Source organism: Anarhichas minor, unplaced genomic scaffold (genome assembly GCF_050575085.1).
Source record: "Anarhichas minor isolate MPS153535 unplaced genomic scaffold, ASM5057508v1 ptg000074l, whole genome shotgun sequence".
Classification (NCBI taxonomy): Eukaryota; Metazoa; Chordata; class Actinopteri; order Perciformes; family Anarhichadidae; genus Anarhichas; species Anarhichas minor.
In genome coordinates this window covers 11259609-11403787 of record NW_027466520.1, presented here as the reverse complement: position 1 = coordinate 11403787, position 144179 = coordinate 11259609, and the positions used below count along the sequence as shown (strand labels likewise).

The window sequence follows — 144179 nt, the reverse complement described above, 5'->3', positions numbered from 1 at the left end:
GAATATATTGGTTAAATGCTTCCTGAGACAGATGCTAGTTTCAGGCTAATCAGTAGTAATTGATGGTCGAATTGGGTTAGAGTGGCCTTGCTCTGGCCAGTGTCTTTGGCCTGAAGCTGTCAGGGGGACGGGCACAGGACAGGACAGACTGAGACACACACTCGTGCTAGCTATGCACTGGACCACAGCGTGGAAGAAACAAACACCGTGTGATGATGGAAATGGGTGGAGACACTGTCAGACACTGTGACTGGTAATGCTCTCGAAATGGTTTTGTTATTTGTAACGTTGTTTAATAGCAGTAGTCGCTAGACGTGTAGTAGTGGGAGGAAAGCGGTAACAACCTTTTCACCTGTAATCATTGATCATTTAATAACTTTTGCCAGATAGGCCTCTCTGCTCCTATATCTTCTCTAATATAAGCTTTCCAAAAACATCTGTAGTGTTTGGCTGCCAAAACTGGTGGCTTTTCACCGTCCATTATTTTGGGATTGTGGGAAATGGTATCCATTAAAGTCTGGTAAAAACAGAAATGTAAATGTGTACATATATAGCATCTTTAATTATACTGTCCTTCAGCCCAGTCTCATTCCCAGAGCTTTAAATACCAATGTTTTGTCACAGCCCTCTGATACCGTCTCACAAGGCACACTCTAGTTTCTCAATGTGACACAGTGGGCTTTCATGTAACTTGTATGTGTCAAACAAACACAGGACTTTCATCCAGGAGAAATGTTGACTTAGTACATTTCATAGCACTTAACTTACGTCACGTAAATAACTTATTTTAACCCAAAACACGTTATTTTACTAAACCTAACCGAGTAGTTTTGTTCCCTGAACCCAAGTGTCACCAAGTACTCAGCTCATTTAAAAGTGACATCAAGCGGACCTGACCAGGCGTCCGTACGTGAAGAGGGTTGGTGAGAACCAAAGTTTGTGTTAAAGGGTTGTAGTTTGTGAATTAGGTTTTGTTACTTCTGAATCTGAGCCTGCTTTTACCTCGACTATCTAAACCCAAAACATTATGAATAAAAAGTATATAAAGCAATAAGTGGTTACATGAATAGTGCTGATGATATCTGGGATGGATCCTCTTCTTCCCCCCCCTTTTCTTTATGGCCATAAACACTGTGTTCTGGACAATACACTGACATGTGAGGCATACTGAACCATGTTTAACAGCAGCACTGACACAAACTAACCAGTAAAATCCCTCAAGACTTTTATAAATTAATAATCTGTGAATTAGGACATGGAAAAACACTCAAATGATGCCCAGCAAAACATTTGACATCCAAGCCTGTCATGTTTTGGAATGGCCTTCAGACTTCACTTTGTTGCATTATACATCAACCCTTACCCGACATATTACATTTGCAATCCACGGGCAAATATTTTCAATTGTGGGTGGGGGTGTGTGTATGTGTGTGTGTGTGTTTGGAAGGGGGTGGTGTGGGGGGTGGGATTTCTATGCTCTAGCAATTTGATACCACAGCACTTGAGAGTTATCACCGGAGTGGCCGTAAGCTCCGGAGCAATTCATAATTGTGTTCTCTCATCTCATATTGCAGCAGCTGAAGTTTTTACTTTATTTATTTTCTCTGCAGCACACACATAACACCCACACAAACAAATACACACACATATAATCACATAGATGTCTCATCCCAGCACTTTTTTTGATGATACATTTAATGGTGTAAAGTTGCATCTCGCTCCGTGTGCACATGTATGCATGTTTCTGTGTGTGTGTGTGTGTGTGTGTTTGAAGCAGGGTCCCTCTACCTGTGCTGGTTGGGAGTTAATCCGGTTAGGTCCCAGTCTCGTCTTCGCGGCTGAGCGGTGTGGTTGAGGCTCCACTGTGCCCTGCGGGGGCCTGAGGCGCCTCTCCAGCCCAACGCCTTGGCTTAAGCGTGGCGCGGTAAGGAGATGAGGCCCGCTCGGCCCTCGTTACAGAAATTAGATGGATCAGGGAGTAAACATAACCAGCTTTTTTATATGATCCTCAGCTCAGAGCAGACAGAGAGCGGAGAAGATGGAGGGGAGGGAGGGGAGGGAGAAAGAGAAGGCAAGATTCCTCCTCTAATTACTTCATGGGTCACTGCTCCTGCAGGCAGATGTCAAAATCCAACACTTTCTGATGTGAGGAGAGCGCTGGAGAATGGGAGGGATAGAGTAGAGAAGGAGGAAGCATAGCAAGAGCATTAGGAAAAAGGGGTGAGTAATGAGAACAGGAAGAGAGATGAGTTACTGTAGAAAGAGAGAAAAAAAAAGGAAGAGGAGGTTTAGGAGGAGAATGAAATAGTGAATTGGAGCAAGTGGGTTACAAAAATAAAGGAGGGTGAGGAGGAGTATAAAACAGGGAGAGAGAATGGATGAAAGGAAAAAGTGAGTGGGGATTTAGAGAAGCAAGGAGGCGGAGGGGGGGGGGGGGGGGTTAGAACGGGAACTGAGGACAAATCGGGGCGTGGGGCTGTAACACGTTGTCAGGAAAGTGGGCGAATGTGGTGGTGATGACACAGATTAGTTGTGGAGTGGCGGTGACCTGGGATGGCCTGTGTCTGGCAGAGAGGTAGCCGGCGAACACAAGACCCTTCAGATTTGCCACATGCCCCCTGGCTCGCTGAAAAAACCACGATGCCCAACTGAAACGACAAACTGGCGCTATGCCACGCCAGGAGCTTCAGCATCAGTGGTAAATGCATCAGTGGTAAATACCTACATGTCAACATTTTAAGTGATCTGTGGTTATCAAAGTCCCACAGCAAGCATGTTGACTTATAGCAGCATCGTTTTAAATAGTTATTTAACAAACCAACGGTTTTCACAGACTTCTCAGCTGGTTATTCACTTTATTGTGTTATCTAATTCAAATTAATGTTTTTCTCATTAGCTACACCAATGTACGTCTTGAGAGTGATATCCAGTTTTCATCTGAGAAGATCCCACCAAAATATAGATCTTATTTTTTTAAATAGACAATGTGACTGTTTTTTAAAAACTTTTTTGTCATACGTGTTGTTCACACACACAACTACCCCACCCACGTTTACAACTTTTGCTAACCAGACACAACCTCCGAAAGATGAGCATGTTAATTTCATTTAATTTCAAAACTAAGACGGTGATGAGATCTTAGAAAGCAAACACTGCATTTTGCCATCAAAGAGAAGTGAAGGACTTCTAAGGATGTGGGCTATTATTGTTTTGATGGGATACATTGATACTTTGGTGCCAAGAAAACTCAAAAGCAGCTGGATGGAAACTGCAGAACCTGTTCAGTTGGCAGTCAAACAAGTACTAAGCTGTACAATGAGCCAGTATGTCTCAACATACCCATCCATCCCTCCGTTTGCTTCTGAAAGCAAAATGTATCCTTTACAACTCAATCCGTCGGCCTGTATGTATCATGTCTGCCTTCTTCCAAACTGTGCGTCGGTTTTAGGAGAGGAGGAACAAAGATATCAGTCCAAAGCAACCATGCTGCTCTTGCAAACACCTCCACACTTTTCAGGGAAAGCAGGTATTATTGAAGGTGTTTAGGAAATCCTGAATATACAGTTAATCTAAAGCCTCTTATATCGGCTGTTTCCTCATCATTTCATCATGTCTGGGTGACAGCATTTAAATTTTTTTTTTTTTACAGACAGTCCGTGAGCCAGTTGTAGTCAGGCGGCAACCTCTGGGTCTGAAAAGTGAAGCCAATGACTTTAGCCTTATGAAACTTGTATTCTTTCAAATCCTCCGGTTGCAAAAATAAGTTTGATTTTAAAGAAGTCTATGAAGTATGGTCATTGTCTCATAGACTTCTTTTTTAGTAAACATTGTATACATGAGTTTAAGATCTCAATCGCTCAGTCTTCTTAAATACAGCATGAGGTTTGTTGTATGGTGCCATTTCGAGTAAAATGGCACCATTGGTTGGTTGTTGGGTCAGTGATATAAAAGGTTCTCTGAGGCCAGATTGAGGCTGATTTGGTCTCAGTGAATATGTCTCACTTCCCCCTCAGTGAAGCCGGCATGCCCCCCGGTCCTGATTTACTCCTGATTCGCGGTCTGCTTCTGTCATAGCCAGGCACCACGCAGGCCTCTATGAGACATATACTACAGTAAATGTGCACACACACACACACACACACACACACACACACACAAACAGTATATGCATCTATTTACATACCTGCACAGCACTAGGTGTGTGACTGCCAACATGTAAACCGACCTCTGCCATCTCACACATATATAGAGGGTACCACATCGCAGAAAAATCATAGATACAGTAGATATATAGATAGATAGATAGAAGCTAAAGGTAAAACCAGATGGAGATCCCTCCGGGCTTCGGCAATGACTTCTAAGCTCTGGTCTCCAGGGACTGCTGGGATTTTCAATTCAATGAGCCCTACATATTCATCACTTTGCCTCTCCCCACCCTATCTTTTAAACCCTTCTGCTGGCCGTTTGAGGCGTGGAGTCTCCCAAACTGGCAACCCAGCCAGGAGAAGTGAAACAAACAGTGGGCCTGGGCAGAACAGCAAGTGGGTGGATAAAACTCACAGACTCACACGCTCACACATGCAGTCATACATGCAACCCCCGCTCCATCACATATACACACACACACACACACACACACACGCACGCACACCAATAATAGCACACAGAGCCAAGAGCCAACAATGTGCCTTTGTTTTAAGGAAGGCTCTCTTATTAAATCAAATATCAGGGCCGTCTTTCAAACCAGCCTTTGTCTGTGTGTTCAGCTCAATCCTCGCCGGCCTCTCGGCCCCCGACGGCCTGTGCATGAGTGTTAAGAGAACCCATTGACATCCCTGGATTAACATATATTAAGGGGTTAAATGAAAGTGCCATTATTGTGGTTTAAGAGTGAAAGCGACCCGTGGGATGTTATGCTTCCCACTTGAAGCTATGAATGGTTAATGCTAAACAGCACTTCATTATGGGAGTGCACTTTATTGACGGTGTCTATCAGAGCTGGAAAATCTCCTCGTGAAAAGCTGTTGAAGTTAAACAGCCCGAATCCAAGCAGGTTGAGTTGATACTGTGAGGACTCCACAACATATTTCTGGTTGATAAAACACAATAGCAATTCAGTGCTTATGGAGGCTCGGAGGGGTTAAGAAAAGTGTGTCAGTATTACAAATATGTAAGGTAGTGTTGTCTTGCTGATGACCTATTACAGTGTACGCACAAAGTACAGTGAATCCAATTACCATGTTATGTCTCGGGCGCAATTTAGCATACAATCTAAGTAATATTTTGTGATTAGAAATGCAGAGACCACTCCAAATCCTTAAGCATTGCTTTCACTAAGAAGTGTGTGTGTGTGTGTGTGTGACTGTAGAGATGTTGCCGCAGGTATACACGACAGGCTAGGGTGACGGGGATTTCCAGAGCTCGTCCCTATTGACTTGGATCTGAGGATCAGGTGAAAGACACTGTGTTGTGTCATCCCCACACACAGATCTGGTTACGGTCATCTTGTCTGACAAAAACAGTTCAGAGATTGAGGAATTAGGTACATTTTTAAAAGACAGTTTCAGCATTTACTTACAGGAGTATTATATTGGCGAGACAGATTAGAAATCAATCACCCAACAACAATTGAAAATGTATGTTAGCCGTCATTAGCTTTGTGTTAGCTGATGCAGACAGGCGTCGGTGTGATGTCAAAATGTGTGTGTATGTGTGTGTGGGCAGACAGGAGTGTATGAGTGTAAGGCGTCTGTCAGAGGAGCGCTGACGTTGATGAGAGCAAACTGGATGGAGACAACGTCCGTCCAGTCAGAGGCCTCATTATTATGACTGCAATCCTTTTGATCACCCCTCCTTCTCGCTCTCTCTCCTTCTGTTGGTTTGTCCGTCTCTGTCTCTGCTGTCTCTTTTCCAACGTCCAAAAGCAGATGAGTGATCGCAGTTATGACACATGACACACCCTTTTGTCTTTTGAGTTTTTCAATCTTGCTGACCCCTCCGCCACACCAACCCCCCCCCCCCCCCCTCCCCCCCACCCCTACGTTCCCACTCACATGCATGCGTGCCCACACCCACACACTCTCATCCCTCTCTCCCCGACAAGAGACTATGGAGGGAAAACATGCTGCGTCACTCAGTGGTAATGATTTCAGGTTCATACTGGTCACATTCTCAAGTGTGTCTTTAAAGCAATAGTTTGAGTTATACACTTTTCTTTGCCAAGAGGTCGAGGATCGATACCACTCTCATATCTCATATTTGTTTGTTAAATATAAGGCTACCGCCAGCACCCGTTAGCTTAGCTTAGCATAAAGAGGTGAAGCAGGGGAAGTACAGAATTAGACGTATACGTTTGCAAACGTTTGGTATTAAAATCCTCTTACATACCAAATGTCTCTCCAACTAAAAGACACACAGAACTATGCATGAAGTTGAACCTTACCCAGCGCTGATGTGTGTGACACCTGTCAAGAGAACACAGAGGTCAAAGGTGAAATCTAATTTTCTTCTCACTGAAGGAAGGCAGCAGGTAATCCGATCCAGGTGAAGTCACCGGTTAAGATATGGAATCCTTTGTGAAGGCGGCAGGGCGCGGCGTAAAGAAGAATTGACGAGTGTGCGGTTGAAGCTGTCATGTGTCAGAGAGAGCGGCGCTTTGTAATTGTGTTACTTTTGGAAACACTTTCAAAAGTCAAAGAGCAACAACAAATGCTGCGTCCAACACATGACAGGAGACAGACACTGAGAAGGCAGATGATTAAATTAGGTCATGGAATGAGAGTGAATGTTGAGACAGTCAGGTTACAGACTAAAGTCATCTTTTACTTTATGACAGCTTGTGTAATGCAGAGCAATCATTTCCCATATTTGGTTTCAACACAGTTGTTTCAAGACAACACTTTACTCATTTCGATTTTTACCTATCCTGTTACGTAACACTTTTTTGGCAAGATGTTTGTCACGATCAGTATCTCAAACCTTGGGGCCTGTCACTGGCACGGGTGCTCTCGGCAGAGCAGAAACATCCGCTGCAGTTTATCACAGTTTGTCTCCGACTCCCATCGTGGATTTCACTAACAAATGTCAGAGCATTGAGTCTGATCCTTTGTTATTGAGATGAAACCAGCCCCCCGAAGTCCTCGCAGACTGAGTAAACAAAGCTAATAGAAAATCATGCCGGCGCGATTAACCTGCCTTATTACAGTGTTTGCATAGAACATCATTAGCAACAACGGCCGTTTATCATGCCAGAGAGTAAGAGCAACCGCCTGTAGATTATTTGTTTTAAAACAACAGTGGAGAAAATTGTGAATTTAGTTCTAATTCAAGAATTATATATCCAAACCTTAAATCATGACTGTAAAGACTTACTATGATAATTAATACAATATTGAACTTGATTGTTTATTTTTTGAGACAAAACAAGTGGCTCCTATCTACCGGTTGGGATCAATACACAGTGTGGAGATGTAAGTGATCGCACCTGGAATAGCCCACCTTCTCCTTCCTTTCCGCTAACTGCGCTTTCTATTTCGCAAGGGCACTGTCGCTGCATCCTGTGCTTAGCGCCGCTGAAGAAAAAATTGGAAATTAAGATTGCACAAACATAATTGCAATCATCATAAACTGTATAATCACTATTGAAATATTCCAATCCCACTCTATGAAGTGAAAATGTATTTCTTGTAAACTTCATAGCGTATGTGATCGTAATGCAGATTAGTTGTCGCAGGCAATAATAGAGTAATCCAATTTATATTGCAGGTAACAATATGTAAATTGATCCTCCCCATCCTTGTCATTATTTTAGTGGTAAATGTTTTTTTTATTTGTGGAAGGTTAAGTTTATCTTTCCGGAGCTCTCTCACAGGAAAAAGCCTTCTTTGCTCTGTGACAGACCCAGATCATGTGACTGGGGAGATGAGGAAGTGTTGACAGAAGACTCCCTAAAACATACACATATAATAAGACACACACACACACACACACAGAACACAATCTTGTGAAATCTGATATCTTGTGAAACTCCTTGCAGATTCGTATGTAGAGGAAGGAAGGATTAGCTAAAAAAAAGGATATAGAGGAGTAAAAAAAAGAAGGGAAAAACGGTAGAGCAAACAGAATTCATGTTCTTTTTTTCTCTTTTCATCCATGCAGTATCTGTCTGTCTCCTTCCTCGCAGCTATGAAGCAGCAGTGATTGTCCCCCATCGGTCCCAGGGTCCCCACGGTGGAGGCCCACCCTACAGCCATGCCCCAAGACACAGAGTCTGATGAGGAGCACAAGGCCGCGAAGGCTTACCCTGAAAGCCCAGGGGAAACACACACTCATACAGAGAGAGAGAGAGAGAGGCAGGCAAGCACAAATACATGCACAAAGGCGAGCAGGCACATGCACAATCGGCCAGACATGCAGAGTGCACATATGAACACGCAAACAGACAGATAAACACAAAAGCAGGTGGATGCACTCATTTACTGGCACACGAACACACAGACTGGCACAGTATCAAAAACATAGTAAACCATGGACCGACACAAACGCAGACCCGCTGGTACTCCCTGGCACAGCAACTTGCTATCACATCAGACATGTTACTGCACTCTCAGAAATAAACCCTGGACCAAATCGATATTTTCATTTTTTTCGTTCATATCTAATCTTTATTTTCTCATATGTCACAATGGGCTTGACATCTCTTTTACTCTGGCCAAGGAGACAATACAGTGAAACTGGCATGAATGAAAACGATATTACAAGTTCATATACGGAGATGAAGAAACAAGCAAAGTGCCTTTTCAGTTAGTCTATTTCAGCACTATTATACAGTTTGAAAACGTCGGCCTAAAAGAGGTTTAGTGTTATTCGATAATAATGTGATTATTATAGTGATTGCAATAAGTGCGATTCTAACTGAGGCTAACTTTCTGAGAAAGTGGAGACGTCCTATAGTCTGAGAAAAGAAGAATTGTTGTAATTGTTGACAGTTTCCCATCTAAAGTACATTGCCTCAGATTGGTGCCCAAGGCCTCGATAGAACCACAACATGTATGTACCTCAGTGGGACCAATTTTTGAATTTTTCCAAACAAACCTGAACCAGCGCAAAAGAACGAGGAGTCATCTGCTATTGACATAAAGACCTTAATCCTGCCTACCACTAACTAGCTCTTCTAAGACTAAACCTCTCACCTCTGAGTTGGCTAACTAGCCATCACTGCTGCCTGTTGGCTACACACCTGCCCCAATAGCACCTAGAGGCAGGGGTGGGCCCCAAGAGGACATACACACACACACAAGCACAAATTTATGTATAAACCTGAGTTTTTTTTACTTCACACACACACACACACACAGACTCATGAGCTGCTCCTGCGCAAACACACTCAACCACTCTCGGACACATACGCAAACCTCCCCACACATGGATACACACACTCATAGGCACATACACACCCAGTTTATGTGTCAATCGCTGGCTGTCCTTTTGTCAGAAGCCTTTGCAATTATGGCTAACAAATACACACCCGGCGTGCTGAAGAAACACCCGGCGTGCTAAAGTAAATTAGCAATATTAGGAATGTGCACTCATCATTTGCAGTCAATTTCCTGTCGCTAATGAGATTAGAAACAGTGCTGTCAGTCAAGAAACAGTGGCAAACCATTTCCATTTTGTTATTTTCTTTTTTTTTTCCCGTAATCACGCCATTGGTTTAATAATCATGAAAATAGGAGGATATGGCAGCATTGTTTAATTACATTTTGAATATCATGGAGTTTTTAGTCACTTGGAAATGTCATTTCATATGATATTAGATTAATATTAACAGTAAATGAGGTCCATAATATGAAATCCTAATTTCCGTGGGGATATGATGAGGGAATAGGCTAATAACCACAGCACAAACAAACAACTTTAATTGTTATGATGATGGTTTCACAAGATAAGAAATTGTGATGGAAATTGCTTCATGAGTTTTGTGTTATTTTTAGACAAATATATAATCTGTTTTATAGGTCAGCTATGCGCCAGTACAGTAAGTTCTTCAGTGTGCCTTCTTTCCTCCTCATCTCTCCCCCATCGGCCTCTTGCTTTTCATCACCTCCCTCTCTACATTTCTATTCCTCTTGCATCTTCTCCTCCTCCCCTCTCAGACCTCCTCCACCCCGATCCCCTCCCCCCAGTGGCGACTGTCAATTTGAATGGTGGCAGCGGTGACCAGAAGAGGGCAGACATACTGTATTTAATCTCATATCCCATTATAGTCTCTCCCTGCCCCCCCCCCCCCCCCCGCCCCCGCCCCCGCCCCCACCTCACTTTCTGTCACTGTTTCTCTCTCTCTCTCTCTCTCTCTCTCTCTCTCTCTGGTGTCTGTAGTTAGGAGGAATTTCTGACCCCCACCCCACCAAGCCAAGTCTCTGGTGTATCCAGGGCGACTGGTTCAGACTGGACACTGGAAAAGAGCAAAACACTTCGCTTCTTGACAAACAAACATTTTGTACATGCACTGTTCATTGATTTTTTTAAATATTATTCATGCTGACTTTTTGACCAGATGGAGTTCAAAATTCTTTTTCTATCGTGTGTTATCTGTGGATGGTGTATACTCACAGATAACCTAACTAAAACCCCCAAATTACATCTGATGAAACAATCAGACATCGATTTTATAGAATGTCACTCAGTGCATGGTTTGAGACCTATAGATTTCTAAACTGAGTCACTCACACAGTTAGAAGGTCAAAGGTCGTGTACGATATCTGGGTTCTGTTAAATGTGTTTTATAAATGTTTCTGGCAGGTCTGAGGCCTAAAATTACATCTAATAATACATTTACACAAGCATGAAATCATATTTTAATATTTTCGGCATAGACGTGAGCTCGTCATTGTTGCTTGGACATACAGCAAAGGCATATTTGTTTATGTGGTCATTGTTAACTTTTCAATAGCTACAGTAAGATAAGCCCCTTTTGAGCTTTGTGACAATATATATTTTTTCTTTTTTTAATTGGTTAGCTTAACAAGTACCATAGAAGCATTCACTTAACCCAAAAGAGAAACGTAATCATTAAGTTTATTTGAAACATTCAAAACCACCAGATTTAGAGATACACAGTTTTCATTGTAGCGTGATATCGTATTTCTACAGATGGGCATGGGGAGAAGAGATGTGCAGCATAAAGATCATCTCTTTGTGTGTAAATGCAGCCAGACACTAACAGGGACTTTCATGCTCTTACTCATCCAGGAAAGGGCAGGACCATAGACAGCACTGGACATTATTACATATTGATTTAAAATCCTTCTCTTTTCCTTTCTGTTTTATCTGATCAGACAGGCACAATGGCTGACCTCTCTCTCCCTGTCTAGCTGACTCGCTCTCTGCTCTTTTTCTGGTGTATTTCAGATCCTGGTTGCCTGAGGCCTTTGCACACCTCACTCTTCCTCCCTCCCTCCTTGTACCCCTCCCCCTTGGTGCTAATGAGTCGGCGGTGCTAACAGCGCAGGGCTAGCTAGCCTGCTGATGAAATGTAAATGTGCAGTAATGAGCATAACCACAATCCCACTGTCGTAGCCAGCCATACTGTCCTCCCTGCCTCCATCTTTCCATCACTCCATTCCTGATGGACAGGCCCCAGTCCCAGGGTGGGCAAGTGACTGACAGGGCCTGGCGCCTGCGCTGAGGGGACCCAAGTGGGCCTCTGGAGTGGCCCTTTATGACTGACCGCAGGGACAAGGATAGTGACGGCGGCTTGGTCTCTTTGGCCGTTCTAAACTGGTCCATTAATTACACCAAACCCTTAGAGAAAATTAACAGGCAAATGTAATAACATAGAAGAGGAGGCGGTTTGTGTGTGTGGTGGTGTATGTGTGTGTGTGTGTGTGTGTGTGTGTGTGTGTGTGAGTGAGGGATTGTATCCATACACACCAGTTCTATCCACCTCCTGCTATTGTAAAGGAGGAATGCTCCAAGCTTGTTGTCACCACTGACACTCATCAAACAGGGGTTTCTGACACTTAAGGTCAATGATTTAAGGCCCAACAACAGGTTTAGTGAGGGCAGTTAATTTCATCACTGTGGGCAATAAACTGCCACATTTGATGGTAAGTCCTCCCTTAGCAATTATGAGACCTTAGTGTGGGAGTTTCTCTAATTGGTGATTCATGACAAACCATAAATGATGATTCTCCACATGGAGGTTTGATGACATCTGAAAAGATTCATTAAAAAACATTAGACTTTATGTTGTAGTGGAGGCAAAGTGATTCATCAGTCATCCCTGTAATGAGATGATGAAATGAGGCTGATCATTTCATGATTGAAATTCATCAGTCAATATTTCCAAAAAAAGGGATTATTATTTTATCATCCCATGGTATATACTGTATACTGTATTTATATGATAATATGTGTTAGTAGTAGTTACCATATTAATAATAGCACTTTTAAGCACTTTCTAATGGATCCTGTCATTCTGAAAGAAGCTATTCTCAACAGTTCTATTCATAAAACAGCTGGCAGCATCTTGGCACAGGTCAGCTTATTGCAGGGAGTAAATGGGAAAATAATTTACAAAATGAACATCATGCTGCATTGAAGAAGACTTGAAACTAGTGATTGAGACCATAAACTCGTGTTTACAGAGGTAGGGTCATTATCTGATGGACTTCCACTTAATCTGACCTATTTGTGCAACCAGAGGAACCACCCCTTGCCGGCCATTAGAAAGAATGCAAGTTTAAAGCACTTCCACATTGGCATCACTTTTCAGGCCCTGAGGTTGCCTGAGGGGGCCAATTCATAGGCTACAACAGTTGTCAGCAAGCATATCTGTTATTTTAGAAAATCCCTTTTTTTTAATGTGATACAATTGGCCACTAAGACTCCAAATCTTTGTCATTTTATTCATGAACATAATGCAATTTTCATGTTAACTATATAACTATAACTTCTGTAAAGATATTTTTGTTTGTATGGTATTTTTACCATAACTGTCAGTTAAGTTGCATGTTAAGACAGGTGCTTTTATTCGTGTCACACTTGTAGATATGCGGCCTCAATGGATGACATATGCGAAGAAGAGGACCGTTATACAGATCAACTGAGACAACATCCTCTCTGTGCTGAAGCTCTGAGGTAGGATATTTTTTTGTTGTGTTTAATGTTGTTGAATACTGAAAGTAACATTTTAAATTCAGTGGCGTCTTCAGCTTCGTTAAGCACTTTTTTTTATGTATGAAATTATAGGATACGGTCTGTAATAGACATTGGTATTCAGACATTTCTCAGTCACATTTCCTTATACCTATATTTCTGAAAATATCCTTGACTCTGATGTCCAGAACTTCAGAATACCTGAAGCCGAAATTGAGACACATTTAATAAGCTCATTTGTCTTCTTTGTTGGTTCTCAGAGAAAGCACATGAGGTGTTGAGGGACACCTTAGCAGGATACAGTGCAGTAAAACAGTCTTTAGTTATCAGAAACAGGTTTGGTACACAGGAGCGCCATCAGATAATGAGGCAAGCAATACAAGCAACGATGAGACAAAACGAGTTGAAGAGAATCAGACAGAGACCAGGAGAAAATCAGGAACACTAACACAAGGAAAATTGCTGGAATGCTTGACACAGGGGACAAAGACGAACTGGCACAGAGACTGGGTCGAAAAGTGCAAAAAAAACAAACCTTCTAATATCTATTCTTAACCACTTTTCCTTGACCACAATGGATAACGTCATGAGGTCAAGGACAGATTCGAAGGAGAATTCATAAGGATTCAGGAAAAGACAACCGTGGTGCACAGATAATTCAATTCCACTTTCACTAAGCTACATAATTTGAATGCGACAGTGGACATTACTGACATTACTGGCGGGCATGGCAAAATCCCATCGAAGATGGGCCACAAAAAGCACATTAGACACTTCACCCCATTCATTCTATTTCAAATTACAATGCAGGATACTATATGAAGAGCTTCTTCAGTGACAGGCTGCTTCACCCGCAGTGTGTAAAGGAAAGATATCGCATGGCTATTTCATGACTTTTTCACTACTTTTTTGACATATATTACCTTGGCTATTTTTTGACTTTTTCCGACATGCTATACGATGCCTTTTTTTGACAGGCCCTGCGACTTTTTATGGCATAATAAACTGTGACTTTTTTTGACACGTTACTATGACTTTTTTATGACTTTTTTCAATACGCAATATACTATGACTATCTTCCGCATACTAAACTATGAAACTTTTTTCAACATGCTACAGTACTACTTTTTATGACTTTTGTGGACTTACTATACTATGACCTTTTCATTACTTTTTTGACATACATTCTTTGACTTTTATTTTACTTTTATTCACATGCTTTTATTTTTTTTACTTGCTATTCTATGACTTTTTTCAACACACTATAGCATGATTTTTTCATTACTTTTTAGGACTATTCTATGACTTTTTTATGAATTCATTTTTTAACATGCTATACTACAACTCACTGTCTTTTTTATACTTTTTATTCGATTTGCAATACTATGACGTTTTTCAATATGCTATACTGACACACTATACTATGTTTCTTTTGACATGCTATACTATATCTTTTTTATTACTTTTTTGATGGATAATACTGTGACTATTTTCTGACTTTTTTCATGCTTTACTATGAATTTTTTGACATGCTTTACTTTCAACATACTATATAACTTTCCTAAATATAGGACTGCCTGTAAAGCATGGAGCTCTTCAGTCATATATGAATATTGATCAATATTTACTTAGTTTATTACTATTTCAATGTTTTTGTAAGATTTATTTTATTCGGAACATGGCTATATGGAAAAAAGAAGTGTGTGAGTTAAAATTCCCAGTAAACAGTCATCATGTAAACATTAAATATGGCCAAAACATGGAGACTGCATGACTATATCTTTATAAATTGTATCATAAATGAATGGTAATGGTATGGTAATAGCAATAGGTTTACTTAGAATGGAATCATATTCCTCAGTTTCTAACCCTTCAAAGGAGAAGTATGCATATAAGCCTTGAAAGAACATGGTTGTGTTTTGCTTTAGCTCAGGTAAGGCTATCTGAGAAACTAAAGCACTTTTGAGGATTTTTACTTGTACTAGTAACTGTGTCCCACTGTGAAATCTAAATTTCGGCCTTGAGAGGCGCCAACTGAGGTTAGCCATGGCTATACTGTAAGGGAGAGGGAATTGCAATATATTACATACCGGATTATGGACTCGTATTGAGTCAAAGACCTTTTCCCAATGGCTTCCTATACATAACAACTCCTGGGTCTTTTGATGTGATACAAATTAAAAAATCTGAATTACTCCTATACAATAAACTGCATAGTGAAGTGGAGTGCCTTGATTCATTGTCTAAGTGACCAAAAAAAAAATAGTTATTAAATATATAAATATATATAATATCTCCCTGATGTTCCTTTCAAGATAGCGGCAACGCTCTAAAGTATGTTCACGTTCATCTTTTTGCTTTTTAACTCAACTTTCAAAACATCAAGTGCAAAGTCTGAAGATTTGAAGGCACTTTTAGGCTCTATAACAAAATCAAGGAGCATATTATCGGAACAGTTCCATACAAGTTTAATCGGGAAAGACAGAGGTTTGGAAAGTACAATGGTTGTAAACTAACTGCCTACTCTGACTTTTGGGAAAGTGCTCAAACATCAAATGCGGAGAAGTATTATCACGCTATCAGTGATTTTTAACCAGGAATGTAAGATATTCCACTGCAACTTACATGCACACAAAATAACGCATATGCTTGCTTCACTACACAATACCAATGTGCTCTGGGAGATTTGTAAAAGGAAATTCAAGCTGTGACGAGTGCAAATCCCTCGGCACAATCACTACATTTAAACGTTGTGTTTTGCACAGTGTACAGTATCTTACAGCTCCTGTGTCTCACTCACTGTACTCTTCAAAGATAGTTATGCTAATGCAGAAAGTAGTTCTGGTTCTATTCCTATGCACTTGCTGAAAACAGTTGCAAAACCATCATCTCTGCATATACTGAATCAAACTATTGTGTGTGTGCTCGTGTAGATATGGAAAATAGAAGAAGAGAAGAGTTTGGGGTTGCCGTGGCCCACTTCTTCTTCCCCTTCTCCTCTGTATTCCCTCTTTCTCTGCGGTGCTGTCAGTCTCCCTGGGGTCGGATCAGCGCCGCCGCAATAGGTAGGCCGAGGCTATCAAAGTACACTTTTAACTTTTTAAGACTTTGCAGGTTGGCTTTGTTCTCTTTTTCTCTCTGTTGTGCGGGCTCTCCTGGGCCCTGGGTTGGGGAGTCTCTCTGGGTGCTGGCGAGTGGCTCTGGGCTATTAAAAAAAAAATGCAGGTTATCTACTGGGAGAAGGAGAGGAGCCTTTCAAATTGAAGTGAGAGCTCACGACCAAAGGAGTTTGGAGGGGAAACCGGAGAGGGGGATGTTGGTTTCGATGATGAGTATGCATGTACTTACAGTATATACAAGGGTATATGGTGTTGGTGTAAGTAATGCAGATGATGGTGATCATTAAAAGTCAATTGTTTGTATCCCTTCTTTTCTACACCTTGGTATGTTTTGCAAGCCACATACCACCCCCCGATCCTATGAATGCACATATACATTCACACAAACACACACAGACACCCGCTTCCTCCCCTCCCCCCTCCATGCACACCCACATCTGCTACATCCACCACCACCACCACTACAACCTCGTCTCCCATCAAAAAAAAAAAAAAAAACCCGGGCACAAAGCCTTTGGGATGATTTGATTAGCAATGATATCTGAAAACGGCCTCATCGTGCTAACAAGATTAAGCTGAGGCCCTGTCTCTTTTCAGTGCAGGAAATGTGCTAGGTGATTAAAACTGGCTCTCCCTGCTGGAACAGGAGCCTTAGCAGGCTAGTGGGACCGTTGCCAGGTAACAAGACATGACTGCTGTTTTGATGTGGCTACATACGCAAAGGGCTAAAGCTACGGTAGGCTATAGATAGAAAATAATAGGTAGAAAATAAAGTGGAGAAAACCTCTGTCCCGTGCCAGGCAATACAGACAGTGTAAACCCCGTCCACATCGTGTGCAGTGCAGCTACCCAAGAGATACAGCACTGAACAGATCCAATACAGCTCTACTCTCTGATCATCATGAGACATATAATCACAAATATAAATAAAACTAACTTTCAAAAAAGCATTTATGTGTTTCTTTAATAGCACTCTCCTGAAAGGCAAATCTTGATGGACAATACAATGTTTGATTTTGATTATGGGGCTCCTTAACGGTATATGAATTATTATCACAAATATGTCCACGTTCCATTTCCACAAATAGACACATTTAGCATCCATGGACTACTACAAATGTCCTTTCAAAAATGAACACGGTGGAGTTCATTTTAGGCCTGCCAATGTTTGCTGGGTCATATCAATTTTATATTTGCTGTGATTTAGATTCAATTCTGTACAGTAGATTAATGCCAGTCTGCAAAGTCGGGGACACTAAATAATAGTTAGTTCACCCCCCCCATCAGTGAAAGTATGCTTGTGCCCTGACCACTGCAACAAGGAAAATTATAGTAGCAGTACATATTGAAGTAAGCCACTGGAATAGCTTTGGTGCGCTAGAACATCAGTTATACTTTTACCTCAAGTCTTTGTCGCTGCACTGTTCCATTTGAACGGGAGTCAAGCTGCAAAATCACCAACTTTCAGTTTACCATGGGAAGAGTATCAATTCTTCACTCCAACACTGTATTTATTCAATTGGATTAGGCATGCATGGAAGGCCTAATGAGAGCTTAAAAATGCAATTATTGCTTAAGCAAAAAACGGGACTTTTTTGATAAATGTTCTATTACCTAATAAATGGAGAATCAACAGACTTAGGAAACTGCTTTATTCAGGTCTTGAAATTAGCCCATCAATCATTTGCAGTTAGTTAACTATTTCTCTCCTTCTCGCCTCCTTCCTCTGTTGCCCCATCCTCTCCTCGGAGGTCTGTCAATATGCAAAAAAAGGAAGAAGAGAAAGGAGGGAGAGAGAGAGAGAGAGAAAAAGAAAGAGGGCGAATTGCTTATGATAACCCTGTTAAAACACTGAGGGCGAAACATGGGACAACAGTGAAAGACTTACATACAGGGTATGATATCCCTTAACGACTGGACTATGATAATGAAGTGCATTTATAATTCATATGGTCTATAAGCACAGGTCAGTGGCGCAATGTGAACAAGGTTAATCAGAAGCAAGAGGGTCACGGAGCGGCAAAAGGTCGTCCTGATTTTTTATGAGCATATTGATTATGTTTTCAGAACAATGAATATCACATTGGAGCATATGTGAGTGTTATTGTATTGATTTGGTGAGTTCTCAGCCATATGTGGCCTGCACATTTCAAATTGATCCCATATTGTTACCATATTCAAGACAGCGTCAAAGCTAACGGAGTGTAAAATATCATTCCTGTGTCAACTTTTCGCGCTGCAGAAAAACTTACAACTAGTTCCACTTACTGTTTCACACTTCCATGATATATTTCTGTAAAATTACAAACAAATCCAAGGCCTCTTAATTGTTGTAAGAGAAGAGGGGGGGGGGGGGGGTCTGAATTCAGACATATTGTACCTCTATTCTGCCTGTTATGGCTTCTGTTAGTCAGTTCAGCTTAGCTTCTATCTATGTCGAGGTACAGTAATATGAGCTGTGCGAGAGAGACAGGGACCTATCACTAAGGAAAAACAATAAGGACATTTTGTTTCATTCCTCTACGCAATCTAAATGAATGAATAGTGGCCCTTCTTGTCAGATTTGATTGGGAAAATGTTTTGATCTGGCTGATGCGTGACACGGGACAGACGACATGAATGCATATACGCCCTGCTCTACATCAATTCAAATGCAGGGGAAGGGAATATTTCAAATATATTCATGGAATGTTCTGTGCTATTTCGGCGAGGGATCACACAATATTACCTCCACACGGTGATAAGATAAGGTGTTTTTCATATTTCCATGTATTTTCATTCATTTTCTCATTTTGGGGAGAGGAGGAAGAGTTTGGCCTCAGGCAAGATTAATAAGCATTTAAAACGGTTTCACTGCTAACCGGCAAATCACAGTGTGTGTTTCAGAGTATTGTTCACTACTGAGTGGCCATGAATGACATAAATAGATTGCCCGGGTATACCTCACCAGCAAGCTTTTGAAGACAGGAACAAATAAATAAACAAAGCACATGTGCTTTACCTATAACATTTCACAGATGCAAATGCAGTGTGGCAATCACATACACATCTTTTGAAAATACATGCCTAAACACTCTGTACCCAACACATTCAGGATATTCTATCTCCCATCTGAGCTATAATTAAATGAAAACTTGCCTTCCGGTGTGTTTTTTTTTCTCCCTCAAAAGACAGATTTCAAAACACTTAACCCCTATTAGATACCAATTGACAACAGAGCCTAAAATGGTTGCTGCAGCAGCCGTTGGCTGAGACCAAGTTGGTGTCAATAGCTGGCTGGAAGCCTGTGTGGCTACAACCCCATCAATGTCAACCTTCCTCCCACCAACACAGAAACCCTCAAACACGATATGCATATATCATAATGCAGAAAGGTATACAAAAGCACATATACATGCATAAGCGTACACACAACTTGTGCCCAAGCAGCACGACTGTAAAGTGGTTTAATAGCTGATGTTCAAACAAGCAAGTGCAGCCGCCATAATTGAAGCCCTCCCCAAATTGTGTTTTTATTTTGCTTCCCACTTCTGAAATATAATCAGTTTGCCTAATTTTATTGCATTTCCTAATGATGCTCGCCCAGAGCAATTGTTCTGTGTGTTCCTTAGCAAACAGCGTGTGTCAGCTCACTGAGATTAATCTTGATTACTTTAGCCCTTGATGAAGTAGGCTACAATAATGCTTTAATTGGGGAATATTACCACATACAGAAAAAAACGGTGATAGATAGACCAGGAGATGGATGTTTGACTCCAAAACTGCACTAATTGTAATGCTGTTTGGAGTGATTAACTTCGGATGGATCAGTGGCTGTGGCGGAAGGCAGAACACAAACAACAAATAGGGAACAATATCCATGACTGTAGTGTGCTGCAGTCATCGATGTTATGTTTCCACTGTGCCGCTGACAGAGATGATTGTGGTGGCCATTTGTCAGAAAAAACAGAGGCCACTGACACACCATGGGTACGTGTTATACGCGGGCAAAATAGTCCATCGCCCATGTAATGTTTTTGTGTTTCTTATGGATCATTTCTCCGAAAAACAAGCATGCAAACGAAATAACAAATAAATCATTGCTATCGCTGCCTTTCTTGGCATTGTAAAGAATAAAAATAGGCCCACCCAGGTGCATGCTGGTCCTGTGCCTTTTTAACAGCAGGTACTCAATTCACAAGCAAAACTTAAAACTAACTACGGGAAAACTAGACATACAAAACAAGAAAAACGATTGAATTGAACTAAACAGTATCACAGGTCTATAGATGTAGCAAACATCTAGAATAATCAATCAACCAATATTAATCATTATTAGTAAAACAACAAATACCAACAAAAAATACATAGCTCCAAAATCATGATTCAGATGTTGTTATCAAGACACTAACAATACTTTGTAATGGTCAGTGTCCAACAAACTAAATTATTTCCTTTCTTTTTTTGTTTTCAGTAATTTCATCTGGTCTTGGCATTTGTATTAGGTTAGCTGCTGCAGAGCATGTACTAACTCAATTACAAACTTGATAAAATAACACAATAACCTCAGTTACCTTTATATTTTTGTTAACATTGTAGAAGATTGTTGATTTAATTTTTTTTAGCTATGTTAGCCATATTTTGTTAGCCAAACATCTCTTAAGAAAGAGAGCCCCTCAATGTATTATTGCACTCCTATAATATTGTCGTGCGCACAATGAACGGTAAATAAATAAATAAATATATTCTTTACAAAATACATACAAAAACACAGTGTCAACGCAAAAAGGAACTCTGGTTGAGGAAGTTTATTTTTGCAAGCCTTTGAATAATATCCAGGATCACAGAATAGATTAGAAATACACACAATACAAGGCAAAAAGGACGAAACGTAGCTTATCCTTCAGGTCAGCTTTGGTCTTGTCAAAATGCTTCAAAATGCCCCCTGCTCTTAGTTTAACTTTCTTGCTCTACAAGATTTGATGCAAGATGCATCGCTAACACTAACTCAGTCTTTAAAACGTAGTCCGGAGCTTCTTCTCTGAATTAAACCAGCTTCTAGTTAAAGATGAAATCCAGCCTTCTAACCTCATTACCTAGAGCCGAAGTATAATGACGCCCCCAAAAATACGTGTCCAAGGCCTGTCATGTCACTACTTATGGAGACTACAGTACACACCCTGGGGGCAACACCCAAATCTGCTCATGCAGCTCTCCTGCTATTCTGCCCCATCTTCACTTGTGTGGTATTGTACGTGACATGGGTGAGCGTGCACACACACACACACACACACACACACACACACACACACACACACACACACACACACACATTGCACAGTAAAGTGCATCACATGCATACACACACGGCTGCACACCACGCCGAAGTAGGAGAGACCCAATCTGCTTGGTTGGGACAGTTGTCTTACGAGGTGTCGTACGCTGACTGGACATATGCTGACCCCTTTCGATTTTTTTTTGTGCTGACTTCCTCGTTGGTGCCACTTTGTGTCACGATGTTTTGCTGAGTTTTGTTTAGAGGTGGGGGGTGGGGGGGGGGGGGGGGGTGGGGGTGCAGAGGGTGGAGGAGGTTGCTTGTAATGTGCAGGGTATGAGAGATTGTTCCTTGTGTGTTTACAACAATGCAAGTGTCGCAGTATATTTGTTGGTGTGCGTGGAGTCTGGCGGTTTGGTACTCACTGGCAAAAGTAAAGACCAGAAGCTGTGACCGAGCCATGCCATCTGACCTGCACAAACGTTTGCACACAGACACACACACACATACACACACTCACTTGTTGAGCACAGAAATGAACACACAACCCTGAAATGTAGTGCTTTGTCTTGTATACACGTACACACTAATCACCTTTCACACCCCAACACACGCTGCAGTCCTTCCACTCCCACCTCATTCTCTAACCAGTCCATGTGAGTGACACCTGACAGAATGTGTGTGACTAGAGTTAAAGGTAAACACACACACACACACTAACACCTTCAGAGAGCTTGTCACCTGCTCACGCCACGGTGAGTTGAAGAGAAGAAGGCGTAGGGGGAATGGGGACAACGGCCTAAGCGTGTGGACATTGGCGCTGTCTCGGGAAGGTGTGAATCTGCCATTAACGAAACATCACAGCTTCCACACACATATAGGCCTACACACACACACACACATCAGGACACACTCTGGCACGACAAATGCATGCACAACACGGCCACGCGTAGAGTGCACGTACAGTGTCGCAGTGCCACAGTTCTTGGTTAGGACTGGGAGGTCACCCACAGTAAAAGTCTAATGTTCATCATGCCACGCCGAATCCTGCTGCAGCGTGGCTGTGCATGTCAAAAAGGCCTTTCTCTGAGAAGCCTGACAAGATGCAGAAGGATCAGTCACGCTGTACCGGAAAGATAACGTCACCAGAATCTGTTACGACATATTGAGGGGGGAGGAAAAGAAAAAAAGACTGTAACACGTTCCACAAAAGCCACGCTTAAACAGGAGCTGTACAGTTATTTGGTGATATTAATGTATGACGACAACAAGCAAAAAAAATCAATAACATTTTTTATGACATCTCCATCTCCCCTGGCCGGCGTGTCTGTAACAATATTCAAATGGGAGCAATGATGATAAGGTTTGGCCAAGGCTTCTATAAAAGAGGGGGAATGGAAGACGAGGATGATAGAGGGCCCCCTCGCTTCAGGCTGTCTGTGGTGCCATAAGCTGTTGTTTTATTTCCCATTTTTTTGGATGTAATCAGAAGAACAAATACAGTATGTAGCTGGCAGGGCGGTCTGAGGGTTATCCCCATCTCTGCAATCATATAGCACATAATCTACATACTGTACGCTACATGAGGAATTATAGAGAAATGTGTCATCTTGGATCCATCCATGAGAATATGACCAGAGGTTGAAACTGTGTGTTGTTCTAGCAGCGCTAGCTGTAAAATCCATACCTGTATATATCAATATATATGTAATATACTGTATTCCAACATATAGTAATATAAAATACAACAATAGTATATTTGACTTATTTTAAATCTAAAAATCACAACATACTAAATCGACTTCTCAATTGTCAAAGAGAGTTAGAATAAATAAACAATTTGGGTAGCCACATTTAGCTTAAGGTTGCCATTGAGTGGCCCATGCTGAATATGTAAAACTTAGTGAACTACATGCTGTCTTAATCCCTGAGTAAACAGTTCAGGTGCAGTCACTTAATGCCTTTTGCCATAGTATGTCTAGTTGCTGTTTATGAGTGTGGTTTTCTCAGAATTAGAAGGGATTTCATTCTAATCTTCTGGGTTTACTTCATGTACAGTCCAACAGCAGCTTTGGCTTACAGGATTTTTTGACAGTTGACAGTCACCCCTGGTTTGTCTTGTTGGAGCTCAGCAAGACAAACCAGGGGTGACTGTCAACTGTCACAAACACACACACACACGCACACACACACACACATACACACACTCGCACATAGAGGCAGAAGGAGCGCCAACTGTACACTAAATAAACCTGCTTGTCATAATAATGATGAGAGCCGACTCCATTATGTTCTTTTGAGTTTATTTCTCTGATTTACCGCAGTCAAAGCGACGCGTGCCTGGGACGGTCTCCAAGGTTGCTGTCAGGGGGAATTTAATGTCCTTGGCTTTAGCGTCTTTCTGGGAGCCTGTCACATCGGCTCAGCACTGACTGGCATACCAGCCGGGACCTCTGGCATTGTGAATATTAATAGAATATTGATACCGCCAAAACACTGCGGTGGGATTCTCATGTCTTCCTCCCCCCCCCCCCCCCCGTTCTCACTGCAGGACTTTAGCCCCCCCCCCCCCCTCTCCCTCTTTACGTGCTTGTGCTCTCCTTTTTGTCTTAATTCAATAAAACCCTACACGTCTAATATTGTGCAAAACGCGATTAATTACTGATTTTACTGCCTCTCATCGTCAAATTAATTATTAACCGAGCACAAAAATACAGGTGTGTTTAATGCTTCAATTATCAGCAGCAGTTTGTGGGAGCTTACTGGATGAAGGGTAGGTGGTTGAGCCCAGAATACACACACACACACACACACACACACACACACAGATAGGTATACAAACTTACATACACCACTGTCATTGATGCTGCATGAGCCACACTGTGCATGTACCTTCATGTGGACATTTCTTAATAACAATGACTCAGCCATGAAGAAACTGGGAGCTCCTCCAACTATCTTTATTTATGTTTCCGCCTCTCCAGTTACACCAACCAGTACTGGCATGACCCCACAAGTGCTTTTAATCCTCTCATAAAATTACTTAACTGGTGCTGGTTTCCTTTCCCAGGCTCGTTTTGCATCCCATAAAGTGCAAGTAGAGTAGAGTATGACTCATCTTCATGACTTAATTAACAACAATTTAAGATAAAGTTAATTAATACATTTTAACACTCAAAAACCTAATCTGCTTCGTCAGGACTGCGTGGTTGTGGTTTGATCAAATTTGATTGGAGGTGCTGGCAACATAAGCAAACAACCCCACAAAAGCCATTGCATTTTGATTTAAGTATTGTTTAACTTTGATAAGGGTATGAACATGTGTGACATCACCTTTTTCTACCTGAGCCACGCCTCAAAAAATATGGAATTTTCTGATGTAAAATGACCATGTAGGATGCCATTGTTCAGGGCCTTTAAAAGTAGCTTCTTTCACCAAACTCAAACTTTGAAAACACAGTTATTATGAGGCACACAACCTCCCCGTTTTCCCCTTATAATATTGAACCACATGATGAATTCTAACATATTTCATCACAAGGGGCATTGATTTTGATGTAAACATAATTATCAAAGAGCGTCAGACTAAATTGGCCTGACAAGATAGCGAGTTCATTATCAGCCAAAACGCTTGGGAGTGTGTTACTCTAATTAATTTTCCATAATGAACCCATGTTTTTGTTGAGCTCGGAAATACCTCAATGACACATTGTTTACTGGGAGACCTCATCCCAGCTCCACTGGGTTTTGCTTAGGTTATGATTGAAAGAGGACTAAGGCTATTGTATTCTTGGCTCTCTTTGACAAGGTGGAAGTCAAGGCTTTGGTCGTTCAATCAACACTAAAATTCTTCCATTTTGTTCAGATAAGTACTGCCCCCTCTTTGCATGCACTCTCACTCACCATACCGGGCGGCGTTGGCATCAGAAACTATTTTCAATAATTGATTCCACACTCTAATTGAACAGCACGACTGAACGACATAGCTCATTACTTTACTCATTAGTTAATTATCGGAGAAGTAGGACAAGTCAATAAAAGTGAAGGCAGTAAATTCCGATACTAATTAGCCGCGCTTCCTTCAAGACATATTTAAAGGCAGATTAGTTACCTGAATGTCCCACGATGGAATAGGAGGGGGCTGGCGGGGCGGGTGGGTATAGGGGGAGGGTGGAACACTGGCAGGAGAGCTGGCTAAGGTTAGATGCTTGGCATCATTAAAGTGGGAGAGATCATAGTTACAGCAATGTGATGGAACTCCCCCAAAAGGCAGCTTTTCAACCACAGAGGGATTCAAGGTGAGGACGGCTAAGAGTAGGACATTAGTACAGAGGGAAATCTGAAAAAGCCTAAATGATGGAATTTGCTCTTTTCCTTTCTGTCTAAATTATGTTGTGTTAATACATCAGTTTTTTTTCTTATTTCTTCATATAAATTAATTTACAATGCAAACTGAAAATAAAAAAAATATTAGTAGGTAAATTAATGAATAAATGAATGAGCAAAATGTTAAACAAATTACAATCAAAGACAAAATGAAACTGCAATGATTCCAAGTGATTACAATCTGCACGGAACAAGACTTTGTGTGACTTGTCAGTAATATCAACTGGGATTGTGTCTTTGACATGTTGCTCCAAATTGATTAATGAGGAGAACTGATTAAAACAATCTATTCCCTTTCATTATGAGCCTCTCTGCCTCTATTTGTTTTCTTGGCTAATGCTGCTTATAATAACCGTTTGACATATTGGGCCCACAGTGAATAGCCGTGACCGGGTTCATGCACTCCTAACAGGGGGGATTTGCAACAGTATAGCGCAGATGCCCTGTCAGCCAATCATAAGGCAGGAAAGAGGGCCGGGCGAAGCCAACGCTAGTGTCTTTTTCACATGCAAATGCTACAATGTGATAATAAACACCTGACATGGAGCATGACTGAATTACCCCGCCTGTTTAATCAAAGGCGCTGCTTATTGCAGCTCCCAACCCTCTGTTGCCCCTCTCTTTCTGGCTGCCTCCTCTTTCTGTAATATTTCATCACCCTCTTCTTCCTTCCTTATTCCTATTCTCTTCATTCATATAAGTCCCTTTTCGATACTTTTCCTTCTTCCTTTCTCCTCGCCTTCTCTCTCCTTCCTTCACATCCACTTCCTGGCCTGTTAATCTTCCTCCCTCGCTCCCTTTCTCTCCCTTCTATCACTCAGCTGTTTTCACAGTCATACATTATCACTTTTTCCGTCAATTGGCTTTAACCGTGCTAAGTTTTGTGAGGAGCCATCAACGGGGGCCCCTTGGGGACGAGGAAATGACAGAAGGCGGCCTTTATTTACCTCTGTGGCCCCTACCGTGTCGTCTGCTTAATCATGTGGCTAATCGACAACACTGTCTCCCCGCTCGCCCGCACCCGGACAATGGGGAACCTCATTCATATTTAATACAATGGAGTGTTTAAGTCATTGCACGCGTCTGAGGAGGAGGATATTGTGTTTCATTGTGAAGGGCTCCACAGGGACCTCCTCCCTGCCCACCCAGGCCTCCCTATCTGCCCTCCTCCTCTCAACTAGCATATGCTTGGCACTTCTGGTGTTAAGCAGGCGGGCCCCGGCCTGTGCAGCTGGCTGGACGCAAGGGCCCCGGACTCGTATCAAAGCGTTCACTCCCATGATTAATTCAAATGGTTAATTCTGCCTTATCGTGGCTTAAGAAAAATTACCAAGACAAATATGTACTCCACTGAAGAATGAATTACGTAGAAGTGTCTTTAATAATGCAACAGGGCGTATAATAGGGGCTCTTTTCCTTGCACTAATCTCCTCGCCACCTCCACTTTAGAGAGCATGGTGTCAGATGCTTGGCGCCATGTGCTGCCTCTGTTTTTTAATAGCTCTAAAAAGGGATTAATCCTACAGAAAGGATCATGTTGTGCTGTATCTGCTTGTGTGTCTGTTGCTACTTAACTCACTTAGCTTGGTAATGGTGGAAAACTTACATAACTGCAAACACTTCTATTGACGTGAGCAGCTGATATCTACATATAGTCCCCCTCCCTGTCAGTTTCTCTCTCCCTATCTCTCTTTGGCTGTCTCCTCTCCTCCCTGGTTCTTTAAAAGATTAACCAGGGTCATTAAGGACACCGAGAAGGTTCATTTTGTCGTTACGAGTGGCAAATTAATCATGGGGGGATGCCATTTAATGACACACTTCCCTGGACTGATTACTTGTGTTCCCGCTAATTACATTGGTTAACTACAGTGCACCTATGAAGGTCCTTTTGGTATTTGGTCTCTCAGGTCCACGGGCCTCCTTAAAGACACACTCACACGCTTTATTTTCTCCTCCGAGCAAATTAAAGAACATAAAAGAAGCAGCTGTGTACGGCGCGATACCCCAACGAGCCCATTACTGACATGACTGCCTGTGCCACGGAAGGAACTTAACTGTGTCCTATAACCTTAAAACGAGAGCACGCCGCTTGCTGCAGTTTTACTGACGCAGTGCTGCAGCGTTTTCTCCTCCTCATCTCTCACTCCTTGTCTAAATGAGAAGAGCACAAAAAGCTCAGTGTCATTAAAAACCACCACCATTAGGACCGGCTGGCTTCATTTGTTCTCCATTATTACTGAAGACGGCTCAGCCTTCAGAGCCTCAGAGGTGGAGGGGGGGGGGGGCGGTAAGCATACAGGTTAGACTGAGGGCCACAGCCCAGTTAATAAGGGAGGGAATCTTGGGGCAGGTAAAGGTCAAACTGGACACTTCCTAGCATGCAGCAAAGAGCCATTCATTTGAATGGAAATGTCAGCGGAGACCATCGGGTCAACAGCTCCAGGCTAACTTGGACCTGGGTGTGACTCCTGACACTCAACAGTGGACAGGGGCCAGATAATGGGTTAAGGACCCTGATGGTTATCTCCTCAACTCTGGCTTGTTTTCATTCCTCTTCTCCCCTGCCCCTCCTTCCATCCCTCCCTCCCTCCCTCTAACAACTGAGGACGGGTTAAATGGTTCAATTCCACAGAGATTTGTGGGGGGGGAGAAGATACGTGACAGATGTATCGCGATAAACGTGACGCTGGCGTTGTTTAGAAAGAGCAACTCAGAAGGGGACAATAATGGGAATGTTGTTTCCTTTGTGATGTGTGCCAGTACTATTTATAGGGTATGTGTTTGTAAACAACCAGAAGTCCCGCCTTGTGACTATCATAATTGGGAGGTTTATTTATTTATTTTTTTCAAGCTCACAACCCAGACCTCAGTTATGTTTTTTTTGTCTCTCAAATTATTCCTTTGCCAAGTACATGAATCTGAGGCAAAGTTTGTTTAAGGAGTAATTGATTGTTTTATGGATTCATCTATTTTTAGTCATCATCGTTTAATTTGCTTCTCATTTAGATTGATTGTCAGTTGGAGTGAAATTGCAGTAATTGAGATTTGACTGTCAGTACTTTTTTTAATACAATACACATTTCATTTGATGATTTAAATCAAAGATAATTTTAATCCTAAAAGGGGAAAAAAAATACTTTTCCAACATGTGAAATGAGGAAGACATTGTTTTTCAGGAATGCAACCCCTTTTGTGTGGAAAACAGCAGACCAATATCCACATCTTCCTCATGTCAAAATCTGTCAGAGCGCTTTGATTTTTTTTTTCCTCTTGCTCATATTGAGACGGCTTAGAGGAGAGCCTGAAAAGACCTTTTGAAATGGACCAGAGCTGGCAGTCTGGCTATTTGGTAACCCCCTCCTTTTCCTCGGCCTGTTTTACAATCTCATTAAATCGGCCCTTTGTTTTGCCACTTTCCAAGCTCTGATCTCTGGCTTAGGACGAGTCAAGAGGCCGAGACAGTTTGAAAAAGGCTCCCTCCGCCACAAAGAGGCCGCTTGTTCACAATCATTCCCCTCTTCAACGCCACCCAGACAAAAAAGAGAGGGAGAGAGCAAGAGGGTCATTCCACTGGCGCGTTATCGTGAGAACTTAATGAAAGTTTTATAACTCTTGAAATGTTTATGACCTTCCCACTGAGGAGCTTATCTCACCAATTGATGGCTGATTCTGACAAGAGCTCGCGAGCTCAGCTGGTCCTACAGGCAAAATAAGGAAAATATGATGGAGAAAAATATGTCTAATATTTGTCAAAATGCACTTGATCATTTTGACTCAACTGACTCAAGTGTGAAATTAGAACCAGAAAAATGAGAAGATTCCCCTACTATAATCTAGGTGAGACTATTACCGCCTGCCTGTTTTTCTTTTTTTGTTACTTCCAGATAGTGTATATGCCATCCTTGGCTGTTTAGTTGCTACAGGGAGGCACGGCACATAGAGATATTATCATCTCGTTGGCAGCCCAGGCCTCACAGGCACTGCTAACAAATTCCTCCTCCTCCACCCTGCCCAGCCGCTTTCCAGTTCTTGATAAATACTGCTCTGGTGTGGCCTTATTATGCAACATTCCACTCCATTATGTCACTGTGTTTATAGTGGTGTAAAAAAAATAATTGAGTATTGAAAAGGCCAAAATCAAAGAGAGATTCTGCTGCTGTTACTGCATCATGTTAAGATCCAAAATAACGCATTCAAAAGTGTCGCATCAAAGACCAGAATGAACACTGAATGCAGCCACTTTCACCCAGTAGACAGTAGTTACTGAATTACTCCTCTTGCAAGGACTTAGCAGAGATCCATCTTGGTACCGTGAACCTGTCATGGAGCAATGAAGGGGAATCCAGCGCCCATCTGAAACAAATGACAAAGTCTATCGCCCAAGGCCCCTCTCTCCCTCTTCTTAACAGCTATGCTGAGAAGCCATCACTGTCCACAAAATATGATAAAACCCATGCCATAATAGGATTCATAAACATGCCCAAATACAATTTGCTGAGATGTATTTCAGGAAAAGACAATCATTTACAACTTCTGAGGGGGATTTAGAATAAGTATGTTTGTATGCAAATCCGGCAAACACGTTTTATGTACTCCGCTCCCACTGATCATGAAAGCGCATTAGATTTATGGCAATGTGTGTGCATAATTGTGAAGATGGCGGGGTGGGGGGAAAAGAGGAAGGAGAAGGAGAAGAAGAAGAAGTCTCAGGATTTATACTGAGACCTTTTTGGGGGTTTCGATTAGTGTAGAATGAGCCCAGCTTTCATGCCCCCAACATGGAAAACAATCGCTGCCACTTGGCTGAGTCCTGGGCATCCAGGCCCCCATTGCTTCCACATGGGATGCCGCCAACATTCGCTTTTGGCAATAAAGATAGCTGAGGACAAAAGACAGACAGCAAGTACCTCTTGGCAAATTGTTCTTTGCAAGTAGACCTTCTTAATTTGTAGTTATTGTTTTTTTTCGTTAAAAACAAGAGCATTTATAAGTGAAAAGTTTAACAAGGGGACCTGTTGTTTTTTTTTGGGGGGGGGGGGGGGAATTAAGAAATGAAGTACTTGACATTATTATGATAAACATGTTATGAATTAGAATCTACTCTCCCAACAGGGCTCAACATACCTGGACAATTTAGTAAAGGGTTCAGACGAACAACGCAGTTCCTAAAGAAGAAATCCAACTATTCTACCTTTGTCAAGATTCTGCATTTCCTGTCATATCCCTGAAGTCTGTAACTTTACAGCCTTCATCTACCAACGATAGAACAATTAGGCTCTTATCAAATTCTCAAGGAAAGAAACTAAGGCATCCTGATTGGCCTTCTATAAAGATGCCACTTTAAATAAAAGAAAGTGCTACCATGTCTAATGACTTTATGCTTCCTTGGCCTTATGTAAACACCATTAGAAAGTTTAATCTAATAAAGTCCAATTTACAAACTCATTTATTACCAATAAAGGAGAGGAGAAACACCTGCTTCATGCCACCTTAACCTCATTTTGAGACGTGTTTTCTTTTCTCTCTCGTTCCTTCTGGAGAAACCGTTATGTGCAATGTGGCATGAATTTGTGCGTCTGAGACAGCAGCCTCCTCTTCCTCTATCTCAACCATTGGTGGGAGAAAAGAAGGAAAGGAGTGAGGGGGGGCGGGGGGGGGGGGATTGACCCAGGAATCTGGAGTTTTTGGAATGAGAGTTCAAAGGAACTCCCCGCAGCCTATATAAACCACCCTCAATTGGCACAAAGAGGAAACTCAATTTGCAGGGAGCTGTGCTGTATACTTTTTATAGAGGAACTTTTAGTCATTAGGCCATATACTCCATCTCACTCAAAGAGCCAGGCGACGCGGCAGGAGGCCGCAACGTGCCTCTTCTACAAAAAGCAGGACAGAACCCCCCCCCCCCCCCCCCACTCCAGAGAAGAAAAAATCTCTTAATGAGAGCCCAGTTAGTTCCTGTGTCTTCAGATGGTGTCCTGTTTGTTCAGCAAAGCAGGGGGATCTGTGTTAACCCTTCCACAACGAAATCTGCTTAGAAGGTGTAATCCCATCTAGTATGCATGTAGCAGTCTCCAGGCGGGGCTGTGCAGGAAAAACAGCCAAAGATGCTGTATCAAATTAAACATATGTGTGAAAAAAAATCACACTCTTTTGGGCAACAATTAGTCCGCATTGAAAGAGAATGAATTTCCTCTGAAAATCTAGTTTAAGGGTTGTCATATTCATTTGAGTCAAATGGGATTTGAGAACAAAACACAGTTTGAAACATGACAAAAACACACCCAATAGTTGATCTGCTTACAAAAACAGTATTCACTGTGCACACTGGAGGACTTTCATCAAAGCAAGTCCATAGCCGTCTAAATGGAATAAGGAAAGATCATTTTAAATACGGATAAAAGACACACTGATTTAAATATTATTGACTTAAATATTTAAATATGATAAAATATAAATAAGAGCTAAAGAAAAAAATATATGAATTTTGAAATGAGTCATATCTTGACTGGGCCAAATATTTTTATATTTTGGTTTCTGCGACTGATCAGACCAAGGTGAAATACATCTTTAGATAAAATCACAAAGTGATCCTTTTCCCTCATCATTCTCATTAAGACTATTTTAAATATTACACATTTGTACAACTGGTATTTAGGTTGTGAGTATAACAGAGGTGAGCAATAAATGTCTTTCTTTTTTAATCTTTCTTTTCGAATCCTGAAAACACAAGTAAAGAGGAAAGTATGTAATGTGTGTGAGCGTATTACATTTAGAGCCTTTTATCATCCTGTTCATGTAGGTTTCAGTGCAGATCTGCTGCTAAGCTCAAGTCTCTTCCATTTCCGTCTAGCTACACTCATGCGTTTGGGAATTTGGGAGTGTTGCAAACCAAAGCAAATCTCATTGTACTGTCTACTTATTCATCTGTTAAGACTAAAAACAATCTGTCTTTTGTTTGGGGTGTCTAGTCTTTGTAGTATCATCTTTCACAATCTCCACCTCCCTTTGTCCACCTGGGTTCTTGCTAACCTTTGTGAACTTTGACCTTACCACGCAGGCCTCGCCAGCCATCATATTTGTCTCATTGTGTCCTTTGTTGCCCTTCTCGCCCCCCCCCCATTCTCCCCCTTCACTATATATGGCAGATTAATGACAGCTAATAATATCTGATGTTCCTGGACATTGCGTCGGGTAATGAGATGCATTCCCAATGGGTAGGCAAGGTGTCACCACTAACAAATTCACCGTGGCTGTGTGCAATTAGCCTGTGAAAAGGGTGGAAAAATACACTAAATCAGTATCGGCCAAGATGGATGAAGCGCGCTGAAAGAAAAATACCCCATTGTTACCAAACACCCAACGAAGAGGAAGAGGGAGGGAGAGAGAGAGAGAGAGGGGGAAAATGTCTCTTTTCCTCCTCCACATCTTTCTCCTGGAGGAGCTGTGGACAGGTTACCTTTATGGAAACATTATTCCTTGACTGCTCCCTGGCAGGAGTTCATTACAGCTCAGCCTTACGTTGAAATATTCTCTGTAAAATGTCAGCATATGCAAATGAGGACTCAGCCCTCATTCGCGTGTCATGTTTTGTTAAAAGTTGTTGCAACCTTTCTTTCCGACTTATTTCTGGCTTTGCTTTGGCCCTTCCTCATCACTGAGGATACACTTCAGTACCAACATGATGTAGAAGCTTTGACAACAACAAATAAATAAATACAAATGCACATATTGTATTACAAACATTATAAACACTTTTTGTTTTTAATTTAAAAATGAACACTCAAATACAGCATTGGTTAATTTTACATCAATTCATAATGTAATTCATTATTTTGTAAGTTTTAACATTTTTAAGCCAATGACATTTTAATGTGAAATAAAACTCATACGACTTGATGTCTGTTTTACCAACATTCTTAAGACGTCAAACTAAACACCAAACAATCGATTTTCAGTGTAATGTGGTCGTATTAATATCTGTACTAGTAGGCCATATTAAATCATGTTCAACAGCATTGATTCCTGAGGGCAGTTTAAATATTAGTGAGCATTAAATCAATATCAATGCAGGCTGTTGTTACACTCTAAAAGGACGCTGGCATGATTCAACATTTATGCAAAACAACAGCTAAACTCTGGCATAATGTCTTGGCTGGTGCCATCCTCACTGTGCGGGCCCTGTGGCTACTCTAAATGATGAGAATGGATAGAGCTTCCATTCACAGCCATCCATGTGTGCCCAGTAGCTCAGAGCATCGACTAGTTGCCCAGTCATCCCCCGATGTGACAGCTAGCACAACTCAAGCACAAGACCGAGCGCCCAATGCTACGCTAACGCTGAAACACCAGCCACTTCCTGCTATGTAAACTCGCAGTGTCTGTGCCGATGATGTTCACATTCAAAAGCTCTTTTTTCCTTTCAGGGCAAGTCTGAGGCAGACTTAGAAGCAGGGCTTTATGGTAAATAATTTCAATCTTTGAGGGGGGCTTGTGAGGGGGGGGTCCTCTTAACTTATGTTGCTATGCATGTATGAATGCATCGACTTCTCAGTGTTGGATTGTCAAAAAAAAGAAGTATTTTATGCAGGGATACAGAAGATGCCAACTAGTTCACCTAGAGCTGTGAGGAAAGGGGATTTGGTGCATTGTGAAAAGAACGCCGCAGTACTCCAATATTCAGCAGTCGGCTCCTCGCTCCGCTTTGTGCCCCTACTGTACCCCTGCGCGGGCTGAATCTGTGGAGGCTCTGTCAGCCTAATGAAAATTACATTCACACCCGCGCCACTGCTGCCTATACAGTCTACATTATGCAACAGATGAGCACTGGGGCCACGGTGTCTAAGTTTGATAGCATTTCTTAAGCAGGATCAAACTGGAAACGCAGGAGGAGTGTTGGCAGTGATGTGAATTTGATGAGTTCAACAGTAAAAATATTCACTTTTCTGGTATAATAAGAATGACAAACAGGTCGGCGCTTGGGTAGGTTTTTTGGAGACTTTTTCGAGGGGGGAGGAATCGTCTTTGCAATATCATTACGTGGGGTAAAATTGATATAAAAATGAACTTTTCGGAATAATTGACTCTGCGCTCATAACGAGAGGGGATCCCGTCATTTGTTATGAGCCAAATGTATGCTACAATATAGGAAATCCAGTTAGGAGAAAAGTGATGAGTTTCAGGAAGGCACTGAAATCTACATGCAAATGCATAATAATCACACATCTACAATATTGCAATGTTAAGAAAAAAATACCTTTGAATTCAATTATCATGTGGGCTGGAATAATCATAATGTTATTGGAAACTCAATTACGGAGGCAAGCCATGTCTGGAAATTAGCTGAACTTAGCTAAGGCAAGTCAGCCCCTTGAATTCATCAAGTATGGATTATCACAATATTACATGTTCACTTTGATTCTGCTGTCCAAAGACAAACATTCACAGTCACTGCTGCACACTCCCCACGTTTGTTTTATTCATGAACTGCGCTCTGATCTATTATACATACAAAACTGATTCTATGCTGATCGCCTCAGGCTAAGAGGCTCAGACATAGAATTAATTATATTATATACACATGCATGATAATTGTGTACGATTCGGTCAAACACAGAGGTATTTCTCTATGTGTGATTACCATTGTTGCTTCAGCGGCAATTATTTTCATTATTGTTGCTAATATTGTTAATGTTATTGTTTTCTCATTACAGCATTTCTCTGGGGCTTATTTTTAAGATATATTAGGATGTATGTGACCGCTACTCTGGAATAAATCATGACGTTGGCTGACGAGGCCCATGACATTAATACATGAACGGCACGCTCATATAGCAAGAAAATTACTTTGAAATTAAACACCAGGCTAGCACAGGTCGGGCACAGGAAATAGAGATAAGGGTGCTAATTCATTAAAAAACATTAATGAAATATCCCCCTCTACACAGCGCGCGTGGAGACAACCATACTTTTGAATATTGCAACATTGAAAGCATTTCCTCTGGCTGATATGAAGGGTAGATCGGTCTTTATTATACATACTATATTGGTTGATACTAGTGCTCTGCTTTCTATGCCTGAGCATGATTGAAAATATCATTTCCACTTGGTACTGGGAGCGTCATGCATGGTTTGGTTATCAAATTCCAACACACACTGCAAGGTCCAATATGATCCCACCCCAAGATTGTCCAAAGACATTTACAATAAATATACTGGGTTTATGCAGAGTTTACAATCAAAAAAAAGTCCTACGGAGGTCAATTGCATGCCTGGGTGGTATTTCTAGTAAAATGTATTTTATTTAGCCATGGATCATGGGAAAAGGAACCGTATTGATATTTGCATAGATTCATTTACAATGTGAATGCATGGTATCGGCATGTCTGACTATATATATATGGAAGCCAAAGCCTATTGTGTTCAGTGTCAACCACAGAAAAAGCATTATTTGAAATTTGACTCACACCTTCCAACTACATTCTCATTGTGATTTAACTCGTCAGGCATGTTAACAGCACAAAACCTTTTTGAACTAGCGACATGAGGGGAAAAAAAGGAGAAATCAAGTGCTTTTTTTCTGCTGTCCAGCATCGATGATTCTAGTAATTGATGTGTTCTTGCCTTTATGTTTGCATCAGTGTCTGTTTCTGTCAACTTCCAGAGTTCCCTTCAGTTCACTCTGTCACCAGCCTAACCACTGTTCCCCCTGCACCGCTGCCTGCCGTGGCTGAGCTGGGGAACATGCAGCCTCGCTCCGAGACGACTTCAATCCCCTATTATCAGGAGAGCGCACATTGCCACTCACAAGGGTTTAATTTATTTGTGCCTGTTTCAGCCTAAGATTAAAGTTTAATTGGCGCTGACTGGCAGCTCCCAAGTTTTGACTAATTCTCCTTATCGGGAATCCTTACCGAGTAGCTGTGGGCAATGTGAGGCCTGCCTGCGTGCCTGCGTGCGTGGCAGCATTGCCCACACACACACACACACGCATACATTCAACATACTAATCCCTTATTTGAATTGGTCGATACATTGAGTACCTGTGACTCCATGTTGATTTGAGTTGTGGGTTTTAAAGGTGTGTGCGCCGGTGTGGAGGCATGTTTTGCGTTTGTGTATATGTTTGTGTGTTTGGTAGTACATGTGTTAGCTTCATTTCTTCTTGGCAAGGCCCCCGAAAGCTTCTGGATTGTTGGGTAATTAGACATGCATCGTTTTATTTACTCTAGACTTTATAATTGATTTGTAAAGGTGGAACCATCGTGCTTTAGTGCAGACCGCTCTTGTGTTTCCGAAACACAAACTGAGGCTCGGTGACTCCAGTGATGTATGTGAATGTACACATTTACAAGTGAAATGTCTGAAAAAGAAAAATGCCGGGTATAGAAAAAAACAACAACATTGGATTGTGGGCTGATGCGGCTTGTGCTGCCACATTTTACATGAATCGTTCTAGCATAAATCATTATAAAGTGCATTACCGTAGAGGGATCGCATTTCCATAAGTGCGTGTTTATGCCAGAGTGATACACAAGCGTAAATAACACTGATAATCTCAGCCTGTGTTTGATCAGCCAAATCTGAGTCTGAGGGTGCAATCATTTGTGACCTGTAATATTAGCGGCAGCTATTAAAAGCTGTGGAGGATTTGGAAAGCTTCATTTAGTCCGTCGGGGAGATGTGCGTGAAATAGAGTTCCTTTGGTCGTAACTAATGTCTCTAATTCTAATGAGCGGAGCTTCTGTGTTGCAGCTACATGCTCCTAAACTGGGAAGCACTGTATTAAGAAAGTACTCATGAGGGCAAATGGACCAGTGTTCAAAGTCTCCGGCTTTGATCAGGCATGCAGATGTACACATTGGCAGAAAAGCCTGTATCAAACGATTCCACTGATTTACTTTTTCTGTGTGTGGTTGAACACACACACACTCCCTTTCATCCTATCGAAAAATAATTATGATAAACTAGAAATGTCATGAAATTTGCCACAGCAAGTTTAGGAACATTTGAATATATATATATGGCTTTGACATTTTTCCAAAACGAATGACATTTATAATGTGTAAGAAAGGGGAGATCTATGGAGGGAATTCAGGACTGAAAAAAAGAAGGAAAGAAGGAGATGCAAGTTAGGGAAGTGAATGGGAATGGAAATGGTGGGAAAAGGAGGGTGACTGAGTCGTCTTGGCCAGTTGAAAGCAGTTTCGCACCTGCCAGAGCAAATCTGGGATAAGGCCAAACTCACAGGTAGCATGAGCGCTGTGTCCAGCTGGAGACAGCAGGCTTCCCCTCCAATGCAAATAATGTGTTGATACACCCCCCCCTTAGCATATTACTGGGGCTGGACTCTGCAATGCCACATGCCACCGCTGGCTATAGGCTATACCTGTAAGAGTAAGGGGGACAAAGTGAAAACACACTTAAGCATGTGTGAACACAAACACATTTTAAGAGTTATCATGATTTCGTATGATCATTTCTTCAAGTGAGAACATAGATCGGAGACTCTTAGCTGGGAGTCATTATTTGGAGCTTTGGAATCAGACGGGAATGGCGTGTGTCTGCTGTGTGTGTGTGTGTGTGTGTGTGTCTGCTGTGTGTGTTTGTGTCAAGAGTGTAAGTGTGAAGGACTGTCAGTGCGTTGACGTGGGGGAAGTTGTCCCTAATGAATCCCCCAGGTCTGAGGGTCTTTCATTGACGGCCGCTAATTTCACCTGACATTGCCGAGTGCTGCAACCAATCGGCACGCATCAGTCTCAATCAGGAGGAGATGCCCCCGATCTGGTGCCGACGCACGCACACACACACACACACACACACACACACACACACACACACACACACACACACACACACACTTGAAACAGGGTCAGGGCTGGTATCAGTGTTTCCACAAGTCTCATCCCCAAGGACAGCACCTGATCCTGACCAGGAGGAGACGGGTTCGCTGAGTCTAACTCTTCCTGATCTGCAAGCGCTAAATACTGCTCCCACTCGCTTGTCACATCTGTCACACCTGAAGAGGAGAGCGCTATCAGGTTTGGAGCAACACATCGATATAACGCTAGGGCCTCTTCTCGGAGGCAAAAAACAGTTGATGACATCACCTTGGCTTATTGCCACCTTTTGCACGCCCCATGACAACTCATGAGGAGTGGCAGAGTGGCTTCCTCTCAAGCTGAAGTCAAGCAGCACCAAACAAACAGCACCTAGAAGACAGATGGTGTCACGTTGCTGAGCTGAAGCGCATGGGAGGCTCCGCCAAATAACAGGGATTGCCAGTTATGGTATAACGCCATCCAAGGAAATAGCTGTAAGTCTCGTGTTTGTGTGTCTCCGTCAGTAGTCAAAGACGGTGTCAGTGACTTGGCTGGAGAAAAAGCCCTCCTGTATTTCACAGAGACACATGTTGGCAGTCTCTGCAGGTCAGCTGTGCAACAATAACTCAACAAACATCTCTTTAAGTCATAAAACTGACAAATGCACAAACATTTTCTGCCTATATTATCCCCCCCACTGGTCCTTTTTATTTAGCCATTTTTCAAGGTCGGTAACTGCGGGGCACGAAAAATGTTCCTTTCCGCCGTCCAACGTCGAGTTATGATGAACAAATTGCGAGGCAGATTTGTTTACAGGAGGAAACAAAACAAGAAACAATGTTGAAGAATGGGCGCCGCAGTTAGTTTCCCCAAAAACAATTAATGTCGCTTGCGGTGGGCAAAATCGCTCGCGGCCAAAACCCATCTCTCGTTCTCCTCAGCTTGTGTATGTAGTCGACGTCGCGGGCCTCTCAGTGTGTCAAGAAAGAACATATTCAAATGTGTATGGCTATTAAATGTTAATTTGCACAACAGATGAACGTCAAGTACAGTGCTTCATCAACAAAATGCCCCTCTGTTTCAGTATGCAAAGAGCTGGGGTTTTTCGCCACGTCGAATGAGCTCTTGATTTTGGCATTAACAGACCTGGAACTCATTTGTTATGAAGTTTTTAAAAGTTGTATTATTAAGTTTCCCTCCTCTTCAACGCCGCGCTTCACATTCACACAGGAGTAACAGAGTAACACAAGTAGAGTTGCACGGTAGGGGAGAATGAGTACTCCTCACCTTTCCAAGCAAAAATGATTCGACTTGTTGGCTCGTACTCAACACTTGATCATCAAAACAATTCTGCCTTTGCCACTTGTATCAACTCAAGATTTCTCTATTTCCTCAGAATTATTCTCTGTTCAGAACTTAATCTTGGGCAAACAGCTTGAATTGGCCACAGGCCAGGAGTGACTAATGGTGGTTGCTCACACAAGCGCGAGTGTTGACGTCGGAGAGTGCTGACCCGTTATTGACAAATGTCACAAGATAAACCAAATCACTGGAGATAGAACATTTCAATGCAGCCAGTTTAGTGCGCTGACAGATGGAGATTATCGCTGCGGTTGTGAACGGTTGTACCTCTCAACACACGATTGAGAATTTCAAATCCAAACTCAAACAACGTCGAAGATTCAGTCATGCCTTATGGAGGCCTTGATTGTTATGGAACATTCTCTTTTTCAGTTGTTCTTTTTTTGCCTGCAAGGCTATGGCACTGAACTGAACCTTTACTTTTGTCTTTTTCATATTACTATATAATGTTTTCACAAGCCCCTGCTTCATATGGGGATTGAAACAAGCCCAATTTTTGACTGCATTTTATACACACATTGATCTTGTAGGTAGAAAACAATAACTAGTTCAATAACTTTAAAACAAAAAAAATGATCCCGCATGCTGTGCCGTTTGCCGAGTGTTTTAACATTTGTAGACTAGACTGAGGCTCGAGCTTTTAACTGTAACTCAGCCATGAAGCATTGTCCAGATGTGAGTCACCCCTCTTCTCTTTCATACACACACACACACACACACACACACACACTAAAGTGTCCCTGTCAGTAGTGCTCAGGTATATACAGTGCGTAAGCACCTGACAGCTTCTCCCAACCACGTCTGCAATGGAGACGCAACACTCACACACACACTTACACCCGAGTTGCTGAAACAGAGACCGAAGACGGAAACGGTCTTCCTCGCCTCACACCGGCGCTTGAGCTGATGTCGCTTGACATGATCAAAAACAAGAGCTCAGTGTTCCTGCGCCGCTACGTTAAGCATCGAGGCCGGAGTGTCAGGCCTTACCTGCTTCCTGTTTGAAGGCTCCATGGAAACCCGTTGTGACGACGCCACCTGGTCAGTGTCGGCAGAAGTCAGCATGAGGTACATAGGAAAAAAGAGAGAAAGGGAGGGGGGACCTGGAAGAAAGGCGCGCTATCCTCGTGTACTCCTACTCTACTGAATTGCTTCAGGAAACTGTTGTCCATTTCACAAATATTGATTATTTTGTTCTGAAACAGCAACATGCTGTACTGTCGGCATATGTTAGTTTGCCCAAAACACTGACCTTTGCACTTTATTCAGACAATTGTGGAATTAAATGTCCAATCACTCAGGATTGGAATCATAAATAGTTTCCTAATTTAGCATAATTATTTTGCCGTATAGCTGGAGCATGATGATGTTCACGGGGACTAAAAGGCAGTTGGTGTCGGGACACCCGTTCGAGGTAAAGCCCTGATAAAAAGATCCATTCATCTCCTGAGCCGACTGCTCATTATTTTGGATGCATTGTTGTCAAATGGTTACACACTAAAGGCTACAGAGCCACTTAATGCCTTCAGGGGATTCATTTATCTATTCATTTATTGAGCTACTGATGCATTTTAAGAAGACAAATGCATTAAATGTATTCATTGAGTCAACCCACTATTTATTGATCACTAAAGTTGTGCCACATGCTCCAATACATGTGTACCAGTTTGAGGAATAATAATCGGATTGCAGGCTTGGAGGGGGGGCTATCATAATGTGACCATTGGCTTAATATATACCATGTAAACATGGTGCATGGTTCAAGTTACAGCTGTATGTGTAAAGCGTCATTCTGTAGTTTTTTTTTTAAGAAAGTGAAATATTATATAATAAGTATCTGCTGGAGTCTTTTCTCCTCTCAGTGTTGCCGTTTCCTGGCTCCATCCGACTAAAGAAACAACCACTGAAACAATTATGCAAAGCTGCTATAGTTGATTTGTAGCCTCTGCAGAAAATCTACATCGTGAAATCCACCATGTTCATACAATTGCAGTATGATTAAAATAGGGCATCGAAAAACAGAAGTGCAAAAGATAAAGAAGAGCAGAATGCTTGTGTGTGTTTTCAGCCTCCCCCCCCCCCCCCTAAATTGAGGCCACACTTTTAAGGTCAGCAGAGTGCGAGGAAGTGCAGCGGGTTGCAGAATGTTGCTGGCACTTAGCTTGGCGCACTTCTGAACCTCGTAGACGTCTGTGGCAAGGTCATCGCAGGAAGCATAAATGGGAGTTGATGGCTCCGTTGTTCCGTGTCATCCGCCGTGCTCTCCACCATACTATTTGGGGACGGCACTACTGAGCGCAGCTGACATCGTGTACGTACATACACAAAGGAGGCGGGCGATATTTAAAAAAAGCGTTGCAGAGATAGAGCCTGACCCGACATTATTAAGACACGAGCTTCAGTTAGCCCACACAATGTGATGATGGGACGTAATTGATGCATTTCTTGTCTTCAACCCGAGAGAGCTTTTCATGCTGGCCTACACAAACATCCTTGTGTCCGACCGCATTTTAGTGGAAGTTTTTTTTTAAGTATTCTTTTGTGGGCTAGTTTTTTTTCACCATTTTATAAATGCAAAGGGATAATGGAACTTCATGATGAGAGGCCAGAGTGGTCCTGATCCTTCGCTCACCCTTTTTCTACTCAAGACTTTTTTTTTTCTACTTTGCGAATGCATTGTTTTACTGCAAATTATAACCATAAAAAGCCTCTGATCCCCCATTCTGTTAAATTAATAGAATTACGCAAAAAATCTAATGATAGCAATTAAGTCTTGAAAATGCAAATTTTATAGTCAAGGACGATTACCTCATTTATAGCATGTGCTGGAATGATGCCAGACGAAGGTAATTTAGATCCGGGTTGCTCACGGTTACATCATGATGAATATGAGGCGAGCGGGGCCTCATCACGCACCTCAAGTCGCCCAACTCTCAATCAAATGGAGAGGCCGGGGCGGAGTTTAGGGGGATGAGGAACATGAATGCTGTCAGGGACAACCCTTCTGCAGGAGAGAAAGACACATGCATCAGGAATAAATGGGACTGAGGGAGGAGGAAAACGGCAGGTATTCTCCAAAAGGTGGGAGTGAGAGGGCATTTCAAATGGCTGCAAAGGGGCACTTCTGCACTGACCATAAGCTTTAATTAAAGGGCCTGTTCTTGACTTCTGTGACTTTACAAATATTATGCATTCCAGCAACTCCTCGGCAGAAGCTGTAATGTATTTTACTACGGATGCTGACATTTTAGAGCGAAATGGATTCTAACACAGGTTTGATGGAAGCCTCCCAGGACGACACTGCTTTGCCATCTTCAGCGCGCCCTGTTAACCTCGTAATGTTTATTGCCCGGGATTAAGAATTCACATCTAAACTCCACGCCCCAAATGACATTTAAATGCAAGGATTTTTAAACCGTAACTGCGTTTGGCTGAGTAAAATACCCACGTTAGTTAATTATTCGAGAGAGGCAGCTGGAATGGCATGAATCTTTTATGGGGGTCTGCCTGGTGCCATGATCTCTAATAGCTTAACATTTCACTTTAGCACTCCCTCCATGCTAGTACACTCTTCTAATCAACAACTGTTTTACAAGCTGGAGCGTGATGCAGGGGGCAGCATGGCACTCAGGTCCAAATCTGTCTGACAAAGCAAAAAACAAAATCACCAGGAGCAGAGACACTTTCATTTAGTTGTGACAATTTATCAAAAGATTTCCAGTGAGTTAACATCTCCATCGGGGTTAGATATTTCCCACCTATCGGTCGTATAATGTTTTCACTTGATTTAGTTTGATTTCACCTCCGGGGAGCTTTAATCGTGGAAAAAGCAGCGAGATAAAATAAGAGAAATAGCACAAGTATCCCTCCTGTTTCTTTTAAAACTGGAAAGACATTTAACTAACATTTCACCCAGGTCTGGCTATTACACAGTCTATTGACATACATTGCACCCGGGTTGTGCTCTTTCTCAACCCCATCCATCGGTCACACAGATTGTCCCCTGGTAGGCAGAGGCCTGCGACGTTAATGGAAATGGGGCGATGCTGGGAGCATAGAGCCTGGAGAGGCCTGGATGATCCCTCAGGCCATGGCTGCCACGGGATGAAATAGAGAGACTATTACAGCGGAGTTGTAAAGCCCCACACGCTCCACGCACTATCATAATAGAATATTGATTCTATCAGATGCCAGGCCCGGACCTGTCCCCGCAATGAAGGAAAGAGCACTAAAGGTCATTGTGTAAAAAGAACAGAGTGGGGGAGAGAGACAGAAGAGCACAGAGGTAGAGAGGAATAAAATAGAGTGGACAGGAAAGAAAGAGTGGACTACTGCTGTTGTGATACTATTTCTGTAATAAGAGAATGCATCATGCTGTGAGAGTGCGCTGTAAAGCCATTCGAAAAAGTAAAAGGACAAGTAGAAATGAGTTCAATACTGTATGAATAAAGTTGAACCAATCTTAACACATTTTTGCTGTTCAATTACACGATCTTTCTTTTTTTTTTTACATTGCTGCATCTGTCTCCACAGCCATAAGTAACAAGGAAGCAATTTCAACCATTAATTGTTGATCAAGGCGGTTGGGAAAAGCGCCAAAGGAAAAGGATGACAAATAAGCGCCCACCACGCGAACAGCAGTACAAATTACACCACAAGCAGGAGACGTTTATGCTTGATTGGAGCAATTTAATGTTTTCGAACCAAAAAAAAAAAAAAAAAAAAGCTCGCAAATCCTTGGAGGACAGTTAAGGAAATGACTTTTTAATCATCCAAGGAGCCGCTGCGCCTTGTCTCTCCTGATGGCCCCATATTGAAGACTTAAAGTCATTAGGAGAAGGAGTATTGGTGGAGGCCGTTCCTAGCAACAGTTGGACTGATGTGACTTAAAGAGACAACTTTTTAAGGTACCTGAATAGAGAGTAGTTTTTTTTAGATAATTAAAAAATGATTCACTGCTCAATTTAGATGTTACGTTTTTGTAAGTGTTTTGTTTTGTGCAAGCTTGGATTATAGCCTGCTGACCGCCATCTACTGTTGGTAACACACTGACCATGGAAAAGTACCTCATTCAAGCCCACTTCAAAACACGCAAACTATCCCTTTAAAATGTAAAGTATGCAGTTTTGATGATGCTTGTAAAACTCCATTTTTTTTTAAAACAACATAAGCCATCGCAGTCTGTCTACAACCACCAAGTCAGGGGGAGCGTATGTTCAACAATACCACACTTACATGCACAACACATTAGGAACTTGACTAATCTTTGCTGTGACATTATGGCCTGTTCAAACTTCATGATGAATTCTGTTTTTCCAGGGCCCTTGGAAAATATATTCATGAAATTTCAATGTCCGATGAAAGAAGTCATCTTTTAACCAGAGCTTGACTGTGACATACCATTCCTCATTTCTATTCCAGGCAAGGCTTTATTTTAGTCAAATAAATATCCATTTGTCTTGTTGTATTTCTTTTTTTTTTCAATTCACACACAGCCCCAGTAATTGAACAGGAGTCGTTGTCGAGGGCCTGGGCAAATGAAACCGCTATTGTAGCATCAAAAATAATCAATTTGATGAGTCTTGTATATACTCCCATACTCAAAGTAATGTGATATTGATTTGGCGCTCTGATATAGTACTCCTCTTCGGCACCAGAATGATTACTGGCTTTAGACAAATTCCAGCACAATCTTTTATTCCCCCAGCTTTGCCGGGCCACGTCTTTTGTCTCAAATCACCGTTGCCAAAGCTCCAATTCCACTCCGAGCCCGACTCTGTGTGTTTGTAATGCACTTGGACAATAAAAGACTCTTTTTTTATTGTCAAACAACAGCAGGAATACAATTTGCACCGATCCGTCTGCATCAAACCATTTTACACGCAACTCAATTTGCATCTAAAAGACATGCAATTTCATATAGTGTGCCTCTCTCTCTCTCTCTCTCTCTCTCTCTCTCTCTCTCTCTCTCTTTCACCTTCACACACAAACACACACACGGGCGTACCTTTAAGTTATTATGTTTCATAGTGGTGTGAGGCATTGTGGATGGTAGCTCAGAAAATCTAATACATTATTTAAATCCAAATCACCCTCCCCTGTCCGGCCATGTTATAGATGACAATGACACTGCCTCTCTCTCTCTCACACACTCACACACACACACACACACACACACACACACACACACACACACACACACACACACACACACACACACACACACACACACACACACACACACACACTCTCTCTCTCTCTCTCTCTCTCTCTTTCTTTCTTTTATCCCTTTTCTTGCTGTCTTTAGCTCTCTTTTCCCTCTGAATCAAAGAGATGCCAAGGACCAAAACAATCATAAGGATGGAGTGATGGTTGGAGCGTAAGGTGAAGGGATACGGGATGATGGATGCATGGACGGATGGATGGAATTCAGGGATGGAGAGACAGAAAGTTAGATGAATGAAAGAGAAGGAATGGGAGAGATGAGTGATGGGAAGGAGGGATGACGAGGGAGAGAAGGAGGCTGCAGAGGAAGATGGAAAGATGGCAGGCCTCAACACCAGGCCAGTCCGTATTGATTAGTGTGTGTAATAAAGAAAGCGAGACACTTGGCCCCAGAGAGGACATGGTTCACTTGGTGTCTGCTTTAACAAGGAGTGTATGAGTGTGTGAGTGTGTGTTTGAGATCTGAAGCCACTAAATATGCTGATGCGTGCATTTTACACAAAGAAATGCCTATGGGTGTCTACAGAAATGAATATATGAAAAAGCATGTGTGTGCGTGTGTGTGTGTGTGTGTGTGTGTGTATGTGTCTATTTGTTTGTGTCGGCCCATGTACAGAGCATGCAAGCGTGCGTGTGTTTGTGCACGCTGCAGGCTGCATCCCCTATGTGCCGTGCATGAAAACACCTCACGCACACAACGGGGGCCTGCTCATGGAAAAATCAATATGCTGGTGATAGAAATATGCTAGAATGTTCTCTAGGTGAGAGATTGATCTGAGCTCCACAGAGGGTCTGTCCAAAACCAAATAATGGTTAGGGGCCAGCGACCTCCAGGATCTCTACAGAAAACAATAATTATTACCACACCGCGTATGCCTGAACTAAGCATAAAGGACACGATCAATGAAGGCTAAATGCTAACTCTGTAAAGGTGGTGGCTCAGCATTAAGACAAAAACTGGAGCTTTCAACAATAATTAGGTCCGCACTGTAATTGTCAAGATTGGTGTTTTTAAGGGTCACCCAGACGACAAAAAAAAAAAAAAAGGAGTCTCTGCGTGTAACTCGTCATGCAGGAAGTTTTGCTATTATTAATCCAGGTTTTGTGATCCATCCATCAACTTTTTTTTTTTTTTTCCCCGAGCCACCACAATACAACAGAGATGAATGGAATTTCATTTGTGGTGCTCACAGCGCGACTATTTCTTTGGTAGAAAGTACTTCTGTTTGCAGCACATCAAACAAAAACTGTTCATTTTAATAAAGTGACCCTTTAAAATGACCATTAACAGGGCATGGCTCTATAATGTTTGGAACTGTATGTCTACACTGTATCGTGCCCGGCCTTCCTGAAAACTGAATTAAAGTTTGATAAAACCTTCAGTTCCAGTTTCTACATAAATTACCACCATTTTATTACAGACCCATTTAACAGTAGCAATAATCAATACAAAGACTACTCAACTTTTACTTGATTCTTTCAGTGATTAAGCCTAGAGAGTTTTAAAGAGTTTATTGGCGACTATAATACAGAATGTCTTCCAAAAATAAGGACGAAATGAGCCAAAACAACCTGCATCATGATCCTTTCATACTGCCTGTAACCAGCGTCTGGTTACATAATGAATATTCAGTAGAGTTGGATGCACGTATGCATGGCTGCAGTAGCCACTGGTTTGGCTCTCCAGCACCTTGCACAATGCATGAGCAACAGAGCTGCACACAGTGCTCCTACTCTATGAATAAATCAGATAAAGACGACTTGTTCAAGAGGAGGAATGTGTGTTTCAAGTCAGATCGAAATCAAATGCATAATGTGTTTAGGTCACAGATCCATAGACAGACTCTTGGCATTCCTGTTGGGGATGCCCGTGTCCAGCTCGGCCCTGACCGGTGCAGTAACACAAGCTGTCTGTGTGGAGAGCGAGCAGGCAGATAGACGGATAGAGAGAGAGAGACAGCCAAGCCGAAACCCTGTGCTGGTGTGAGGAGGTCTAGTTGCTCTGTGAAGCAGGAAACGATCCGTGCCCAACCCTCATCATCAGGCATAGCCGGATGAAAATAGGATCTCAACAATATTTTGTCATTTTATTCAATCATGCTACAGGAGGCGACCGGTTTCCAGATCATAAAAAGTTGCCGGACCGAGTCGAGTATAAATGTTTGGTTCAAAATAGTGTATGCAAACGCCCAAGTCAAAATTACAAGTAGTTCTTGTTAATCCCAAAGGAAACTTATTTTCTCAAGGCTGGATTGGCCAACGGAACATCCTGATATTACCTAGCCATCATCATCAGCACAGCCTCTTTTTGAGTGATGAGTCTCCTACAGGAACCAACAGCTGTATGTGCAAATCATGCATATAAATCAATTACTGGGGCCCTATGTACTTTAAACGCACCCATTAATTAAGCAATGTCAAGCACAATGAACCGTGAAGTTCATTACATTTTTAGCATTCAAAACCCGGGATTATTTGAAGAGTGCATGAGAGAGAGGGAGACGGGTTTACCTAGTGATTATCCCCATAGCTCACTGTCGGGCAGACGCCAGCGGAAATTTTCGCGAAAGCTGTTGCGAGAGGAGACAGAACAGCAGCGAGCTGTCTCAGCAATCTACCAAACGCGAAAGGGTTGATCAAAAGGAAAGGAACAACAACAACTACAAAATGATGGCTGTGCCTACTTTTGAGCTTTCAACAACAACAAAAAAACTCTCACACAACCATCCGTACAAGTTCTACCGGGAGGATTGATGTGAGTCCATTTCTTTTTCTCACTTGTCATTTTGTCAGAGCCAGTGAGATTGTATGTGCGCAAAGTGCTACGGAACATCCATTCTGTGACTAGTGATGTGTGAAGTATATATCTACATCAGAGCTAAGACATTTTTTTTTAAATTTCATCAAGTGACGATAAGAATCAACAAAACTGAGGCTTTTCTTCCATCAGCAATATGCAGGTGTTTTGTGTATGGCGACGTGTGTGTGTGTGTGTGTGTGTGTGCATGTGCGTCTGTGACCTCTGTGTCTGTTCGTGCCAGGCTGTAGTTTGGTTCAAGTTGCTGTGAGATGACAGGAGAGGTTGGGGGTGTTGGGGGAGTGCAGAGAGAAGAAGCTGGGCCCAGCTGCCTGGCATTAAGCAATGACCTCTGCATAATGAAAGATGGCGACAACATTTCCCACTCATTACAAGGTTCCACACTGTGACAAGATTTGCATATTCATATATTTTTCCCTCCACCTCCCCACCCTGTTTTTTTCACCGCAAATTATTTTTCTCCTGTGAGCAGGACATCTGCCTCCCTGACACTGCTCTGGAAGAGGAGAAATAAATAAATATGTGTGCAGAGAGGCACATGATCTATCCAGATGCCACAGAAATATGGCACGATGTTGACATCTCCGCACACCCCGACCGTGTGTGTTTTCCACGGCTTAAGCACCAGGAAATCATGTTCGGGGTCAGTGGAGAAGAATACAGTTTGGGCAGGAAAACCTGACAGAGGTCTGGAATGTAAATCTGGTTTGCGTATTATTGTTCTACCACAGTGACATAAATGCCACCGTAGTACTGGTGTTGCAGGTTACGCAGAGTTGGGGCCGACTGAAAGTCATGTCACGTGTTGCTGAGCTGATTAGACCAGCTCTCTCATGTAACTGGCTTGGTCTAATCTTAAATCTGAGGCGAGTTTTCTTTGTATAAATTATTATTATTAATAATAAAAGATGGTGTAATGAAGAGAGCCCTAAAACACACATATTTACAGTCAAAAGTTAAAAATCACAAATTAAAGTCTTTATTTTTTTACATTTTAAATAATGTATGTTAAAACAGCGGTTGAGATTTTGTCAGAAGAATAAAGAAGAAGTCTAGTAGACATACATTAGGTTACAGACATTTAATTATCAGACTTCCCTGATGGATACTATTCTGTTTCCTCTGATCAAACAACATCAGAACAGCAAGCCCCTCCGCTCTGTACAAGACATAATTACATTTCAACATCAAACAAAAAGATGCCACAAATAAAGTTGGGTGAGTAGAAGTATATGCAAACGCAGTAAATGTACAAAGTTCTTCATCAAAAGAAATGCATTAGTATTTGCCTTCAAAAAAAACCACAAAGCAGCAAAAGTGGGAATTTGAATCCCTTTTATTTAGTTGGTAACTTTAATTCAAATGAATCAGGCTGAGCTGTACCCGCCAACCGTGCCAGAAGAGTCGCCGATCTCAACGTGCAGCATAACGATCACCGCAGCACTTCTGAATACAAACTGTTTTATGTGAACACCTCAAGCTGAGGGCTACATAAATATAGAATTAGACAAAGTGTTATTTTTTTTTCTTTTTATGTTTTATTTTCCCCCTATTTTTTGCACTCTCCAGCAACATCCCCAGGTTGGGTTGGCTCTAAGCAGATGCAGGCACTTACTTCAAAAAGTTGCAGCTCCCTTATGGTAGCTCTGCAAAAAGGTTTTCTTTTAACTTAAATCAGCAAATGTGTGGAGCAGAGACCTAGCGGCGTGTTTCTCTCCCCCAGAAATAATTGCTCCCAGGGATCAATTTGAATTTTAAATTGTGGTGAAATGGTGTTTGTCATTAACAATCAAATATTTGAACCGTTGAAATACCTTTGCCCCCACTGTATCTGCACCGTCTGGCCCCAGTTGGAAACTATTGCAGAGGGCATTGTTTTGATGATGAACTGAAAAGTTGGTGATACTCTCAGAAAACATCAAACAAGAGAAAAAGCAGGAGTATATAAAAAAAAAAATCATCAAATAATATAGATTTATATAACAGTATTAACATTTCAAAACACACCAGAGCTATTTGTATGCGTTTCAGCTGTGTTGATTTTGCTTCTGAGGCCAACATCGTGTTGCACATATACTGTACTATTGAAAACAGACATACAGGGGAAATAAGAAGAACGGGAGAGTTGGGTAAGAGGATAAGAAAAACACGGATAGGGAGAGAGGTAGTAACGTAGGACAAATGGAGAGAGAGAGAGAGAGAGAGAAGGGCTTTCTCTCATCTCTGAGAGCCAGCGTCTCTGCTTAATGTTCATTAGGGGGCTGATTGAATTGGGGGGTGTAGCACTGTCACTGTTAATGGAGTGATCTCTAATTGGAACGCATTAGCTCTATAGGTTCTGGCTAGTGTCAAAGGCAGACAGAAGGACAGGAAGCAACACCAGAGTCTAACACGTCCTGCCAATGCTGAAAATACACCAAATTAAACAAAATGTCATTATCTGTTGAGCGTTGGCACACAGTGGACACAAACAATCAATGCAATCCCTGTGTAATTATGCCTACATGTTGTGCTTTCCTCATTTTGTATTGCAGATGGACTGATAAATCTAGAGCCGTGTCGTCTAGTTTATCTAAATGTTTCAGGCCGGGGAGGCCCGCGTCTCCATCAGAGCCGCTGATGATCAGAAACAGAGGCGTTAGGTGTGGGAGAGAATGTGTGTCCATATGCACTGTGCATCCCCCGGGCCATGGCTGGGATGGTTTAAACACGGAGGTGAAAAGCAACTTCAAGGCCAAAGTAAGGTGTGTTTTCTGATAATGACGGGCGCGAATGGTCGCTATCGCCATCCAACAAGACCAAGAACTTGATCTGTAATGGCTGCCCATAAAGGCAAATCATCGTCAATGAAAATGACAGGTTATTAAGATCCGATCTTAGGGAAAGGGGTGGGGGCTATGGCTTTAGTATGATAGGTTAGCCATCTATAAAACCTTTAAAGCCTGGCCCTCAACGACATCAGTCCCGATTCCCATCTCCCTGCGCCCTGTGCCAGAGACACATGCTAATAAGCTCACAACCTTTAATTAAGCAATATGTGTAAGTAGGCAGCCATTATGGCCTGATTTGTGAGCCACTTCATTACACTGAGCACCGGCTAGCAGACACATATTCAATACAAAACAAGCCGGCCTGAATATTATCCTGCTTAATGTGAGGCCAATATTGATATTTTATCACTCGTGTTCTGATTAGTGAATTTTAGAATCTTCATTTTTCAATGTGTTGAGACAGCGCCGAACACCTAACGACCTGCATTCACTGGAAGTGTTGGACATTGTTTATTAGGTTACGTTACAAACTAGTTCACAAATACTATTTGTGTTTACTTGCTGGGGGATGACAGAACAAAATAGTTTACAATACTGTTTTTGGTTGCTGTTATTCTGACGAGTCCACTTTCAACGAGGCTGTAAAAAGGTGTTGTACCCAGGAATTGCTACACAAATTTCATACTGAGAAAAAAAAAGTTATTGAAAAAAGTTGATGAGATCTTTTGTACCACATTTTCCAGCTGATGGCAGCAATACAGCAAATTTGAATCAGTGTTTTTGATATTTAAATCATACAAACTATACAAAAAGCAAAAACAACTACTGCAGTATATTGCAGAGGCCTCAAGTCAAACAGACGCTTGATAAGATGACTTACATTAGTTTAGGGTCCAACTATTTCTTCCTTTGCTTTGGTTTCATTGGTTGAGGTCTTGCAGCGCAAAACTGGAGCCACACCCACTTCCTCCTACTGGCTCAACACGATTGGACCCTGAGGGAACGAAACACCTGATGAAACTGTGCAAATTCTGCTGAACAAACAGCAGGTAGGAACAAGGTTTACACAAGTAAGAGGGTCACAGGGTGTGTGTGTGTGTTTGTGTGAGAGATGAGGTGAGGTGACAAGGACTATTGAATGTGTACTTTGTGTGCTCTGAAATGTAACACTCACGGCCAAATACTTTCGTCCGTTTCCGTAGCTGGTGCGGGGCACTCGCGTCTTCCTTGTCCTCTCTCTGAATGGCCGAGGCCTCACCCGGGCAGGGCATCATCCTGGTTGCACTGTCCGACCCTTCCACGTCACCAATCACCTTCAGAAAAAAAACGCACGGGCCGCGGGAGTCAGCAGGGCAACATGAACGGAAGCTAAACAACAAATGAACAGTGCATGGACTGTTTCAGGACACCCAAGGGGCCGTATGCATCAAGCATCGCAAAGCACAGGTTGAACTTGGATGACAGTGAGTGAGATTGGCAGGAGAACTGCTATTTTCCTCGAGGCCTGCGACTAGTGTTGTCATGCATAGTCTCTACCTCTGTCCTGGTGCTTAGAGTGAACTTGGAGGAGAAGCAGAAATGGAGACTTTATATGACACACTACCTCCAGTCCCAGAGGGGAAACAGCTCCCACAACTCTGGGATGGCCTACTTACTGTATGTACAGTGATATGAAATACAACTTAAATCTCACTGGTATAAGCCATGATCAAATGAAAGATGAAGCTATAAATATATAAGGAAATACATTCAAATAACTAATGAGCAGACATTTAGACAAAACAAAAGATGGGTTAATTCAAAACGACGTCTGCATTCTTTCCACACATTCATCAGCTCTAAATTTGATAACAGCATCAAGTAGTCAAAAGGTAGGCTGGCACTTTTCTAAAGTTGCAAATTACACAGATAGAGCAGCAATTGAGCAAACTTGAAAAATGTGCCACAGAGTGCTTCTTTACCTAAAACTAGTTTAAACCTGTCAGATAATTACATGCAATGTACTTTGGAGAAGTCCTCCTGCTAAGCAGATATAGCTGCCAGGGAGGCATTAATCTCCTCATGCAACATACAGTATGAAGCCAAGGACACCCCCCCCCCCCCCCCCCCTCTTTCTCTCCCTCTCTGTGTCTCTCGTAACCACACACACACAGACACACATGCAGAAAAGACATCGCTCACAACGCATAGAGATCACACTCACTTCCTGTATAAATCATATTCATATTTCTGAGGGCTGCCGATGACCTCACGGCAAATGAAGCGTGGGTCCTCAGCTCCGCAGCGGCAATCAAATGTGCAGCAGAGTAATTACAAAAGAGGGGTAGGAGGGAGAATTGATGCGGTTTGTCAATTAATGTTGCTGCAAGGTGTTTCTATTTTTTTTTTTTTCCAAAGGTTAACTTCTTCATATTCTCCGCATGATAAATTAGGTCAATATTGGTCCGGCGAAGAGTCGTGGCCATGTGCAGACGGGCGGTGGGCTGAGTCATGCAAAGACGAGACAAAGGCTCCTTGTTAATGAGAGATTTGATGGCATATCATGATGATGAGGTGTCCCTCATGAAAGCACAGCCCTCTGTGCTTCGCCTTCCATTTCTCATATCCTCTGATCATCACCAACCGTCAGTATTATCATCGCAATTATCAGCTTTGTCAGTGTTATTATAAAAATCTACAAACTATAAGGGGATATCCTCTCCTTAATTATACAAAACATGCATAATACAAACACAGTCCTCCCTGCTGAGGTTATGATAATGAAATACCATACACTTAAAACCTTACTATGTGAATAAACTGCATACTTTTTGTTTCTGCAAATGGTTAAGCACATCCCCCCCAAAAAAAGAGAGAAAAAAACTAAACACAGCTGAAATTGCAGAGAATAGTGTTTTTATTTATACAAGTCGCTGGAGATGCTCATCATCAGCGCTTTTTCCGAGCCATAAATAATTTGCGGAGAGAGGTAATATTCAAGCTGGCAGAGCCTTAGTTGTGCATCTTTAATGGAAGTTTTACAGAAGCTGAGCCAGTTCTTGCATATGCTGCTGCCTCCCAGATGGAGGAGAGGAGACAAAAGGGGCACAGTTGGCTTGTCCTATCTTTTTATAAGTCCATCGACACTTAAATGCTAGCCCCGGAGAAAAAACGACACAGGGGGACATAAACCCACTGTGGTTTTAGGAGGGAAGATAATGACTTTGCCTGCATTAATTTCTACATCAGCCATCTTGTTTCCTCAGACAGAGTGGTTATGAGGCCTTCTCTGAAGGTCCTAGGTTATATAGATGCATTTCCCTGCATAATTCCGGCCCTAACAGTTGTTGTCAGCAGTGCATTTTGCGAGTTGGCAGCTGGGGAACATCTGTTTATAGGTAATGAGTGTTTGAAAAGCTACACCTCACTTTACCTTTAATGTCTTTTATTGGAGCACACTGACGGGAACGTAGCTTTAACTTTTTGTATTGTTGTGATTCAGCGAGAAGATTCCTTCAACATGGTCAATATTACAAACATCTGCCCTGGGCAACGCGCTGAATGGGAGCATATGATGGATCATTAATATTAACTTTCTTTAAACAGAATTCAATATGCAAGTCAATAAAGACTTCATTATCGTTATATTTTTTACTACACACCCACAACTCCTTCCACTGCGCTCCTGCTTCTCGCTAACGACGCAACACCGAAAGACCAAAAAAAAAAAAAAACTTTCAGTCAACATTGCTGCTTCAATGATGGCTGAATAAACAACAGAAATATTTGGTTTCTCATGACTCTTGCTCATGTTTCTCACTCTCCAGCAAATCAAACAGGGCACACCTCGCTGTTCCGTTACGTTCAAACAGTGTCTAACAGTGTCTATAGCTCAGGGCACTTCTTCCAGGACTTGCTTTTTAATGTGTTCGTTTAGACACATTTTGGATGTAAATTTGCGTGTATTTTGCAGAGCAGCTGGCCCCTTGAGCTATGGTCATGTTAGTCTAAGGGAGGAGCGGGTCCTTCGGGGCACTGGCGGCCAGGACACTGCCTGAGACAACAGAGCTCTTTAAAGGAAATGAGCCGTCTGTCAATATTTCCTCAGTAAATGGAAACAGACTCCTTAAGTAGGATTAGTCTTTTTTTTACTTAACTGGGAGAGAGGAGTCATGTTAATACACGGTAGAATGATGTCTTTTTGTCACTGTCGTTTCAACTGTCATCTACGCAGACAAAATCAATATTTCACATCAGAATATAGAAAACAATGAACATATTGTAGATACTACTACTAATAATGATAAGCAGAAAAAAAAAATCTGTGCAGAGTAGGCTACATGTTCTGAATTGACATGTTGATAAAAATATAATGATACTGATAGGTATATATTTGACATTTCCACACCGGCTTTTATATACATACATACATCAGCATATTTGGCTGAAAGTAAAACAAATGACATTCTTTTTGTATTGCCAAAATGAATTGGATTCCTGCTATATAATACTTAGTCTAGTAACATAGCAGTGTAAATACATCACCATGAAACGTGCTATTAGATAAGTGAATATAGTAATAAGCCTATTCAGGAAAACCCATAAAAATTGCTTTAAAATGTCATAAATAAAGAACAGAGAGCAACTTCTCTGCATCACTATGGTCACTGCATCGCATGCAGTAGTAGAGCATTTTTCTATTTCATTCTATATATTTTTTTTAATCTATTTAATTTTTGTAGAAGTGCCTGCACGGCTGTTATTTCTCTCCGAGGAGCTGTCACCTTACATCTGAAGGCCAGTTTGTACACAGCACCCTGTCGCAGTGTGCGTACCGCTGCCAGAATTATATAAAGCGCTAATAAAATCATCTCAAGTGTTCTTCCGAGTGCTGGGGATGCCCTTTGGTGATTCCTGGATCTTGCTCTATACATAAAAAAAAAAACAGTCTATATATTCAGGAGAGGATTAGTTTTGAATATGTAAAGTGGGGGTCCGCGCTGCGAGGCCAAGGGGAATGGCATAGTGCTCTCTCGGCGATGCTGCGCGTCGGTGTTATCGCTCCCCACTACCAGCGGGTGAAAGAGGATGCCATCGGCATCTCTTGCTACTGGAGGTCCCTGCCTGTTACGTTGCAAGGAACAGACAGCAACACCCAAGGGACACGGTGTGTGTGAGAAAAGAGAGCAACAGAGCGATAGAGTGTGTGTGTGTGTGTGTGTGTGTGTGTTTTTTCCAAGGACAGTAACACCTATCTTTCACTTAAGGTGGCCTCTATGAAACTCCCTTCACAGTTTAAAGAATAGAGAGTCAGCACAGCGGTAATGATTTTGGACAGCAGAAATGGCAGGAATTCATTCTTTTACTCCCAGTTAGGTAATGTTTCGGGTGTCGGGGTTATGAGTGTACTAAATTTGCGTCGTCGGCATCTGCAATTGTGTATGATATTTTCATAACAGGTTGTTTTTTTTCCACAAGAAGTGAAGATCTGTGTGCGTTTGTCTGTGTCAACGACTGTGTGCTGTTTGGCTATGAACAATCCACCCAGATGTCTCATCTGCTATGCACAGGTCTAGAGGCTACATGTGCACACATACACACCCAGACAGTGCGACACCAGTAATAAATATACCATGCTGTGTGTTTACTCACATAAGCTCACCATCACTCAAATTATGACGGAGAACCATTAGAACGCAAAAGAGCCTCAGAGCTAATTGTTAGCGCCTATAACCCCCCCCCTCCTTCCTCACTCCTCTGACATTCAAACATCAAAATATAAATTTTGTTGGGATGATCCAGGTTGCTCTTGGGCGACTGACAGAAATGATTGAGGAAAGGAATGACTTCTTGCTACTGCAGCAGTAGTCACAAAGAGCTACTTTTATAATTAGGCAACAATCAGTGGATCCGTGTGTTTCTGACCTGTCTTGCAGGTGCTTGAAGGACGAGGAGCTAAATAAATGTGGCAATAATTACAACGCACATTTCATCACAAAGTGTTACATAGAATGAGGCGCTGGGATCTTTAACATGCCATATAGATTGTACATGGCTGTTACTGGCAGAAGAGACGTAGAAAAAGATGAGTTTTGTTGACTTAGTTGTAGTAAGTAACAGTTGTATTCACATGATGAACTGAGTCTCGATTTGTTTCTCAGGGCAAATCCTGACATTTTTGGTTTGAAAAGAAGAAATCATTTAAAATCTGTTTTTACCCGAGGAAAGAAAATCTAATCTGTCATGGTTGTTCACCCTTTCAGACCACAGAGCTGTACTGTTGTCTTTTTTATTGTTCTGAAAGCGGAATAAGGAACTACTTTATGCATCCATTTCTGCCCTCCCGTTCTTAGAAAGGAGGACGGAGGAGAGAGGAAAGGAGGGAGTGTTTTCCGAACCTCCAACTCATTTCTCCACCCTTTTCCTCTCTCTTTCTTTGTCCTCCACTCTTCATTTGTCTTGATCTTAAGATGCAAACTTCAGTTGGAGAAGGGCCTTGTACAAAACTCAGCTCGATGCAGATCCAGACGCAGATAGGAATTAAAGCTTATTTTCTTTTATGACAACAACTGGTTTAGAGGATTGTGCAGCTGATATGTGCTCTATCTAATGTTATTTGTGGCCAGATAATTCATACAGTGTACTTCTAAAAGTAGCCTTTTTCATATTGCAGTGTATTCATTGTAAACTAAAGTATATCGTCAACATATTTTGAATACAAGATGTTCATATCCCACCTCAATGATAGCCCCATCCGGTTGTCGGAGGAAGTGCCTGTATCTTTGTTTCAGCCCACTTAGGTAGAGGGTGTAGACTGCCACATGGGTGCTGGTCTCGCCCTCTGGTAGAGCTGCACCCTCCCTTGGGAGGTCGGTAGGAGCTGCAGCGCCTGCCAATGGGTCTTCCACTGTCCAGATATAGTCATAGACTGCCACCTAATCATGCACAAACACGAAGGGAGATAACGATATATTGAGAGCAGGCACTGAAAACTCTTTGTTGTGGGTTTGTCCAAACGTTTGTGGAAAGCTCTGATACGCAAGGCTTCAAGGTGGGCTGCTGAATAGTATTGCATTGACAAGTTATGTTATTGGAAGATCTGAGAGGATATTAAAGAAATGCTTTGAAATAGAATCGGGTAACGTAAGTAAGAGGGATGATACAGTGTATGTCGAGTGCATGTGAAAAATATACAGTCGGCACATTCGGTCAAAATCCTACACAAATATAAGTGTCTGTTACTTTATTTCATTGAGAAAACCCATGTACAGCATGTTAAAATCAGCCTGAACCTCACCTTGTAAACTGCTGAGATGTTCATTTTAATTACATACAACTGCAGCCACCAGATAAGCACCGCTCGCGTACAGTACATCAGCACGCTAATTCCTAGCGGTGCATGAGTCCTATGGGGCCTGATCTGTGGCAGGTAAAGAGACAGGTTGTGTTTGTGATCATGCATACATATGTATAATCCGGCTGGCTGGCTTGTTTATGACTCTTTGTGTGTGTGTGTGTGTGTGTGTGTGTGTGTGTGTTGGGAGCTTACACACCTGTAAAGCGCTGCCCTTCTGTATTAGGGTGAGACACGGGGAGCAAGCGGAGCGTGTAACATGTTATATAGGTCATGTAACTCGAAGTCATCCATGTGTGAAGATCATGGAAGCTCTCTCCCTCTCCGATAGTGTCTGCCGGTGAATGCTGGAATGTGTGCTGATACATGCATCGCGGTAGAGCTTATACATCATCGTATTTACTAAAAGACAGAGTTGTAAATCCATATGCTCCAAGAGTAAATGTAATGACAATATGACAAAACTGCTTTGTGCCCTACGTAAATCCCAGTTCATGCTCCAGACTGCCAGGCAGAGGTAGTTCCCTGTTTTAAGGCCTCAGTGAGTGCATGGTTTCAGTTGTGTGTGTGTGTGTAAAAGACTTTTTATGAGTGTGTTTGTATGTGTACCTGCATGTGTACCTGCCATGAGCCACATGGGCCACAATTCAAACTTTAACCTTGACACCACAGACTTGGAACAGCGAAAACCTCATGCACACACACCCACTAAGCCGCACGCACGCGCGCACACACACACACACACACACACACACACACACACACACACACACACACACACACATAAAGTTGGCGCAATAAAGAGGACGTTTTTCAAGTAGTTTCTAAAATTCAAGGTGACCCTCTAATTGGCTGCGTAATTATGATTCGTCTAAAAATACAGAAAAAGGAAAAAGGCAAACTCATTCAGGGGGCCGTGAGTAGCAGGGTCAAGCTGAAGGAGAGGTTTAATTTGGTGGTGTATCGCTGTCACCCCACACTTACAAACGGTTAGCCAAACACAACTCTAGGCACTTCACCGAGAAAACAGTGGGAGCCATTACCCCACTCGTAATTAGAGACATTGCATAAACTGCAAACCAGGCAGCCCCATGAGTAGAAAGGACCTCATTGTCAAAATGTCAAAGAGTCACGAGTGCAGAGAGAGAAAGAGAGAGGGAGAGGAGCAGCTGAGAACATTTAAAGAAGGTGTGTGTGCATGTGTGTAAGGGGGGAACGCGGGGATGCATCTCTTCAACGCTAATTAAGACGCTCATTAGTGAAATCGCCTCAACTGCGCCTTGCCTCTAGCTTGGCCTCGGCTCACACTGGGGGAAACTGATTACCTGAATTCCTTAAGTAATCAGCACCTCTGCTAGGCAGCAATCACTCTGTTTGGATAGTGTGTACGTTGATTTGCTGTTTTTTTTCTTTATGAGGAAACACAAATAGGAGTGTGCAGAAAATCCTAGATCTCTTCCTATATGGGGGTCCTCAGCTTGTTCATCATAAAGTCAGAAATCATAAACATTTAAAGTGACAAATGTGAAGAGAACCGGGTAAGAAAACATTCTTTCCCGCTGTGCTGGTCACAGGAAGTGTGCCTATGACCCGGTTAAGGCCCCAGTCCTGGATTTCATAAACCAAGCTGTACAGTGGCGATAGAAACACCACGTATTCAGCCTCTGTACTCAAAGTCACTTTGGTTACACACACCTGCTTAAATACCCCAGTGTGCTGTGCATGTGTATGTATTTTGGCTTGCATGAAAATAGATTTTTTTTTTTCAATGTTAGCCATGCCACCATCCTACGCTAATTAGCACGTGAAATCCAGTTGACAAGACTAGACAAAAGCTTGAAAAGGTGTTTGTGTGTTCGGTTTGGGTGATGCCATTTCATGCAATGCACCATGGCTCTCAGGATGCATCATTGCTGAGACACAAAAAAGGAAAGAGCATTAGAGGGCCTGTCTGCTCTACACTACTCTGTTCTGGTCTGTTGTGTTGCGTTATGGTGCTAGCCTGGCTTCTAGCCCTAGCTTGAGTGCTCTCTCCACTCCACCATTGTTCCATTTGATAGCACTAAGTGACTGATTTAGGTCCAATGCCTGCATGGAGCAGACAGGCCAGCTGTGGGTTAAGCAGATAGCATTCAAGTGAGCTAACCCAATTCAAACCCAATCAAGCCGGGATTTATTGTTGGGGTCTGTATTTATAAATCTGATAGAGTCTGCATCAGTCCCTTGACTTGCATCAGGAGAGACGGGCCTTATTTCTTTTAGCGGGGGACTATAAACGGCAAACCATGTTTTCCAGCAGGGACATAAATTTCAGGATTTGTAGACATTACCGCAAATGCACATGAATAATGGGAGGGAGGGACAGGGGCACAGGAAGTGGAGATGGCACAGCTGCAGACATGGCTCCATGGTTCACAAATATAGTCTGCCTGTCTTTCTGGGAGAGGATGCGATTTCACACCAACCAAATCATAACATACCACATATGAATGCAGAATAAAAGCAATCAATACTTAAATAGAGGTGTCTGTGGATAGCTTTTATTTCTAAAAATGCACTGTGACTTGTAATAACATTTGACTGGCCTGTCAATCATTTTAATTCAAGTGTGTGCACATGTCAGTCATGAGATGGATTTGGAATTCCTTTGCTGTTTTGTTAGTTTGAGGCCAACACTGCCTCAGAGACAAAAGGATAAATGCACTATATTTTTAACAGGATATTCTTTTGTGTTGCATATAAAAAAAGTGACCCATATTCATACCTAAATTAGGATTTTAGCTTGCAACTAACAGCTAAAAAGAGGGCAGACAGTTTCTGGGAATTAAATAGTCATTTTTCATTGGGTGACAGACTGGTCTAGTAATAGCTGTGTCTGGGGTAGATTCAGCGTATTTTCTATACGTGTCTCACACGTCCTTGACTGTCACAAATATCAATGTCTGACATTTTCCTCCATTGTGTTACATGTCGGACATAAACACGGTGTCTAGAGTTGACCATTATTAAAAGAGGACATTTCCGCTGTCCGGCACGGTTCCAAAACTTGACCCCGTGTGGAAAACTTTGCCATCTTCAAACGGTAATCAAAACACTGTGTCAAAATGCGAAAGCAATCACATGCCGAGCGAGCAAACTCACCCGTATTTAACTCATGCGCGCTTTAATCCACCATTTTGAGAAGACTACCAGAAGGGGGGACGCATCGCTGATTAATAAACACAAACTAACAAGGCCCCAGAGTGAGCCATCCATAGGCATTAAATATTAAGCTTTTATTGGGAGTGTGAGTATACATGTGTGTTTGAATGCATTTGTGTGTGATGTATGAGCACACACTGTATGTACATGTGCGTGTGTGTGTGTGACTGAACTGAAGGGAGGAGAGAAGGAGAAGTCTCTATGGCCAGGCAGACTGAGCCAGGCTGGCGACTGTCCAGGACAGGAGCCTAAGGCGTGGGCACGAACAGGCCTGTCAGTCCCCCGATCCTTTAATGATTGATCCAAACTAGATAGCCATCATTACCATTCGTGCACTCTCTCTCTTCCCCAGGTCTCCCTTCCTCTGTCTAATTTTACCTTCCATTTGCATGTTCCCATGGACTAATTAAATCTTTCCCCTCTCTCCGTCTCTCTACCTCTCTCTCTCTCTCTCTCTCCGTCTTTCTTTCTCTCTCCGTGTCCACTGGTATGAAAAATAATGCAGCACATTTTTGGCACATTATTATGTATGAAATGTGAGGGCATAATGTATTCCAGTTGGTTGAAGTTCTCCAGACCCTGTCTGTAATGAGCACAACAGAAGTGAGACTTGCTGCACTGCCTGTGTGAATGCCTCCCTTTTCTCCCCTCTCTGTCTCTCTAGCTATCTCTCCTCTTAAAAAAAAGAAAAAAAAAGAAGCTGCTGACCATCCCTCTGTCCACCATCCACACACTCTCTTCAGTTTCCAACCCTTTACCGGCTGGGGCTTTCTCCTGCCACTTCCATGATCATTCTTGGTTTGTAGTTCTGTCCCACTTGGCTTTAATTTACAGTGTGAAAATAATTAGAATCTCACTTTTGCGAAGACTGGAGTGAAAATGTAAACAATGCTTCCCTGCGGGCGGGTGCTTCATCACTTTGACAGGTGCATTTGAATTTGCCTGGGTGGCGGACAGGCTTGGTTATTTATGTGTCAGTCGCACATGGAAGCCCCTGTTGTGGCTGGGACTACGGTTGGGACCGAGACTAGGGACGAGATTGGAGGTCCGTTGAGTGGGGGATGTAGGTTTAGATTTGGGGGGAAAAAAACAAACAGAGAATGGTGTTGGTTCTGCACCTGGTACTTGGGATGGGGCTGTGGCTGGTTCTGGCGGTATCAGCAATGGAGCTGGATCTGCAGCTTGTGCTGTGGCTGAGGACAGATTGATAGCTGTAGTGAGGAGAGGGCTGAATGCGGCAAAGTGCTAATACCTGGAGGAGGCTGGATTTAGAGTAAGGAAGTGAAGGAAGGCTGAGTTTGGCCATGGCTGTTTGGATGGTGCTATCTGTTGTTGGACTTGGCTTTATAGGCTCTAGAGCTTAAGTAGAGCATCCTATGTAGAAAGAATAATTTTGATTCACACATAGCCGTTGAATGTTTTATAAGGTGCCGAGCCACCTGCTTATTAGCCAATCTTCTGTTTATACATTTTGATGTATCAAATTAACCAAATCTGAGTCACAAAAGTGTCTGGGTCTGTTTGAGCAGCTCTGGTTGTTGGTGGGCCCATCTGGACCACTGCAGCATATAAAGCAAGGCCAGGCTCGCCTCACACAAACGTGGAGGAACCAGGTAGTCAACTCACACAGCAATGGATGAGGCCTAAAGGTGTCCATGATGTTTTTCATTAATGACTGGTTTAAGATTAAGAGGGAAAGGAACATTCTTCTGTGTCAAGTAAATTAAAAATAATCTCAGGACAATGGAAACTGTTTAGGGATGCTGGATTGTTGAACCAAATATTCTTTTGTGATAATAGATCAGCATTCTGAGTTGTATGCCTGATAGAAATGGCATATATGCTCATAACAACTCCATCAACCACTGCATGGCAGCTATACTAAACCGGACCGTCGATTTCTGTGGCCTATCTTTTTCCATCTGTGGTATATATTTTGTCATTGTAACATATTTAGGCATTTTCCATTTGACACCGATTTTTCTGTGCAATCCAAAACAAAAAGCAGTCATAACATGAACATAAAGTGGGCACACTAGAACAGATAGAGAAGAGAGGAGCATCAATGATTATTGCCAAGTGAGAGAAGAGGTAGACATGGTTGCTTCTTTTGTCCACAGATCCTCATCCACACGCACACACACACACACACACGCTCCTCTACATGTTAACACGCACACACGCACACACACATCCACGCTCACAAGCAGACAAAAGCCTCACACAGTGCGAGGCAACGCATGCGTGCATCTCCAGTGCCTGCGGGCGCTTGGGGCTAGGCAGCAGGGAGTGGGGGGAGGGAGGAAGGGAGGGAGGGAGGGGAAATGGGGGTGAGGAGTGTGTACTGTGCAGAGGCTCTCTAAGCTATAGAGGTACAATCCCTCCACTCCACCCCCACTACCACCACCCTGTCTGTCAGAGCTGGCTTGGGCTCAAGGCCTGTTTGCTGAGCACTGGGTTCACACCACAGACAAAGACTGCATGTAGGCACACGCACACACACACGCACACATAAAACACAAGTGCCACTCCGAGCTCATGGTCACACGCACACATGCACTGGGTTCACACGCCAATTTTGAAATAATAGGCACATGTACTGTAGTACAGATGCACAGGCTTCGTACGTCAGGGGTCACACTGTGCAAATGCACATGCTCATTCACAGAGATATTAATGTGCGCACACATATACGCACACAGATGCACACGCGCTGGCTTCATGCAACACATACAAGGTCAGGACAGGCTACAGCACATTGCACATGGCTGGGAACAGACCGAACCACAAAGCATAAAAGACCACGACATACATGCATGGATAGGCCAAGCAATGTCAGCCATTAGAATGGAAATAGATATGCTATTATTGTAAATTTGGCCAATATGCGGACAGTCGGCAGATATAATTGGAGCAGCTTGAAAATGGCATGGATGCACACTGTCTGCGTTGGGCCTGATTTGGCTGAAGCAAAGGTCTGCGTCTGGTTAACCGCACCACTGGACAAGACAGGCCACCCATTCACATTTGCATGCAGGGACACACGCAGATGTACACACGCAGATGTACACGCACACACACACACACACACAGAGTGATGAAATGGCTAGTACGCTACAGTAGCTTTCATCCACCCTCCTCTCATTACCGTGCGTATTAAAGCAAAGATCATTGGCTATAAATATTTCAACTTGAGTAATCACGGTTGTGTGCAACAACACACTCCATCCAAAAGTGGCAGAGACCAAATTGGACTTCCAGAAAAGATAAACAAGCAACAACGACTATATTTACAGTCAGAACTGAACAACTTTAAAGGAGATTATCCGGTGAGATAATATCTCTGACTGCCTGAGATAATCCAGAAAATAAGATATGCATAATTCACTGTTACTAATCTCTTTGCAGAAAAATAAAGCCTTCTCCCAGCCTACAGTAAACAACTCCGATAGTCACCCATTCTACTTCCACACCATGTCTGACTCACCCTGGGCCCGAAGGAGATCACTTTTCCAGGTTTGTTCTGGAGCACGTTAAAGTTTACCTGCAACTTTAATTTAACAAAGGGAATGATGTGTTCTCAGGGATAATATACAAGGATGATTAAAACATGATTAAACCAATGACTCAACCTCCACATATGTAATAACCTCAACCCTGCCACACGAGCACACATTAGCCAGATGCAAACAAAATGAAGTAACAACACTTGTGTGCAAGTTAAGATATTAGCAAGAAGATGGAATAAAGGATTCATTTAAGAATAAATAAAGCATATGCAGCCGCCATGCACATTAAAGCAAATGCCTCTATTGAAACTTATATTTGCAAATACTGTAGTTCAATAGTAGCCTCCAACCAGAAACCAATCACACAAACCATACAGGTCCTACGTTTTAGTATTTTTTGATACCTTAAACGAAACAAATACAGTGTTTGTAGACAAGCCCCCTTCTGGTAAATCCTTGAAAACACGTTTTTTTCTTCTTTTTCTCACTGGTACATGTACTTTCAGACGTTGAGCTCAATTCTCAACATTTCAGGAGCCCAGGCTTCATATTAAGATGCTGCAGACAGATGTCAAAGTTGAGCATTGCCTTTGATATCCAAAATTTGACTTTGGAGTAGCTTCAACCTAATCAGGCCTCGGAGGCTGGAGGTGATAAGTATCCAAGCCAATAACCGAAATGAGAGCTGGAGAATCAGTGGTTCGCCACACACACACACACACACACACACACACACACACACACACACACATGTGCACGTGCACGCACACACTGTCTCTTTAAGGTTATGAGTGAAACCCTTATGAAAAAAAAAATAAAAATCTCCAAATGTCTATTTCTCCTCGGGATGTCATGTGGGTCTGTTAAGATGCGACACCTGTCACAATCACCAGACCTTCCTCATCCCCTGCGGGCCGCAGGAAGCGGCCAAGGTCAAACTCTTTAAAGGAGAGGAAGGGAGAAAGGGGGAAAGAAGTGACTGACGACGGACAGTCACAAAGAATCAGATCTGTCAAGTTCAAGCTGTAAAACCTCTGTGGAGTCAGAGGCTGAAAATGCATCTTCGTATGTGTGTTTGAGCGAGCGTTACGTGCAAAATTGCCGATGTGTGCACGCAAAGTAGGATTTCATGTGATGCATCCCTTGTAACATTTCTCCAGCTGACATAATTCTCTTCCACAATAATACTTACATCCTATTGGTCAGCACATGTAACACTAATGTACTAATGTACTAATGTAACACTCTTTTCTCACTCTCCAACGGTCCAATTTGTTGCCTTCTGTTTCACATCACGGGCTGGCAAGGGAACAGGCCGGGACTCTGTAGGACAGAGGAGGAAGGAGGGGAGGTAGAGGATGAGAGGAAGAAAGGAAAGACGGAGAAGCATCTCAAAAGTGGTGAAAACCTGCCATCGATTTAACCTCCTCCAGCTGGAAATGTTTTGACAGCTGACGGGCGAAGTCCGTATTATGAAGACATTGAAGGGAAAAAAATCTCTTCCTCGCTATCGGAGTCACAAGAGGCGAGTGTCCGAAACATACGAAGAACACAATGTTTTGAAATACAGCCTCCAAGAATCTTAGCTTGATCCCTTTGTGTGACACAGGGGTTGACCATATAGGCTGCTAACCAAAGGCTCTTCCTTTTTCTTTTTCACTCCCTCACTCCCTCCCTCTTTCCCTTCTGACAGAAAAGCCTGCCCAGGCCCAGGCTTTGGTAGATAATGACATCCTCTCCTTGGATTAATTGTGAGGGACACATTAAGCAATGGGGCTGACACTCCCTGTAATTAAACTGTTCACACCGACGAGTTCACACTGGAACACTTCCTCTCTCTCTCTCTCTCTCTCTCTCTCTCTCTCTCTCTCTCTCTCTCTCTCTCTCTCTCTCTGTGCTGCTGGAACTGTTGGCCTGTTTAGAAATGGGAGGAGACATTATAGTGGTGTGATTGTGAGGAAAGTGAGTGCATCACCTTGTGAGATGCGAGGGCTCTGCCTGTGTTCACAGAACTAGAACAACCATATTGACCAGAATAATGAACCCTGATTACAGGATGACCTCACCCTTGTTTTTGGGATTTAAAGGCAGAATGGCGTTTGTTTTATCATAGTGATGATTTTTCGTCTCGTTGTAACAGGTGGTGAGAGTCACTCGCAGGACTCTCAATACAGAATCATTCAGAGGTTTAACTAGTGCGTGAGTATAAACTGACAGGGCCTGCTGTTTGTTTTGTCACAGTCAGTGACAGTCTCTCGGCTCTTGAAAGGAACGTTGAGAGTCACTGGCGGTGCTATCAATAAACCATTCAACATTGAGGCTACTTCTAGCAGTCTGTCGTATATGTATCACTATTCCAGCTGAGTTCTCACTCTGCATGGTTAAAATATCACCATATCAACAACACCACTTCCTCAATTCAACATCCGACACGAACAGACCTCTGGCCTCGCCTTTTATTACTTGATCAAAAATGATTTTGTCTGCATTAAAACATCTGGTTACACGACACACTATTTTGTAACAAAGCACTGCTAAGAAGCACTCACGCACATTCTGGTTTTTAACTTATTTAATAGGTTTTTTTGATAGTTAGATATTTATTTCTCTCCACAGTTCTTGCACTTTTATTTCAAATATTCACTTTGAAAACCTTATGAAGGAGTTTATCAATTTTCCATTTTACTTCTCTTTGAAATTCCTCTTACTTTTGAACTCATGAATAGAAATCGACCCGTAGTTGATCATCGCTGGTAAAAACATGAGAGGATTTGCCATAGCAATTTGCACTCCCACACCTGTGTCTATGTGATGCCTATTTAATCTATAGTTCCAATAAATCGCTTTGGAATACATTGAAATTAAATGCAAAATTGCAATGCATTATATGGGTATCAGCAGATATCCTAATGCAGGTGTTGGAATAAGTTCAGAAGTAAGAAAAAAAATGGATCGTTGCATCTCTATTTACAAACCACAAACAACAAATTCATTTTTTAAGAAACACCTCAAACTACAGCCGTAATGCCAAATCAGGCCACGGTTGTAAAGTGGGAGGGCCAATGACTCCTTCCACACTTCCTACCTCCCTACTTCCAGTGCTCTTGCTGAGACCGCACCCATCTCTAAAAGCAGCCTTCATTTTGATCTCACCTGCACACCTGTAAAGTTTAAATGACAGCATCTTGCACAATTGAGACGCTTTCGCGGTGGCAAAATCTGTCTACAGACATACAGGCAGACGTATAAACACCTGGCAAAGTACACACACTGTCGCGGCTGGTAATAAAACGACTCATATATAATAAATACTCACATTTGATAAATCTGACGCTGATAAAAAGAAAGACTAACTTTATAGAAAACGAAGGTGCAGACATTGTGCAAAGTGCACAAGGACAGACCAATGGAGGAAAGCGCAGCGCCCGTAGCTCATTTAAGGAAGAGGTGGGTTCATGTTAAATGTGCACAAAGAGCCCTTAAAAGAACTGTTGTGTGAAAAGTTGTTCTTTAAGTAGTTTGTAACCATAAAATATTATATGTGTGAACTGGGAAGGAGGTGAGAGGGTACACGTGTCTGATCTTTATCTGTCTTTCCCTCCCTTCTTTTTTTAACCGCTATGTACCGCCTTCACACATTACTGCCCAGCAAAGTCCGTGACCTTTTCATGAACACAGGCATGTAGCCTTTGCAGTCATATCTCATATTGAGCTCCCTAATGCTCAGACTGTGGATGCTGTGCTTGCTGCTACGTCGCTCCTGTCCTTGCCTGCCTGCTTTGCTATCGCCTGGGGCCATCGGGGCCCTCAGTGCTGTCCACTGAAAGAAAAAAAAGAAAAAAAACCCATCCGCTGTAATTGAAGAAGCCACTCTAATGTGACACGCACATGCGGGCTCGCAGAAAGGTTTGCATGCTCACACTTCCAAAATGTGCATGATGGTAGACACACATGCACAGACATACCGTGTAAATGCACACCGTGCACAGGCAGCTAAGCACACGAATGCACACACATGCACGCACACACTGACCACATTGCTCTTTGGTAGAGGTTATTGGGGGGTTGGTAGGACTCCGGTGATCCCATGTTTATACACACACACGCACACACACACACACACACACACACACACACACCATAGACCAATAGTTGCCCTCTGACTCTAGTCGACCCCTCCTGAAGCACTCAGCTCCTCCTTTCCTCTCCCGGTGTTCCTGTGTTGCTGTTATGGGTTCCTGTTGAGGAGCTGAGGGCTCTATTGTTGTGTGACAGCGGTTCCTGTGTACCATGTCACGGCCTACTGCTCCCTCTGTCCGCCTTCCTCTCCAAAGCCTCCTCTTCCTTTGCTTGAGTTTAGATTTGCATCTCGGGTGACTCTCATCCGCACTTTACTGTACCATTGGCACAGCAAGACTGATGAATAAAGCAGGTGAAGTGCTACATGGCATTGTTGTCTTGTAAATAGAGTTTCAACTGAATTACTGCAGAAAGTTAAGAGGCCATGCTGACTATGATAGCAATGAAATTATGGTAAATAAGGTCTATTTAGTGTTTTGCAAGTCCATGCTATATAGCTATACATCATACTATTTTGAAAGGCAAGGCAATATAGAATATTTCTGAATTAACTTTTGCAATAAGATTAAAGCAACACACGTTATTTTCTGTCACATGGTAATTGGTAGGAAAAAGGATGACCCTGGTATCTCTCTGGTTAGATGGCACCATCGTGACGCTGCTGCATACATTAAAATGGAGAACACATCTGACATGATTAACAGCCAGCCTCCCAGACTCGGGTTATCATTACCACTCCAATCTGTGCTGCTTGACTCTCAACAGGTTTACTCCCCACCAACCACGCTGCTGTTGCAAAGCACCTTGGGTGTTCCCAAACTCGCCCGCCGGTAACCCATTACCTAGACATACGGAGACAAACGGCGCGACGGTACGCAAATGTTGATGCAATCAGGTTGCGAAAACATCTCCAGGGCCACCGCACAACCCCCCCCCTCTCCGCTCCCTCCCTCCTTCCCCACTTCTTTTAATCTCTCCCTCTCTCCTTCAATTATCACAATGTCACCACCACCGGGAAACTTTCCTTTTGGTGATATAACAGGGAAAGAGCTTTGCAGCGGGTGAGCCGGCGCTCCACTCTGTCATTGTCATAGCTGTGGCTCTGACAAAACAGTTTGCGTACCTGCTTAAGTATTACAGAAATTAACTCCTCCCTTCCAGGTACAGTAATCAACTGGGTGACGGGAGACAATTAATTAGGTCCATCTGCATCACTGCCTTTACATAATTAATGGGGCTCATTACTGCAGCACTAGTATGATGTGGAGCATGCTAGCACACTCACTAGCTCAGAGCACGATAGCATCAAAAGCAGTAGGAAAGTGAAGGCTTCTGTTTGTTTGTTTCATTTTGTACAAACTGCCCTCTGGTTGACTAATCTGCAGTGCCGATTGCAGTTGCCTAACAAAACATGACGACTTCTTATTGGCTTATTCCGAAGGTTCTGTTGGCCTCCATGCTAAACCAGAGCAGCAGAAAAGAAACAGTACTGGGTGAAAGTGAATGCCAAGACGTTTACTTTACTTTTGATTGTATTATAGAACAGCTGCGAAGTGACAACCCACTCAACCACACTTCACTATAAAGGAAGACATAAGGACATATATTATACATATATAACACTTCTTTTTTAATTCAAAGCTTTGATTGAGGGATTGGGATGAGGCTTTTAATGTGTGTCATCATGTTGTATGACGTCATCATCCTTAAATCATCCTATCTAAATTTGAAGATATTCATCGGAATAAATGAGTTAGTAGTTGTTTTTTTAAGACTTGTCAGTTTCGTCACATAGATATATGTAGGTGCAGACTGAGCGCTGCGGAGCTCGCTGTATGTGTGTGTGTGTGTGTGTGTGTGTGTGTGTGTGTGTGTGTTTGAGAGAGAGCGAGTAACAGAGAGAGGGGAAGAGAAGGTGGAAGGGGGACTGTTGTACGAAAAGGTGTCTTTTAGTCAGTCAACCGCCAGCCCGAACCCGCCCAACATGCATCACTTCTGGAATCTAAGTATACAAATAGAATAGCCAATAATATTAGTGCATGTAGCATATGTGTCCTTCATCTGCAACTGTGCAGAAAGACCGGATTTAAAAAGAACGAATAGACAAGCAAAAACATTAAAATAAGCTGTGCAGAATTGAAATGTTGATTTAGAATTGAAATGTTAACATTATTTGGTAGAACCCTAAACATTACATGAATAATAAAATAAAAAAAGTAAAGTAACAATGGAACAACTACACATAAAGTATGTAAAAAGGTGTGACTTCTGCTACATATGTGAATAGCAGTGGGGAATCAAAGTGTGAGGCAACTCTTAAAGAATTTCAATTATGAAAAATGCCATAATTGGTGTGTGAGCTAATGCCTCCTCTCTCAGCTGTTATCCACAACACTTGAGGCTAATGAGCTTTGACGGAAACTCGTTCTTTTCCCTTCCTTCCTGGGATCAAATTAAAGAACACACAGGTAGATAGATCCTTGACTCATTCACCCGAGAGTCATATTTAAACCTTGAAGCAACTCAAATGATCATATGGCATGGATGGATCTATACTATAAAGGTAATTGGTGAGAAAGTAAAATTAGATTATGTTTTATTACTTCCTTGTGAAAATTACAAGTTTGATAATAATAGGCCATTTGCAAGTTGGTTATTGAACGTGGATTCTTTTTTTTTTATTGTTTCAGTGCTGGAGGGAGATACAGACTCTTTTTGCTGACTTCTGAGTTGCAGCACAGCACATCCGGAAAACTATTTTTTACTTAATTGATTCTAATCATCTTTCATTTTGTTTTACTTGCTTTCAACCTTACTCTGTTTTGTGTTCCTGACTTGTACAAACAGTGGGTAAGTCATGAAATCGCACATGACATTGGGAAACCTCTGATGTCCTGCACACTGCAAATGCATTTCCTTCATTAAAGCCACATTTCATAGCCTGTTACCATAAATAGCCTGTGATTTTAGTCACATCACGTGTAGTTGAGTCTACACGTGATGTGACCAGTGGTGACAGTTAAGGTACATGCGTCCCTGATATTTCAGGTAAAAAGAGGGTTGGCCGGTCAAGCAAAGTGCTAACTGGCTGACAGATTTCTAACTTGTTTCCATTAAAGGTTTCCTGACTGAAGCACAGCCAAGCAACAAATTACTAACTGTGATCCAGTACAGCTGAAATGCCTCTAAAGGGTGCAAGAGAAGAGGTTCTAAAATGACTGCAGCGTGTTAGAACCTACCCTCAACTGCTAAATTAACCTTCAAATACTTTTCACTCGTGATTCTCTCAAAATCATTTTCCATTTTGCAGTTGCCCTGTCTGGCACCCTGACATACAACCGGCATCAAATTAGTCTAAAACAAACAAGAAGCATTTGCAGTTCCTGCTTGCCCCAGATCTGATTTGTTGAAAATGTCATTCTTTTTCCTTTCAAGAGCACACTGTTCAATAACTTTCTAAAATTGGCTCAATATCAGCCTGCTGCTGCTGCTCCTGAGAGTACCGTGTTTTGCTTCTCCTCATTCCTCCTTTCTCTCACTCAGCTAATGAAGGCCTCGTGGCCCACTGTTATTAAAATTACACCCTTGCCTCTGATATTAATTGGGTCCGTAATAAGGAATGCGTCGGATTCATTATTTAATTGCAAGGGCACATTTGGAATACAGTTTCTGAAATGTATTTTTAATGAAAAACACTACATCCTGACCTAATCATATCAACCTTATTCTATCTAATTAAGGATGCAAAAAATCATTAGAGTTGCAAAATATTAGCTTCAGCTCTGTCGGGCTGCTCCTTTGCTCGCCTTCATGAATATATTTTTTTCCTGTCTATGATAAATAGTTAATGAGGGGAAAATGACAAAAATTTGCATGTAGGCAAATTAGTCTAATAGGGATATGTCTTTGCTGAGTTAGGAAAGTGACCCTTTTCACAGGAGAAAGTGTTACAATAATTATGAAATAATGGCACGGCCCATCTTATTTTGATGAAAAATGGCCAGCTTGAGTAATGTAAAAATCATAAAATGCAATAACCCTAAATTTTCATCATGCTGGAGAATGTGTTAACGTGTTAGCATTTTAGCAGTTTAATAACGGCAAATTAGGGACAATATGAAGTATGCTGTAATTGTTGCTTTGGAGGGAGATTTGCAGTAATGCGAGGATGATTTAGCAGTGCCACCACAGCAAGAGGCCATCAGCGGCTAAATGAAGCATTTTCTTAATCACAAACTTTGGGGGTGTAATTCCCTTCAAAGTCTCCAAACATTGGGAGGTTCAATTTTCTCCCAATAAACAGGTCCATCACCATCCCATTAGCAGTAGTGTAGTCACCTCTGGCAGCCAGGGCTGCAGTATGTTAAGGCTTACAAGACAGGTGTTCAAAAAAAAGGACAAACAGCAGTTGAACACTTTATGTATGTAGTGAGTTACAGAGAACACAAATCTTATCTTATGAGTGTAATATTAAATTGCAAGACAGTAAGATGGATGTGCCCTTTTCCAGCACCAACACTATTCATCTTCTGTCTATTTCAGGAGGTCAACTACTGATACTATGTTTAGGCAAAATGATGGTTGCTATTCCAGCCTTTTGAAGATGTCTACGATCTGCCCGCACAGTGCTCAATAAAGCGTCAGATCAACACTGTTCAAAACTAGCTCGTTGTATAGACACTGACTGATGAACTGCAATCATTATTTCCATTTGTGTGACAAATTCCAAGAGATACACTATTTATTAATGGTAATCAGGTATTGAAAAATGTCGACCGCTACCAGGGGGGTTTTCTGTGAAGTGTCTGCTTCTAATTGTGTTTGCTGAGATGCAGATTGCTGCCGTTCACACTGTGGGGAGTAGACCTTCAAAGTCTGGACTACTTTGTCGATGCGGGGTTCCACAGAGGAAGTGTGTGTTCTGATGATTCGATTTTCACAATCATACAAACATTAACTATCTTAACTCTCACAAAACATGTTTTGGATTAGTCAGGACAGTTTTTACCCCCCCCCCCAGTATGACAAAATGATTGATAAGTTCTTCCACCAGAAACCGAGAATCGACTGTAGTTACTGGTTCCATTTTACCACTTTACAGCCACATAAACTTGTGCAAGCAAAGAGCAAGGGTGTTAATGAACACCCTTGCGAACACCGAGCGATGCGTGCCACTAACAAATCCTGCGGAATAAATTAAAGGGGGCTGCAGTTTGATCGCTGTGTTCCATTTCCCTTATCTCAACAAGTCACATTTTCAATCACTATGCAAAGATTTCACATCGGGTGTAGGCTCGGTGCTAATACACTGCCCTTCCCTGTGTCATCACCGTCGACCTACGCTGGGCTGTCAAACATGCGACTGCCTCTCCCAAGCAATAGTCATTTCATGGGGACATGGGATTTATGCAAACTAGGGGCCTGCATTCCCCATGACACCAAGTTGTCCACGTTAAGAGAATGCCCGGCATAGCATATGCTCATGCGCCCTAGCCTGTGTGTGTTGATTGAGCAGTCTTTCTTTAATGAAATATCTTCGGAAATTGGTTTCCACCGACTAATCAGGCAGCCCGCTAGACGAGTTTCTGTTTTGGTAATTATCTTGTACTAATTAGAATGAAGCTAAAGACCTCTGAGATGAATTCTCAGCTTTCTGAAATGTAACTAAAGAAAATGTAATGATATAAAATGAGCCTATCCTATACATCCTCTCGGACGTAATATCTTTGTTTAAGTGACCAGACTGGACGTGGTGTTGATGAACCGCGTGATGCCATCATGGCTGCCGTTAAATGTTCCGTTTAGTATCGCACTCATGACGCCACGGCCAGTCTTTCCTTCAGCGCCGCAACATGGCAGAAACCTAACTGTAATTCCTCGGCTATACACAGTCCAATCTAACGGACAAGTATCAGTGACCTTTTGGCTCATTCTCTTGTCGGGTAAACATCAATTAGCCCAATTAAACGGCAGGAGTTTGAGGGGAAGACCATTTTCTAGAGAGACAGGAGAGGCTGCAGTGTGGTGAGATGCTTACCTTGCGCCTCTCCCCATTAAAGCCTCTCCACTGCTCTGCCTTCTTCACAACGTAGCTCAGCTCCTGATTGGACAGCTCCATGTCTTGAGGCAGGAAGTACGTCCCGTCCCTGGCTGTGAGCCGCTGATAGACGTCCAGCATGCGACCATCGTTGTGGAATCTGGAAGGTGTGGTGTGAGAGAAGAAGTGAGGAGGGGGGGGGGGGGGGGGGGGGGGGAAGTGGTAGCAGGGGTGACGCCATCCTGAATCACTGTCTTTGCCCTGTAAAGGTTGCATGGGGTCAAATGGCAAAGCAAGAAAACCTCCATGCTAAACATGTCGTCTTTTTTCACAATGGCCGGCTTTTATGTAACTGGTCAAATCCCAACGGTCCCAACTGGTACAAAATATGAATCTTCGATTGATTTCACAAAGCATGTTTGCAGTGTGACGCTCTACAAAAGTCTAATACATCAATACAAACACAATGAAAGAGCAAAAGGAATCAAACAAATTGGCCTGTGAGTGGGAAGCACTTTGTTAACACAAGCTGCAGCGATGTCTGTGTTTGGCTGTGGGTCTGCTTGGTTGTGTGCATCTGTTACTGTGTGGGAGTCAGATCCTGGGATATTCTTCAGTGTTAATGCCGAGCTTCAAAGATGGCAGATGCAATGGACGTGCTGGTTGCAGATGTGTCTGGAGAGACCGGCTTGAGTCACAAGAAAACGTTCGGCACAGCAGAAGGCATATCGATTCATACCTCCAGATGAGCGCACATCACCAAAGTGTTAGTTTTCCTTTGCACAGAAGGGTGCATGCAGCCAAGGCCTAAAAAGAATCACCATGTCTGTAAACAAATGCCTTGGCTGACCATCAAAACCGGCAGACCTTGTGCCCTTCCATAGAGATTCTAGTCTGTCAGAGGGTAATCAACTCTCAAATAAAACCAACATCAAGGAGACGGGGATTTATACAAGAAGCTGGTACGGAGCTTTGAACTCAGCATCATTCCCCATCGCTCTTGGGAGAGGGCCGTTTGTAGAATCTTGACCTCAGACACAGGAATAGCATGTATTCATTTTCATCCTACACTTGAATCTTGCTTCTCATTCATTTATGCGGTCTCTCTCTGGGAGGAATTCTCCATCTTTGCATCTCGGTGCTTCAAAACAGGCTCATTTCCTTGGTGTTGGAAGTGCCCTGAATGTAAATATGTGTTACTTACATCTGAGGTTCGACCTGGATGGTAAGGCTATCATCAGCTCTTCTTTGGTGAAGGGGTCACTTTAAGGACACGTGTTAAACTCACGGAATATATTCTAACGGAATATTCATCATGACATGACCATGGCGGATAAAAAAAGGGAAGGATATTTTTGCATGGGAAGCGTACGTACATTAAATGAATTTCTAGATGTATGCAGTGTTTTCTGTCTTTGACTAAATCAAATCAATGAATAAGCTATCTATTATTACTCTTTTATTGCAAACAAGTAAAAGAGTGGCCAACCTCCCAATTGCATGCCAATACACATGAATTTTACAAGATATTATAGCCAATCAGTGCATTTTTGATGATGATCATTGAGTGATTTGGCTACTGTATAGCTATGGGGTCTTACCACCCCCTTACCTCCGAGTCCATGCTAAAACTGTGTGCTTTACATTTATAAACATGCAAACTCGGGAAACACAGACTGTAAGGGAATGCAAATCGAGTATTTTTTTCTTTTGGTTTTGATCCTTGTAATCGTTGGAATGTAACGATACCAATATCAATGTAACATCACTCACTTTGTGTTTATGAAGTTTCAAAGACGATAGAGGTGCAAAACACATCAATGATGTGTATATTTGCAGCCAGTGAATAAAGGCTGCCTAAAATGTAATTATAAAAGGATAACAGTCCATTCTATCTATACATATAGCCTGGGGGATTTTTTTAGAAATAGGTCACGCTCTGTGTCAGAGCCCCTTCCTTGCAGCCAATAGGAAACTGTAACCCATAAAATTATCAGCCTTGCTTCAGCCTCGTGGCCTACATTCAATACAAACCCGTGTGGCGGTTGAGTGGCAGAAGTCATTATTCCCGGCTGCTGTTTTAATATTGTCCATTTAGCTGGAGCCCGATAAGCGTCCCGCTTACTGAAATTAGATGGCACCCTCTCCTCGGCCGCCAATCTCAAACTGATTAATTCAATAAGGGTTTTCTTACATTTTGAGCCGTTAATGGGATTTGGTCTCATATGAGGGTGGGAGAACACACCTTGGACGAACACTGAGTTACATTATTCAGTAATTTATCATCCAGCCTTTTGCTTTTTCTTCCTTCCATCCTGGAAAAAAATGATGTCCTTCTATTATTTAAAAAGTGCAATAGTCATCCTTAAAGCTGTGAATTTAGAATCGGGGGTTCTGCTGTGCATGTTTAAGTCCGCCCTCCCATTGCAATGCAGTGCCAATCTCCTGTCATTTTCTAAAACGGAGGGAAAAAAAGCAATATGTGACTCAACAGTTAGTGACCACAGTTGTTTGGAATCGTCTAACAGCTCTATAAAAAGGACACAAGAGCTTAGTAGAAATAATGTGTTAAAACAGTCTGAGGTGCTAAAACATAACACAAACCAAAATGTGTGACCTCAATCTGCAAGACATGAGTGGAACACCCAGTGCAGTAAAATAGAGTATGTGTGTGCACCACCATGTAGATGCAGTCCATTTCAATATGTATGAAACCTGCAATGATATCAACCATGCAAAACATTCAGCCTAATCGGATAATGTAAGGGGGTTATATATTCACACTATATTAAAACACATCTAACTTTTGAATTACAAACGCTTGCGGTTTTCCAACCACTTGCAGAGTATGGTGTGCTCAAAAAAGGCAACTGTGTGGTGCGTGTATTTCTGCGTTTGTGTCTGGTAACTCTGTGTGTGTGTGTGTGTGTGTGTGTGTAGATGTGTGAGGTTGATGCATAGTCGCATAAGTAATTCCATGCGACTATAAAATCAAAATGGATTAGATCAACATTTGTTTTCATTTTATGTTTTTTTTTTTTATGTGCTTTTCTGTGGACAGAGGAGGGGAGGACTTGGTAGATCGGGTGGAACATGGCACGAGGCTGCGGGGGTGAGAGGTTTAGAGTCATTTATGAACCGGTGCTTGGGAGTAGTAGGCTGGTAAGGGCTGGAGTTGTTTTCAGCAGGGGTTTTCCCCTTTTATTGGTTTTACCGTCCCTACGGGCTGCGTCAATTCAAAAATACCCAAATGATAATTCCCAGCTAGAGCTGATTTTTGGACATCAGGAAGGTTAGACACAGAGCTTTAAGTTAGGGTTGAATGAGCAATATATTTAAAGAAGAAACCGGATCCACTGGAACCAGAATGGATTGTATTTAACATGCTCACCGCTCTGTTTTGCCTCAATGTAAACCCAAGTACTGACATGCATTGACATTATGTTGGTTGCTCTTCCAGCAAAAGCCAAATTTGGTGCATTTAATTTCTTCCAGAAGATTGGCTCATAGCAGGTAGCTTTGCTGTCATATAGAGTGAACAAAGACAGCAACCTAATCCCTTTTGGGTCTGAAAATAATGCTCTTTTACTTCTCTTCTAATGGTTGAATATATTTGATATTCGATTTGGTGAAAATTTCTGCCATTGAGAAAGGTTTCTCAAAGGCGGTGCCCGACCGATGCAAGTTGGTCATTCATCATGGTCAGCAAATATATTCACAGTTTGCCAAAAGACAGGAACTGGATCAGGTCATCGTCTTGCTGCGTGTCTCACCTGAGGATGTTAATGGAGAGGATGGTTATGGAGAGCAGGAAGAGGACTGCGTAGAGGAAGAGAGTGATGATCACTCCTGCTGCACCTGATTGGTCAACCCGATAGAAGTGCCAGTAAAGCTTGGCCGCGTCACCCACCGGTGTGTCTGGGCTGTAGGCGAGACGCTGAGGAGACAGAGAATGAAAGAAAAACAAACAAACATATATAGCTGTTAAAAAGGCTGGACATTTACACTATTGGGAAGCTCTTGCCCAGGACAGAAATTGATCAAAGGAAGATCTCATGACAGCTCAAGGACTAAGTTTCACATGGTTTCACATACGTTTCACTTAAATGGCTGACTTTTTAAAATCTGAAATTTGACAAAGGTTTGGATTCATTTGTTAGTAACAGCACAGCATATAAAGAGTTATTTCAGTCAGACACCGTAACAATGCCATTTAGCTAGGATTTGATTTAGATATCACCTCTGGTCGACTGTGAACCGTCCAAATCATTTCAGTCTTCCTCACTGACAAAATCCAAGCCACTAACAAAAAAGACACCCATCTAACCTTGCACATTTTCTTTCTCACCCTCTCCCCCCCCCCCCCCCCCCCCCCCCCCCCCCCCCTTTTTTTTGTAATCTAAAGTCACTTTGCCAAGATAAAGTGAACTCCTATTTAAAGTGCACAAGTGTCCAAGTTATTTTTAAGTGACTTACCCCGAGGACGGCGTCCACTGCAAAGACTGCCAGGGGGTCCAGGACTGTCCACACTCCCTGAGCCATGATAAACTTTGACGTGAAGGAAGGGAGTGAGCCAAATATTTGTTGACAGCCCCATCTGATCAGAACCAGCAGGAACGTTACTGCGTTCAAGGTCAGGGGACCCACCACCACCATCGCCAGCTCCTCCCGGGTGTGGAGCAGAGAACTCTGGTAAACGAGGTCCACCGTGTGTGCGTGGAACTGGAATCTGGTGGGGGGGGGGGAAACGGAGGTGGGTGATGTGCTGTGATGTGGGTGTGTGAGTGTGAAATATGTGTATGTGTCAATATGCATCTTGTGTATATTTGCGTTGGTGACGCTTTGCAGCTTAAGGGCAACTGGTTCCAGCAATTCACACACTATGTTGTATTGTTTGTGGTTGATTCAATCATAGTTAATTAGTCTGATGTCAATTAACATTGGAATTTGCTGTTTTACTAGCATGTGCTGCCTTACTGGTCACGTGTAAAATGTAAGAAAACTAATATAAGATAATCTGTATATATCTATACATAAATTAAAGAAAAAAAACAAAAAAATGACATATATCAAAAATTGACTGAAGCTACAAGTAACAGTATTGACACCTGTGCTGTTACTTGAGAGAGCTTTTCTCAGCCCCCTGTTGTAAGTTAGACTCCCCATTTACTGCAAGCCTCATGAGTTTCTTAATCTACCCATCAGTCAGGAGGAGGTAGAGCCAGTGTTGGGAGGGGAGAGGTCCAGTCTTTGCTCATTAATTTCCATCTGATTTGCTCCAAGAGTCAAGCTTCTCTCAGATACTGTCCATTAATCTGACAGTGGAGGTCCACTGGTGTTTTATCTGCGAAAAAAACGCCTAACACACAGATTCAATCCTCCAAAAGCACCTTGTTGAGGTTACCTCACTGAATGACCGGTACAGACAGAAGAGTTCACTGTTATTTTTAACACTGTAGTTATATATCCCAGATAAATTGCACTGATAAATCTCATTCAAAGAATGACAGGGGAATATTTCATTTATAGGGAATCTTGATATAACACAATAAAACTTTCCAGTCCAATAAATTCTAACAGCGTTTTGACATTGGCAGCATCATTCCATATTAAATCAAATTCGGTGTCTCTTCAGATGTGATATTTGAAATTTCAAACCTGCATGTACAGGTACTTATGTAATGGTGTAAGCATGCACAGTGCTATTGTCAGGCAATGTGGATGTTGATCGGCTGTGGAAACTAAGACTACTAACATTTACTCGAGGACAACAGGTTACTAGTTCTGAGCATTTTTATTTCATGCTACTTCCACTTCACTACAAAAGAAATCTTAAAAACCTATAATGAACATGTAATACATTGTATTTTACATTGTAATGAAGTACACTGAACTACCCAACGGGACAAAAAAAGAATGTTGGCCCTACCTGACCCAGCAGCTAAAATGCTGCTTAGATATTGATGCATAAGCAATAAAATGCCAATTATGTAATATCTAATATTCATCACTGACAGGGGCATATGCCTGGGTGTATGATGAGTCGTTTTGCATTTACTTTAGTTTAAGCCAACTTTCGAACACAGGACTTGTACAAGAGCAGTTATACACCGTTGTATTACTTATGTCAGTATATAAAAAAACAAAAAAGAAAGGAGGAAAGGAGAGCTCATAGGTGACTGAAGCAACATTTTGGCCCCTGGGCACACTTTGCTGTCCACTGATGTCCGAGGGTGAGGAAGAAGAAGGCAAAGAGAGACAGAGAGAAAGAGTGAGAGAGGAGGAAAAAACAGAGTGAGATAAAAACAAGAAGGGAGGGAGGCCTGTCATCACACTAGCCACTCTGACTGTCACTTGGCCTCTCTCTCTCTCTCTCTCTCTCTCTCTCTCTCTCTCTCTCTCTCTCTCTCTCTCTCTCTCTCTCTCACTCTCTCTCTGGGCACCACCAGCTCTGGCCATTGCATGGAGAGAGAAGTGCTCGGAGGAAGAGCAGCAGATTTGGACATGTGGAAGTTGTCATCCGACGTTGACCCCCTCTGTTTTCGCATTTTTGTTTTTTCACCTCCAATCCACCCCCTCAGTCCATCCCTTGTTTTTATCCCTCAGCCCTCTCTCTATCACTTTCCATGATTTAATGCGTGATGTTTGCACCCCCATGTTATTGTAATAAAAACCGGGTTGTATGCATGTTTGCCAGCTTGTTTTATTGTGATGAATTAAATCAGCACCATATGCCATTGAGATGTGATTTAACAGTCCTGTGGTATCTTATTGCTGTTTATTATCAATGCTGTGTACCAAATAATAACAATAAATTCCTTCCAAATAATGTAGCCTTTTGGGACTTAAAACCGTGCGGTGAAATCAACAAACTCCCCCAGCAAATGGTCTGTTAATATTGAGAGAGTCTTGTTAAAATGTTAATGGGGGGATTCCAAACAGATGATTTGGGCGTATCCAGTGTGTGTGTGTGTGTTTGCCAAAACACACACACACACTGCACATCCTCATTCTCTCCTCTGCTCCTTAACCCCTCCAAATCCCATTTCACAAACGTACTTTGCATGTGTGTGTGTGCTTCTGAGTTTGCATGCATGTGTCGTGGGTGAGTGCACGTGTGTGCCTCAGCAATTTGCTTCAGTTATCTATGTATGTACCTGGCCTCCATGTAAAAGGATTTATGTCAGCAGCGATGCATGCGCTAATGTAGTCCTGCTCTATGCGAGTATATCCAATCCCCCCCCCCCCCCCCCCCCTCACGCACAAATGTGTGTGTTAGTGTGTGCGTGCGTGCAGGGTGATATCAAAGCAAGCAAACTCACTTGTTGACAGGAACTGCTATGGCCTGGAGGTAGAGCCACTGGCTGCAGTAATGCAGGTAGAGCCTCACAAACCACATCAAAGCCAGCAGCAGCATAATGAGGCCGAGCTGCCGAACGGAGCAACGCCAGCTACTATGCGACTGTCGTTGCCGCGGCAACGGCAGGCCCAGCTCGGACGGCAGCATGCGGAGGGCCAGACGGGCTCGCTCGGACAGGCGTGACGGGCAGGAGCCGGATCCAGTCGGCGCTGATCTGTTTTTAGACAGAGGAGAATCAGATGCACAATACAGGACACATTTTATTTTGTATTTTTCTTTTCTTCTGACAAATATAATATGATAACATATATTTAAATAGCTGTATAAATGCAATATTGTGTATCAGTGTTATCCTCTAACTGTACAAAGTCTTAGTACTAATACGTTTTTCCTCTCCTTTCATTCTTGATCTTTTGCATCACATTTCCAGCTTCGCAGCCTGTAGACCTCAGCAGTTACAAATATAAAGGTGAGCTTCCACACGAGATGTTATGTTTACAAACATATGCTGCAATTCACAGTGCAAAGACGTACCTTTCGGTGCATTACGTGTAGTATTCAAAAGCATTTGTCTGCGATCATCCGATGCATGCAATAAGAAATAGGTAGGGTAATAGTAGTATTCAAATTGACACGCATTCACACATGCACACACAAACACAAATATAAATCCCTTCCAGCAGTGCTCGGCTTCCCTCAGCACCTCTGCCTCCTTTGTGCCGCCCTTTGTCAGGCCTGCTCAACTATTCCCTTTCAAATAGAGGGCACAGATGGAACAGTGGAGAGGAGAGAAATATTCAAAATATGTTACAATGGGCTGGTAACAGCCTAGCATAACACACTCCATACACAGCATGTGCAACACTGTACGGCGTGTGTCTGTGTGTACAGTAAATGAGTGTGTACAGTTAAAAAGTGCATAGAAATCTATTTATTACAGTTTGAACATGTCAACACAAGCAGACATTGATGACCCCAATCGTCTGGCTGGCAGTAATTAGACGCAGGCTAAAGTAGGTAGCTATGGTTAGCATCACAGAGTGTGACTTTAGGCCTTTGCCTGTGGACATCCCTGTGTCTCACCACCGTGTCCCAGAGCACAGTTGGAATTCACTTTGTAGTGTGTATCTAGGGAAAATGGTACACTGCCTAAAGACCAAAAATGAGAAAAAAAACAGAATCAATTGTATTACACCCCCCCCCCCCCCTCCCCCCTCCCCTTACCAAATAATTAGGCTAGACTTACATCAAAGTGAAGCGCTGTGCTGTCTTTTGCTTGTGTTGCTGCTGAAATAAGAAGCATCACACAGCTGCATTTAAAACAAAATAGATCATCTTTCCTGTTCCTGTGAGGTGGGTCCACTCTCTGAAGTGTTAAATTATTTGAAGTTACCGAGTTCCTCAGTGGATGCACACGAGAGCGGTGGTGGTGAAGCGCACGGTACACGTGGGAGAACTCGAGATTCATTCAGAAAACGCTCAGTCAACAGTTTGCGCTGCTAAATATTCATAGCTCAGGCTGAAGTAAACTCCAGCAGAGAGGATAAACATCTGGCATAGAAGTCAGTTACAGGTTGAGATTGTAAAGTACAGCATGCGTTCCAAGTGTCCCACTGGATGTACACTGTCAATTTCCTGTGTGAGGTCAGTGAGATGCTGTTCATTCGAGATCATATATGCAGCAGGGATGTGGGAAGAATTCGTGGCATCTATTGCTTTTTCATTACATGCAAATTAAATCATCTGATGGCCTTGTTTACTGTTGTTTCTTTCTTTTTTTCTTTACTCTACTATTAATGTTAGATGAGAGCAGCAGTCTGTGGTAAAGGAACAAAGTGTCAGCTCTTTATAATGTGATGCTGCATCCTTCACATTGATGAATGACACTGGCAATAAAGACAACTTTAAGATTCAGATAAATAAGCCACACATGACACTTTTTGAATAACAGAAGATATTGCAAACATCATTTTGTCGGCTTTGAGGTCACTGCAACAAAAATAAGTTTTGCTTTGACTGTATTCTGGCGTCAAGTGTGTGTTTATAGAAGATTTTGAAGTGTGACGCAAACCGAAGGATGATAATGTTCGAGCAAATGCGCGTCTCTGCCTCTCCATTATGATTTTGACAAAGGCTCCTCCATTCTGTTCCAAGCTTTTCTCACGACGTGCTTCACTGTGTGGTGGTACGAAACTGCTTTCTGCGAAAGTGGAATAACAGAGTAGACAAAAAAAAAAAGCAGTGTTTTCACAGACACAGGCAAGATGCTACCCTGTCAAGTGGCATTAAACGAAAACAGCAAACACAACCTGACGCCCATCTTTCATATAATGAAGATATTGATGATGCATGAAAGAGGAATATGTTTAGCCGTCTTCATGTAGCGGCTTCTCTTCCAAAAGGAAACCGGTAACGTGATGTGAAATCTGTTATCACCACTGAATTGATTTCATTACGGCACCTCCAATTACAAAAGTACAATACAGAAAAAGAGGGAAATGCAAGGAAGGGGGTGGAGGTGTGGGCTTTTTTTTTTTAATCTTGCAGGAAGGAAGGATGTTTCACAGCTTGTCCCCTGAACGAGTGATAGCATGTGGCGTAGCGGCCCAGAGATGATACTAACCATTTCAACAGGCATGCATTGGCACATAATACTGTATTTTAATTGTAGTATATGATTCGGGGAAATCTGGGCCAGAAGATGTTTCCTCATTATCTCAGTCTTGATATGTCTGTTGTTCATTCCCATGTCATCAAAGCACGTCGCAAAAGGACTCATCGTTCTCCTTAAACCTTGCCACAGAGTGCCAAAGCCTGTAAATCACATTTAACTAGCATATATCTGTCAACCACTGGAGAAAGAATCATCTCCTGGACTGGTTTTCCCAGGCTGTGTCCCTTAGTGTTGTGCGGCATGACAACAAAGGGAAGTGTGCTTTTAAAAATAGCGCAACGTGAATAGCAAGTACAGACACGTATTAAAGCTCTAAGACGCTATGAGTAATGAGAGATGGAGGGGTTGATGAGAGGAGAGTACAGTGGGGTGTTACATTTTAAAGAGCAGATTTATGCTGAGGAGGCTCCAGGGCTGAGGAGAGCGAAGGTAACCCTCAGAACCCCTTTGCATTGCCCTGATGGCTTAAACCCTCCAGTCTAAGGCCACTTTAAGTATTGGACTTATCCCTTTATTTTGAGGATTACGTTATTTTCTGTCACTTTCTTATTTGGGCCAACGGCATTGTTTATAAATGCACTAAAACGCCAAATCTTTTCCCACATAGTCTAAGAATGGTTTGCTGTTGGGGAAACAGAGAAAAAAAAAAGAAGAATAGTGTGAAAATAGACTTAAAAGATTGACGGATAACGTGATTGTTTCCTCAGTGGCCCAGATGCATGAGTGTTTTGGTGATTACGGAATTATCTTAGGTGTCAAGAGATAGAACTGAAGATACCACATCTTTGTTTACATTTCATTTTTGAAGAATACTAATAATGCGTTTGTTTTGGATTGTGGGAGTATCAGTCATCTGTCCTCGGTGTGTTACACAGCTAGCTCCTTTCTGAGGCGCTATAAGGACTTTTGTTGTTGAGAAAAAAAAAAAGATAAATCACGTGAAACTTCATTTGCAACTTGTAAACAAATGTACAAACAACAGACTAACAGACTGCTGCACCAAACTGCATACTATTTTGTCATTCATGGCTGCATGCTCAAGGACCTCTCGTGGTCGTAGTGACTCAAACTTTCTCAAAATGCCTTTTATTGCCTGTTTGATATGCACATTGATTGACTGCTGACTCCTCACTCACTACTCTTGACTCTTGCGTCGCTATCAATATTCTAAACCAACCCTTGTTTTCTATAATCTTTTGTTCTTGTAGCTGCTAAATACTCATGAAACCATATTTTGAAAATCTCATATAAAATACTTCACCCATGAGAGAATCATTTTATTATATCAGGCTTCCCCACACTCCAAACTGTACGAATATGGGGAGCATATTTTTTTTGCACGTACAGTCGCACATCGACATCAACCTACAGTTTTGCACTTTAATATATAAATCTCAGTTTCTTGTGCTACATTATTCAATGACATATTGTTTGTGAAAATAAAATAAACTGAAATAAAATGTAAATATTTAAAGGAAAATGAATCGTTTGGAATCATCTGTAAAATAGTTAATAGATTAATCAACAGAAAAGAACTTTCAGTGACAGCCCAACGTCAAACACTACAGCAGTGGTCGCTGGAGACGCACCTGGCGGAGAACTGCACTCTACTGATTGCACCTTTCTAGTCAACTCTGTGTTGCATAAACATGAACAAATGCACACTATGAATGCCAATCCAAGTTTATAAATCATGTACAGATGCTACAGTAATTCCCACAGTAGAAACTTTAACTGCCTATTTATTGCATTGACGCAGAAGCACATATGCTTACGTAATGATTGGCATGTTAGCGGGGCTTTGCACAGGTGGGGCAAATATAATACAGGAAGCTATGAAACCTCACAAAGTGGAAATCACAAAGAAACCCGCTCCCACAAGATGTATTAAATGATAATCATTGGTTGCTAAGCTGGTATCGTTTTCCAAAGCACCTTGAATGTGTGTGTGTGCATAAAAACAAGTTGAACAAAGCAGCAGTATATGCCTGCAAGGCTTTTAGATAATTGAGTCCTTTTTTATATCATCTTGTGAAAAGTTTTATTTATACTGAAAAAAAAATAGACAAAAAGACAGAAAAAAATGCCTCAGATTTAACTTTGTGCATGCTCTGTCTCTCTCTCTTTTAATTTTATTTGTTCCAAGGACAATTACCTTTATAACACAGCTCTTTACAGAGACTCTGGCAAAGCAAAAATACATATAAATGACTTTCATTGACAAAATGGGACCACAATGGCAGGTATTCAGGGTGTAGTCAAAAGAGAATTATGGAGTAGTGACTCAGCTGCAGAACTGGAGTCAGTCATTATGTCATAAAAAATTAAAAAAAAGGATGCACCACCAAATTCTCCAAATTATTTGCAGCTGACAGGGAGTGGAGGAGAGCATGTTCAGAAGCAGGGGAAAAAAAGAAATGTTCCACTAAATTAGAAATCCATGTTTGACTAATAGTTGGCAGCTCATTTTTACAATGCGATGGAGGATCTAAGTGGACTGGAAAGAAACGTTCACATCAGTGCCATGGTGGTGATTGAGGGCTGCATGTGGGGCATTTTATGTGGGCAACCAAAACTTGGGGTTGTGCATTCTGGAGGATGACATGGTAAAGTAATGACCATCAAAATGATCCACTATATGTAATCGACTCAGATAAAAATACTAATTGCTACTCTTTTGCTTATGATCAATAATTTGGCATGTGATTGTTGCAACCATTCGCTTAGCAGTAACTTCCTGGAGTCTAGTTGGTTGGCAAAGATAAGACAGGAAGTACTGAATCAAGAAATAGTCCAGCATATGACCCCCTCATTTATACTTTATTTAAATGGCTTCAACAAATGTGTTAATACAATAGCTTAGAGGTGAGGATATGAGGATTTCGCTACTGTTGGACAGAGCCAGGCTAGCTGTCACCAGTCTACACTGATATGCATTGTTTAAAGGCAAACCTTTTAGGCCCTGTCTACACATGTACAGGTCTTCTTTAAAACAGATGTTTTCCTCTATGGCCTCTCTCATCCAAACGCAAGTAGAGTTTTAAATCACTGAAACGGATATTTTTGAAAACACCGTTCAAAGGTGTCGATTTTGACTCAAATTTTGTTTTTGCCACGCACCAAATATCAAAATGTATAAATACATAAAGAAATATTTAGCTATTGCTTTAATATTGTTTACTATTTGTTAACGCCGCCAAAGGAAAAGAAACTCACTGAGCATGCTCAGAATCTTCTTCTCTGGTATTGGAGGAAGCCTTTATCGCCACCTATCGGTAACCCTTTCGAGTTGTCTTTGCGTTCCAGCATTGATTGAGATATTATGTAAAACAAAAGGTAGCGTGGACAGAATTATATTTGAAATGTAGAGAAAAGTTATCACATTTGTTTGTTTTTTAAAAGCAGCTAGCCAAAGCACAATTCAAGAACACAAATTTGATGAGCGGTAATCCAGTTGTGCGACTCCTGCACCGGCCAAACAAATCCCTGCTGAATGTGCAAGAATGTGTTTTGGCCTCCTCACACAACTTGGAATAGTTTCAGTGTACATGGGGGTAGCTGTTTCACCGTCATGCAACATGTGGCGTTTTTATGGAGCGCCTGACTTAGCACGAGAGGGGATTAAAACATGGAAATGGCAGGTCCCTTGGTGCGCCATAAACGAGGATGGAAACATTTCCAATGCAGATGCACCCGGGATCAACAAACACACAGGGACTTCCCAGGCATCCGTTACACACACACACACACACACACACACATGGCTACTACAGCTACCACCACAGTCCTCAACAATGACGAACAGGTTGTTTTTCTCTCTATAAACTTTTATTTTGGGTGGGCAGTGAGAAAAATACTCAAAACATGGTGCCAGTAGATGTGTAATACATCCATTCATCAACTTGGGTGAGGCGTACAGAGAAGAGTGCTGCGGAGGCTTGAGTATGGGCCTCCGGAGAGTTGCATCAGTATTTAAATGGATTTCACTTCTCTGACCTTGCCTCATAACTGCAGGACACTGTCACCAGAGAGATAGAGACGGAGAGAGAATGAGGAGAGGACGGCACGGAGTAAATTAGAGGCAGAGAAAGCGAGGTAGAGAAAGAACCATCGGGAGAGAGGAAATAATTACGAGCCAGCGAGACGAACCATGTGTTATATGAGTGCACGGAGAGAGCAATTAAGTGGCTGATGGACAGAGAAGAAAGTTGTTCTGTGCAAAGACATGACTTGAAATGCCACCAAGCGTCACAGAGCAGATTAGGCATCAGTTGTGTTAAACCTGTTGACTTCTGATGAGGCTGGGAAAACAGCGTAAAGGGGCCACATGTTTGTGCTGGGCAGTGTGTTTTTTAACAGAGTCACTCTTATGTCATATGTGTGACTGGCGTCAGTGCAATTTTCAATCAAGCGTGCTCCGGTTCTGAAGTGGCATTGGTTAAAGTAGGTTCTGATGACATCATGCATACACACACAAATGTGAGAATAAGATTGTGATTGCATCGACATCTACGGCTTGTCAGTTATATTGTTAGAGCTGCCAGTCAGCGGTGTGTATCTAAAAGTTCATATTTATTTGCACAGGGCAGAGTGCATTAGTGCATGTTTGCGCTACAGTGCATTAGCTTACATGTATCTGCGTGCCCAAATCCACTTTGAAGATCTTGGGGAGTTGTTTGTTGATCTTTTTTAGATGTTTATGTCAGACTGGGGTACCAGTGATTACAGATGAAAAAAGAAGAGCGTGAGGGAAGTGTCACCTCTGGTCTACCTCTCTGTCTCACACACACACACAGACACACAATCATGCACAAATCGCAAGCAATCACTCAAATGCCCCCCCCCCCCCCCCACACACACACACTTACTTTCTCTTCCGTGTCTGTGGGAAAGGCATACATTTGACCCAGACCACCAATGGGACTACAGTCAGCTCTGACTGACAGCCACATCACTGCAGATTAACCAATCATATTGCAACATTAGCCTGTCACAGAGCTGACAGCTCCGATTTCCATAAAGGAAGCAGCACGTAGGTTGTGTATGGGTGTGTGTGTGTGTGTCTGTGAGATCCGAAGTGACCCAGGGCGCGTCTGGCTGCATAAAAACCCTAACATGTGCACTCGGGCCACGGTAGCCAGGGGCCCTCTCTTTCACACATGCACGCATGCACGCACACACACACGCATTCCTGCCCCCTTCAGCACAGGAAAGCACTGGAGACCCAGGGGTGAACCGCGCTGCCATCTCCACCCACCTCTCCCACCAGCATTACATCAGAATTGATTGACCCTTGCACTGAGTAGTGATTCGGAGCAGTATGCAGGGGGATTGACAGCCTGGAACTAGCTGTTATTTCAGGTGTTTTATTCTCTCTTTCTCTGTCCGTTACTGGAGGCCGATCTCTCTCCCCCTCAATGATAGCAAATGGCTCTTCTTCAGAAGAGGAGTGACACTGCAGGGTGCATGTTATCATCGTCTCCCGCACATGATACCTGAGTAGCCGTGAACAATGTAACGGCAGACTTTACTGCTAACCTTACACTTGAGCATGTACAGCGTGCAGACTCAAAACAGATGGAGGGCACAGGAAGATAGCGACAGAGACACTCAGTGAGTGAGTGCTCTGATAGGCTCGGTTGGGGGAAACGGGCGGAGAGGATTGTTGGTCCCCAACGAGGCGAGCTAACTGGGGGAAATTAGGTCAGTGTGTTCCCTGACTCCACAACAAGAACAGGCTGTGCACGTGTGCGTGTGCACGCGTGTTTTGCCGGTGCACCTACAGCGCCATACTGCACCGCTATAACATACTGTGCAGGTCTGTGCGTGTTTGTGTCATTGTGTACTGCTGCCTGCCACACATTGGCATATGAGGAACTGTGCAACCACAGGTGATAATTATTTCCACCTTATAATCATCTACGGATTTAACAATAGTGTTTGATATTTGGCTCTAAAGCTAAATGCTAAAACTGTATTTATTTTGACTCATCACTAGGATGTAACTAATCATAACATCATTGCCGGTAACAAAATAGTTCTGAATATGAAGGGGAAAAAAATGAATAAAGGTTAAGTGACATTTATCCCCAAAAGGCCACAGAGTCTTTTGAAATAAAAGCTTTTGGGACAGATGGATTTAGTTCTGCAGTCATTTGGCCTCCGGAGGATGTGGATTGCTCTTTTTTTATTCTACCTCCCATACAGCCTTGTCTTTACTCTGTCACTTTCTCTCTTCATGTCTCCTGATCAGGACAAGTCAGACATACTATAATTGATATGAGATTTAGGGGGTATATTTCAATGTAATTAGAATCTTGATAATTGGACTAATTAGATCTAATTGCTATGTGAGAATGACTTTGATTAAAACAGGTTTCTCTCCTCAAAACCAGAGAAAGAAAAAAGAAAATAGTTGGGTGACATTGGTGAGACACAAAGCTAATTGGCAATAATCATGGATGCATGAAAATCAAACTTTGTATAAGTAACAACCAATAGAAGCGACATGTTTTCCTAAAAAACAACAACTGATAAGTGATTGTTAGGTTGTAAGTAATTATTTTTAAAAATGCAAAATGTTTGTAAAGCTTAAATGCAAGCTAGCAACAGTAACCCATCACTGTGCTGAGTATACTTAGTGTAAAGTACTGCTAAAGTACTACCCTCTAAGCTGTGAAATCAATTTAGTCGGGGTGTGTTTACCTTTTCGAGAAGTTGTTGCCGCACAATCCAAAAGCATTAAATTGGCCCTATCGAATTACAACAGCTGTATTGAATCAGGTGCTTTGATTTTGCTCAGCGCTACTCTGTGAGAAAAAAAGGTGGTTAAGATTACATTTGTAGACATCAAATAAGACGGAAGGTCGGCGGGAGCCTTTTATGCATGTTCAAACAGATAGCAGATAGCATATCAACTCAAAAGAATCATTCCTGGCTTTTTTCCATTTTTTATTTTTATTTGCCCGGAATTGACTTGCATTGTCAATACCTGCAGTAAAAAAGTGTGCTGTGTTGTCTTTGAAATTGTAATTTATGGTTTACGGTTGTTATGATTCCATATATCATGCAGTTCCTTTTAGGGGGATAGTTGAGCTTTTGAGGTTCAACCAGGAGCTTTAGTTAAAATAATTTGAAAAAGAACATAATCAATACTCGAACTCCAAATATGAAGTTGATCCTGGCCCCACTGAAACAAAAACTTGAAATTAAATACAAGTAAAAAATACTTATAATGGAGAAACCTAAACAGCCTTAAAAGATGTACTTCTTCTTTTTTCTGAAGCCAGAAAAAAGGCGTCAGTGATACAATAACATTATTATGAATTGTGCCAACTTTTATGTGACTGGCTAATGACTAATGTCATTTGATGCAAATAAACAGTTAGTTAACAATAACAATATTTCATTTTTATATTTTCAGAAGGTTTGGTTACATTCTTAGCATAAAGTTAAACTTTGAGGTCACACCTGCAGCTACATACATGAGATGTAATGCTGTTATGCAGTAACTATGGGTCCTGTACCGGCCTGCTTCATTCCAATACATTTCATTACATTCATTCTACTTAGTGAATAAAGTGCTCCTGACTGTGACGTTCTGGATGCATTGTGTTAAATATTTTGTGTGATTCCGAGACTATCCGAATCTTACTGTTACTAAGTGTTTGCTTAATAATGCATGAGCATCCGATTTGCCCATTTGTACTGTGACGCCCTATGAAAATTGCAATGAGCTCAATCTCTTGTGGCTCAATAGATGGCAGTAATATCCCTCAATCACTGCAGAATGAATCCTGATCCCACATGAAATGCATGTATACGCAGGCATTCCTTGCGCTCACACACACTGTGCACAGACACAGTCAAGAGATGATGTACACACAGACACGAACACACTCCCACACACGTGCACAAATGCATATAAACACACACACACAAAGATACAAACAGAGCAGTGCCAGAGGAGATGGAGATGACATCATTACGGCAAGTAAAATAAAAAAATCCGTAAGCAATTCCTTTCGTCTGCGTCTCTGTCAGTCCTCAGGTAATGTAGAGAATCCCAGAACAAGTCAAACAGCACAGTGGGAGAGACGGGTGAGGGTCTGGCTTTGAGACCGCAGTGGCTTTAACTTCCCTGTGAAAGCCATAACTGGCACCGTATCTTTCTAATGTTCTGATTAGGCGATGGCAAAAAAAGCAGCCCTCAGCTCAGAGATACTGTAATGTGTGTGCTTGTAAAGATAAAATCAATAGCAGCAGCACCTTCACAGGGCACCAGGGAACCGGCAGGGCTCCGACTCAATACAATCCGTACCTATAACTGACGGAAATGTCTCATCTCACGGAGCCCGGCGACTGCTCAGAGGTAAAAAGCGGCACTATGAATAATCGTGAAAACCATTTAATTGTGTCCCTTTGTGTGCAGCCTGCCTGGGTTTCTGTGTTCGTTTTGTATTCACTCTCCCTCAAGATAGTCCCAGTGTCGTCATTTGTTGGCAGGATACGCTGGTAATCATTTGAATTCCCCCAGTATGTTCAGAAGATGTCAGGGAGTAGTCTCTGATCTTGTTTAATATGTGACCAGCAGCTATAAATTACCAACTCCCAGAAATGAGGAAACATGGGTACTTTTAAATCTCCAGGGAGAGCTCTCTTTCTGTCTCCCTCACACACACACACACACACACACACACACACACACACGCTCCCTCTCTCTGCCTCTCTCTCTCTCTCTCCCCCCTAGTGTAGTAGTGTGTGTGTGGTAATCCCCTCCCCTTAATTTATTTGACGTTCAAATAAAAACAAATACCTGTGACTTTTTTTGTTGAAATAAGCAATTTCGCTTTTAGCCTATTTTGATGCTTCGTGGGCATACGCAGCGGTGCACCTTGTTGCGTTTAACGCGTTTGGCCAAGGTGTTTGAAATGCTTTTCCTCCTGCTTTGTTTGTATTTAATACATCCCCAGTTTTTCTCATTAAAATCAAATGCTGTAAGCCACGGCAGAGAGGGAAAACAAATTTTCCCAAACTTCCTTTGTTGCATTTTGTTGCGCAGAGGAAACAAATACAAACTCATAGTGACGTAACAGGCTAAATGTAATATTGTTACAAACCAAATTAGTGTGAATAAGACAGATTTTATTTTTTTTGCAAATGACAAAATGAAAATTTGATAACATAAAAAGATATTTTTCTGTATTTGAGTTTGGAGATATGATGCATCAATGTAAGCTCTTATTGATGTTAGAAATTCCCTGCTTTCACATAATTGACTTTGCCTGTGACTTATTTATGTTAACTATAATTAAAGATGACCTATGCAAGATTAAAGCACTAGCAGATGCAAACTCTGGATGACACTTGGCTACTGTAACTACATCCATACAGGAGGTGTTGCAGTCGGCACATTCTGTTGTCAGCGTCTGTCTGCTTGATGCCGTGCACATCACTGTGTCTGTGAGGCACAGGAACCCGTTGTCACTCGCGTTTTTCTTCTCTCTTTTTATTTCTTTCTTTCCAACGTTTCGAATTTCGCAAGACTGAGGCAGGATAATGAGTGGTGAGACTCACTGTAGGGAGAATGTATACTCCTCCATCTCCTCCGTGGAGAGGTTCTCCGTTGAAGGCTGCATCTTCTGTTTGTCTGCCTGCCGAGGCGGTGCGCTGCCGCCGCTCATGCTGGGGCCGCAGCTATTTGTCTTCTTGATTGGCTTCTTCTGTGAGGAGCAGGAATCGGGGAGAACACATGCGGATGTCATTTGTAATCAAAGCAGGAAACAGGCCTCTGAATTTATCTTGGGGGATGCACACGGTGACAGTGACAGTGACAGTGTGCGCGGCACTTTAGGAGCCTCTCCTATATCTCAACCGCGCCTCAATTGACATGAGACGTGAATGACGGCAAAATCGCACGCGGCAGGCCATCATTCAAGTCGAGTTCATTTGGGGAAACGCGCGCACAGTGACGGCGGCGTTAAATATGTGATATTTGAGCAGCTGGCACTGTTTTTTTTCCACACAAGTCGTTTACCTTCATCGTCATAAACACAGTCAAATGGAGTTAGGAAGTGGGGTTTTAAATATTTCACCAAGGTACTTGGGAGCAGATATTATTTGTTAAGCCGCCAACATGTTAACGGCTTGCTTTCCCTGGCCCTGTCAGCCCTGCCTGTGTTGCCCTTGGGTGGGCTTAGTGCCTTTCTGCTTGAAGTTGTGAAATACTCGCTGATGTATGTTAATGAGATCCACAGTTGGAATAAGCAACCTCTCGCTTTCTTCCGCCCCTGTCTCACTCTGCCTCCCTTCATTTTTTTCATCTTTTCCTCTCCTCCATCTCTGTCTTTCTCTTTCTTTCTCTCTCTCTCTCTCTCTCTCCCTCCGAGATGAACTGGGCCCAGGAAGTAGTAAATGGGCAGGGCCCCATAAAAGCTCCATCCGTTTTCATAGGGCAATCTTTGCCAAAGCAAGCTTGGATTCCAGAGTGATGATCACAATAAAAAAGGTGGAAAGGAGCGGGAAAGAAAGCACAGAGGAAAAGAAATGCAGGAGATATATAAACCACAATGTTCTCCGGTGTCTCCCTACGATAAATTTAATGCAATACCTTAAGAGCAGATTCCGTATATAGCTGGATTCCTGCCCTGTGGGCAAAGTGGTCGCCTGGAGAAAATTCATTTTAATTAGGCTTGCACTGCAGGTTGAAGGGTTGAAATCTGATCCCCTGCGCTCCCAGGCTGGTGCAGGTTGGAGATCACTCCACTTAATCATTAGACAACTGGGTTCCACACCACGACATTTGACAGAGTTAGCAAGGTTTTAAAGGCCAAGAGGAGAAGGGGAAAAAAAACACAGTCTACAGAGGCTGCGGAGAAATAAAACCTCATATCAACAAACTCATTTATTTAACAGGTCATCACTGATTAATGGTGGTCTGGAGAGCCTCTTGTACATCAGTGGAGGGAAGTTAGTAAGAATAAAGACTTGAAGGGATCGAGGCTCAGGCGGGAGTGGAGGATGTATATATATATATATATATATATATATGTGTGTGTGTGACAGACGGAGGCTTGATGTCGTTCATAGGCTTCTCACTACCTCAACAATAACATTACGACAACAAAAGGCCGCAGCCGAGGCACAATGGCGGGGCGGACCGGGAGGCAGCAATGCCAGATCAGCACACAAAGTCATTTTGCAATTACCACTTCAAAGAATGGCAGGTAACATGCAGGCTTTGATTAATTTAGCTTAAGTCCTCTGTAGCACAGGAAGAGGCGTGTTTAGAGCAGCTTGGGGAAGAAGAAAAAAAAAAAGAGAGGCCCTGGCTGGCGTTGCTGATTTCACAGAATTTGAGCTGCTTTGGCTTGTCAAGCAGATCAAAACTGGCTTTGAAGGCTGAAAAATACCTGTTAGTGTGAAATGTATTTTGACAAATCTCAGATAATAAGCCAGGGAGGTGTGTGTAGGGGTGCAGAGAGGAAAAGGGAAAGGAAGGGGAAAGCGGAGAGGGTGATCATTGCAAGGGAGGGAACACTTTCCCTTGAATCCCAACGTTACCTTGTAGTGAGTCCCACCCTCGGCTTTCTCCCTGCATGGATCACTCTTCTCTCCCGTGTTTCCAGAAATGGCTCCCGAGGAGGAATTCTTCCCTGCATCCCCCCCAAAAAAAAAAGAAATAATATGCATTGAGTGTGAAAAAGAAAGAAAGGTTCATGTTTGTTTTCCTTTGCAAACCACATCTGGCAATCATAGTGAGGATCAAGGGTGGTTGAGTGGTATTTATATTACGGAATCCAAATGATTACGAGTATACACTTCAACTGCTGATGAAATATTTAAAAAATATATAATTGACAAAAAAAAGCACTCTGAATCCTATAAATAATTGAATACACCAAAATACAATATTATACAATATAAGTCAAAAAGTACGGTTTCATTACAAAAAAAAAAGTCTAAAATGCCAAAAATTCCAGGTTTGTAATCAGACTTAAAAAAAGAAGAATACCTGTACCAAGAAATAAAACGGTCTTTGTGAACACACTGGAAGTGTTGCTGGCGTTGTCTTATTGTTCTACTGTGAGGCAGTCTGAGGTACAAGGTGTTTTGGTATTCTGGTGACTCTGATTTGACTCTTTAAAGAGAGTAGGAGTGTTGACTTATAGGGCTCCCACTGCACATCATCTCTGTCTCACACAATCTCAGAGCTGAACCTTCCCAGCCTCAACGCTCTAATGTATGCAATTAGAAATGATGAAAAATCGAAAAAGAAATTAAGTTTGGTTGTAATACATTTTCAGCCATTCTTCTCTTCTTTATAAAATTACTTTTAAAGTATTTTTTCATCCTTACCCTCTTTTTTCTCCTCTCTCTCTATCTGTCTCACTCTTTTTTTTTTGCTGTAATTTAAATGGTAAGCCGCCAGATGTGTGTCTCATGCTTGAAGAGTTGGAGATCTGCATTATTTAGCATATTAACATTCACAGAATTTAAAAAAGGGTTCCTGCATTGCCTGGAGGATGTAATTAAGTAAACCTTAGCTTGATACATGTAAAAATCTCACTATGTGAAACTTTTTTCCCCCCGTCGAACCAGTCACATCTATATGATGCATATGGAAACCTCTGCGATGATAATTTTTTTTCTCGCTGCGGGATTAAATATATCAGTGATAATAACTTAAATATAGGCGACACATCAGGAATCCTTCTGACAGCTTAAATGGCAGGAAGAGTCTGCTCACTGCTATTTTTAAGCGAGTCTGAAATCAGATTTCATCCTAACACAGATGTAGATTTTAATTACCAGCGCTTTGCTGGTAAACAGGTGGAGTGCCTACAGTTACAAGGTAATAAGGTTATATTTGTTCTCGTCAAGGGATGAAATAATTTATATTTCTACATTTCCATGACATTACATAACTGTAAAATCACTGTTGTGCCAAGATACCAATAATCTCCCATCAGTCAAATATTTTTTTTAACACGGTGTAATCATATCTTAATGCCGAGACACAATATTTTGTACACACTCTGAAAGTGCATTGAAAAATGACTGCCAATGAAGAAATGTCAAAGATGGGAATGTCAGAGACCCTTTGTATCAAATATACGACATGTTGGAACTTTGTCAGTTTTGCGTTTATCACAGTTTCCAAGCAGAAATAAAAATACAGTACATTTGGCATATCTAACTTTTAAAAACATCCAAATCAGCTATTGTTCATTTAAGTTGTAGTGCATTGTTTTATCGCTAATATGTGCACTTGAGCACATTTCAGCAAAGTATGTGTGTGTTGCTGTTTAATCAGTATGAGACCGAGCAAAGCCAGCTGCTTTTACACACACACACACACACACACACACACACACACACACACACACACACACACACACATCACAATCTCTATTAGCAACAACAACAGCAGCCGTGGACTCACAGAACTGAACTAAGGTGGATAAAGATGCTTTCTTTGACTGCACAGCCACACACACACACACACACTCATTACACAAGGCCCCACTTGCTAATGCGCAGACGCCGTGGAACCAGAATGAACGCGGAGGCAGCATCGACAGCTTCGACAGCTAAGGGCTACGTCTGTGAACTCAGAGCGCTGGAGCTGCCACAACTCCAGCCTCTCCGGGCACTCAAGGCCAACAACAAACTCCTTGTTATCCCCCCCCGTGCTCTGAGCTGTGTTAAGACCAGCAGACACACACACACACACACACACACACACACATGCATCCAGCGCACTGCATTGACGCACCCACACACAGGAAGGCGTACAAACAAAGATATTAATATGTAGACACTTGCATACATGCACAAACATTTTCCAGGGTAGAAATACAAATGAGTGCACCTCGCAACTGCATAACTCAACACACCTCTTTTCTCTCCTGCTCGCACACAATAAAAAAAAGGCAGAGGAAAGAGAAAAGCCTGAGGGCCGCAACACTGTCGAGACCCCACCGCTGTGTTACCGGTGAGATGCAACCAGGCTGGGATGGCGGTTCTTGCTCACCTAGGCCCCTAATTGCCTGTCGACTGGTCCGAAGTTACAGAGGGATCGGAGGTCATTGACTCACGGATTACCCTCGAGTCCATGTCCGGATCTCGTGTTAAGGTTGCTAGGATACGGCGAGGACTCGGTGTCGCTTCACACAAGAGTTGATTTTCTTGTAATCCACAGCATTGTAATGGCAATAACAGACGCTCAATGCATACTGGTATTTTCCAATATGCCATTTTTAAGACGCGTTCACTCTCCCTGGTGAAGTTCTGCTGCTCTTGAAAGTTAAATCAGTCTTGACCATGTTCCAAAGGCTGTCTTTGTCTTTTTCTGGGAAATGGGAACTTTCAGTGTGCTTTGGAGGCAAGACACTGTCACCTTTGGGTCTGTTTGTCCCACATGCTCTGTATTTGCTCCCCACATGCAATCCTTTAGGCTTGTTTACTGCAACCACTGTGAGGGTTTACATGAGTATCTCTGCAAACGAGATTCAAAAGGTTGAATCCATCCATTTGGAATCCGGACATTGTTGAATTAATCGGCGGGATGCGGAGTGCGACTGATTGGGACGGTATGATGTAACGTTGCGGTTTGAAACTCTGATGACTGGGACCGGCCTGGAGGGGAGTGCATCCTGAATGTGCAGGCCAGCGCTCCAAAGAGGACATTCGATGAGGAGTCCTGGAAAAAAGGCAGGGAACTGAAGCAGCCATGCAGTTATGGCAGACTCCTCGGCATGCTCATAGTGATCCACTAAAAGCGATCATGAAACAATAAGCTAATCTAATTAGTCATTTGGGTTCAAACAAACCCAATGTAACTGGATCATTCAGTTAATGTGAAAGGTCAGTTAACCCTGTGTGCCTTTAGCTTATCTCTACGTTACTAAATACACTCTACTGAGGTAAATCAGGATAATTATCATCCAATCAAACATTATTCACAAAGACAACAATGGCAACGCAAACACAACAGCACTAAAGCAATAAATTAACCTTCAGATTTCTTGATCAAAACTTGTCTTTTTTTTTTTTTTTTTTATCTTGGATTGTGATGTCAGGTTTGGTTCTGTAATAGACACCTCACCACAAACTCATTTTTCAATGGGGATTAATTAACTTAAGGCCTCAGGAATATAAACTTCCAGTCTCACTGTCAAGCTCTGCTGTGTGTGTACGTTATCGCAGTGACAAGAGGTCTCCAAATACTTGTCCCGATTCTGAGACAAACGGGTAATGAGGAAAATCCAGGCGTCACACCACGCGCGGAGAAAGTGATCTCCACACAGCACACATCAGACACAGAGAGGCATGAAATGGGAAGGAAATGTCTGAAACTCCCAGACTTGACAGAGGACTGAGGAAGGGGATAATTTGTTCTTCTCCTCGCTGAATTGGATTTCCATTTTTTTGGCTGGGTTAAAAGTTCTCCGTCCGATCGTCCCCTTCAAACTTGACGTAATCTCCTCATCTGAAGGCCATAATTCGCTCCAGAGGTAATGCAAAATGAACAGATCTGTATGCAAATGAGGCGCAAACGTCAGGTCGGCTTAGGGATCGGCGTGGATGAGGTGTTGTGCAGGACACCTTTTGATCCGTTATTTCACTTACGGATCGGGTTCACTTCCCAAGCAACCTTCTCAGCTAGCTGCGAGAATGTGTGTGTGTGTGTGTGTGTGTGTGTGTGTGTGCTGAAGTCCATGTCTGTGTGTGAGCCAAGGTACACAGCCGTGTTTGTTGAAGAGACCTGGTACCTTTTGCCTTGTGTGGCAGAACATAAATCTCCCATAGTGAGTGCCTCCCTCTCCCTCTCGTTCTCTTTCTCTCTCTGGAAAGGCAGTCAGTGCGTTGGGGACACTTCCCTTGTGGGCGTTAGGATCTCTGTGGGGGGTCACAGGTCAGTAGGCGGAGGAAGCGACAAGCTGTGAAATGTAAAAGACCAATTTCTTCCACATGTTTCAGTGCTGGGAGAACACTGCCAAGCTGTCAGCCGGCATCACGTTTAAAATGGGCCAGGGTGCTACCCAGCAGACCTGTCACAACTCATTTGTAATTAAAAAGCCTGTGTGATGTTTAAAGCAGAGCACCCCAGAAACTTTTGAGGACTGTTAAATAAAGATGAGCTGTGCGTGCAAAAAAAAAGAAAGAAAAAAAAAAAGGGGGGGGGGGGGGGGGGGGTGTATTAATAACAAAGAAGCTAGCCAGTTGCCTTTGTAGTAGATCAATACCAAATGAGCCTGGATTTGATTCCTGGCAAAGGCCAGGATGTTGGATTACTGAGGTGGGAAACAAGAATAGTTTGTTTTTTGAATATCAGGAAGTGGACTCTCATTGCTATTAACAGGAGGTCATTAGTCACCTCTAGATGTGGTTACAATTGTGGTATGACCACAATTGCCTGGAACACCAGAAACCACATCAGAACAGTTCATCGGTGCATCTGATGGACACATTCAGGATCATATCAGGCGTATGGAAAGAAAAGCAAAGCAGCGCCAGTCCATCACAGACATAAAACATGGAAACATCATCATATTCACACCTGGGAAAGTCTCAAATAAACCTGACCTGCATATCTTCGGACTGCAGGAAGGAACGACAGCACCCGGAGGAAAGTAGCACAAGTGAGGAAGGAACATGCAAGCTTCACACAGAAAGAGCATTCTGGTTGAGAAGCGACACTAACCACCGAGCCAAGAAGCAGTCGCTGCTATCTAAAATCATTTCATGATGGATAATGGGACTTAGACATCAGAATGTCTTCTGTTTGCATTATCATATTCAAAAAGTAGTCTGTTAAAGCCAGAACATCTACGTATATGTAATGATAAAGAAATAAAACAACATGTGTCTGCCAGGTCAAAATGCTTTGTTTAGTTTAGCTTAGTTAGACAATAAACGGATACAAATAATGCCGTACTGTGTAAATGTAAGACGAAGTGACTGCTAATATTCCTATAATTTACTATTCTAACATCTAACTGCTAAGAAAAGTTCAAAAGTAGTACAAGTACCCACCGCTCATTTACAAAACTCATTTTTTGAATTGCTCGGTATAGTACTATAAGCATGTGAGTGTTATGTGTTGCACCGGATATTCATTCATCGTTTCTTTTTAACAACAAAAGAAACACAAGAAACTTCAAATCAAAATGTTCTGATACTGTCCTTTTATTAGTTTATATAATGCTTCCCATGTCATCCTGCCAAGGAGGGTTTGTTTACTTTTTTAAGTATTATCAAAATGCTTTATCGGAATGCGTTAGAAGATCGGTGTTGAGCTTGCTGCTTAAACATTTGCCTTAACTCGCACTTAAGGCTACAGTGTGTCTGTTGGATTTTTGCATTTAATAAAAAAACAACCTTTGTTTGATTTGACTTCTGTCTGTCAAACTTGGCCCAAGTCTCTACACCCAACCCTACCCTGGAGCACATTCACCTCAGTGGAGGACTGCTGTAAGTGAGGCCTGCCATTCTTCTCATCCCAGTGCTTGTGACATTAGGGTGACATTTTCTCCCCACTGTGGCATAGTCGGGGGTTTTAACATTGGACCCCTACCTGGCAGAGATGAGGAAGAGCAAGCGGAATCAGCTGACAGGTGGAGAGGAGACCCCCGGTGAGAATGCACCACAGCGGGCTCGCCTGCTCTGCTGCTGGGGCCCGCATGCGGCTGCTGTTGAGGGTATAACTGGGACTGGGGATGAATGGGCCGGGTAGTGAGCTGGGGCTGGAGTGGCAGTTGGCCTTGCGGTTGGTCATGATGCACCTCAGGTTGGGACACGGCACGGGGGTTAGGTGGGGGTATTGATAGGGTGATGCAGCGCTCTGGTCCCCCAGACGTTCCGGAAGGGAGCCTCTTTACCTGAAACACCACAAACAAGAGGGAGGGTCTGTCTGTGTGTTTGAGGTCTCAGTGATCAGTGAACATTAATATAACCTCGAGTTAATGTAATCAGCATGTAATGTTCATATCATTCCATTGCATCACCATTGTTTTTGGGGAAAACAGCACGTATGTGTAATTACACTACAGGTGTTCGTGATCAAACTGCAGACGTAGCTAACTATTAGCGTTTGTCATAGTGGGCCATAATGGCATAAAATAATTTAATTAAGACCACAAATGTGCCTAGTACAAATACTGCACATCCTATTGCAAAGATGTACAAAAATACCTTTATTTTCATCCCTCGGAAATGAAAGCAGTGATGATAATGCAGTAATGTAAACAACATGTCACAGTCGAAGGGACAAATAAAGAGACCAACCCAAGCCAGAGAGCTTTGTTCTGGCTTTTAATTTAATTAAGATGTTTACTAATCTAATCAATGCATCAGCTCAAATGCATCCGGAATTGTTGGGTAAAGATGTGGTTCTTGTTTGCTCTCTGGGGCCAATTTCCAATTGCTTTTATCATAGAAAACCCCCAAAATCCAACCCCGTCTACCCAGATCCACCAACCTGCCTCCCAAATAATAGGGGACGGTCAGAGTGGGGGAAAACACACGCAAGCATATGATGTACCCATACCTGCACACAATTATGAATATAACATGAACAAAAACAACAGATACGCGCATGCACATGTTTCCGTCATTGCACACACACACACACCTGAAAGTACAGGTTGCACAGCCAGTGGTCTAGATCAGAGGAGATGACGGCTTCAATCTTTTTGAACTGGTCCAGTTGTGTGTTGGGCTCCCCCCTGAGCAGAGGGGTTTTGAACCTGGGTCAATGACACATAACCGGTTGTGGTCACTATAATTTCGTGTCACTCCATGTGATGTTTTGCTGAGAGGCATTGTAGTTTAGCAACCTATAATACTTATGTACATATACACAAACTCCTTGAGGTCCATCAGCTAACTTTGATCTGACGCACCTGCCCTGGACAAGGCCGAGGCTCGGTCCGCAAACAGGAAATGCCCCCCAAGCCAGCACAGAGCTGATGTGGCTGCTGTGTCCCGGTAGCGCGATCAGTTGGAAGACCAGGACCATGGAGGGGACGACCTCACGGGCTGCAGGTAGGATCTGCAGACACAGGAAGGCGCAACAATTCACAATTCCACTCACCGGAACACACATGCCTACAGGCGCACACATTAACATATACACACATATGCAGACACATCGACACATTGGCACAGACAATACTACAGTACTAAGCAGGCATGGACTTGCTCACAACCAGGAGGCCAATGGCAAACAAACACACGCAGAGTAACAAACAGGACAGGAGCCCTGAGGGAGGCACTTAATCTACATCCTAGACTTGAATCCTCTTTTAACTTTTTTTCCAGTTTCTTTTCAGGAACCTTCTTAACTGCCATTCTTTCTCGTCCGACTCGGCACATTGCCTAACAGGAGATGTTGGAATGATAAAGGCTGTCGGCATCAAATGCAGGGTGGAGGAGAACTTGAGATTGCCGCTGTAGTCTCTGAGCTGACGGTTGCTGCATATCCGATGCAGTGAGGCCGCCATCAATCAAAACTGATGATATTAAGGGTATCTCGCATGAGGCAAGAAGTGTTAGCGGTTAGCAGTCGATGGCAAACATTCTTATTTACCCAGAGAACGGTGGGTTTGCTTAAAAAATGAACTGACAGTGAGGTGTGTGCCACTTCATCCATCACTGGGTGGAAATATTTTATCCCTTTATTAGTTGTAATGGGAAACGCAGGGGACTTGTTTTAACACATAAATCATGTGTATCCCTCCCACCCATCCCTGATAATCTGCTTTTGGTATGCACCTGTGAAATGATGGGTAGTAGTGTCTGACTCAGGACACAAATTTATGGCATAATATCACGGATTATGGATATTGAGGATATTTCATATTATTAATTTGCTGTAAGAAATATGACCTGCATAAATAGTCATTTGTGTGCGAGTGCATATGTGTGAGGGAGACGTGCGCTTGTTTGCATATATGTGTATGCTGTGAGGTTTGTGAGGCTGGATGATGTGCTTCAGAGGTCTTCTCACTTCCTGTGTTAGCTAGGGGAGCTGCTTAAACCAACAGACTGATGTCTTCTCAGTTGTAAAAAGAGAGTACATGTGTCCACAAAAGAAGGGACGACATATTATTATTATAGTTCTTTGTCAAATGACTAAACCTCCTTCCTCAATGATCACAACATAGGACAAAATATTTTAATTTAAAAAAAATAAAAAATAAAAATAAAAATAAAAAAATAAAATATATATATATCAAAGATCTCCAAAATCACTTCCTCTGACCTTTTATCTTTTTTTCAATTTTCTTCCTGAGTCCTTCTTCTTCCCCCTTTAATAATAAAATGTGGAATCTTATGCCTATTCCCATTCGGTGCACAAAGACCGTGGGCCCGACTCCTCTTGTGTGCTCCCACTTGCCAGCAAATCCAAGACATCTCCAACTGAACTGCACTGTTTCTGTCTAAATCCAAACCCAGACGCACAAAGCAAAGGGTGATTGAAAAAAAAAAGAAGGAGAGAGAGAGAGGAAAGGAAAATAAGCTCCTGGCTTCCTCTTACCATCACTAATTCCTCATTTCCTCTTCGAAGGCACTGCAAGCACTCCTAAAATCGCACGCTACAGTGTGGGCAAGAGGGAGGGAGGGAGAGAGAGAGAGAGAGAGAGAAAACATCCAAGCCAATCCTGATAGTGGTGGAAACGCTGATCAGATTTGTCTGAGACTATCAATGGGGACAACAACAACAGGTTTGTCTATAAAGCACAGCCGAGGGTTTGGGGAGGAGAGGAGGTAAGGAAGAGTGACACGAGGCATTTACCATGCCGTACTTAAACCTTTTTTACCTCTGAATCAGATCCCAGGTCCGCATTCAGTTCATGCCAGTTTTTACCCCGTCCTTTATGTTTGATGGGAGCTGCAGACAATATTATCAGGATGCTCTCGCTCAGTGAATACGCCCACTAGCACATTGGCAGTGTCCACATGTGCTAAATGCTCCGGCTAAGGCCTTTAGAGTTGCCATCAGAACACTGAAGAAGCCCTTTCTCAGCCTGTACAAAACTATATGGGGGGGGGGGGGGGGGGGGACACTGGATTTAGTGGCTTCTGTTTTAAGGTTTCTCTTGTGAATCTTACGCACTGTGCACACATCATCAGTGAATACACATAAACAGGGATCTCTAATCCACTGGTCAATATCAACCATCCAAAAGGAGTATGTAGGTTTTTAAGATTAGTACAGCCTCTATAGAGGATGTTTTCCCTCATATCAAGAGGTTTAAGAAAGTGGTTGTGAAATTTGCATTGATTTCATCGAATGTAATCTGCTGTGTTGTTTCATCAGAAGAAGCAAATGTGAAAACACGTTTCGTCTGTGACCATACATTGGAAATGGAAGTTGAGATTTCTAATACTAATTTTAGTCAATACTGCCTAACTTTTCCATTTCTTCTTGTATCCGGCTCAACCATGTTACAGACGCTCAAATACATGCAGAAAATAAACTAAATTTTTCACTGCATTTGTACATTTTCATTCCAATAAAACATTACTTCCTTAAATAAATGAATAATTGATCTTGGGTTTGATTTACATGCATGGATTAAATGTCATGTTTGAAAAGTTGTTGTTTTATTCATATGGAGATCCCCGGAGAAAAACCCAGAGGCTGTGTGAGGCATATTTTCATATGGCGTCTTTTACAGCAATATAACTTCTCATAACCCTTTCAATCTCCACTGCAACTGATGAAACCAAGCGAAACCGAAAGAGGAATTTGGAATTACTTTGGTAAATACAAAAACTAAAAACACATTGTGGCGAGTTCTGTCATATTAGCAAAGCATGTTCTATTCTTTGCTTTTATCTGAGGGGACTGTTGGTTTTTAAGATTGCGTTTTACAAAAAAATCTTCCATTGAATTTCACATCAAAGGCTTCGTCCATGTCATTGGAATTTAGCGTGATTTAATTCAGGTTCCCTTAATGTCAAAATTGCTTTCAGATAAGAGATGTTTTATATTTATTCTAATATTTCGCTGGAAATAAAAGAAATATTCAAAGCAGCTTCCCCACGCATCATGAATTAAGGGATTCTTATTAAATGAAATGCACAGTCACAAATCACAGCCGGATTCTGTCCTCGTTGAATAAAAACACATTAGTGTCAATAGAGCGTCTCTTGCATGTTCTCTTTCAAATCTGCAACCTTGACTGTGAATGTCAATGCTGACTGCAAACAAAACATTTGGAGTTCATAGTAAATGTATTTTTTTTTTAGAATTACGCCATTTATGTTTTGCCACAATCCAAAATTTAAACAAAGCTAAACACAAACTGAAGTTATGACTCTTGACACATTTATCTTAAATGTTCAATAAATCCATATAAATGTATTTACTACTATTTTGGATGCCTTGTGGACTTTTTCAGATTTCTGAATTGTTGCAGTATCATCACCATTCATGTTGTGCTTCTGTCCCACATCTCCTCACCATGAATAGGCTCTGGTTGAGGTGCAGGTCGGTGTCCCAGAAGCGCCCCCGATGCTCGATCGGCTCGGTGGACACCGCCCACTGTTGCTGCTCTTTCTGACTGCACCGGGCCAGAGCTGGGCCCCCTAGACAACTGTGAAGGGCCACACTGACCGCGTAGAGGCCCCTTGGTAGCTTGTCTCTGGTGGCTCTTAGGCAGCACACACACACCTCCACAGGCTGCGGGGTTGTGCTCTGGGTCACCTATAAGACACAAAGTGCAGAACATACGATTTTACTACAGTATCTTATCAATTACAAACTATGACAGACACATAGTAGAACTGTAAATGTACTGTACATATTACACTTTAAAGAAACAAACCAATATTGAACTCAATTATATGTATTAACTCTTTTATTTTGTAAAACTTTCATACCTCACAGAACAAAATAGAGATGTTGCATTGTCAACTCTACAACTATACCCAATATTAGAGCTTTACACTTATAATTACAGTAAGACCATACAGTCAAGTGTTTGTTGGTAACCAGGGTGCAATTGATAATCAACTGTGTCAAGCTAAAAGACAGTTTGTCTGTTTGCTTTCGGAATTTACCACTAAACCATCAACTAGCGGTAATTAGTCAACCTGCCTCTAAAACAATTTGTTGACAGTGTGACGCTACCATATTGGCCAACGTTGTAAATGCTATCAGCAAATATGTTATCTAATCTACATGTGTAACTACTGTTTGGAGTGCTATGTAAATAACGTTTACTTTGATACTCAATTGCACTGTTTTTCCACAACACCTCCTCAATGATACTTAGCTGTTATTTAAAATAGAAATCTCTCACATTTCATTGTCCTTACAGGTTAATGGAAACTCGTGTTCGTTTTAACATCTCCGTGACAGTGCCAAAATAAACATTATAGGCATCAACAACTTTATGGCAGAACACTTATATTGGATTGTACTACCTTGTCCAGGTGTACCTAATACAGGTAGTACAGGTAACACCTAATAACGTTGCCACTGAGTGTATATTTGTAAGGAATAGAGTGCTGCAGGCATGACATATTGTTGTGGGCCTACCCAGATGTTAGCATCGCACTGGTTCCCTCGACAAAGAGCCAATGGGAAGTAAAAAGCTAAAATTAGGCTTTGAAAGAGCAACACCACGATCGCATGACTTCACGTCACCACCGCTATGCTGACTACTGCTCAGCGTGATGGCGTTCAGTTGTCTTATTTCACCACTTGTTAACCTTTTTTAAAACTTAAAAATTCCGAGGTGGGGGATTTACTAACGTATCTTATGCCCGAGAACAAATTGTTAAAATCTCTTTAGCTTGCATTAACCACAGATCTTATTTCGGGGATCTAACAAAAATACTATTCCAAAGTCCTGGAGGTGCAAACATGACAACTCATTTCAAGGTTTTAGGACTCATTCCTGCACTACTCTATTGACACACATTGCATGTAATTTGGTAACGGAGTGAAGTGAGAGAAATATCATGACCTTGCTGTGTGCAGGCCACGACACAAAACAATAAATAGAAAATCAGGATGCACATCTGGATATAAGACAGCATGGCCACAGTAAAGGAAGGCTTGGCTCTTGTTGTAGCACAAAATCTACATGTGATGATTTAATTCCCCCATTTTTTGGGGGAGTCATCTTTTTTTGTTTTTGTTTTTTGCTGAACAACTGAAGTGTTTTCGTCCAATTGCAGTCAAGCAGTCATATATGTAAGACATGGCCAGTACAGCTGCAGGCTTCCATCTGGTGATCTCCATTCAACCATTTAGGGGCTAAGTGCCTTGCTTCAAGGGCACATCAGCATTCCTTGATATCGAAAGTTGAGAGTGGCATTTATTTTCCCCTGGCCACGCTGCCCATTCAGAGGATGGTTTCAAAACGCCAACCTTCTGGTAGCACGCTCATCCCACTAACCTTCAGGCTACATCAGCCCACTTGTTGTTTATTTGCTTGTTTGTTTTGGTGACATGTGCCTCTTTTCTAGGGCTTAGGATGAGTAATAGGGTAAGCTGGTGAGACAGTTAAGTTATATATTTCTTTTTTTGATGAAACATAATCGGAGAACAATAGAAATACAAATTCAGTCTTTTGTCCCCTATGGCATCTGTTGAACAGCACTGAATGAAAAGTCAATCTGGCTTAAACAGAGCCACTTGGTCTTCATTACCATTTAGATCTTTTTAAACTTCAAAAGCGATGCTGGTTGTTTTGTCCATCCATTTGTTCACCAAAGACTACCGGGCAGATTGCCGTGCTATTGTCTATATGGACATTAATGTTCCCAAGAATGTGATTGATTTTGATGAATGCTTCACCTCGATTCCACCGCTTTCATCTAACCCAAAACTTCCACTTGTGTACAGCAAATTACAAAATCATATCAGATCTTTATCCTGACCAAACCTTTCCAATCCTTCCCTTTCTTCTCCTATCCCATTCAATCCGAGCTTATCCTATCCTGTCCCACCCTCTCCTATTGTATCCTATCCCATCCTATTCTATACTGCCCAATCCCTATCCTATTTTATCCTGTCCTTTCTTTTCCCATCCTATATTGTCAATCCCATGCCATCCCACCCTATCGCATCTTTTCCCACCATATCCTATCCATTCCATCCCATCCTGTCCTTTCCAATCCTATCCCATTATATCTGATGTTATTCTATTCCATCCTATGCTATCCTGCCCTATCCCTTCCTTTCTTAAATGCCGGTATTTCTTCTTCTCTAATCATCTAAGTTGCTTCTCTTAATTCCCATTCATTTTCAACTTAATGCGCATTCATTTTATGTACTCAAATTTACACCGCGTTGACCATCTCCCTAGGGCTAGTTCTGAGTGTCTGGCAATTAAAGCCCTCAATTCTAATCAATGACATAGTAGCACTCAGGGCTACATGTGCACACACACTCATATTCATACATGTTTTACAGTATACTGTGTGCAGTGCTGTCACCAAACAACTGAGACTATCCCTATCCTTCTCCGCACACTTCACATAATAACCTAACACCGGCTGGCGGTGCCCATTGCTCTGCTAGTCTGTGAAGGAGGGGGGGGAAGGTGTGTGCTGAGCCCTCCAGTAATGCCCCTCAATCTCCCCACTGTGCGCATCTTTGCATACCAAAACAACAAAAACAATTTAGGCAGAAGTGAAATTAGTATAATTGGTGGCAAAGCGGTTTAGCCCACACATCTCACATTTGGGGGGGAGGTGATGGAGGCCTCCAAGTCCCCACACTGGAAAGAGATGTATGCATGAGGACTGGAAAGGGAAGAGGAGGAAGATGAGAAAGGACAAAAATAAGCAAAAAAAAACAAAAAAACAATAACATCAAACCGGTGTCAGATTTCCACTATGTATGTTTTTCATGAGGTATTGTTATATCCGGCCCACATGCTCGCACAGGCGACATAAGATACAGTCAAGACAGCAAGGCGAAGGTAAAAGGTGAAGTGAGCCAATTTTCCATATCAGAGGTGGTTTGTTTGCCCCAAGCCTGAGTTGTGCCTAAAGTGCCATAACATTACAGCACTCCTACAGATGAGATCAAAGGCTCTAGCGAGGGATCCTCCGTGGTTTTGCTGGCAAGCAGCCGTCCTTTCGCTGAAACATCTTTTCAGGGCTTTCCACACATTGACTGATCACACAAAATGCACTCTTTATAGAGACAGGAAATGCCACATACAAAAACTTCCTTTCTTTCTAAGTATGGGCTAATATTCAGAGATTAAGCTTTCTCGTTAATTATTTTCATTTTAATTAGTAAATCTTAATTAACAATGAACATTTACCCTTAAAATTTTTTGGCTTCGGAATGAAGGAGGGGGGTGAAGAAAGGAGAGAATAAATATGACAATCTTTTTGGGACCTCCGGGCAGGATTACTGATGCAGGCTGCCTTAGTTATTAAACACGTTCTAAATTAAATGCCTCCATGAATTTTGCACAGAAATATATTTTCATAGTTTTGCATGCCAAATGTGACATTTTATATTTCAGATTCATCTCGCTGCAGTAATTTTAGGGAAATGTCATATAAACAAAGATTTTGTCATTTACCAAAGGAAATTACTATGCGTGGCAGGTTTGGCCATTGCTTTCTCTCTCTCTCGCTCTCTCGCTTTCTCTCTTCCCCTCTCCCTCTTTGCCCCCTATTCTGCCTGTGCCGGTTGTTTCAAGTCAGCAAGCCATAAAAAATCTTTATCTCAGTGAAACACAGCAATTTGGGAGATAATCGAATGGTGACTGGGGGGCACAAACGCCAGTCTGAGGAATTATACCACAATCTCCCCTGCATTTACAACCTTCCTCAAAGCCAGTTGTCACCCTGGAAGGAAAGCCCCCGACTGAAGATTCATTACATCTTTAAGCCAGCACGGTGGCATGGCAGCCTCATCCCCAGATGCAACACAACAGCACACTCCTCCCACAGCTGGTGATGCTACCGCTAAAGCTGCAGCTTCCTTCTCTCTTTTCCCACTTGGTTCTCTGTTCTGTCCTCTCCCTCTGTTCCCCTTTTTCATCTCCAAAGACTCCTTTTTCCTCCTACTTAGATTCCTAAAACCACAGACAACATCCACACAAAGCAGGCAGGAAAAAAACAAAAATCTTTGTGTGGCTGAATAGTTAGCATCTGTATGGTGCCTGCATGTGAATGTGCCTTTGTGTGGGTATGTGCACATACACTACCCATTAGTGTAATGAATAGCATGCAGGAATATACAATATGGGGTATTATTTCCCCATTCATCACATGATTTCACATAATTACATCATTGGACTGTTTTTGAACAAACAACCCTGCATTTATTTTAAGATTTTGTAAACACTTTTGGGATCAATACGTTCCTCTTGTGTCTCCTCCTGTGCAACAAACCGCTTAGAGATTTAAAAGGTATGTCACTTCCTGTTTGTGTGCTTTCTCTTTCCAACGTTTGCTACTCAGTCCACAGTCTTGAGTGGCTAGTGGAGCTTACCTGCCACGGGGGCCGTGATGCTGAAGAAGAGGATTGTGGGAGCTCTGTCATCTGCCCGTATTTGGCCATCGCTTCCTCTTGGCCTTCCCCCAGCACTCTGAGTGACAGGTTTTCAGTGGTTCTGCTGCTACATGCACAAACACACACACACACACACAAACACGCGTATACAACGCACAAGAATACAAGAAGCTAACCCTGTTAACAGCCACCTGCATTTTGGACTCTCTGTTGTTCCACTCTGTAGCCAACAGAGGCTCAATCTAATAACAACATAACAAAACACTTTCCACTGGGTCCCTCTCTCTCTTTCTCTCTCTCTGCCTTTCTCGGCCTTTCAATCTTATCAGTGGTAATGTAATAAGCGGTTGCTTCGCTCTGTCTCCTCGCCACCTCTCTTAATTCCTCAAAATAAAGCAATATCACAGGGGCCCTGGCCTGCCTGTGACTGGGGATAAGATGCTTGTAAAAACGAAGGATAATTCAGCAAATAAATGCTCGGCATCAAAGGCAGGCACTGGGTCTTTCTTTCCTTTCTCTCCCTCTCTCCCTCCTTACTGTTCGCCTATCAAAAGTATTACATGTGCTTTCATCAGTTCACAACAAGGCACAATGTGCTTCCTAATGCAATTACTCGACCTCCATTAAATCAGAAACAGTGGAAACAAATGAATTACACATTTGTTACAAAAACCACAAGTCAGCTCCCCGTCTCTCCTCTTTATTTTTTTTTTCTTCCCTTTCATAGGCGTAGGGAGAGAGAAAAAGTGAAATCATTTCTCATTAAATTGCAGGCAGATGTAGCCCTAGGTGATGCATAGAAAGTCTCCCATGTCTAATAGCCACCCACCATTGATATCAGAAGGAATTTACAGGGTTCAAGGCTGTCGAGAGGAGGTCATCGCGCTAAACTCCGAACCACATTAATCTGACAGGGCTGGTGTCCGACTACCACCCACCCATAAAACAACCAAACACAAGAGAAGATACTGATGTGTACAGTAGTTCCTTGATTTTATCATGTCAGCATGGTAGTCCGTAATTGCTAAAAACTTAAACATGCTAAGCCGATCGCCCGAGGCGCTCTCGCTACGAGATTTGATGTGTGATCTCCGACGAAAGTGGAGGGACCGAGAATTGATGCGCCTCCAGGCCCAATGACATGGACAGATTTCTGTCACCTCGAGACACGCTACCCACAATGCAATGCCCGTCAACAGGAGAAGACATGCAGAGGACATACGACTTACATTCCTTTCTCGAATGTCAGTGGAATCGCAAATGCTTTTCACACAATTTAAAGATTACAGTCATGTGACATCAATTGTACATATGGAGAGGAATGTGAAAATGGGCTGGACTTTACCACCGAAGCAGCGTGCTCAGCCGGGGCTGTGGCGCTTCTCTCACTGCCTCGTCACACTCTCTTTGTGAATGAGGCGCCTTTAAATATTAAAGTGGATATGTTAACAAACACGGTTAATGTGGTAACCGTCATTAACATCATCAGCTAATTGACAATTTCGTGTAAACACCACATCACTCTAAATTACAATGTAAGATATTCATTTTTGTGGCTAATTGTAATGAAATATTGTTAAAAGATGAGCACTCAGGAATAAGAATGTGTGGCGGGCTAATGTTATGGAGAAATGTAACAAGAAAGAAAATGATTGGAGGACTATGTTGAGCTTGTGAAATTATCTCTGAACAGCACACAGTCCCGAAGTTAATGTCCTGTGGGCTATTATGCCTTTTAACTAAAAAAAGCAACGACTCCTTCACACAGCATATAAACAGTACACAGGCCTTTACCTCAACATTCCCAGCGAAGAAGGCCATTAGTCTCTCCTTTCTCTTTGCCCACTCCCTCCTCTTCAGTGGTCCCCTCTGAGCCGCTCGCTGAAAATCCGTGTAAACACACATGCACACTTTCTTTGGATGCCGCTTTATGAAACAGTGCAGTGCACCATAATGGCAGAATTAAGCACAAGGAGCAACTGTAATGCAATCTGCAGGCAATCGATACTGAGCCAGGCCCTAAAGACATGTAGCGTTTGATGAGTATTTCTGCCGGTTTTACATTCAGTCAGCACATTCGCACTCCCCATTCAGACGCATTGACACTGCTAAGTGACAGCGTCTCGCCCTGTAGAGGCTTTGTACGACAGAATAGAGAAAGAAGAAAAACACTATTATTTTTAAAATAGATGTGAAATCTCTGGTGGATAATGTGCTTTCAATGGGAGGTGGGTGTGGAAACAGTAGGAGAGCGCATACACATTATGGCAGAATAAGATAACACTGATCCCAATACTGATACAGTACACAGTAGACGCTACTATTATCCAGTCAGGGAGGATGAGTCAACTGTTGCTGTGGCTTCCAAGTGATGGTGAGACATTGTTGAACCATTTTTTCCCCCCAATTATGTTTACTTTCTATTCATATAATTTGATACTCCTACTCTCTTTTCAAGTGAGATTATAACTAAAAATACTGCGGATCGAAGTTCTGCATTCTTTGAACGTATGCGTTAATTTGTCGGGTTTCCTCGCAATCTAGATTTGCCAACACAATGGAAAGCCCATGTTCTTGTTGTCCTCTCCCATTTCCTTTCTGACTGACGGAATACAAACACTTGTTCTGAAAGGAGCTTCAGATCTTAACGCTGGTTCACTATATCCCTACTCCCCAGTTGGAAAATATAAAGTAGTCACGCTCTATTTTTCCTGAAAAGACTGTAAGGCGGGTAAATAAAGAAGGAAATCAGCTACTGTCAGAGACAAATATGCATAATAATGCACAACAAAGTTCAAAGGCAGAACAAAACTGTCTCCACAAATAAGTTAATTGTGTGAGGATATCCTATGTAGCATCGATTATACAGTTGAAATCCATGCACACGTTCTGAGCTGACGATGAATGAGTTATCTAACCTTGAATGAATGCGTGTTCTACAAAAGGCAATTTCAAATGAGTGCATTCAGCTGAGATTGGGACCATGTGCACTGAAAATGAAATGCAGAACTTTTATAAAGGTAGCGGTAGTGGGGGGGAACAAAAAGGTTGGGGACAAAAAGAGGACCAAATATGGAAAGAAAAAAGAAAGAAAATTAGTAAGCCGAGTACGTAACACACCCACATATCCCTATACACATAGGCATGTGAACAGACAACATGGATAAATGTACACGCACACACACACGCACACACACAATGGCCATTAGCCAAAGCCACTGATACACAGCATAATGGACATGGCTGATGTGCTGGTGAATATGGGATGATGACACAGATATTCCTCTTTGTAGCCCTGACCTGCTGCAGTGAAAGGCTGCCAAGCGTGATCATGTCAGGCCGCACACGCTCCCTCAGCTGCTGGGCGTAGTGGGGGATCACCTCCTCAGCTGTGCTCGCTGCAAGAAATAATACAGTGGCATCACAAACCTTATAATATGTATCAAAAAATATATAATGCGACTGCAGCATTATGCGGAAGTCTTTGAATATAATGTTATGTGTCTTATCATGTCCACCAATAAAATCGGAGGGAATAAAATAGTGTCCAGAGACAAAGAATTGCATGAAAATGTACACAACTTCCTGGAATGATTCCCTGCTAGCTTTATGAATGTTCAAAGGAAATACATGTTATTATCATACTAAACTTAATAGTGTGATATTAAGATAATAAAAAACAATATATAAAACATAAATAAAAGCATAGCATTACTTTTTACAGTGCTTCCTCTGCCCATTACCATCCTCCCTGCTTTGAGTCCAGCCTCTCCTCCCAGCCCAGCACTACTAGCCCCAGCCTGGGTTTTGGCAATGGTATGGGCCTGGGAGGGCCTGGAGCCCGAGGCTTCACCACCACCGTGGAGCAGCAGTCGCCGCTGAAGCACCGGATCACCCGCCTTCACCTCCAACACCTCCTCATCCCTGGAGGCTGGCAGCGTACCTGGAGAGATACGCATCAGTGGGCATGCACACACACACACACACACACACACACACACGCATACACATACTGATGGATGTGCATACTTACCACATCCAGAAACAGGCACACATGTATATACAGACATTTATGCAGGTTGGACAGTGGTGTACTCTGAAACAGCAACTCACATGAATACAATATGAACATTCACAAAACTAAAGTATCATATTCAGGCCTTAAATCCTCATCTTGACATATTCATATTGGAGACAAGACCTTAGTTCTGCACAAGAACCACAGTAGCCTGCTTGGCTATTCTTTTGCTAATATGATCGCGGTTGTTTATTCAAGCAAAGTCTGTGGTTTTTAGATAAAGATATCTCATAACATTTATTCAAACTCAAAAAAAAGATTTGACCAAATACAAGGAAGGTTTGTTAATCTTAAGAGCAGATGTAGAATAGGATACATGAGGCTGAACTGAGGCTTTACTCTGCAAGGAATGAAAAGGAAGATGTGGTGTTTTTGTTGCTCATGGCTGTAAAGCTAGTTAAATTGTGAACAACGGGCCTGTACATTGAAAGAAAGTTTGTCTTCTGCACCATATGTGAACTAGTTTTTAGTTAGCAACCTAGAATTCATCACTGAAAGCAGGGAAGCATAATTTACAGCAGCTAACCTGCTTGCTTTGTGTCTTTTCAGTTTTGCCGCACCGCTTCGGTAGAAAGCAAAGAGGTATTCTTTTGAGCATCTGCGTATTCAACGTGTGCAGTCCAATATGCACAACAGCCAAAGCTGTTACCACTGACTAACGCTTTCCACATAGAAGCTGATATCAATGCCCAACGTCTTACCGGGAACTAGAATGAATAGAATACCATTCTGTGTTCTTTCATCTCCAAGCCAAGGCAATAAAATGTATCACGATAAAAAAAGGAAGAACTGAAGATCTCAGACAGACAGAAGGGATTTCTCTTGGAATTTCTTTTTTTGAGAAAATGTCTACAGCACTGGCCACTGTCCATTTCATTAATACTTTGTCGTATTCATGCTCTTTCTTGTGAAATGTGCATGGTGCTTTATGTCAGGCTATAGAAGCGAAGACAAAAGCCTGAGAAGCAGTCACGAAATGTCAGGATCAGTACTGACATACACTGCTGCGCTGGCTGTGCGGCTGCAAAGAAGACATGGGGCCTACACCGGTGGGAGGCATCCATACAACAGCATAAGGTGATTGTCACGAAGCCTATTGTAGCTTGGTGAAGTGCTTACTGGCAGTCACCGCAGTCGGACTCCAACGGTACAGAAGTAGGAGCTCTCTCTCTCTCTTCCTCTCTCTCTCTTCTCTTCCCAGTCTCTCAGCCTATTGCATGGAGGAACTGTTAATCCAAGATCCTCTTTACTTTTTCGGCGGGATTTCATGAACATTCCAAGACAATGGACGGGGCTGCTAATCTCGGTGGTACAGCTAAATCCAAGACAATGGCAAATAATACAAGCCGGGTAAATTCTACCGTGTTGAAGCGGGCCTAAACCCATCACTTGTGCGCTGGAATTACAAGGGAGATGTGCGTCATGTCAACAGGATCTGGTGCGACTGTCTTCAGCCAGAACAATGCTGAGCTTAAACCACCTCAATGTTGCCAGGTTGGCTACATATTTAAATAAAACTGAGCTAATGAGAAAAGGCACGCCTACTGTGAGACAATGGCTGTGCTTGGAAAGCTGACTCCAAGTGACGGTCCATTTCTAGTCTTATTCTTTGTTCCACGTTAGTGCTGCTTTTAGTGTTGGTAGCATCACATTTTTGTCTGGGTTGTTTATGATTTCACTTGTTTATGTCTTAACCTAAAGATACTGTACCTTTAAAGCTCCACTTAAATGGAAGTTAGAGCGTCTTTGGTTTCTGTTAAGGTGTCAAATGTGTGATGACTCGTCCTGCACTCAGGGGCGTTTACAAAAAAATAATCCAATCAAATGAGACTTTGGGCGACTGGCTGGCCATGGTCATAAAAAAACAAACTTCACCTTATGTGCACCTTTCATCTCTCCCTCGTCCTCCTCCTGCATCTAACAACAGTTGAGTGAGGTGTGTGTGTGTATGTGTGTGTGTGTGTGTGTGTGGCAAACCAACAGTCCTCTGTCGCTCAGTATCACGCTAAAGCACGCCCATTTTTAGTTGCCAAATATAATGCAAAGGATTTGATTTAAATCCCTTTTGTAAATGTACACCGCTAAAATATTTTGTTTCGCTGTGAAATACATCACAGTACAGGAGATGAAGCTGCTCTAACTTCTGTCTCACTGGGACTGTCATTGTTTCAAATGGGGACTTTTGCAATTTTGTTTCATGATGTTAAAACGTGAAGTTGTATCAATACATCACCATGCAAATTAAAATATACATCTGGTTTTAAAGTTTGGAAATTAACAGCATTAACCAGCAGTTACACATGTGACCAGATATGGATATATGTTGAAATCAGATACATTTTTCTAAATCAGGACATGTCAAGTAAACAGTGCTCACAAGGAATTTAATGAACATTATAGGACCCAAAATGTAAAAGAAAAATCTTCATTTAAGTAATGCAAAAGTAAAGCAATTGTTCTAAATTAACGCAATGTAAAGGTAAAGTAATTGTTCTGAGTTAAAGTTGTAAAAATTGGTATTTTTGGCAACTGTGTCCTAATTACCAAGATACAGGAGTACAGTTATATGGGGATACATACCAGGGATATTTATGAAGGTATCCTCCTCATCCAGCAATGCAGACATTCTTTGATACAGTCTGTTTTCATCCGCATTCAATACTGCTACAAGTCAAAACAATTATAAAATGAGTACACCCTCAAAGGTGCCGGGACAATTACATGCATTTGTGTGCTTCAAAATTACTTTCCATTTATCAGACAAGTCAATCTAAACCACATCTTAACATGCAAACCAGAGACATTAGCCGTGGCTGGAGAGGGGTGAAACTCAAGTGTATGCAGAGGGGTAATGAAATAGGAGCATTAACATGCCTGTTAGCCGGCCTGTCATCATGTGATGAGATTTGGTTTGGCAAATCCTTTGATATTACACGGCAGTGATATCCAAAAGATACAGGTGAAATGGCTTCTCCATTAATAGCCATGTTTCATTATAACATGCATATTACTTGGCTCCCAAGAGCTCGCTTTTAATAGGCCTACTTTAGGAGTGGGCTGCAAACTATTGATGTGTGCTCTGCGTGTGTCATTTGACAGGGGAAAGAAAGAAAAAAAATACACGGTGAAATGAAAGCTGACCAACGATACGTGACCTTCGTCAATGACAGTGAGTCGGGCAGCCAATCTGGCGATGCCATCACTCGGTGTATTTACATAGACTGTCCTGCCGTCACAAATGGCGGCCTGCTACCAGTGATCTCTCTCACCTCGCTTTAATGAACCGAGGAGAACCATTATGACGGTGAATGACATACTTAATTCCAGCTCATCTTCAGCGCTGACCCCAGCCATCCTGCAATGCCTTGGGTCCGTCTGCTCAGCCGACGACGGGTCAAAGTAATTTCGGGCACGTTGATTTCCTGTGGAAAGTGCGAGAGGGGAGAGAAAGAGGGGTTGGGAGTTGGCAAGCGCGGGGGCGGGGAGAGGGGAGTTGTACAGGTTCAGGTTAGTGGTTATTAGAAGCACATGAAGCGAAATGTTAATTTTGAAACCCACACTGTCGAAGGGCAGGGGCAGCGGCTGCTACCAGATAAGGCAGAGCCGTGATGAGACAGGGAGTACAGAGGCAGAAGGAGAGAACTGGGAAAGAGACTGCTGGGTTCCTCGGTGCGACTCTGCGCGGCCTGCGGTGCTCTGGGGCCTAATTAGCATGCCGCAAAAGGTCACGGCAGGCAATCTCTTAAATACAACTGCCATATGTTTGCCGTGTTCAAAAGGAACTAATGAGAAAGTCTACAAGCGCAAAAGTACCTGGAATTTCAAAGACAATACCTTCTAAATACTCCGAGGTCAGCGGCCCAGAGGACCGGGCAAGTTTGGAGGAGCAGATCCAAAGGAAAATAACCTGAGCCCATGTCTCATTGACTTCTTATTAGCAACCATTGACCTATGGGTATCAAGTCTGCTCCGCAGAGTTTATGGGAATCCAATGGCTCCAGGGCTCTTTCTATTAAGGGTACACCCCACCAAGCAGCTTTCTTAACCCCAAATCATTCTCATTACAGGCCTTGAATATTTCACTCCAATCTAAATTGCTTTACTTGTATTTCTCAGGTTGTGGGGCAAAAAAATAATAAAATGCACGGTGCATTAAATCATGTCATATATTCCACACAAGGGTCGCCTTTATAGAAGTCTGTGGGTATCGGCGCTTGCTTGCATAAAAATGTGAGTAAGCGTGTTTGCACAGCAGCACCACTGGCTCACTTGGCCGCTACCCGAAAATAAAGCTCACTGGGATTATTTGGTGGTCATATTAAATATCTTGCAGGAGGTTTCCACACACTGTCTTTACTCTAAGTTAAAGAGTCAAGAGTGAGAAAATTATTAAAAAAGGAGGAGCCGCATGACACCTCGACGGCGCCATAAATTGACTGTGAAATTCACATGTTAAATCCCTCTACATCGTTAACAAAGAGTTTGAACAATTTCTCTGCAAATAGCTCTGAGGTTATGAAACCCTTTTTTCAAACACAAATTTGCATAATGGCGGTGGCTTCGTGGATCGCCTTTTGAATCATATCTGTGATTTACCTAAATAGTCTGGCTGTCCTCCAGTCCGTCTCTCTAATGAAAATTTCAATTCTCTGTTCTCATATGCACATTATCAGTAACTAGAAGCTCTTGGCAGCCAGAGTTACTGCTAACGGGGAATGAGAGATGATGTCGGATTTTGGTTAAGGCCAAATAGAAGTGTCACAAACATGGAACAATCTGCCTTTGTGATCTTCCAATAAAAGGCACACGAGTCACTGAACTGTTGCTCATTTTGTGCTAGAGATTTATAGTTTGTTTGTGTAAATCATATATTCAGTGTAATTACCACAAAGATATTAAGTTATAAACACACAGCGTGTGATATATATATATATATAAAATGCCCTTTGAGACATGCGTGTAATAAGAGGGTGTACGTGGACTTGACAGAGCCCTGTTAATAACAAAAACATATTCATATAGTGACTGTGCTGATGTGAAATATTTCATATTTTCCTGAGTTCTAATATCATTAAACTACCATATGGTTAAGTTCATTTTGTATGCTTTAAGGGTATGGTGAGTGGCCTAATTAGCATTTCCAATTAATTGAACAAAGAAGAAGAGAGGAAAATCAGTAACTTCCCTCATCAGCGTCAGCATGTCAATATCTGTTTGGAAAGAGTCTGTGTCGGTGCACAGAGAGACAGTGGATCCTGTTTCCCCAATAATACTGACTCTTCAGAATTAGGCTTAGTTGTGTTTTCTTGATTTGATGAACCGTATTCCTTCATTAAAGGGATAGTTTTACTCTCTTGAAGTGGGGTTGTATGAGGTACTTATCCAAAATCATTGTAAACTGAAGAAAAAAACAATACCTGTTTAATAGTATGCTATATTATTAGTATTTTCACCACTTAATCTCGCCGTCAGACAGCCCTTTCCGACGGGAAACTGATCTCAAAGTGAATCTGTGTTCTCTTCAAAGCCACAAGACTTAAACAATACAGTAAAGTTTCAATTTCAGTGCGGTTTTCCAACAAAAATATGAAAGGGAAGCACGCTTGACTGTAGATAATACACAGACGATGGAAAAGTATCTCATACATCCGCCACTTGAAAAAACACACACATATATAAACAAAACAGAAACAAAGATGATGACTGGAATGTTTGATCGCTTTGCTCAAGCCAGTATCTTCAGCCAATGAAGAAGACGTTTTAATTACTTGTTTAGATTTAACATTAGTCTCCTATATCATATATTTATGGTCTGACTTTCTGGACCTGATGGAAAATATGTTTTGCTCCCATGACGGCCAGTTCCACGCACCACGGTGAAGTGCAATCCTACCTCTTGTGCATTAAAAACGTCGTAACAATAATTGATAATAATTGCTCGCCATGCACAGCAAAAGCAAAATAAATCACATTAAAATCAAGAATCTTACATGTGACTCATCTCTGAGAAAACTGGCACGCTCGCAACCTTGAACGCATCCTAATTTACCATCCCATTCCTCAAGAGTTCTCCCTGACATACTGAATTATAAGGGGGCATATTCGTATGCCTGATTGGCCTTAAGCCGTGTTTCGGGGGCGTTGTGAGTACACCACACAGACAGCGGATCGGCTTGGTAGCGTAGTAGCGTATGTAAATGCACTCTCCTATGACTCCAGCCCACCACAAGGCATGTAGCCGAGAGTGGGAGTCAAGGCTGATTGTGTCGAGGGTACTTCTAGATAGAGATAGAACACCCACTACTGTAGCGTTCTCCAGCGGAGGAAGAAGTTATACGAGGGTTGCTTGTTAGGACACGCTTGCTTTGGAATGCAGGGACCAAGGGCCCCACGAATGGAGAGAGGTAGAGAGAGAAAGAGGAGAAGAAAGAGGGAGTGAGAGAAAGGTTAGATCAGGAACACAACTACTGTCAACAAATTTGAGGCTAATGAAAAATGAAGCTTCACCTCTTTCTTTGGCAGGGGCTTGCAGCTCCATTTTTTTTGGGTGAGCTGCAAGGGTGCTATCTGGCCTGTCACCTCGAATTTCTCTCCCCAGCCAAACAGGAGGAACAGAGAGCTCGGTGCTTCCTCCTCCATCGAAGGCTGGGTTGTCTATGCCCACCAGAGCTGCTCTCTCCTCTCTCCCTGACAAAATAAGTAAGAACATAAATACAAATACAAACACTGACACGAAGGGGCAATACAACCGTTAGGTCAAAGTGACTCGTAAAATAACAAAGCACATTTATTGGCAGCAAAATGTTTCTATTGGTGATTTGTCTGTCCCAAAATGTTCAAGCGCATCCTGGTAGAATGACACTAAAACACAATTAGGTTAAAATTAAATCAGAATCCTGCAAAGGAGGAGGAAAAAAAAAAAGAGAAGAAGAAGAAATGATTAAAATAATTACAAATTGCGCCCTGACAAGCAAGAGCAAAATTTAGCCCAAAGCCATTTGTCTGTAATTAGTTAATTAATCCTTACACAAATTATGAGCAATAACTCATCAAGCAGGACTCACCCATCAGAAATTCAGCCGACTTGGATTTCTTCTGCTTAGGTTGCTGCAGAGCCTTCTGCTGTAACTTCTGGAGGGAAATTGTTAAATGAATAAATTAGCTGCAGAATGAAGATCATCATTTATGATCCGCAACTAACGCAGTATTTTAAATATGGGACGACACTAAAATGTCATTTAATTTACATCGCCGCTAAAGGGGTCAAGCACTAATTGAACAACAGGAGTGGAAAAGAATTTAATCATAAATAGATAAGAAAAGTTGACATGAATGTGTAATGAAGGTCACATTAAAATACTTCCTCCCTGTTTCTAAAATGAATGGGCAACAACACTCTCTCCTGGAGAATTATGCATTTTTTTGCACAGGCTGCATGAGAGTACACAGTCTTGGTGTGCAAATGAGTATGGAAATCCAGGCACACTTCTCATTACTTCCATTCACATGCACTCAACCTAAAAAATCTCAAAGGAGAGACAAAAATAGTCTTTAAATAACACCATGTCAGGCCTCCTTGTGTGCTGTACAGCTTGGAGGATTTTGAATATAGTAATTTCAATTTAGAATTCATGTGTAAAGCATGATTACAACAAATGCAACGTAAAGGTGATTCATCTATCTATATACATATACACACACACATATATATATATATATACATATACACACAAATACATATACACATATATGCAAAGTCAACACTATTTTGACTTGTAGGTGGTCTAAATTGGCATGAATGGAAAGAAAAAGGAGGAATGTATGTAAGCAAGTATGGGTTCCTTTGAAAATCAAGAGTATGTGGAAACAATCTCTGCAGTCCCACATTTCTCTCATTTCTGCGGACAAGCCGAACAATAAGAAAGCTGAGGTAAAAAGGCATAAGTAGTTGTTTTTGTTATGGATATGTTTACATAAGGATGCGCCATATGAAAGAGCTCTGTTGCTCAAAGCGTATGGAGCTTTTTTAAGCATCGTTTTATGCAGATTTCAATGATGAACTGTGCTCATGCCCATGAACAGCATGTATTTGTATACAATATTTAATTTCAAAGGCAAAATCAAGGGGCAGAATGGGTGGTGGGGGGGGGGGGGGGGGGGGGGGGGCTTATTTCAACTGTAAATGACAGAGCAATTAAAATGGAGAAGGACTACTTGCAGACCAATCTGGTAAGAGGAGTTTTTGTAAATCTGTTTTTACATTCAACAAGCCCTACAGCAAGACATTCATTTATACCACTGAGATTAATGCTTATCTAATTGTAACTTATTTAAAAACCATTTTCATTTCGACTGGGTACCAATCAGTTTTTCTGAGTTTCACATGCGGAGTGTGAGACTGGCAAATTCGACATCAGTGATGATTGTGTCCCTGTGTTTTCCTCCACTTTCTTATTTCCATTTCATCAGACACACCTTTTCTGCAAGACAAATATTGTTTGGGTGCATATGCAAATTGAGAAACTCCCTGAAACAATTATGGGAAAATGAATCAGGTAATTTTACTAATTAAAAAAGAAAAAAATTGCAAACAATCACCATTTGCTCTGTGTGATACCAGGCCAGTTTAACGTTATTGTGTTGTAAACTGAAGCTGTTATTTAAATAAGCGACATGACATTTGCATTCATTAAATGTTATTTAAAGTTTGACTGTTAGTGAAAAACCATAAAGAATGCTTTTAAAATAATGTTCCTCCTTAATAAATTCTATGTTTACTGCACATACTGTGGAGGTTATAGTTGGAGTCGGTGCATTATTTTGCCACAAGTAATTAATCATCAAATTAGAACAATGAAGGAGGATAACACTCCTTATTTGGTAAATTATTGCTCTTGCCCTGAGGACTAAAGGCACTTTGGAGAGATCAAAGGAGAAATCACATTTTTATCTTCAGGCTATTCAAATGTATTTTGTTTACTACCTCAATTAGTGAACATAATAATCTCGAATATCATCTTCCCCTTAACAAATGCTTTGAATAGCTGCCTGTACATATGTATAGTTCAACCTCCAATTTCACATAGAAATGTTCAAGAATATTACTTAAGATGTTTCTCTTTAAAAGTTGTTATAGTCCTTTTATTCTTTCGCTTATGTAATGTTCATATCAGTTCACACGAGTTCTCCTCGAGGCGCAGTTTTTGTTTTGGTCTCATTTCTAACAGTGCCCATGTTTCTCACTATGCAAAGTAAATTAGCTCCATGTCCTGCAAATGCCAATAGGTCCTCTGATTACTATGAATGTATTCTTGCTTTAAGTTCAGTTACAGTGGGGGGGAAAACACACACACACAAGTAAACACACAAGGGAAAGTACACAGAAGGAGTACAGTACATACACCCCAGGCCTAAAGCTTTGGGTCATTGTCACTAAAAATCGAATCCACACAGCGCCATGTGAGCCTCTCTGTCTGGAGAGCTAAGAAAAATGCCTGGTTCTCATCTCGTTCCCTAGACCCCACTGACATTGACAGCATGCTCCTTGTAATACACGGACTGTTGTTTAATGTGCCATAACCGGATGGAACATGCAGATGCTGCAATTCAATCCTGGGGAAAGAATAGGATCGTAGAAACTGGATTTCCAGAGGTAGGAATGGCAGTTCAATGCCACTGTGATAGCAGCAGTGTAAACGGGCCCAGTGCAATGCTAACACTTTTAAGATTCCCTGTCGACTTTGCACATTAATGTTAAATTCACGGTGCTGCGCCAAAATCCAGTGCCAAGAAATTTGGGTACATTACAACATACATATAGAGTAACGCAATAGCCCCTGAGTTCATTGTGGTGTCATCTGACAGCATCCATGCGTGCCCCCTTAAGCCATCACACTTTCTTCATTTCACTGTGCGGCACACAAACTGCTTATTTTGCCGTCAACATGAGAAAAAAAATCATTTATAACTGGTGTCAAAAAATAAATAAAAATCATGACTTTTTTTTCTCTTTCTCTCTTTTTTTTTTTTTTTAAATGTGATTGTTGTCAAAAGGAATTGAGCACAACAATGCCTTGTTCAGTTCTTGTTGCATTCAAAGGCATAGCTAGAAGGGCTTGGGGAAGACCGCTCGCTGCTAGGGGCTGGTGGGCACAGACCAGCTAGAAAGTGAATTTTGCATACTGTACGGATCATCGCCCAGTTCAGCCCAGTCACATTGAATCTGCCGTCAACCAATTGTGCTTCATGAAACCGTCAGCCCTCATTTACGTCTGCCTGTTTTCTTTCCCCACGCAGCTGTAAACAAGGCCCCAGCTTTGAGCCGTCTTCCTCCGTCCCTGCGCGCGCTGCTTGCCTCGTCTTCACAGAGCGACTTGCAGCTTCCCTTTCTGGACAAGCACCCTGTGCGCTAGGCATAGGAGTCAAGGGCATGAGTGTTTCTGGAAATGACAAGAGTTTTAAGAGCTTTACATAGAGACCCCTGCACATATTTTGTCTCTCCCTTCAAAAAAAAAAAAAAAAAAATCTATAACATTAGGTTTGTGTTTGTTCTCAGGCTATTCTGCCAGCAGAGTGGCATTGATCAGAATTTGAATGTAAATGAGTGTGCAAGTGAATAGAGTCATGTTGGCCTAATATAAATATATGTGTGACTAAATGTCATAATGGGGTGGTAATAAAAGGATAAATGACGTAATAAAGATGAGACTGACTGCCTTGCTAAATCAATAGACATAAAAGTGGATTTTGTTTTCATGTTTATAAAGTCTTGTTTTATCTATCAACATAATAGCAATGACCATATCAATAAAATGTCACAGGAATAATGAAAACATCTACAAAGCGTCCTTATTTAAATCACTGCAGATAAGGTCAGCGTTTTGTTTCAAAGGCACACAAAGCCAGTTCTACCCTTAAAATGTGAAGCCCTCTTAATTTATGGAAAGGCCTTATATGTGCACGGTAATTGTGACCCACCAAACTGTTTCTTATTAAACAACAACCGCGTCAGTTGGTGTAGACAGAAAACATAATTAGTATTCAAGCTTAATTAATCTACGCTGGCCCCCTTTAAGTGAATTAGTCAATTATTTATGCATGTGTGCTCCTTTGATGCTAACAGATTATGTATGTTACTGGAAAAGAACCTTGGAAAAATGAACTTTGAAAACTTTCCACCATAAAATGTCACTACAGGCTTCTGCACCGACTTAAAAATGTCAGTGAAGACCATGAACGGAATGATTATGCGGAATGATTATGAAAAATAAAGCTGAACTTAACTGTGAAACTTGTACAGATTCTCATTATGGAAAAAATGCCAGTGCCAGTCGAGGAAAAACGTTGCAGTTCATTGTCCGAAATCCAGAGCAGAAGATAAAATATATCAGCCAAATATGTACCGTTTTGTGTGCCCTAATCCTTGGAATGGAAATCTAACACAGGTCGGATCAAGGTCTTTCCTGGGATCATGGGAACTCCTTGGGATTTTCAAGAGCCTTTTTGTTTTTACCCTTGAGAACCAGGCTCTGGCCTCTGCACCCTACAATCCCCCATTGAGAACCCAGAGGCAGCGCAGAGGAATGCTAAATGTCAATGGTCAGACTGCACCAGCACCTTCAGTGAGAGAGACGGAGGTACAAGGCCTGACCTCCCTGCGTTCAGCTACGCTCTGCTATGAGGGGGGGGGGGGGGGGGGGGGGCCAGAAGTGAAAACTGTACTCACGCTGCTGAAGGTGTCCATCTCCACACACTGCAAAAGATCACCACTGGCTGACCCGGATCGCTGAACAATGGCAAGGCCTGCAAAACAGAACGTGTGAGAAAACATTTAAGATAAATACGATGTTGTATGGCCTCCAATAATCTGAACGGCACGTGAGGAGAATATGTTATTGACATACAACCCAAACTTTAAATTTGCCTTACAATTCAAAGTGTGTTCATGTCATTAGAGCTCTTTCAATAGCTTACTGTGCAGCACTAAATCCTTCCTTCCATGCCGCGTTACACTATCGCTCCCCTGCTTGTGTGTTTAAACCTGTTATCTCTGCAATGCATCTCGGAGAATAAAAAAGGACAACAAACACCATTTATTATCACAGATAACAAATTATTTGCCCTGATTATTCAAATAGTGTATTCATTTACATCCCATACAATATCATTTGGTATTTTGATGGTCTTTTTCCTATGGTAATTCACATGGCTCGCACAAGTTTCTGCTGAAATAGCAAAACAAACCCCAGGCAAAATGTGAAAGATTATCCCATACCATGCGAGCTACGATGAAACGCTATACTTTTTCACACTGAACACTACTCCACTGGGTGTGATTGAAAAACATGTAAAGCTATTGAATCTGTGGTTTGTATATGTGAGGGGAAAATGAGTGTTGTAACAAGTGGGCCAGTGTTTTTGTAATTGTTTCAAATTACACTCGGCGTAATAACTCAGTGAAAGCAGAGCCAGTGTGCGGTCCGTACACATTAACTAGGCAAAGACCACAGGATATCCATGCACCTTATCGCGGCCCACGGAGAAACTTGATTGTGTAAACAACTGTGGAGACTAAAAACGCCTTAGCTGCATTTCCAGCTGTGTCTATTTGTGTCCAATGGCGCTTATCACCAGCGACACAAAAGAAGGACAATACTTTTAGATAAAGAGGTACTTTGCAGCATTTCCTGTACATGTGTATTTTATTGAATTAAAGACGGCTTTAAATTCCTGTTTTTAATTCGTTATTAATAGGGATGTGTGAGAATGTGTGTGTGTGTGTGTGTGTGTGAATGTTTTATACAGGCTGTAAAAGCGTGATGCTGTGAGAAACATAAGTACATAAGTTGTTAAAACTGCACTCCTGCCAAATACTGGCTCCCTAACCAATGAGATTGCCAACATCATTGTTAACCACATAAATGTCTGACTCACTTTTCAGCTCGAGGTTCAAGCCTTCTGTCAAAAAGTCGTATGCAGATTTTTACAGTACGTGCAACAAACCCCTAAAGTCCTACACGGTATGATGGACTTTGCTGGACTTCAGTTATTACCGATCCAAAGAGAGCCATGTTTGAGATCACTGCTGTGTAAAACTCTCTCACAGACGTACTAAACAATACACCCATGCAAGTATACGCACTGCCAACCACAGCCGGCATGCAGCAAAATACAGGGTTTTCCTTGCAAATGTATTTGTTTCTGACCCGTATATACGCCACAGCACTGTTTCCTCGTTTGATCTGAGCAACATGCCGGGAATAAGCGTCTGTGGTTGGAGTTTAACCGCAGAAAGACAAAACCGCCGTCAATTGATTGCTGTTATCTCAGCAATATGCCTGTACATGACTTTTTGTAGAACTACTTTCCGCACAAACCAGTTTTAGGGTTTTCATAAGTATGCAAAAATCGCCTTAAATTAATCCATTGCTGTTTGGCCTTCTGTGAAACCCCCCAATCCCCTTTTTTTAAACGAGTACAATGAATGATGAAGTTATTTAAAATCCCTACAAAGTCTACAAATAATGACAGTAGGAACCAAAAAACGGACCTACTTTCCAAATAACAATAGTTATGAAGAAAGCAAGTGTGTACATTGGTCCCCCAAAATGACATGCCACTATATTTGACCTGCGAATAGATTTTTTTTAACCCCATCTCCCTCTCCTGCCCTGAGAATGACCATCCCCTCTGTCATCTAGTCAGCTAAACTCAATCGACCCTTAATCCAGAATGACAGTGGGGTCTGTGTTGCACCAGACGAGGCACTTCCCCTTTTCTATGACATAGTGCGACCTGAAATCTTTGCTTGACATTCTTTTTCTTCCCCACCAACATGGATAAGGGATGTAATTCAATAGTCACAGAGGGACAGGGCTACCGCGCACCAAAGACTATTTCATTTGCTTGTGGACAGAGGCCTTTTCTTAATGTTTGACAACAGCCAGTCTCCCTGAAGACACAGAGTTCACACAGCTGACGATAAGGGTAGAAAAAGGGCAGACTCTTTCTACTTCGCTGGGCAGTGGAGACGTTTTGCATGCGTATTTGCTCTAAATGTCCTCAACAAATGCTTTTATATCAGCAGTGCACTGTGAAGGGAACAACAGTGGAGTATTTAGGAGTGAATTCATGCAAGTCTTCTACATTGTATTTATGGGAATAAAGGGTACATTGCTCAGGTAACGCCTTTCTAAGTACACTTCAGAATGTAACTGCGTCCTACTGGGTTAGAAGCCACATTTATTTCCAATAACTGGCACATTATATTAGTAACCGTACACATGCATGTTGTTTTTGTTAAGAATCAAATGGTGTTTTACCTTGTGAGGCCCGGATTCTTCCTCTTCATGGTCAGCTACACCTCAGTCGTCAAGGTGATGACGACGCGGTCCCTAACAACACACACACACGCACACACACACACACATGTACACGTCGTCTCAGGTAACCGCCTCATATTCACTTTCACTCACTGAAACAGAAAGCACAAGAGACAGTCTGAATTAGATTATACACCTCACAAATGCATACAATACGTCATTTAGATCTCAGGTTTCTACCCGAGTATGTTATAAATTAACTTGAGCAAAAGGAAAATGGTACTTTATTGATAGAAGCAGGAAGTGTGTGTATTTAAATCCGGGGAAGGAGAGATATCTGACCAAAACTATAACCGTTGAGTTGTGCCAAGATAAAGTTTCATCCGTGTCAATCTCTTCTCCCAGAAGGCATCACTGCTTTTGTGTTTTAAATGCGCCTTCATTATTAATGAGGAGTGTGGGATAGCTTCCCTTCAAAGAGACGCTCACTCATTGTTTCACCAGAGCCAGACATATTACGCCTATTACGATGAACTCCCCCAAACTGAAGGTAAACTCACACTGCTTTGTAAACATCCATTATGCAGGATATGACAATTCACACTAAAGCCCCCCCCGAATGCATTATTTAGAGTGAACAAACGAATGTGCCCAGCCAAAGACAACCCAGCAAGCTTTGCAGCGGCTGTGAAGAATAGGTGCAGAACGCCCGGCGGATTGGCCCGCTCACGTTCGGCATCCGGCATATTAACACTAATGTCCCCCTTAGAACAGATCATGGACTAAACCTAATCCATCCCTCCGAACAAACAAGCCAGACCGGGCTTTATTTATGACAGCAAAGCCATCAGGCCATTGGTGGCCTTTTCGACTGAGGGAGAGAGATTGCTCGTGCGTAATGGGAATGAATAGTCCTCGTTTTGAAAGATGAAGTTATTGTTTTATGTCAAGTTCATGATTGGTGCTGTGAATTCTGTTCTGTTCAAGTGACCCATGTTACAATGTCTCCTTGATTATCCCGCAATGCTGAAAACAATCAGGAGTTAACAAGGCACAATAATACATCATTAATGCACATTTTAATCAATACGGTGCATGCGAAGGGGATCTTTACCGCATCTATGTTACAAACCACTGGGATCTTTATTTTTTTTTTTGCTCATTAAGCTGCTAAAATGTGATCTAAATAAGATGCCCACCGATTTGGACCTCCCGTTACATGGCTAAGCTGTCGTTGATCGTTTATGCGATTAAATGTAGACCTAAATCTCCATTTTATCCAATTAATTCTCCGTGCAGGCATGAGAGTGGCTAATGATGTTATCTTACCTAATTAACCTGTATAGGGATTCAACTCCAGGACAGGGGATTGTTCATCCTTCATCCAAGTGTTCATTATTATCATTATCATAAAGGGGCTAACTTATGATGTTGGCCATTCTATCACCATTAATCTTTTTTTTTTGGGGTAGGGGGATCCTTTGGGGTCATTTTTAATTATCACTAAAAAGGATGGGAATTCTGGCAAAGCCGATTTAAGTTGAGTTGTGGTCACAGCAATCGCTGGAATCCCGTGAGAACGCGTTACTCGGATGTGACTCGACTACTCATGACTGAGGGGACCGTTTCCGGGCCCCGAGTCGCGCACGCTGCGAAACTCTCCTCGCAGTTTCCTGTCAGCTCTCCCATTGAATGTCGGCTTCAACCTATTAACACAGCAGACTCGGAGCGGATCGATAGCCCTCGTTGGGCCATGTGTCATTAGTTAATCGGATATTGATGAGGCTATCGACACGCTCCTAATTAATCTCAGGCCCAGTGCCGGCTTTCATACGTTTCCTTAATTATGCACTTCATCTTAGTCCTTGTACATCAGCGGGCTGTCGCTTCCCGTTTGACAGTGAGTAGTTTGCTGTCAAGTCTCACTCTTGTATTATAAGTTTATTTTCTGTCTTTACTCTTTTTAAACTGTCACATACTAGCAGCAGCCGCACAGTAAACAGGCATGTTTAGCTTTAACTTAGTCACATGCGATTCACATTGCCTCACAGCTATGAGGAAGCAAAGTTAAAGTTATTTTCTTGAAAGTTTAGCAATTGTATAGCAGTGTTATTTTTTGGTAATTCACAAAATGCAACTACGCAAACCAACAGCGCATATATTGATGTTTATTAGGGCTATCCTCAACTTAAGAAGTTCGTCAATTAACACTCATAGGATTGTGTCAACTAATCGATTCGTTGATTTAATTGACAGATCTGTGGAACTGAATTCCTCCACAAAGAAACATGCAAAAGTTCCCCTCTAAATATTGTGTTTACCAAAAAATTGTGCGCATATAAGTTTCTTGGAAATTCATGACTTGGAAAGTCATTCAGCATTAAAAAAAAGAAGCATTAAACGATTAATCGACTAAAGAAATCATAAGACCAAAACAACAAATTAGTCGACTAATCAACTAAAACAGGACAGCCCTAAAATAAATGAATAAATACATTCATACATGAATGCATTGCTCAAAGCATATCTCTACCATCCCAGTACCCTGATGTGTATCTATACAGCATGTGTGTAAGTGCTTATGAAGCATCATGCGTGTAACCCTCTGCCTATGTTCATGCTACTGAATGTGAGCTCATATCTGTGTGCTTTGTGTGTGTGTGTGTGTGTTGACGCATACATGCTGATCAATAGAGCTGCGCATTAGCGCGCTGGTGTACAGATGAGAGAGCACCTGAAGGTGACCCTGACTGCTGGCATCACCACAGGGCTCCAATAAGCTCCTCCGCCGCTGCTCGGCAAACCGCAAATCTCAAACTTTTAGCCCGCTGCTGTTGGTTTGATTATTGTTTATAGATACAGCCGAGAATTAAAGTATGGCCCGCAGGCAGCATAATTATTTACAGCTGAAAACTCATATCATTACCAGCATGCTCCTAATTGCCAGAAGTAATATCAATGTTAGTTGATTAAGTGTATTTTTTTATTTTTTTTCATCTTCACTCTCCATAATGTGCAGAGATTGTTTTCCCTCAGCATATGGGGTGACGGTTTATCTCAATACAGCTGTTCATCTGGCTTGACTTCTATTTCTTTCTTCTTCTTTTTTTTCACTGTTCATTCCAAAATACAATATTGCGGCATCTTCAGAGGGTAGCGATCGATTGCTCCACTTTTTGTAGTTTGTTCACAAGGTCAAAGAAAACACAGGAGATTCATCCTTCGCTGCTCCAAAAAAAATAATAATTTATCTCCGTAAAGATTTTCCTTAAATAGATACAGATGTGACTAACGGGGGCAGACTTCTGACTCAAGGTGATGTGGGAACTGAAAGAGAAAGGCTGTAAAAGCTACCTTTAATTCACAATCTAGTGATTAATTAAAACAAATGTTTATTTGTCCTGGACCTCCCTCCCTCTGCTATGTACATGTCAAAATATTTCATCCTGTATTTAAGGCGGCAAGAAAGATGAGGCTATTAATAACACCGCCTGTGACGGGGAAAATACATAAACCTTGAAGGCTACTTTATTATTCACATGTGGATTACTCAAACATGAATGTGGTGCTGCAGCACTAGAAACATATTGAGCATAGAAGTCTCTGAGTTCAGAGAGTGAACCTATGTTGAATCTTAAAATGGTATTTCAAAAGGGCAAAGGTCAAATCAAAAGTCATGTATTCATTTGCATATTTAGATCAACATCTGCCGTTCTTTTAAAGAATACAATTGTACAATTGGCGCGTCATTAAAACAATTGTTAATAACAACATCAGATGTGTTCCTGTAACTAACACATTAGTGTAGTTCTGTGGGAAAAAACTACTGCCTCAAGCATGGATTCTGGTCTTCCAATCAGGAGTCAGTGTCATTTAGTTTGACTTTTTGGTTAAAGTTATTTCTATCGCACTTGCTTTGCTTTCTCTTTGACCACAGAGTTCGTGCAGCCTCGTAAGAGTGGGAGTGAGTGACATTTAAGAAGAGGAAGGAAAAAAAAAAGGCTTCTATGTGAAGCCTCAACTTTGCTTCAATCAAACTTGGGAGCAAGTGCTGTGCAAGTCAGCTCGCCTTGCATGATACAGCGTCAGAAATACGTCGAGGAAAATTCATAGGAGCCAATATTTCTACATTCAGTGCATCATATCTGGTGAGGGAAAAAAACAGATGCGCCCCCCCCCTCCCCCTAAAGATTGTGTCTATTAGGCATTTAACAATCACAGTAATCCATCTCTTGTTTCTCGAGTTACATTGTGCAGAGGAGTGGAATCCTTGTTAAAAGGGCAACGCAAATAGTGATTAAAAGTGGGCCTAGGGTCATCATTAGGGCATGATCTCAGAGAAATTGAGAGCAGGGGGGGGGGGGGGGGGGTTTGAGAAACATCCTGCTGACCAACAAGGGGCAGCTTGCATGCCAGTGACTCCTCTATGATTAGGATTTATCATGCGCCTCGTGACAGGCAGTGAATCTGCCCCTTTGATGAGTTCACCCATCAAACGCTTGAGGTAATTAGACAATTGTCGGAATGAAACTTTGCACTTATAAATACATTTTCTTGTCTTTCTTTTGTCATTCATTGTGAGACGCGGTGATGTCATCGCACAGTGAAGGTCGTGTGATCCATTTTGAAAGATCAAGAGGCCACAGGCGGTGGAGCGACAGTGGCTCAAAGGGTCGGAACGTATAGGACAAGATATTAAGTACAGTCTGAGGCATTAAACTACATGAGCGGACGGATGAGTTTGACTCTATGTATTGCAAGAACCACACTTTGGTGACTCATGATACATGAAAAGAAATGTGTAAAACTGGAAGATATTGACTGGCATGCTTTGTTGAGCTCATACATTGATTTATATTCTGGTAATGCTTACAATATCTATAAATAGTTTTCTTAGTTGGACTGCTAAAACAGCACCAAAGCCTCAAACATGTGTGTCCAGTGGCTTTGAGACATTTTCCTACTTTTTTTTAAAAAGGCTGTATATAAGAGCAAATCTGATCTGCTATTTCTCTCCTTTAAATAGAAGTTTACAGTTGAAGTAAGTGTTTTTCCAGCCAACTTAATTCAATTAGTCTGCAGCTCTGTTCGTCTTCTTCGACTTGACAATGAAGCCTGTGTTTCATGGCTGTCATTTGCTGAAAAGCAGGGTGATTATAGGCGCCCCTAACTACTTAACAGTTTGAATTCCCTAGAGGTGGTGTAATGACATGTTCACTTTGTTTCTGTAATAGCGGCAGTAGTTGCAGTTGTAGTTACTAAAAACCTGGCCGTGTATCTTCTTGAATTAAATAAATTTGATGAAGAACAACTTGATCTGCAAACTAAACTTTGCCATTCATCGCCACAGAGTTGTGAAGTAAGAAGTGCCGCTGGTTCGGATTTTACTGTTACTTAGTAACTTAAAATGACACAAACAAATGGTGCCATAGTAACTATAGTCATCCGAAATCAACCCTGAATCCGGGATTTAAACTGCAGATTTCTCAATAGCATAATCGGTAGCTTCCCTGTCTGCCATTAAGCTCCGTGATTGGATGTTTCTTACCAAAATGCACGTTGGGAGTCATATACAACATCTTATCTTTACATTTCCACGCATACACTAAAGCAGTTGTTGATTTTTGTGTAACTGGAATTCCATACCCATCGTCTTATTAAAAGTGCCCCAGCTGTCAGTGACATAACATTGTGTACAGAAAAAAACGAGTGGGACTTTTACCTCAGAAACTCTATGCCACAAGGCAGGTGAGTCATGGGTGAGAGGTTAATTCAAACGTTCTCTGGTTTCTAGTTTTGGCCTGTGCATTGCTGCTTGCAGCTTTCTTGAGGAACCACTGATACAAAATAGTTGTACCTTGGCACACAGCGGCCCAGACAGTAACGTCACAGCGACACACACACACACATCGTGTCATTGGTGTGGAAGTTGTTCTGCGCGAGTGAAGAAGACGTAAAGCTTGCAATTTGTTACAAAAGCAGCGCCAAAATGAGCTGAGAAGGAGGAAGAAAAAAAACACGAAGAAAAACGAACTTAGACGGTTAATATATTGTAATTCATTCCCATGCATGCTGCTCGGAGTAAGACCGCAGTGACCTGCTCGTCTGCCGACAGCACAGGGTCTCTCCCTAGCACACAGTCCAGCTTACAACAGAGCAAAACAGCCAACATTAAGTGAGGTTGCATTGACATGATTACGTGATTATGTGTTCAAGCTGCATTCAATAGAAGCTAGAATAGAAACTTGATTAAATACAGTTGTCCATAACAATCCATAACAGGCATGGGTTATTGCACAGCTCTAAGGACAGACAAAAACACTTTCCTGACATCCATTCAAAGTTAGAGCAACAGTGGTACCTGACACAAAATGAATACATTTCTTTCAATAAACCCACAATAAATTCCAATGCTTTTTTTTCTGCCAAGATTTTTTTAATCAAAGCAAGTATTTAAAGGAAAATACAATCATTCATTTCCTAGTCATTTGAATGTGTGTGTGTTACGCAAATAACCACTTTAGATGACGATGACAAAGTATAGAGTAACGTCAGTTTGGAGCCATTCTGTCAATTAGATAGTTCTTCTAAAAACAAATTAGAATCAGCAAAAATCTGAATCAGCGGGTCAGACTTCTTTTTTTAATTTTTTTAAAGTGCATCTCTACAGTCTGGTTCACGGGAAAAAACACCCCGAAGTCTGGCTACTCGCGGTCGGTTCATGGGAAAAAACACCAGGGCCAGATTTGACAATGTTGCAACGTAGACAACTGCTCTGGAGCCCCCAACTAAAAGGGCCCCTTGCAAAAATAGACTTGTCTTGATGTTTAGATGTTCAAATTATCTAATAAGTAACTAAAAATAACTAACAAAAGGGCCACCAAAGCACTGACAAATATGCAACTCAACTGTATAGGTTACCATACTAACTCTGTACTTCTACTATTTTAGGCCAATTTGGTTTTTAAATGCTTTTGAGACCGAAAATCTGACGAATCTAAATTTGAGATTGGATTTTTGCAGCCAAATCAAATTGTTTCCAGGATATTCAAACTATGTTTCTTAATAATTCATTGAATACTTGACTTATTGCTTTACAGGGCTTGCATAAAGGCAATAAAGTAGTCCATGAATATAAAAAAAATAGTTTGCAGTTAAATTTAATTCCTAGTAGGCAATATGGAGTTTGGTTCGTGGTGTTTTGCCGGTTACACTTGTTGTCTTTTTGCCCTTACACTTCCCGTCACTCTGCACTCTCATTTTCTGACTGCAAAACATTTGATACTGCCAAAGGCAAAACATATGCCTTGACATCATTTACTGTGAAGCAGCTACGTAGAACAAGTCTTTTTTTTCCCCTGCTACTTTTTGATAAAGCTGTTATTCATTGCAGCATCAGTGTGATCAGTAACAACTACTGTATATCCAACAATGATTTAGAGTTTCAGCTCATGTACAACAGAGGGAAAAAAATCTTTCAATATGTTGTGCTTAATTTCAGGATGTTTAAAACTAAGCATTAAAATATAGTAAACACTAAAGAGACGTTTTATGGGCTTGTTTACTAAAGAAAATCTAATTTACTGATGAGTCACAAGACTGTGAGCCTGTTTGTCCTTGTTGGATTCCTGCTACAGCCTGAAATGAGATCAACCCTGATCTCCCAGCTCACTGGCTAACCCACACATCTGTCTTAATATCTCGGAGAATGTTTGAAATGTAAATGCCTTCAATGACCAACTCCACTCAGCCGGCCTTCAATGGACATGCAACGTTGACCCTTAGGGCAGTAGCGAGCTCATTGGACTATTCATAGACTGTGTCCTCTGCCTCCTTCCTTTTAAGTTTTTTAAAGGGTGTAATGTTCACTCTGTGAGTTTAACCTGGATCTCTTTTGAACTTTTAATGATCTATTTCCTACAGTTAATGATTCAACACTAAGTTTACTACTGTGTGTGCACTGACATATTAACGCACAGGCAAAGGAAGGGCACATTATGATGTCGAAGTTAACTGAGGTAACACTGTAGTTCTGTGTTTGCCTCATTCAACCCACTGGATATTTCATATTTCAACATTTAGGCTCCGTTTCGAATTAACGAATTATCTGTGAACTCCTCTTGGAGGTCTAACTGGCGTGGTTGTTCTTACCGACAAGTACCAACAAATGCTTTTTTTCAAGTTTACCGATGAATCTTTGTTTTGGCATTGTAGGGTTCATGAGATTATCTCTATTCACTTCAGGGATAAAGAGAGAGACTGATCAAACTGAACTGTCAGAAAGTCCGTTCCAAACAAGGTGTGAAAAGGCCCCGTTTGACAATATAATTGTATAGTATTCACACATATTATTTATTACGCTCTTTTATAGTACACATAAAAACTGAGCGCAAGTGTTGAAAGCTCACACCCTAAACTCATACTTGTTGGATTTTTAAGAATGCGCTTCTTAAAGCCAGATAATCCACTGACTCTGTTTGCTGTGAGATGAACGGCATTAACAGTCACTTTGAGGAAGTTGTTTAGCCAGACGTGAAAAACACATGAAAGGCAAAGTCAATCCAGGTGATGCATGATGTCAGCATGAGTCTTTAATTGCTTGCGTCTTATTCCACATTTTAGTACAACATCTCTCAGAGATCAGACTTCCCAATGGATTTGTTGATATAGTGTAAATCCTGCACGTTGCATTCGATTTTGTTTCTGTCTGTTTTTCATACAAACAAGGAAACACTCAAGAGGAGCATTAAAAAAAGGGCGAGGTTAAGTAACTGATTCAAAGCAGTTGCAGGCCTTTGCTGCTTTTTCAGTTCAACTTGTTAGTACTTATTATTCCTGAAGACATAATAACTCCTTTTTGTAAATAATGATTTAGATTACATGACATAATCATATTTGCGCCCTTTCTTTATGTATGCTGTACAATATAGTCAAGGTTTCATAGTGTATTTTTTAGATTTACAAAATTGACAAAATTCAGAGGTTTTTTTCTCATTTCTTTTCTGAATCTCAATAAAGCTCCTTTTGCAGCTTTATCATCGGGGGGGTATCTTAGAGTGATGACTGGCGTTCAATTGCGCTCTCTCGTCAATGTTTTTGTCCTCTCTATCTCTCTCTTTCTCTGCGAGACATGAAGAAAAAATAAAATAAAATAGAGAACGCAGTCAAAGCTGAAGGCAATCGCAGCACCATTCTCACATGAGCGTGTGTTAGATGTGGGCCTGCGTGGGGCAAGTCTAAGAGCTCCATATCTCCAGCACATGAAGTTATAAAGACAGAAGCAAAGCATCCTCTGTTGTATAAAAGTCATACATTGCTCCCAGGCACCGAAACACAGAAGAAGTTGAGCCGTGAACGTATTATGAAACAAGATTGGAGAGTGGCAAATTGGTAATTAGCCTCTACGTTGCAAATGAGCATTACAGTCTTGCTTATGACTTTCCTCTCTGGTCCCCAAAGCCTCTTCTATTAATTTAGCTCTGAGGGGCCATCCATAAACAGGCTGAATAAGCTGTTAGCCTTAACGACGAGTGCAAATGAAGGGCTGGCTAAATATGCTGAAGGTAAAAGAGATTGCGAAACATCCAATACTCAAATTACAGGGAGTAGAGGAACAAATTAGTTTTCTCAGGTATTGCTGGAATCATGCACACTTTCTTGTGTAATTTCAGAGAAAATATGTTGTAACAATTAAAAAATAATTTAAACAATTTGCTATTTGCTTATAACTATTTCCACCGTGCAGGAAAACACATCATTGCCTGATGAAGTTTTAAAAAAAGCTAAATCGTCAAAAACATTAATTTGACATGCATGTTTTACATGTATTTTACATGTAAGTAACTCTTCGTATGTATTTTCTAATTGCTTTATGAAAATGTCTTTATTTGGCAAAACAGTTTAATAGGATCAGACTTTAATACAAATTGAATCCATGACATGAAACTGTACCGTATGTTTAACGTATGGGTTACAAAAACAATCTAGTATACTTCAAATAAAATAATGTAACGTATAAAAGCAAATATTCAACCATTTAGAGCAAAATTATGATCAATGATGTTTTGAACTTTTTTGTACATGACAGAGAGTCAAACAGCAATAATCTACGTGTGAGCTTTTCTGCATGCATGTAGCGGCTTGGCACAATATGCTTGTCTGGCATCGTTTGTCACATATCATGTTCTGTCTCCCGGCTTTAATGGAAATAGCTCTGAACTCTTGAAATTCTGTCTCCCTCCCTCGTGAGGTCAGTTTCCTGCCTCAGAATTCATTTAGCCCTCTGGTTGTCTTGCATAAGAACAAGTACAGCCCATTACTACCAAAATGAAAAGGAAGTAAGACAGAAACTTCCAAATTAATTTACAGTAGAACACACCTTACAGGTAACTGACTTGAGTTTGATGTAATTACTCCAGAAACCATAAATGGCTGTAATTGAGAAAAAGCCTACAGCATACAAGGATAACGAATGGTGAGATAATGGAGGCAGTGAAAGTCTTAGCTATTCAGATTGATGTTCCGGGGAGAAATATCTGGCTTCCTTCGGATGGGCAATTCTCGCAAATACACCTCACCAACACTGGTAGCACTGCTGCCCTGCGCTTGCCCTCCCCTAAGCATGTCGCTTATATTCAGATGAGCCAGCCATTAGCTCTAAGTGGTCTTTACCCCCAAATTCTGCCATTTCACAAATTAGCCAATTTTCAACATTAGATGTTAGCCAGTGGCTAAGGTCAAAAGGTCAGCTGTGGTAAATATGAGGTGCAAACCTGCAGTTAGGGGGATTAATAAGGGCTCGTTCAAAAGCACTTAAATGGAGCGTGCGGCGCGTTTACTGGAAGGAGGGATGGGTGCTGGCCATTCAAGATGAGCGACATTTAAAATGTTGGGAAATATTTCACTGTGACTGAGTTATGTGCTGCTCTGACCTCAACTGGCTCAGGTTTTAAAGCCATCCCTCTCTCCCTGCCGTGGCCTACATAGTGTCCTAAATGGCCGCTGCATGGTTTAATGCAATAGACAAAACAGCATTAGCTCTGCACCAGAGTGGGGAGAAAGGCTCGTCAGCCCTGCAAAGTAGACTGGAAATAGAGAGAGAGAAAGAAAAAGGGAGCGAGCACTCTCGCATCCCTGCCATTCCACTCCACCGAGTATGCACCGGGGCAGACGGACATATGGGTGACGCTACATTCTTTAAAGGGAGTGAGGCAAATTCCTGACCCTCCCTTCCCGCCCCCATCCCTCTCTCCCGCCCCGTCGCTCACAAATTGCCCGTTCGAATGTCAGCCCTCCTCTTTATCAAACAAGTCCATTGTCTGCCAATTCGCGGGGCACTGACAAGAAGAGGCTAGCAAACTGTGGAACCTCTCGCCTGTGAGTGTGTGTGTGTTTTTAGATATGCTCGCTAGCTGTCGTATAAGCAGCCAGCCTTTTTTAACGTGGTGGCACACGGTCAGACACACGGCCCACAAAATCAATACAGCTTTGCATGGGCCTGACCCACATACAGTGAGGCCAGTGGCTGCCTAGTCGAGGTTGTTCCATTATTTTTGATGTGTGCGTATAAACGTGCGTGTGCGTATAAACGCGTGCATGTGCATTTATGTGTGAATGTATGCATGTGAGTCAAAGTGCGTGCATGTATACGCGCGCTTGAGGAGGTCAGGTGTTTGTTGACATGGCTTAGGAGGAGTGCAAGTTTATTTGTGAAAATGCACACACACATTTGTGTCTGTGTGTGTGTGTGTGTGTGTGTGTGTGTGTATGTGCAAATCTAAACATCGAGTCCGAGTGGGTGTTGAGTTCACACAAGCCCTTCCTGCTGCCTGACTTCACTGTCACTGATTGCAAGCGACGCAGAGCTAATAAAAGAGCAAAGCTGACTGTCAGCAGCGATTAGGCTGGCTACACAGACAAGACAAAGAGAGGGGAGAGCACAGCGGCATTAGCTATGGTCATTAAACAACTTGAGTCAAGGAGAAGACTAACCTGGTTTATTAAAGGGGAGGAGGGCAGCGGCACTGAGCTGTTTGCAATAATTCTCCAACCACAATTTACAACAAAATCTTAATTGAGTGCCTTCGAGTTAGGACAATGAAGCTGGTAAATATAGGCACACAGTCATGTAAATAAGCCGTTATTTAGTGATGCACGCAACAGCTATT

General features: G+C 42.0%; 1 protein-coding gene across 1 annotated transcript; it reads right to left on the bottom strand.

Annotated features, from left to right (window-relative positions):
- Positions 1 to 52831: 52831 nt before the first annotated feature.
- Positions 52832 to 132758, bottom strand: ofcc1 (orofacial cleft 1 candidate 1). The gene is made up of 24 exons (XM_076080892.1): positions 132743 to 132758; positions 129417 to 129493; positions 124752 to 124822; positions 124199 to 124374; positions 121009 to 121113; positions 120272 to 120355; positions 117329 to 117556; positions 116914 to 117011; positions 115408 to 115494; positions 114962 to 115035; positions 113593 to 113713; positions 108583 to 108825; positions 105014 to 105162; positions 104743 to 104857; positions 103687 to 103990; positions 97668 to 97759; positions 95682 to 95827; positions 83394 to 83645; positions 80548 to 80800; positions 79845 to 80008; positions 76072 to 76231; positions 58628 to 58825; positions 53086 to 53224; positions 52832 to 52905 (listed from the first exon to the last, which is right to left on the bottom strand). Exons 1-24 carry the CDS (start codon positions 132756 to 132758, stop codon positions 52832 to 52834), a joined length of 3426 nt encoding a protein of 1141 aa, XP_075937007.1.
- Between the last annotated feature and the right edge of the window lie 11421 nt (positions 132759 to 144179).

Coding starts and splice junctions, on each gene's coding strand:
- ofcc1 (XM_076080892.1), bottom strand. Junction 121,114..124,198: donor AGCCCCTGCCAAAGAAAGAG/GTGAAGCTTCAT, acceptor CACTTTCCACAG/GAAATCAACGTGCCCGAAAT. Junction 83,646..95,681: donor GAGTATACATTCTCCCTACA/GTGAGTCTCACC, acceptor GTCTAAAAACAG/ATCAGCGCCGACTGGATCCG.